The sequence below is a fragment of the Zalophus californianus genome, chromosome 10 (genome assembly GCF_009762305.2).
Source record: "Zalophus californianus isolate mZalCal1 chromosome 10, mZalCal1.pri.v2, whole genome shotgun sequence".
NCBI lineage: Eukaryota > Metazoa > Chordata > Mammalia > Carnivora > Otariidae > Zalophus > Zalophus californianus.
Genome location: NC_045604.1, coordinates 70305353 through 70443316, shown reverse-complemented (window position 1 = coordinate 70443316; position 137964 = coordinate 70305353). Strand labels below are relative to the sequence as shown.

The window sequence follows — 137964 nt, the reverse complement described above, 5'->3', positions numbered from 1 at the left end:
TCCATTCATCGGTCAGCTCACACACATTTATCCAGCACTGACTGTGGCCTTGATGCACAAGGGCATGGTATAGCCTGGGCCACATGGCAGGCAGGGAACAACAGGGTGACCTCTGGGACCTGAGAATGCTGCCCTCCTACCCCCCCCCCCAGGACAGCCAGCAAGAAAGTGGGGCCTTCAATAGCAGGGGGAGGGGGCTGGATGCTGCCAACCACCAGTGAGTTTGCAGGAAGGCCCCAAGCCTCAGATGAGGGCCAGAGATGCTGAGCAGGAGCCTCGCCAAGCCCGGGCTCCTGATACACAGAAAGTGAGATAACAGAAGTGCCTTGTTTAAAGCCACGAGGTGTTCAGGGAGCGGTCATGCAGCCAAGGAACATGCCTGGTTCAGACAGCGCAGTCAGGGAGGTCTCTGATGAGGTCCAAACAGCCCTGAAGGAGGACTGAACCCCAGCTGTGGGGAGGCTGGGGGAAGATCCTCCCTGGCAGAAGGAGTGGGAGGTGGGGTGGACGGGACAGAGTGAGAGGAGGAGGGTGGCAGGGGTGAGGTTGGACCAGGCAGTTGGACAGGACCTCGAATGACTTTCCAGGGTGCTGGGGACTCTGCTGTGTGTTCAAAGTGGAGCAGTTCCAGTGGGAGAGATGACTGGGTCCGGCTCCCTGGGTACAAAGGAGAAACAGGCTTGGAGAGGGTGAGGGCTTTGTGCAGTCAGTGAATATAAAACCCAGACGAGCAAGGATGCTAGCCAGCCATGGCAGGTCCTATGCCCACCCCATGAAGAGGGGGCAGTGTGCCTGGGAGCTGCCTGGAGTAGGGGCAGGACCCTCTGCTCCCCCGGGTGCCCTTTGGAGGCCAGGCTGTGGGCATGGAGGAGGTTTGTGCACAGGACCGCTGCTGCTCCAGGGGCTGGGCTGAGAAGCACCTCCACATCCAAAACAATGAAGTTGGACCCCTTACCTCACACCATATACAAAACTAACTCAAAGACCTAACTAAACATAAAAGCTAAAACTGTAAGGGCTCCTGGGTGGCTCAGTCGTTAAGCGTCTGCCTTCGGCTCAGGTCATGATCCCAGAGTCCTGGGATCCAGCCCCACATCGAGCCCCACATCGGGCTCCCTGCTTAGTGGGAAGCCTGCTTCTCCCTCTCCCACTACCCCTGCTTGTGTTCCCTCTCGCTGTGTCTGTCAAATAAATAAATAAAATCTTAAAAAAAAAAAGGAGCTAAAACTGTAAAATACTTAGAAGAAAATGCAGGGGGAAATCCTCACAACACTGAATTTGGCAATTGTTTCCTGGATAGGACACCAAAACCACAGGCAAGTAAAGAAAAAAAAAATAGATAAATAAGGTTACATCTACATTAAGAACTTTTACACATCAAAGGAAACTAAGGGAGAAAAGATTCTCCGGAAGAGGGAGGCCTGGGCCTGCAGGGGCTGAACCTACCTTCCTGAGCTAGGGATCCATCCTAGGAGGATGAGCAGCCTTGTCTTCCAGCTCTGAGGGAAGCATGCGGATTGCCAGGGGGACCCTGCAGCCCCCTCTCCTCCACCCCAGGCTGGCATCCCCACTTCCTCCTCTGGGCTCTGCTGTAATGTCCCTGGGCCTCCTAGTTCCATCAAGGACACACCCTGCGTCATGGGGGTGGGGTGGGTGGCAGGGTCTCCTTGCCAGACTGAGCATTTCCCAGGATGTTCTAGGTAGTAGTGACCTGGCTGGGACACTGGTCCTACTGCCCCCTCTTCAAGGGGCTCCCTTTGCAAGCTCCTCAAAGGGCTGGGGCATCCCTTGGACCTCCCCCCACTCCAGGCTCCTCAGCCCCTGGCCTGGCTACAGAGGGCACCTTCTAGCGGTCCTAAGCCAGGTCCTGGGACCACATGAAGGTGCATGAGCCCCTCCGCATCTGGTCCATGGTCCCCAAGCTTGCTCATCCCGTCTACTGGATGGTTTTGTACGTTAGAAAAGAAGAAGGAGCAAAGTCCGGGGCCTTTGCTTGCCTGTGCCATGACCTGTGGGTTTGATGGCGTCTTCCTGCCCCAAACGAGAAAGGAAGACAGTCATTGGACGCCCATCACTGCGAACCACCAAATTGCCACTGTCCCCGAAGACAGACGCCAAGGAGAACAGGCTTGGCAGTGGGCAAACCTTCTGCTGTGCGTCCCTCCTGGCCGCTGGGTCTCTGTTTCTGTTCTGACCTGGCCAGTGAAGAGCTGAGTGACCAGTGTGGAAAATATCCGATTGTCACGAGCGCCGTGAGGAGCAGAGGATAAAGGGATGAGTTGGTTGGGCTGGGCGTCCCCCACTACTACGCAGAAGGAACCTGGCCCCACAGAGTTTGGCCCCCAGCTTCCAGAAACCCACAGAACGGCCGCAGGGAAGGGTACACAGGGTCATGCGGGCGTTCATCCCTTCCCAGTGTATCGAGTGTGGGGCCAAGGAGAGGTTGGCCATTTCTGTCTCATTCTCAGATGGGAAAACACATTTGCTACCGCCAGAGACCAAGCGCTCTCCCTCACCGGGACACCCCGTGGAGGTCCCCGGCTCCACGTGCCTGCAGGTGCACACACCTGTGGCACCATTTCCTCAGCTCTCACTCAGCCTGAGCCCCCGCATCTAAATGAGGGAGGGGTTCTGAGGACCCCAAATGCACCGCCAGTGTGGGTCCTTGCCCACGTGGGCAGCTCAGGCCTGACCAAGATCCCCAGCCCCCAGCCTTGGCCCCAGCCCACCACTTCCTGCCTCCAGCCCCCCCCCCCCCCCCAGCCCGGTGACTCCCTCCGCTGCCTCCCTCAGCACCTGGAAGCCACTCCCCGTTGTGTTACAAGTGTCTGGCCCTCTGCCTCCCAACCTGCACCCCGGGGGGGCGGGGAGGAGGCAGGAGTTCAATACACTTCAGGCGAAGAAGGGAGGAACATACACTCACCTGGCTGGGGGTACTCTGATGTGGCCCCATGACCTCTGGCCCAGGTACCCATAGGTGCCTGCCCCTGTGGCAGTGGCAGGTAAGGCAGGTCTGACCCTGGCCCACATTGAGCCACAGGCGTCCTCTGACCTGGCTGATCTTGTGTTTGCTCACCCATCCAGGTAACTAAGCGTGTGTTAAAGGGGGACTTTCTATCCAAGCGGGTAGGACAGCCCCTGTGCTTTGCAAACCCATAAATGCAGTGCAGACCTGGCCACGCTCCTCACTCGCAGCCGGAGAGAATTACCTGCCAGGATTCTGTGTGCACAGGTCCTTTCTTGTTGGGGGTGGGAGTGGGGAGGGGGTGTTCCAGGGCTCAGAGGGAGGGGACAGTAATCACAGGGGCCCAAAGGGGGGCCCTTCTCTTCATTTTAATCAGGAAGGTTTTCCAGGAGCCAGAATGGCTCCTTCATGCTATAGTTCTGCAGTATTGGATGCAAGCTCCTTGAGCCCTGAGAGCTATCTGTGGACACACATTCTCCATGCCACACTCTGACATCCTGTGAGGATACCCAAGTGCTCCAACCATTGTCCATGTCTACTCCCAGTTTCCTGGTGCTCTGTCTCCACACTCCCGGCACCAGGTCCCAGTGATGCTCAGGACCAAGGTGCATCGCCGCAGGGGAGCCGGGTCTCAGTCACTGTGGCCCATCCCTGAGGCGGGGTGCAGCCTCAGGGGGGCAAGTCACACTGTCCAGAGCGCCAAGGGAGGGAGGGCGGCTCAGCCACAGCGCCACAACCACTGTGCTGCCCGTTCCCAGGGGCCCTGTCCACCAGGGCTTCTCCCAGGGCCTGACAGCCACGGCTGCCACTCCCCAGGCCCGCCCACCAGCCAGCTCCCACCGGGCAGGCCTTGTGGCTGACTCATTGCAGGTGTGCCTTCTCCAAGGGAATGAGCTCAATGCCCTGAGATGCCTCCCCCCACCCATGTACTCTCTGGCGCCTTCGACACAGATACACTTACTGAGTGTGTGCTCGTGCTGGGGGCACAGCTGGGAACGGGGTATCAGGGGCCACAAGTGAGAACTGTCCCTGTGCCTCCGGGGCTGACAGTCCAGAGAGGAGATGGCCCTGCAAAGAGGGCCTGCCCTGCAAATGAGATTCGCACAACTGGGCGGGAGAGGAAGGGCCCTCGTGCTTTCTCACAGGTCAGGGCAGCCTTCCTGGAGGAGGCAACATCCTGGCGGGTGCTGGGAGGGTCCGGAGGGTGATGGCAAGGGACACAGTTAGGGAGGTGGGCCGGGAGTGATTAGGAAGGGCCAGGCTAGGAGGACAGGAAAGGGGGTCCAGGAAGGAATTCTTTGTCCTGCGGGAGTGGGGGATGGGAAGCATTTTAGTAACACGGGTGGGCTTGCACCCCCATCTGCTAGGAAGATCACAGGGTGTGCACAACAGTCTGGAGAGGGCAGGACCAACAGGGAGACCAGCTCGCTGGCTCCTGGCAGAATCTGGGGGCAAGAAATTTGGTGGCTTGGTCATGGAAGGGGAGAGAGGCTGGTGGGTGGAGGGATGTCTGGGACTCGTGCTCGGGAGCAGGAAGAACAGGGCAAGTTAAGGGTGACACCCCAACCTTGAGGTTGGGCAGCTGGTGACTGGCAGCACCACTGGGGATGCTGGGGTCTGCAGGTCCGTGGGATCGGCAGTGAGCAGGAGCCCAGTTTGGGGCCCCTTGGGTTCCGGGTACCACAAGACACCCCTGGAGGTGCAGACCTGGGCATCGTCGTGTGCAGGGATATCGAAGCCCAGGGATGGAGGGGGTGACCCAGGAGAGGATGCACCCAGGGGGCAAGGCCTGCATTGGGCCTTGGACACCAGCAGTTACAGCCTGTGGCCCGGGGTCCTTCCAGGGAGCCTGCGGAGCGGTGGGTGCACAGAGGTGTGCTGAGGAGAGCCAGAGCTGAACAGCGGGGTGGAGGCTGCTGGGAGGTCAGGCGATACCAGCATGGCCCTGCTGTTCCCATTTGCATTTAGCATTGAGAGCCCCATCCTGTAAGACCCAGACATTCCACTCGGAGGTGTAAACTCCAAAGAATTGAAACCAGGTGCTCCTACATAAGCAGGCCCATACATGCTCACGCCACTACTCGGAACAGTCATGACACGGAAAAATATAGTTTTGTCAGTGCATATGCAGATACACAGCCGGGTCTGGCCAGACAGTGGACACCCGCGAGGCCACATGACGGCATGAAGCCCTGGCGCCTGCCGCGACCGGGATGAACCTCGAGAGCATGCAGAGTGAGAGAATTCGGGCGTGGAGGCCACGCGGTGTAGGAGTCCACGCGTGTGAAATGTCCAGGGACAAATGCAGGCTGGTGGTTCCAGGGGGCTGGGGGTGGGAAGTGTGTGCTTCGTGGGCAGAGCTCCCTTCTCGGGGGAGCCCGTGTTCTGGAACCGCACAGCACTGCACTCACACCAAAGGCCTCCAAACTGTTCACTTGAAATGGTTACAGTGGCAAGTGTTAGGTTACTATGTATTTTTACGACAACAACAACAACAACACAAAAGCCCTGAGGTCTTGCCAGGACACCACAACCACCCCGTGGTGGTTGCTGGTGACTTGAGGAAGTCAGCTGGGGCTGTGGGGGTGCCGGTGGCGGCGGGGAGGACCGGAAACCCATCCTGGAGACCACAGCCAGGGGCTAGGGAGCAGGGGAACAGGGTCAAGGAGGGAGTTCTGTCTGGTGTTTAGATGGGAGCAGTTGGAGGTGTGTTTAGCTGCTGATGACCGGGTCACTAAACGCAATGCGTTTAAAAAAAAAAAAACCCCACATTTTTGGGGCACGTGAATGGCTCCAGTCGGTAGAGCATGTGACTCGATCTCAGGGTTGAGTTTGAGCCCCACGTTGGGTGTGGAGATTACTTAAAAATAAAATCTTAAGAAAAAAAAAAGGAAAGCTAAGTAACTTTAATAAAGAAAGCACTCACCAACACCAATCAGAAAAATACCAAAGCCTGAAAAGCTGGTTGGCCGAAGAAGACCAGAGACCAACGACTCACAGAAGAGGGATCAAGATCAGGGATAAACAGAGGGGAAACTGAGGCCCACCCAGGGTCAGATGGAGACTGTGGGTGTGGGGAGGCAGGGCAGGGCCCAGGAGGCACAGGGCGGGGTCCCCACAGGGCAGGTGTGTGCCAGGAGAGTTTGGGGAGCAGGTCCTAAGCCCGCTGTCCTGAGGCCCTCGCCTGCCCAGGTTCCACCATCAGTCAGGGTGTGTGTGGCCCAGCTGGGTTCTCACAGCTTCTGTGTGGGATTAAACTGCGTCCCCCAAATCCATGTGTTCAGGCCCCAACCCCCAGTGCCACTGTATTTGGAGGCAGAGCGTCCAGGAGGTCATTAAGGTTAAGTGCGGTCACAGGGTGGGCCCCTGATCCTGGTAAGAAAAGGAAGAGAGAGGTCGCTGTCTCTCTCTCTCCTCTGTGTGAACACAGTGTCTGCAGGCCAGGGAAGGACTCACCAGAACCCAGCCACCCGGGCACCCTGATCTCAGATTTCTTGCCCGAGGACTCTGAGGAGTGTCTGTTGCTTAAGGCCCAGGCTGTGGCATCTGTGGTGATGGCCAGGCAGACTGAGACACCCTCCCCGCGGCTCTGAGACCTTGGAAGGTGCTCGCGGGCCTGACGGTCACTGTGCATGCCTGGGTCCCGCCAGCCAGGCAGCGTCTACCGTGGGGCTGCTGTCTAAATGGTGCCCTCTGGCGGCCTATGGTGGGAGAGCGAGGGGGCCGGGAGCAGGGGGCTGGGTAGCTCCCCGGAGAAGTGCGGGCACGTGGCAGAGGGGACCCCCCACCCTGGGCAGGGGCAGCATTTTATTCGGGTCGCGGTTCAGGTGCCTAGTAATCGTCAAGAGCCTTAGGGCAGGCATGCTGAGTGAGCGCAGGGTGTGGGGTTCTCAGATGGGGGGCCTCTACCTGAGAGGGCTCAGAGCTAGGGGAGCCCAGCTGATTGGTTGCCATGTCATCCAGGAAGGAACAGGCTCCCAGAGCCAGGCAGGAGGAACCTGCAGCAGGAAGCAGGAACATTCTGCAATAGCCAGACGCCTGAGGCTGAGAGCCAGGCCCTGGGAGGGCCCCTGCATAGCTTGGGACAGGTCTCCTGGCCGGAGTAGGGGTGTGGGGTGGGGAAGGGAGGGCTGAGAAAGCCCAGCCTGTGCCCCAGCCCCAGAGATCCTGCATGCTGAATGTTCATGGGGTCTGGGTGGGCCACAAGCCACAGACTACAGAGTTTTAGGGCCAAGTCTACCCTGACTGTCCGTGAGACCCTGGTAAGATCATGACCCTCACGGTGCCAGGTCATTGAGCCTGGGCATCGGGGTCGCTAGTGCTGGCCTGGGTCTGTTGTAGATTCTTGTTCTGGGCTCCCCTGGAAGTCAGCAGGTGATAAATGCATTGTTGGGGAAACTGAGGCCCACCCAGGGTGAGATGGAGACTGTGGGTGTGAGGAGGCAGGGCATCGGGGTCGCTGGGTTGTAGCAGTATTCCCTAGAGTGGTAGTACCCTGCTTCCCAAACCCAAACGTGCCTCTTTTTTAGTGGCAGGAGGTGCAACATATAAGCTGTGCTTCCTCTTGGAAGGGATGTCTCACCCAACACACTCCAAGGCACAATATCTTAAAAACTTCACCCATGAATCACACCCGTGGCAGGCGTGTGTCTTACCAGAGGGCGTGTGCATCAGTCCAACAATCACGATGTCATCAGCGTAGAGGACCAATGGGATGCGCTGCAGGACGGCCACGTGATCGCGGGCAAGGCCATGGGTGCGTACCACTGTCCTTCCCACTGTCCTTCTCCTCCTTTCTGACGACGTTTGGAAAGAACACATTCGCCACATTAATAGCCACATCCCAAGTGCCAGTGCTGTTGATCTGTCCTAGTAAACACATCAGCACGGCATCCAAACATCCACCAGGATCCATGTGGTTTCTGCAGGGACTAGACCAGTGAATCCAGTGAGGATGTGAGGAGGTCGGCCACCCTGTGTCACTGAAGTCTGCGAGCAGGACCCTATCTTAGCCCCTCCCTGGGATGTCCCCTTGCCTCTGATTTATAGACTCTGACCTGAGCCCAGGAGAGGCATTGCCAAGGGCGTCTGCTTCTACCTTACCCAGCATTATGGTTCCGGAGTGCATCGGAGAGAGCTCCCTCTGGGAAAACCATAGGCTCACTGGTCTCCTCTCCTTCCCAAATGCTGGGCTGGAGGAGGCCTGGTTACCCCCTGACAGCAGTACATAGTCTAGCAACAATACCTGGTTTTCACCGGGCTCACTTTTGGGTGGGGTTTCTATTTATGACCAGGGACACTGGTCTTCCATTTCTGCTAGTGCTATACAGATTTTGTTTTTAGCCCAGGTCTCAACTAAACATTTGATCACATTTAAAGAAAAAACGTGGAGCCAGGAACCGGGACTCAGGGGCGCTCAGGGTCAGGACCCTTCCAGGAGCAGTGCTCTCTGCCGCTCCCTGCCGGCCGCGTCCCGCAGGCCTGGCGCCCTCACCCGGGGCGGGGTGGGGGGGGGGCGGCAGTCTTCTGTTCAGGCTGGTGGGGGATGGGTGCCCACTCTGCACCAGGCGCCATCTCCGCCCATGCCCCCGGGGGTCCAGAGACGAACCAAGACGCGGCCCTGCCCTCCAAGGGCTCCTAGAAAGGCTGGTGCTTTGGGGGGACGGCAGTACAGCTGCCCCCAGGCTGGGCACCGCGGGGAGCCAGTGGCGACCCCTCCCAGGGCACCGGGGACCTGAGCCCAGAGCTTCGTCTGCAGGTAGGCTGTGGAGCGTGGGGACATGGCGACAAGCTTCCACCAGGACCGCGGGGCACTGACCTCGGCACCCTGACCTAAGTGCCCTAACCTGCATTCCTTGTCCTCTGCTCCAGGACCCCTGAGCGCCCTGACCTCCTGCGCCCTGACCTGCCGCCTTGACCTGCGCACTCTGATCTCCACGCACTGACCTCTGCGCCCTGACCTGCTTGCCCCCAGCTGCGCGCACTGACCTGTGCCCCTGACCTCTGCCCTGACCTTCACGCACTGACCACGGCGCCCTGACCTGCGCCCCCTGACCTCCGATGCCTGACCTGCGCGCACACTGACCTGTTGCGGCTTAAAACGACAGTCCTGCAGTACCTCCTCATGACCACACGGGGGCGGCCGGGCCCGCGGGCCCCGGGCAGGAGGGGCGTGGCCAAGCTGGGCTGCAGGTGGGACCAGGTCCCCTAACACCTGGCCGCGGGGCCCCCAGCGGCTGGGCTCCTGGGACTCCCAGGGTGGCGATCGACAGGCGCTGTAAATACCGTCCACCGCCGACTGGAGCTTCTCCGTCGGCCTTGAGGGGCTCCAGAAACTGCTTACGTTTGTGTGCACGGGGGTGGGTGCTCAGGGAGGCACGCTCAATTGGTGTAAGGCATTTTTGGAACGTAAAATGCCCACAGCACTGGTCAAGCTTTTGGAGGCTTGCAGCAGCCTGTCCCCGGCTGCACACGCTTGTTAATCTTGTTTAGGTTTCGGTCTCCCACAGTAGACTTTTCACACTCCAGGAGACCAGGGACTTTTGTTTCTTTGCTCACTTCATATTCCCAGAGTCTAGGACAGTGCCTGACAGAGGCTGGCTCCGCAGTGAGTGTTTAAGGGATGAATGAGTGAGTCCGCCAAACCCTTGCTGAAAGGTCTCCACTGAGTGGGCTGAATCAACAGACCAGGGACTGGAGCAGGGAAAGTTCCATCTTTGCACCCAAGGTTCTCACGGACACCTGTAGTCCAAGCTGTGCTGCTGGTCACGTCTGCGCACAAGGCTCTGGTGTTCCAATATTCCTCCCACCCTAGGAAGGGGGATGAATCAGGGCCCAGAGGCTCCTTGTGCTGGGCTTTAAGTGTTGGACTTTATTTGTTTAAAGATTTTATTTATTTATTTAAGAGACAGAGAGGGAACGCACAAAGGGGGGGAGGACAGAGAGAAGCAGGCTCCCCACTGAGCAGGGAGCCCGATGCGGGACTCGATCCCAGGACCCTGGGATCATGACCTGAGCCAAAGGCAGATGTTGAACCCACTGAGCCACCCAGGCGCCCCGGTGTTGGACTTTATATTCCTGAGTAGTGTTAGATGCGCCCAGATATCCCCACCTTCCTTAGCTGTGCCTCTGGTGGAAATCTGTGCAGTAGGCGCTGGGGCAGGATGTCCTCCGCACCTGCCCCCCCACCTCCCCGCCTCCCTTCCCACATCCCCACCTGCCTGCCCTGCCCGAGGTGTTTGCTCTGAGTCCTCCTCTTGGATCGAGTTCCCTCCAAGCGGAGCTCCGGTTGGAAATTCTTGTTCTGGGGATTCCTCCTTTCATTGAACATGATGCCTTTGGGGTCTAGCTACGTGGCTGAGTGAACACCTGCTTTGTTGCTCCCTCTTCTCTAGGGTGCTCCCCTGCTCTGATGATCCAGGGTCTTATCCTCCACACAGGAATCTTCTCTGGGCTGTCTGCAGCCCAGGAGGCAATGTCGGGCTAGAGCACAGGTCCCCCTCACTTCACCAGGCATGCTGTATTGTTTTCCAGATCAGGTGAACATGCTTGGTCCCACCACACTGGAGCAGTTTGAATGGTGGCCCCATAGAGACATGTCTGGATCCGAATCTTTGGAAGCGGTGGGAATGACATCATGCAGCAAACTACATGATGAAGGGTCTTGAGAGGAACTGAGTCTGGGTTATCCGGTGGGCCCTAGATGCAGTCACACATCGAGGACACGGAACACCGTGGGGGCTGGGGCAGAGATTACATCGATGTGCCCAGCATGCCAACAACATGGGAAATCGATCCATTTCTGTCATTCTCAGCTGAAATAACGTAGCGCAGCTTCCGAGGGCCATGCCTCCTGGTTTCCAGTCACTTTGTGGTTTCTCTCCTTTTAAAGAAAGGGCAGCTTTACTGAGGTTTAATTCAATCACATTCACCAATTTTAAGTGGACAACGTGAGGATTTTTGGACAAACGTATAGTCACTACAGTCACGCAAGACCTCACACTCTACCCGCTCGCTGTGGCACAGGAAACAGGGGGCGCCTCCGGCTTCTGCCCACCCCCTCTTCTGTCCCTGAGAGCCATCCCCCCTCAGTGCCTGGCCTCGGCTGTCCTGTGTCACCGGGAGCCATCCCAGCCTCTGTGGGACACATCCTTTTACTCCGGGGCTGTCCCCACCGTTAGGTTCCAGTGCTACTTTCCTGGGGCTGCCCTAACCAAGTACCACAAACGGGGTGGTTTGGAAGAACAGAATGTACTTTCTCACGGTCCTGGAGGCCAGAAGTCTGAAACCAAGGTTGGTTCTTTCGAGCAGCTCTGAGGGAGAATCTTTTCCACGCTTCTCCCAGCTGCCGCGCCGCCTGTGGACGCATCCGTCCACCCATGCCTCTATGTCTCCTACTCTTCCCGGGACACCATCGTTGCAGCTGGGGCCCACCGTCCTCCAGCCTGACCTTGACTTAGTGACATCTGCAAAGGCCCCTGTTTTTTGAAGAAGGTCACATTTTGGGGTTCTGGGTGGACATGACTTGGAGAGGACACCATTCCAACCACCGCTCTGGGAAAGGGAGCTGGGAGCCCATGTGCCCCTGTCCCCACAGGGGGAGGCTCTGCACCACCAACTGACATGCTTTCGTGAAATCTCTTTCTGCTTCAACTAGAGCTGGCCCAGGGTGCCACTGCCCCAGGCCCCCGCAGAGGGGCGCTACACAGACAGGTGTGACGGAGGGTGGCACACAGTAGGGGGTGGGACGTGTGAGGGTCCGGCGAGAGACCTGCCCCCTCTCCTGCAGTTTTGCACCACATCCTGTGTGCTCAGGGCATCGGGGGCCCCAGTTCCTCCCTCTGCCCCGGTCTCTCCACACCTGCGGCATTAGTCACAGCCCGTGGATGTGTCCCTGGGACGTGCCAGGTGTCCTCACGGATGCCAGACTGTCCTTGGGCCTCCTTCCCACCTCCCAGGGAAGGTGAGGCCGGGCAGGCCAACCCGGGGTCGCCAGCACTGTCTCGCGTGGGCGCTGGGGGCTGAAGGTGGAGACAGAGGACTGCTCCCACCACCTCCTCCCCCTGAGGACTCCTAGCTGCCCCTGCCTCCCGGCCTCCAGTTTGGTCCCACGGAGTTCCCGCCTTCCCTCTGCAGCTCTTCCTTGTGCCTGGAGCCCACCTCAGACCTTCTTCTTCTTTTTCTAATAGATTTTTTAAAAATTAGAATAGCTTTTATTTTTTGGAGCATTGTTAGGTTCCTAGAAATACTGGGCATGGAAAGTCGGGTTCCCGTGCACACGGCTGTCCTTACTTTGAACACCAGTCATTCCTGCGCTACTCTTGTTACGGTCGGTGGACGATGATAGAATCTTACCAGCTACACCCCCTGGGCGTTAGGGCGGCTCCTTGTGCTGCGCATCCTGGGGGCTCTGACAAGTGTGTAATGACATGTGTCTGCCACCACACTACCCTTCCTGCGACGTTGCCCACCACACAGGCGCCCGGCCGGCCCCGTGGCCCTCGGCGGTGCTTTTCACATGTAAATTTCCAGGCTGATGATGACAGCACAGCATCCTGTTTAGAAGGTGGCACTTCGGGCTTGTTGGGGGTCCAGACCCTCCCACGAAGAGACCAGAGAGACGCCTGGCAGAACCGTCTGGATGGGGCACAGCCAGCTTGCAGACACCCCTCCCCCGTCTTCCTAGATGAACAGCAACTATAACTTCCAATAGGAGTTTCATCCTTTTCTCAAGTAAAAAAAAAAAGTACCTGGAAGGAAAAGCAAATTAAAGTCACACTGAGATCCTATTATCTAGACAGCAGATTGGCAAAAATCAAAAGCCCAAGTGTGCCAAGTTCAGGCGAGGCTGGCTCAGCAGGGGCTCGCGGGGCGCACTAGGGGGAGTGAAGGTGGGGCGGCCCCCTGGGGAAATGTCGCCCAGTCCCCCTGGGGAAGGGCAGCCCTCATCCTGGGTGACACGCTCTTGCCTGAGGCCCCTCAGGAGACAGGCGCTGGCGTCTGGGGCAATGTTGGTGGAGGGGTGACATCGCAGACATCTGTGGGTATTAGGGAGACTAGGAAGGATGAGGGGCTGGGGGGCTGGGCCTTTATGGAAAGTGGCTCACCGCATGCACCTTCTGGGATCCCGGGGTGGGTGGGATGTGATGCCAGGGTTTTGGACGGGAAGTTTCTGGAACACACCTCAGGAACTGGGAACTTGCTCTGGGCAGGCAAGTTTCCCCGCCGGATCCCACCTGGACTCTGGCCACCAAGGTCGGAGGGCAGACAGGGGCCCTCGTGTCATGGGGGAAGAAATCCCAGGCTCCTTAGTTTGGGTGACCCACCAAGGTCCCAGCTCCTCTGTTGCTGAGGCAGAATTTTCCCGGGGGCCCTGTGGGTTCTGCTGTGGACACGGGCATGGGAGCCCGGACTCTGGCGAGGGGGTCATGCGTCCTGGAGCTGGATGGGCCCTCGGACCTTTAGGTGCCATGTGGCCGATCCCGAGCATGGTGGACGTGGGCAACGGCGCAGACTATAGGAGAGCGATGGAGGGTCTCCTCCATCCCGGAGGCCCACCCGGGATGGGTCCTCCCCAGTGGAGAGTCCCTTTAGCTGTTGGATTTCTCTCCCCCTGAGGCTGAGGACTCTGGCTGGGGAAGGCCAGTCCCATCTGGGACCTGGAGGTGCCCACGGATCTCGCCTGACCAGCCTGCCCCACCCGGTAGCATCCACAAGCTCTGGATTCTGGAGAGTCAGCTCCAGGGGATGGCGAGGCCCACTTGTGAGAACTGAGGCCACTGTCTCCCTTCCCCACCATCTGTCCAGGGGACGGAACTGCCCCCAGGGACAAGGTGCCCGAGGCTCAGGGCAGGAGGAGGGCACCATGTGGTGGGAATCTTCAGGGCCCCGGGTTGGGGCTGGAGGGGAGGAGAGTGTGGAGGTGCGACCCCCCTCCCCAGAGAGTGGGCACTCTGTGGCCTCGGTGATGTCCGAGGTCCCTGGTCTGTGCCCTGCAGTCCCTGCCTCGCTGAGCAATCCCCAGACAAGCCACAGAGTGAGACCTTCCCGACTCTGAAGGCCCCTGGGGACGTCTTGGAATGACAGGCAAAGACCCCATTAGATTGTGGGGTCTACCGGTGGACGTGGCCTGAAGCACCTGAGACCCCCCCAGAGACCTGAGGCTGCCCTGAGGTGCCCTGAGGCTGGGCCCCCACCCCAACCTGCACAGCCCTCGTGGGGGTCTGCGCCGGCCTCCCTGGATCTGGCTTGCTGACTCGGCCATCCCACTGCCAGCACCTGCTCCGGGAGCGGGTCCGCACTCACAGCAGAGCCCCCATTGGAGGCGGACCGTGGGCCAGGACCCCTGGAGACACCTTCCGGGATGTCACGTGACTTGCCTTTCCTCCGGGGCCCACCCAAAGGCAGCCAAGTGCTCCTCCCAGGGAGGGGGCAGGGCTGGCTAATTGGAAGAATCTTAGGGTTGTGGGGTGGGGGGGCGGCCAGTTCCCCCTGAGGCTTGCTCTGAGGTTTTTCGCTTGTCCTGGCTGGCCCGGCCTCGAGCACCTCCCTTCCTGTGGGGCACGAGGCTTCTGCTTCAGCTGTGAGTCAGTGTAGGCTGCAGCTGGCACACCTGGGTCTGGAACATGGCCAGGCTGGTGTCCCTGGTCTCAGGGGTAAGAGCTGGTGGAGGCGGGCCTGAGACTACAGATGCTGGACCCGCCGAGACCTATAAGGTAGCTGTTCAAACTGCTCCACAACGCAAAGAAAAACACACAGTTAATGAAAACCTAAGAAATCTCAGTAGAGAAATAAAAAACAAATAAATAAAAGGACGAGAGGCTACATTCATTAAACAAACACACGTTTTCTTCCCCAGAACTCATTCCTGACGTCCTTTGCCCTGATCTTCCCTTTGTCGTTTGATTCAGCTGTGAGGTTTGTCTGTGACTTCCAGATGTCTGTCCCCGTTCCCAATATCATGTTTGTCTGTTTTAAGATTTTATATTTAAGTCATCTCTACACCCAACGTGGAGCTCGCACTCACGACCCCGAGATCAAGGGTCCCATGCTCCACCGACTGAGCCAGCCAGGTGCCCCTCATGTTTTAAATGAGCAATTGATATGATTTATTTTTATTAACGGCTGTGTTTAACAGTTACACTGCCAAATTCCTGAAAACTAACAAATGGGGTTTGTGAGCTCATAGGAGCCACTGGGGTCTGGGTGCCCACGTCTCTGCCAAACCCCCACCCCACACTTCCTGTGTGTCTGAGGCCGGAGAGGCAGGAACCTAACCCTAACCCAGCCCAGGGTGCTAACGGCCTCCTCAGCCCCCCATCCCCAACTCCTTGGGTGTTGTGTCCTTTTCTTAGTTAAAACCCAATGTCCCCGGGTCTTCAGTGGAATCCCCAGACCCTGTGGACTGAGCAGCGTTGACCAGAGCAAAGGAGACTTCAAGCGTGAGTCCTGGCCCCTGGACAAAGGAGCACGTCTTGCTGGTCACTTATGGGCATTCAACCGGGGGGCGGGGGGGATGACCCTGGTACCCGGAAACAGCGAGCCCAGCCAGGCTGCTGAGGGTGTGGGGGGAGAGAGGGAGGGGCTAGGGGTGTCTGCCCCGTCCCTGCGGTTCCTGGGCTGGTCTCTGACTGACCCCAGACTCCCCACCTTTGGGCCAGGGGCGGTGCTGAGAGCCCCACGTGGAGAAGGACCGGCCGCTCTCTGTCCTGAGCTGGACACTGGGTTCTCTCCTCGGGTCTCGGCTGCACTGGCCTCACGGCATCTTCCCTGAGGCTGTGTGGCTCCTTGGTGGCCGTGATGCAGTGGGGTCGGGCTCAGGCGGGGTGAAGCTCACGGCTGCCTGGTGTCTGATGAGCCCGAACCGTGTCTGGGGCAAGGTGGGAGGGCATCCAGGTGGCCTCTGCGAGGGGACCCAGCACCGGGTCTGGGGATCTCTCATCTTAAGATGAGGGGGGTCTTGGTATGGGGGAGCCTGTGAACGTCCACTTAGCTTCTCTTGGATGAGCTGTGCGTGTCACACAACTGTTTCACACGTCATATGAAACGGAACTACTTGTTGGTGGAAAACCCAATCTCAGCATTTTCGGGGGTCTCATGTCTACCTGGGGCACTTCGAATGCATCCTAGGCAGAGGAAAACATTCCAGAACGTCTGTGGAGACCGCTGTCCAGCTGTTCTGATACGCCCACTTCCGAAGCAGGTGCACTTTCTCTCTGGCCCGGTAAGCGTGAGAATCTCCCCGAGGCCGGCTTCTCTCCACCTTTCATCGGGCATCCCACGGCCACCTCAGGTCCTCAGAGGGAAGACAGATGTCCTCACCCCCAGGTGCAAGCCTCCTGTCCCCAAGGGTGTCCTTTTGTCTTAAGGACAACTGGTGACCACAAATAGGAGGAGAGAAGGGAGATGGGGAAGCAGGGGCTCCCCACTCTGGGAATCAAGAATGGGGTTCTTTTTTTTTTTTTTTAAAGATTTTATTTATTTATTGGACAGAGAGAGACAGCGAGAGCAGGAACACAAGCAGGGGGAGTGGGAGAGGGAGAAGCAGGCTTCCTGCTGAGCAGGGAGCCCGATGTGGGACTCGATCCCAGGACCCTGGGATCATGACCTGAGCCGAAGGCAGACGCTTAACGACTGAGCCACCCAGGCACCCAAGAATGGGGTTCTTTACAATCTTCCAGGTACCTGCCAGATGCCAACCCTTCAGCGATGCCTTCCCTGAGACGGAGCCTAATTTACCCATGCCCCATTTGTTCCCTGCTTTCTTTCTTCACTGTGTTTAGCACTATTTCCAATGATCTTATTCTCCAACCCAGACTAGGGCAGACCCTCTGTCCCTTTTATTCGTTGTGTTCTCATGGTCCTGTGACTGGCACAGTGCTGGGCTCAGTAAATGTTTTTTGATTGACTGGAAGACTGATAATGAGCACTGGTCCCAGGACGGGGAGAAACTCAGGAGATCTGTCAAGCCTCTGGTGGGGGAAACGGGTGCTCGGAGGGGTAACACGATGTGCTCAGCATCACCGTGCCGTGGTGCCAACTTAGAATCCAGCTAGTGATCCCTGTGATGCTTAGCCCAGTGTGGACACCACCTAGAATTAATCTGACAGGTCGTCACGGTAAGTCCTGGTTTGTAGTGAGGGCATCCCTCCCTCCTGTTCTTCCTCAGAACTGCCCATGTTATTGGTGGCCCGTAGCATTCTGTATTACTTCTAAGAAATCTCATCAACATCAATGAAAAGGCCCCCTTAGGATTTACATCGGAATCACATTGAATCTAGAACTATTAACGTCTCCATGACATACTGTCCTTCTGTGCACGGAATCTCTCTCCATCAGTTTAGGTCTCCTCAAAAGTCTGTCCTAGGAGCTCCCCCACATTCATAGCAGTGTGTTCACAGGTGCTGAAAGGTGGGAGCAAGGGAGTGCCCACTGCCAGGTGAATGGTACACACAACGTGGTCTGTCCACATAGGGGACAGTGATTGAACTTGGAGAACGGGGGTTCTGACACCTGCTCCAACATGATGAGCCTGGAGGATGTGACTATTCTAATTTCAACATGAAATGAACCAGACGTAGACATAAAGGGACAGATGCTGCACAATCCCACTTCTCTGAGGTCCCTGGAGTCATCAAATCCACAGACACGGAGAGTAGATCGGGGGGCAGGCACCGGGTGGGGGGAGCTGTTTAATACAGAGCTTCAATTTGTGAGATGAAAAAGTTCTGGAGGTGGATGGTGGTGATGGTTGTACATTAGGAATAGATCTAATGCCGCTGAACCGTAAGCTTAAAATGTTTAATATATATATTTTAAATATTTATTTATTTGAGAGAGAGGGCAGGGGGAGGGGCAGAGGGAGAATCCCAAGCAGACCACTGACTGAGCTTGGCACCGCACTTGGGGCTCGATCCCAGGACCCTGAGATCACAACCTGAGCCGAAATCAAGAGTCCGACGCTTAACCATCTGAGCCACCCAGGCGGCCCCAAGATATATATTATGTTATGTGTATTTTACCATGATAAAAAAATTAGAAAAAATATCCTTATAATTTTTATAATTCCTTTTTAGAATTCTTGCAGCCCTTTGAACAGATGACTCCTACAGATAAGAAAATGGCATCTTCTCAATAGAATTGCCAGGGGTTTGCTGGTGGTACATAAAAATGCAACAGACTGGGCGCCTGGGTGACTCAGTCGTTAAGCGTCTGCCTTTGGCTCAGGTCATGATCCTGGAGTCCTGGGATCGAGTCCCACATCAGGCTCCCTGCTCGGCGGGAAGCCTGCTTCTCCCTCTCCCACTCTCCCTGCTTGTGTTCCCTCTCTCGCTGTCTCTCTCTCTGTTAAAAAATAAAATCTTTTAAAAAAATGCAACAGACTTTTTTCTTTTACGTCTTTTGTTACACTAGCTACAACTTCAATGCAATATTAAATAAAAGTGAAGACACTTATAGAAGATACTTTGAATCATTATCCATTTGGGGCGACACCTTCCCTAAGCTCTTTTTTTTTTATCGACGTGCTTTACTAACGTAAAGGAAATTCCTTCTCATACTCTTTACTAAGAGATTTATTCTTTTTCATAATGAATCAATGTTGAGTTGCTTATTGAGATGATCATGAGATTTCTGAGTCTGTCCCTGGGTGACTTGCATTTATGGATTTTCTAATGATAAACCAAACTGGAGTTTTGCGATGCACCCCGTTGGGTTACAGGGCACCATCCCTTGTAGACCGGGGTGGGTGTGAACTGTTAATTTCTGGAACTTGATGTATTTTCTTTTTTTTTTTTTTTTAAGTAGGCTCCACGCCCAGCATGGAGCTCAACGCAGGTCTGCAACTCACGACCCTGAGATCGAGACCTGAGCTGAGATCAAGAGTTGGAGGCTTAACCGATGGAGCCCCGCAGGCGCCCCTATATTTTCCTTTCTTATAATGAGTGGTCTGGTGGTGAGGTCAGTGTCAGTGCCTTCTTAGGAGAAAGTGTGTGGGTTTCACACTTTCCCTCCTTTGGGGGGAAGATCTTGTTTAAAACTGGGCTGATAAATGGCTTAAAATTTTGATAGGACCCATCTTTAAAATATCCATGCCTGGTGTTATTTTTTGTTTTTTAAATAAGATTTTTTAAATGGTCCTATTTTTCATGATGATTTCCACAATTGTTATTTCCATGCTCCCTCTGTCGGGTCAGGTTTACAGAGGTATAATCTACATCAGTAAAATTTAGCCATTTTACTGTGCAGATCTATGAGTTCTGACAAATGCACACAGTCGGAGAATAATCACCTCACTCCAGACTTCCCTTGTGCCACTTCATTGTCGAGCCCTCTGTCCCCCTGGCCTCTGGCAGCTGATGATGCGTTTTCTGCCCTATAATTTTACCTTTTCCAGAATGTCATGTACATGGGACCACACAGCATTTGCAGTCTGGGCTCCTCACTTAACATCATGCATTCGAGGCTTACTCATATCACAACTGCCCTGACTCACTCTGTTCCTTCCATTGCGTGGATGCGCTGATTGTTTACCTGTGTTTTGTTTTTTTCTAATTGAAGTTTTTGTTGTTTTTACACGAATTTCCCTGTTGGAGGGTGTTTGTGCTATTGCAGGTTTTAGATGATCTTGCATAAAGCCAGTCTTACATGTTTGCATCCAGGTTTCTCTGTGAATGCAAACTTTCATCTCCCTCACTCATGGTACGTCCCGGTTTAACTTCGTCCTCACCGACCTTTGGCTTTATCAGCTTTTTGAAATACTGTTCTCATAGGTGTGCATTTGTCTTAATTTGCATTTTCCTAATGACGAATGACGTCGAGTACTTTTTCACATGACTGTTTGCCATTCACGTGGCTCCTTCTGTGAAGTGTTTAAATCTTTTCAGGGTTTCTTTACTTGGACTTTTGTTTTCTCATTATGGAATTTGGACAATTCCTTATATGTTCTGGGTACAAGTATTTTATCTTCTTCTTTTTTTTAAAGATTTTATTTATTTGAGAGAGAGAGAATGAGAGAGAGAGAGCATGAATGGGAAGAGGGTCAGAGGGAGAAGCAGACCCCCCGCTGAGCAGGGAGCCCAATGTGGGACTCGATCCCAGGACTCCAGGATCATGACCTGAGCCAAAGGCAGTCACTTAACCAACTGAGCCACCCAGGCGCCCAGTATTTTGTCTTCTGCAAATGTTTTTTCCCCGCCTGCAACTTCCCTGCTCTTCTGTTCCCTTTGAGTGTTTTTTTGATGAGCATGTTTTTAATTTTGACAAAATGCAACTTATCAAAAACACTTTTTAATGAATCATGCTATGTTTTGCCTAGCATTTGCCTGCGATAACTTTTTCTACCCTTTTCCTTTAAACTTTTGCTTCTGTCTTGTAAGCAGCGTGTATCTGGATGTGTTTTAGGGCGACCTTCGATACCACTGTTTTTACCACTAAGTTCGCTCGCTCTGTGTTTATTACAATCGCCAATATACTCAGACTGATTCCTACCACCTTAATTTATTATTTTATATTGTTCAGCTATCCCTGTTTCTTTTTCTCCCTTTCTTGCCTGTCTCTAGAACAGGTGTCCACAGGAAGGCAAGACCGAGTCTGCGCCTTCTGCCTCCTAGTCTGACTTTCCCAATTCTGTCACCTGGTCGATATCATTTGGACTGTTGATCCTGGGTTACCGTGGATCATTCTTCTCTTTGTCTTTGATACTATCTTTCAAAAAAAAGATAACAGTAATCTTTATCAGGATACTTGATTTCTTTGGCTGAATATCTCTCTTGCAACATTTTCCTTTAAGAGTTTTATCTAAACTGTTTCAAAGGGTGGCAAAGTTTTGCAATCCTGTTCCTGAGGTTATACTTAAAATGTGGCTCTTAAAGGGAGGTTTGCTCTGTTCTAAGTGATTGTTGTTCACCTCAAACGACACGCAGAACGGCATGCACATGTGTGCAAGCGTGCGTCCCTGTGCTTGCCTGCTGACCCATGCATGGCCCCTGGCCTCCCTCAGCCTTTTGGAGAGGACAGGAGCGTGCCAGGGGTGACCCCCCATGACCAGAACCACGGCCTCCTCCATGGCTGCACTTTTGCATATTCTCACATTGAATCATTACATATGTCCCCTGGGGCTCAAACTGGAACTACCCAGGCAGGCAGGGTCTCCTCAAAAGATGCCTTCATTCTGAGGGAAGACCCTTTTTGCATTTCTAGGCTTTGCATCCAGCTGCACCCGTGGCAGGTCCCCCACGTCCCCACCCCGGGCATCTGCTGGCACGAGGCCCAAGGCCCTTTCCAGTGCCTCCTGCCCTGTTCTGGGGGGGCCCTGCTAAAGGGAGCGGAGATCTAGGGCCTGACAGAGGACAGGAGTAGGCCCATCACCCCAGTACCCTCCCTGCCCTGCCCTGGGACTCCCCAGTCCCCCACACCAGGCTGCGCACCTTGGCCCTGCTTGTCTAAAACCAGCATGAGCAGAAAAGAACGGAGCTCCTGTCTCCTGCCCTGAGGCTGGGACTGGGGTTCTCATCCTTTCTTCTGGGCCCTGTGGGCCTCCCGGTATCTCCCTGTCCTCCCTGGGGCAGGGGGCTCCCTGGCTCAGTTGCAGTGCAACCTGGGCTGGGCTGGGGGCCTGGGGTCACTGCCCCATCACCTAATCTCTTCTCGTGGCACAGTGGGGGCCTCAGGGAGTGGCTGAGGCCGGCGGAGAATGGGTCTCCCAGGGGGTCTCAGACAAGTTTCCTGGCAGCCTGAGGACCCCAGGCCCTGGACACCCCCCTCATTTCCCCTCTCTTGGGTGAGCACGGGAGGCCAAGACACTCTCCATGCAAGAAAGATAGAGTACAGGGGCGCCTGGGTGGCTCAGTTGGTTAAGCGACTGCCTTCGGCTCAGGTCATGATCCTGGAGTCCCGGGATCGAGTCCCACATCGGGCTCCTCTGCTTTTCACTCTGACCCTCCCCTCTCTCATGTGCTCTCTCTCTCTCATTCTCTCTCTCAAATAAATAAATAAATAAAATCTTAAACAAAAAAAAAAAGAAAGATAAAGTACAACTCGGTAGGAAGTTCAGGGCCGGCTGGGGCACCGTCCGTGAATCCCAGACAGAGCGGAACAATTCCCATTGAAGGGGTTCCAGGAATTCTGTCCATCCCAGTCCCAAGATGTCTGGTGGGAAGCAGGGCGTGGAGTGTGCCAGTCTGCTCAGAACACCCCCACCGCCACGAGTGACTGGGGCCCAGAGAGCAGGACCGGGGGCCAGCGGAATAGCCCCAAGCCCGAAGGCAGAATGGCTTCAACTTAATCTCTGCCTCAGCCTTAAAGTCCCTTCCCTGAGACAGCAGCCGGGTCAGGCCCCTTTTCACCAAATTCCTCACTCTCTGCAGACATCAAGTTCACGACCGTGTCCTTCGTGATGGGACTCACTCCCAAAGTGTGGCCCCGGGAGATCTCCTCCTTTGCCTGCCCAGGGTCCAGCCCGGCCTGCCTGGCAGAGGACAGCAAGGCTGTGACCACCGGCCCCACGGAAGGAGAAGGCCTGTTGGGCCGCAGTGTGTCCCCCCCGAGAAGGCTGGCCCGCCCTGGCCACTTCCTGTGTTATTAGGATAAATGGGCGCCCTGGAGGGGCGGCCCAGGAAGGAACTGCCGTGGAGAAAGCTGGTGCTGGGGTCTGAGCTCTCTGCCCCCAGGCCCTCGCAGATGCTGTGGCTGCTGTTCTGACCCTCCCCTGGCTGGGGGGCTCTGTGCCTGTGACCCCCGGTGAGTCCTGATCCCCTCCAACGTGCTCTGGGCTCCTGGGACTCAGCCAGGGGGAATGGGGACTGTCCCTTAGGGAAAAGCTTCCCTTGTCCCTTCCTGAGCTCTGGGAAGGTCATTGTCTGGGCCCCTGATGGCCCCTCAATTTGTTTCTGCAGACTCCGGCCCAGGGCGTGAGCTGGTGGGCATCGTGGGGGGCTGTGCTGTCTCAGCCAGGAAGTATCCGTGGCAGGTCAGCCTGAGGTTCTACAGTATGGATCATGGTCTGTGGCAGCACATCTGTGGGGGCTCCCTCATCCACCCCCAGTGGGTGCTGACTGCTGCCCACTGCGTTGAGCCGTGAGTCATGCCGTCCCCATCCCCATGGCTGGGTATGTGTGTGCATGCACGGGGCCCTTCTGCGGGGGCAGGCTTCCGGGGCCCTCCCCAGCTCTGAGTGCCCCCCAGCCTGCCCTGAGAAGCCCCGGCTCCCCTCTCCCCCAGGGACGACCTGGAGGCTTGTGCCTTCAGGATCCGGGTCGGGCAGCTGAGACTCTATGACCATGACCAGCTGCAAAGGGTGGCCGAGATCATCCGCCACCCCAAGTTCAACATGAGCCTGTCTGCCGAGGGAGGCGCGGACATCGCACTGCTGAGACTGGAGGACCCCTTGATGCTCTCTGAGGATGTGAACCTGGTCTCCCTCCTGGCAGCCTCCCTGAGGATCCCCTGGAGGAAGATGTGCTGGGTAACCGGCTGGGGTGACATCATGGACAACTGTAGGTATTAGGGAGACTAGGAAGGATGAGGGACTGGGGGGCTGGGCCTTTATGGAAAGTGACCCACCGCATGCACCTTCTGGGATCCCAGGGTGGGTGGGGTGTGATGCCAGGGTTTTGGATGGGAAGTTTCTGGGACACGTCTCAGGAACTGAGAACTTGCTCTGGGCAGGCAAGTTTCCCTGCCGGATCCCACGTGGACTCTGGCCACCAAGGTCGGAGGGCAGACGGGGGCCCTCACGTCATGGGGGAAGAAATCTAGGCTCCTTAGTTTGGATGACCCACCAAGGTCCCAGCTCCTCTGCTGTTGAGGCAGAATTTTCCTGGGGGCCCTGTGGGTTCTGCTGCGGACACGGGCACGGGAGCCTGGACTCTGGTGAGGGGGTCGCATGTCCTGGAGCTGGATGGGCACCTGGACCTTTAGGTGCCGTGTGGCCGATCCTGAGCATGGTGGCCATGGGGAAACAGGACCAGGTCTGGTGCTGGACCCCAGCCCGGCAGTGGGGGGGTGCCCTGATGGGCAGGGGAAGGCCCAGCACAGATTGGAAGGAGTATCTGTGTGGTGGGAAGAGGAGCCCCGGTTCTCATGCAGCTCCTCCTGCTGCCCACAGTGCTGCTGTCCCCGCCCTACCACCTGCAGGAGGTGGAGGTTCGTATCGTGGGGAACAGGGAGTGTAATCACCGCTATCAGAACTCCTTGGACAGCACCGATCAGGTCATCAAGGGCGACAAGCTGTGTGCTGGGAGCGAGGGCCGGGGCTCCTGCCAGGTGAGGCCCTACGAGGCCCTGGCCACTTCCTCTGTCCCCTTCTAGCCCAGGAGGATGGGACCTGCCTCTCCCTTAGCCATGGGGACGAGGGAAGCTCTCACTGAGGGCCTTCTCTTGCCACAGATGGACTCTGGGGGCCCCCTGGTGTGCCGCTGGAATTGCACCTGGATCCAGGTGGGGATCGTGAGCTGGGGCCAAGGTTGTGGTCACCGCAACTTCCCTGGGGTGTACACCCGCGTCACGAGCTACGTGTCCTGGATCTGCCGGCATGTCCCTCTGTTCCTCAGACCCTAGAAGGGACGGGTGCCCCATTCTCTTGTCTCAGCACCCTGTTTTCCCTATGGGGCGCAGGGAAGCAGGGACGAGGCCCCCAGTGAGAAGTACAGAGTGGGGAAAGCCCAGGAATCCTGCTGGAATTGGATTCTTATTAAACGTGGTGGGAAAACCTTCCAAGCCTGCGCATCCATGCTTGACTGTCATGCATCTGGGGCTCAGGGAGTCGGCCGGCCAGGCCCGCCTGTTGGGTTCCCTGGTGCTGGCATCTCCAGGCCAGGCAGAGAGGAGAGGGAAGGGTTCCGGGGGCAGGTTTCCGTGCTTCTCTCCCCAAAAGCACGTCAGCTGGGATGGGGTGCCGTTCTCAGCCCCAGACTCCCCTCCCTCCTCTCCTCCTTCCTGTCTGCTTCTCTCCAGCCGCACTTAAGCCACGGCTGAGGCATGGGGTCCGGGGGGCGCCCACGGGGTCCTCTTCCCACTGTTCTGCAGAGTCTCCTCTGCTCCTGGACAGTGTGGCCGGCTGGTGCCACATACCATTCCCTCCCTTTCACCGGCTCCTTTTCTGGATGTTAAAAGTCCCATGTGACGAGTCAAAATGTCCCTGGTTCATTCTGAAAACATGTCCTGTAAGCCTTGGCCCCCTAAGGTCCTCCTGTGGGGGTGGCATCCCCCCTCAAGGACTACTTCACTGGGAAAACAGTGGTCCTCTCAGGCACCTCTGCATTTTCTGGCTGCGGCAGTGATGTGACAGCTGGTCCTTCACCCCACACAGCTCTCCGTCCTGGTCTAGAACGACCAGACCTCCAGCGCGAAGTCCCTTATCAGGGCCAACAGGCTGCTCCCCGCCCTGCCCTGGACTGCTCAGCTCCCAGAAATCTCAGTTTGGCTCCTTCCCGCCAACCCCCCAACTCCCCGCCACCTTAAAAAAAAAAAGCAACAAACATTAAATGGAAAGAATTTTAAAAGAGCCCACAGCTTTCATGTTCCTGATTCATTCGTGGCCAATAAACAGGACACAAGGACCTAGAGAAGCTGCCGAGACCTCTGTGTCCACAAACGTGTTGGGGCCTCCTGGGCACCCCTCCCTGCACTGGGGATGTGGGGTTCTGAAAAGAGACAGCCCCCAGGTCTGCAGCAGGACCGTCCTGGGCTTAGCCACCAGGCGGGGGCCCATTGTCCAGCTCCCCCTCGAGGTTGGGAAATCCCTTAGGGATCCACGCAGGGCCGCCTTCCCATCTCCCCGGTGTGGGCGTGGCCACATGAGCCGGCTGAGCCCAGGCGGGGGCAGGGAGCAGGGTGCTGGGAGCCCGGCTGCTGAGGGCAGGGGGGGGGGGTCGGCTGTGGGGGTTGGTAGGGGTCAGTGGCAGCCTTGCGGGTACTGCAGGGACAGCATGGGGGGACAGCTCCTGGCACCCGAGAGCACCCTCCTGCCCTCTCGTCCCTCACCTTGCAGGCTTCAATATGGAGCAGGGACCCACCTGGGGTTGTGACCACCCTTCCACAGACACCGCATCCTCACCTCAAAAACCTCAGCCAGATCCCAGCGCCCGGACTGGGAAGCCTTCTCCCCACACTGGCCGAGGGGGTGTCCAGTCCCGGGAGGAGGGAGGAGGGCTCTGTGAGGGCCACACTGGGTCCCCACTCAGGTCCCTGCACCCCAGTCCTCGCCGGCACATGCCCGGTTCCCAGAACTCTTGTGGGTCTGCCTGGGGGAGTTGGTGGTCCCACGGGGGCTGCCCTCCTTCCCAGGTGGGTCCAGAGGGGAGGTGTGGACCCAGGACCTGGGGCTGGGGAACCCGGCTCAGCCCTTATCCTTTGGGCCTGCACTCTGATGACGCTCCTAGGACAGGCCTTTCCTGATCGTGGGCACCTCCTGTCTTCACGGCACTCACCGCCCTGGAGGTGCGTGATTCACCCCAGGACGGGCATTTGTCTACTTTGTCCACTGTGTTCCCAGCACCCATCCCTGGTCAGCCACAACGTGTTCTCTGCAAATGCTGATGCACCGACCACTCATGCAGGGAAACCCTGCCCCGGAGACCCCCAGCTCTCACCGCACCTACTTCCTGGGCGGGGAGGACAAAGGGGCTCAGAGGCCCCAGAAGCAGACAGCAGAGGACCTGGAGTGGTAAGGACCCCACTCAGACCCCTGCCCCCTCTGCTCCCAGACCCGGGGATCCTGGCCCTGGTCTCCCGACTCCAGACCTCCCCTCTCCCCCACGCAGAGGCTGTGGCTGATGTTCCTGACCCTCCCCTGCCTGGGGGGCTCTGCCCATGACCCCAGGTGAGTCCTAGCCCCGAGCAATAACCCTGCTGTCCTGAAACCCATTGGTGATCGTGAGCCTGCACTGACCTGGGGTGGGACAGGGTGCTGGCCTCCACATGAGGATGGCCCGTGGGAGAGACAAGGTGGGAGGCTGTGCTGAGCTCCAGGCAGGGGCCTCTGGGTCCCTGAGGGCTCACTGTGCTTTCCCAGATCCTTGCCTGGGGACTGAGCTGTGGGCATTGTGGGGGAGCACGATGTCCCTGCTGGGAAGTGGCCGTGGCAGGTCAGCCTGCGGGTCTTCAACAAAGAGCGTGCCCAGTGGCAGCATGAATGTGGGGGCTCCCTCGTCCACCCCTAGTGGGTGCTGCCCATTGCCCACTGTGCTGGACCGTTAGATTCACATGGCTGCCCCCTTGGGGGCGGCGGGTGGGAGGGAGCAAGCCGGGGGGCAACGCAACGTGAGAGGACAGCGTCCTGGGCCGGGTGCAGAGAACCAGGGTTCACGCAGCTCTGAAGCTGTCAGGGGGAGCCTTCAGGTTCTGAGCCCCTAGAGACAGTCTTGCTGCTGGGGTTTGGGGGGACCAGGTCCCTGCCCCCACTCAGCCTCCTCAAGAAGCTCCTGGGCCTGTCTCGCCCAGGGATGTGCTGGAGCCACAGAAATACAGGGTCCAGGTCAGGCAGCTGAGACTCTATGACCACGACCAGCTGCAAAGGGTGGCCGAGCTCATCCGCCACCCCAAGTTTAACCTGAGCCTGTCCGCCATGGGGGGAGCAGACATCGCCCTCCTGAGACTGGAGAACCCCGTGACGCTCTCCGGGCTCGTGAGCCCTGTCACCCTTGCTCCCAATTCACTGGTGCTCAGCCCCGGAATGAAGTGCTGGGTGACCGGCTGGGGCATCTTTGGGGTCCATGATAAGTGTGGGGAACCTGAAGGGTGGACAAGGAAGAGCTCGTGGGTGGGGCGCGTGGGGACCACATGGCCGACGGCCTCAGTTGTGGGAGGGAGGGTGGGGGGACATGACCGGGTCACAGATGTACCACAGGACCACGGGCCGCCTGCCCCCAACTGGGCACTGGGACGCATCTGAAAACGCTCTTGTTTAAACTTGGACAACATCCCAAGAGCAAGTGGGCATTCTGTTTGCAGTTGGGGAAGTCAGTTGCTCAGGACTCAGTCTTGGGGGAGGGGCTTTATTCCTGTGTTTTCCCAGTAAAAACTGCTCGGGGAGAACAGATCCCCTGGCTTCCCTTGCCTGTCCCTATTTACCCAGGCTGTGTGCCCACGGCGGTTAAGATGGGGAAACTGAGGCACGGGCTCAGGCCCACACAGGCCCATCAAGGCTCCAAGGGGATGTGGTGGATCCAGGACGAGTAGGTTGTCACCCGGGTGTAGTCCTGGTAGAGGCTCCCTCCCCACCCCGTCTCCTGGCTCCAGAGCTGGTGTTGCTGGCTGTGGGGCAACCCCCACAAACCAGGACCTGCAGGATGTGTGGGAGGGTGCGACCCCTCCTCCCACATGGCCCCGTGTGGTGATTATCAGATGCCAGGGAGCTGCATGGCTGCAGACCCCAAAGGTCCCCCAAAGACAGTCCCAGCTCTTTCATGGGGTCTGGCTTTGAGGGGCCCTTCCCCTGGCGTAGCCCCATTCTCCTGACTGCCAGAATGTTGCAGCGCTGCTTCCTATTACTCAAGTAGCAATACCCTCGGAAAACTGACCCCGCGACGGTCAGTCTGACACAGCAGGCTCTTTGCTGTGGCTATTTTTTCCAGATGGCTTTTCTCCTGTTTATTCAAGCCTGGCCCTTACTGTCATGGTCTAGCTTTCAGACACATGACACTGAATTGGCCATGACTCCCTTTTTCCATCAAAGCTATGGTATGATGTGTGAGTCTGAGAGGTGTGGCCCAGGCTGGCGTGACCTGGGTCTGGCTGGAGGGGCACGAGCCCCCAGAGCAGCCCACACTCACCCTCCCCTCCTGCAGCGCCACCATCCCCGGCCCACCGCCTGCAGGAGGCCAAGGTCCCCATCGTGCACAACCGGGTCTGCGAGAAGACCTACCACTAGGACCCACCTGCTGGAGGCACAGGCAGCACCATCAAGGAGGACAAGCTGTGTGCAGCGAGGAAGGGAAGGGGCTCCCGCCAGGTGAGTCCCAGGCCCCGCCCTCTGCTGCAGTTCAGGGCTTCTGGGCATGGCAGTGGGACCACCGTGGCACCCTGCGGCCAACTGACCAGTGATCACCCTTTATAGGGTGACACTGGGGGTCCCCTGGTCTGTTACTGGCTGGACATGTGGATCCAAGCTGGAGTACTGAGCTGCGGTGTGGCCTCTGGGCACATCGACTATCCTGGGGTCTACACCCTGGTGACAACCTACTCGTCCTGGATCCACCAGCACATCCCCTTGGAGCCTTGATGGGCCTATGTGGGCCAAGGAACCAGGCACCCCCACTGCTTCCCCCCGTTCACAGCATCATCTCCTCAGTGCCCTGTCCTTCTCTGACTTGGGGGCCCAGGAGGCTGAGGAGGGGCTCGGAGGCTGGTGTCTCCCTGACAGCGGGCAGGTTGGGTAAGAAGTGCCAGAGACCTTGCCTCCAACCCGCTACTGCTGTCCTATTAAACTGTGTGCAAAGCAGCCTCTGGGATTTCTGTGTGTCCTTGACCGTGGTGGGGGGAGCTTTCTGGTTGGGGTTCCAAGGCTCTGAAAGCTTCAGGGGCTGCATCTGTTGGCAGAGCTGGGTGGCTGAGCCGGGGAGACCCTGTGGTTACTGCCCTGCCCCGGGTGGGACTGTTTCCAGGAGGTCACTTTCTAGGCTCCTCCAGAGGCTCAGCCTTCTCCCCCAAACCCCAAGGATGAGACAGATGTCCTCTCCCAGCATTCCTTCCCCTGGTTTTGACAGTCCGTGGCTTCATTACCTCAGGTCTCCTATCTGCACCATCAAACTCAGTTTCCCCTGGGGCCAGACACCAAGAAAAGGTGAGAGGTGGTCCTGTGCCCAGCGCCAGGACGTGTCCTTCTCTAGGAAAGTGGTGGTTCACTCCTGCCCCCCCAGCCTGGACCACTGTCTGCTGATGTGGGGCCCTGGGAGCCACCCGCCACATGGGGCCATGTACACACAACTTAATTAAGAGTGAATTAAGTGAAAACTCATGTCCTCAGGCTCATAAGCGACATGCACTGGACAGTAGGTACAGAGACACAGTCCATCGTCCTGGAAAGTTCCACTGGGCAATTCTGTTCACAGTTCAGAAAGTTGACTGTAGCCAATATAATCCAGAGATGGAGGTGGGGAAGAGCCCACCCAGCTCCCTAGAATGCGGCTCCTTTCCTGCTCCAGTCTCTCTGCTCTCAACTCCTTCCAACACCCAACTCTTCCCTGCTCCTCCACCGCACAGGGTCCTCAGTCCCATCCACCCTGGTGGACACTGCTCCTGCCTCCCTTACACTGGGAAGAAGAGAAATGGAAGCTGCTTTGAATGAGGGTGTGGTTAGGAACAGTGGGGTCTGGGACCGCGTCTCAGTTCTGTTTCATTAAACTGTTAGCAAAGCAAGACAGAAAGTGCCCAGTGATTTCTTAGGTGTGGGTGTGGCTGGGAGTGGTCCGGTGACCCTGGGGCTTCCCGATGGGGGTCCATCTGCTGTGAGAGTTGGGTTGGAGGAATTGTTGCTCCAGGCCAGGGACTGACTGGGGGTGGTGGTGGCGATAGAAGGATGGAAGTGGTGGCAAGAGGGAGGGGGGATATTCTCAGTGACTATTCCACTCTTGGGCCCCTGCTTGCAGCCCACCCTCCATTAGAAGGCCTCATCTCAAAATTGCAACCATCCATCCACACACCCACCCACCCATCCACCCATCCATCCATTCATCCACCCACCCATCCATCCATCCACTCATCCATCCATCCACTCATCCACCCATCCGCTCATCCATCCATCCGTTCATCTACTCATCCATCTGCACATCCATCCACTCATCCACACATCCATCCATCCACCCTTACTCATCCACCCATCCATTCATCCATTCACGCATCCATCCATCCTGAAATGCTATGTGGCAGACCCTGGGCTGTTTATGGAAGATACAGATATGAATAGAACATGACCTCTGCCTTCCTCAGTCTTTCAGTCTAGCAGGAAACCACCTTTTAGGCAAATAATGAGTATAGGATGTGGCATATAAGTGGCACCCCCAAGGTAGATTCAGTGGCTGTGCTGAAGACCTGAGCACTCCTACCCCCCCCCCCCCAGCCTGGACCACTGTCTGCTGATGTGGGGCCCTGGGAGCCACCTGCCATATGGGGCCGTGTACACACAACTTAACAAAGAGTGAATTAAGTGACCCAGGCCTGTCCTGGGCTCCACTGTGACCATCGCTTCCCGCAGCTCAGCTGCGTTTGGGTCCTCTGATCGCGTCTCCTTCCTGCCCGCTCTGCACGCTCTCCACTCTCCCTCCCCCTGGAGACCCAGGCCCTCTGTCCTGGTTGCCTGCCCTGGCCGCCCTGCCCTGGTGGGGCTCTACTAGGTCCACACACTTGCCTGGTGGGTGCCTGCGCTCCCACCAGCGCCTGCCCGATGGTCATCCTGAGAAAGCCCCTGCCCTGTAGGATACCCCGCAATGTCTTGTTTTGTTTGTGGGTTGGTTTTCCCCTGAGGTTATTCAGTTTCCCCAGGAGAAACTTCTGGCTGCTTCCCCTGGCTCCAGGGCAGGCTTGGGGAAGGGAGCTGGACTGGGCTGCAAAGCCAAATGTCAGTTCCTTGGCCCTAAGTGGGAGGCAGAGCTCCAGGGAGGTAGAATGGGCAGGAAAGCAGGTGCACAAACATCAGGAACAGGAAGGGGTGAACACAGGCTGGACCAGCTGTGATTCCCTGAATTTGCTATCAGAGACCATGGACAATGTGGAGGCAGGCACATGCGAGGACGACTCAGGAGGAGGAACACCTGGACAGACGTGCGCACTGAAGAACTGCGTGTGGGCCACTGACAATTGCCCCAGACGTGAATTACAAGTTAACACAGCAGTCCCGCTTGGTTTCCCGGGACAGTAACACTCAGCCTTCCAGGACCAGACAATCCCCACTTCACTCGAACCCTCCCAGGCAATGGAAGGAACAGGAGGGATCCCTGGAGAGTTCTGTGGGATTCGTGTAACCCGGAGAACAGCCCCGGGCACACGGAATAAAGGACATTTTCATTCCACGTTCAATGATAAACATGGATTCAAGATCCAACATAAAACACGAGCAATCCGATGCCAATAATGTCTTTAAAACATTACAGTAAAACCAAAGAGGGTCTAAATCAGGATGGTTTAACACCAGAAAACTCTTCCGGTACAACTGGCCACATGAACAGAGGAGAGATAGATAACAACCTGGTAGTCATTTCAACAGATAAGGGAAATGCATTTGATTCTTTTGGTTGATAAATTCAACCACCGTTTGTGATAAAACTCTTAGCACAACTGGGCCGGGGGGGGGGGGCGCTTTGTAGATTCGATAACGAGGAATCTTACCAGGGCCCACAGCAAAGGGCCCGCCAAGCTCAGAGGGACCCCGAGGCCCTCCTCCGTGTGTGGGACAGGCCCCTCGGGAGCCTTGCAGGTGTCATCTGAAACTGGCCGCACATGCAGAGGGCAGGCGGAGACTGAAGCAAGAGGTGGGCCCCTCCAGGTGGGTAGGCGGCAAGGTTCCTAAGCAAAAGGAACTTACATCCCTGCACCTGCCCGCCAGAGCCTAAAAGGTGGTGTCAAGAGAGGTCTTCCCTGGGCTCTGTCCCCATGCGGGTGTTCTCAGCGCCACATCACTACCTCAGGGCTGTGTCCCGGGTGCAGCCTCTGGGAGTGAACAGGCCAGTGGAACCCACATTCCAAGGACAGGGGAGGGCGTGAGGAGGCTCCCGTGGTCCAGATCCAGCTCCCGGGGCAGCGGGTGGTCGCGTCTCTTCCTGTCCCTGCAGAAGCCCGTGCGCAGAGCAGGCTCTCCCGTTTCCCCTCCCGGCCCCTGACAACCTCAGATCCGTTTTCTGTGTCCACGGCTGTGCCTGTTCCTCACATCCGTACGCACAGAACCAAGCACTGTGGCCTGTGAGGCTGAGTTCACTGAGCACCAGGCTTACGACAAACAATTCCCCTTAAAAAGTTATAAAGTTCCTTGTGGAGGGGCGCCTGGGGGCTCCGTCGATGAAGCGTCTGCCTTCGGCTCAGGTCATGATCCCAGGGTCCTGGGATCGAGACCCGCATCGGGCTCCCTGCTCCGCGGGGAGCCTGCTTCTCCCTCTGCCCCTCCCCCAGCTCCTGTGCACGCGGGTCTCTCTCTCTCTCTCTCTCAAATAAATAAAATAATGTTCCTCATGTAAATGCTTTGCTTGTCACCGGCTTCCGTGGTTCAGAGGGGCCCTCTGCCTGCCGGTCCCTCCACCACCTGCTTCTGTCCTACCAGAGTTGTGTGAACTCTCATTTGCTGCCGCCACCGCCCAGCCCACACTCTCTGCCCTTCAGTGCTCTGGTGTTGGGTCCAGGAGGGAGAGGTTTGAGAGGTGGTGGCCACCCCATCACAGGCACCCAGGGGAACCTGCCCACAAGGAAGACGCACACGCACGGTCATCCTCTGTTAGCCCGCAGCCCCCTCCCAGCAAGAGACGCGGGGGACCTTACCTTGCCCACTGCTTCCTGCCTCCCGCCAAGTTCCAGGGTCCTTTTCGACCGGAAATTCCATTCCGCTGGGAGCGCACCTGCTTGCAATGGATACTTTATTTGACCACAACAATTAGAGTTACTGACGTCTTTGCCCCTGCTTCTCCACACCTGTGCCAGCTTCCTGGGCTGCAGGTCAGCGTGGGGCTCAACCCCCAGATGCCCCTCCACATCCGGGGAGATCCCGGTGGGGCGGGGTGGCTACCCCTGCAGGCCCCCTGGGGGCCCAGGGCTCATGGCCGCACTGCCGCAGCCTGCCAGGCTCCTCTCCTGCGTCTCCTCGTCTCGAATCCCCTCTTCTTTGTCTTTTAAGGATGCCCATCACTGGATGTAGGGTCCACCCTAAATCCAAGACAACCTCATCTCAAGATCCTCAACTCACTTACATCTGCAAAGACCCTGTTTCCAAATCAGGTCATGTTCACAGGTGCCCAGGGTCAGGAAGTGGACACTATTCAGCCCACCACCCTGCTCTTTCCTCTAGGGTTTATCGATCTTTCTCCTTCAGTTGTATGTCCTGTGGGACACCAAGGGGCCAACCTCCCTGGCCTTGTCCTGGCAGAAATACCCCATTTACCCAGACCTTATACCTGACTCCAGGTGGACACCGGGTAAAGATAAAAGGGGGATGCAGGCCACTCCCATCCCAGAAGGACAGGACTGGCTCAGGCTCCCCAGACCTTGAGGTCACCTGGGCCCGGGGCTCCTCCTGCCTTCCCAGGTGTCGAGGTGCCCAGGACAGTGCAGGTCCCACATCTAGCGACGGCAGCCCATGGCCACTCCCGATGGACGGTGTTCCCAAGTCCTGCTCTCTGCACAGGCGTGGCCCTTGTCCTGATGGGCCGCTGTCCTTGCCTTTCCAGGACACCCTGGGTGTCTGCTTTCCAGGCCAGTGAGGGTGGGAGGTCCGGTGTGGAGTCTCAGTGCATGTTGTGCACCCCGGCCCGATGCATGGCACGCTCCGCACCACCTTCTCCCGTGTCTCTGGCCCGAGGGGTCGCCAAGGACTAAGCTCCAGGCTCCTTGTTCTCCTGAGTCTCCTCTCGAGCAGGAAGGGGGCAGGGCTGGGGCTCTGTGGGCATCAGGGCCAGCCTCCCCGCCGGCCTCCTCCCTCAAGGGATCCTGTGTCCCCCTGAGGATCTGCTGGATCCGTAGCCAGGGCTGTGCAGGGAGAGCCGCTCCTGCTGGCACAATCACCCCTGCACGCGCACGGACACAAGCTCGCACACATGCTCACACCCTCATGCTTGCACGTTAACTCATGCACACGCACACGTGCACGCGCACATACTCTGACACAAGCTCGCACACAGGTCACACACTCATGCTCATGCCCACACTCACATTACAATCCCGATGGAAAGTAAGACTCTTGTTCTAGAGAGATGGGCTCGCCTCCCTCCCTGGGCCCCTCAGCCCCCAGATGTGATAGGGCAGGCAGGGGCGCTGAGGCCTGGCTGTCTTTGGGAGACACAGTTCCCAGCTGTCTGAGATCCGACTGGACGGTGGACTCTCTCCCTGCATGCAGCCAACGCTTGGTACACAGTATGAAGGGAATCCCGGCACCCAGGTGGGAACTCTGGTCTGGTGGGTGAACAGGCCCAGGCTCTGGGCTGCTGAGATGGGCTGGGGTTTCTGCACCTGCCAATGGGAGCCAAGCGCCAGGCCTCCCCTCATGGAGAATGGGTTCCTCTGGAGGCCAAGGTCTGCCTGCCACCAGAATGGCCACGCCTGGACCAGGGCCATTTCAACCTGGGCACTGGACATGAGGGCCAGATGACTTTCTGTTGTGGGCTGCCCTGTGCAATGGAGGGCGTTTAGCGGTGTCCCCGGCCTCCATGCTGGAAGGGCCCCACAGTCTGGCACCCAAAAATGTCTCCAGACTCACACAGTTGCCCCAGCTGAGATATGCAGGTCTGCACGGGCCATGCACCTGGTCCGTTGTGTCTCTCCCGGGAACTGCTCTGGGCCCAGCTGGGGGATGGACGGGGCTAGAGATTGGGCCGAGCTTGGCACCATGTCCCCAGCCTGGGGGCAGGAAATTCTGACCAGACCCCACCCACTTACTTGGAAAGAAAGATAAAAAGACTCCCAGGGAGGCCCAGGGAGGAAGGCTGTGTGTCCATCCATGGTGAGGAAGCCGACTGATGGTCAGACCCCTGAGGCTGGCTTCCAGACACTGGGTTCTTGCCCTGCCTGGTCTCCTGACACCTGCCCTCGCCTCTTCCCTGCAGATGCTGTGGCTGATGCTTCTGACCCTCTCCTGCCTGTGGGGCTCCGTGCCCGCCAAGATCCCAGGTGAGTCCTAGCCCTGCACTGTGCCCACCCACCCTGGGACCCCAGCCCTGCCCTCAGGCCAGTTGGCCCTCTGACCTAGGTGGGAATGGCCCAGAAAGCTCCTGGGCTCTGCAGGGTGGCACAGCTGAGTCCCTGACCCCTGCACGTTGTTCCACAGCATCCGTCCCTGAGAGGGAGTTGGTGGGTATCTCGGGGGGGCCATAGTGCCCCTCAGGGGAAGTGGCCCTGATAGGTCAGTCTGAGAATCTACGATTACTACCGGGCCTCCTGGAAGCACCTCTGCGAGGGCTCCCTCATCCACCTCTAGTGGGTGCTGACCGCCGCCCACTGCATTTTCCGGTGAGTCACACCGAGGACCCCTCACTGTGTGGTGGGTGGGGAAGGGGGCGGAAGCAGACACTGGGGCCCACTCGGGTTCTGGACTCAGACCGAGAGGGTCCTGGGGTCTGCCTCCCCCAGGAAAGACGCCGACCCGTCAGTCTTCCAGATCCACACCGGGGACGTGTATCTCTACAGGGGCAGGACGCTGCTGAACGTGAACCGCGTCATCGTCCACCCCAAGTACATCACTGCCTTTCTGGGGTTTTCCTGGCCCTGTTGAAGCTGGCCACCCCCGTGAGAGTGTCACGTGGCATTCGGCCAGTCACCCCGCCGTCACATTCCCTGGATTCAGCCCGGAGGACACGTGCTGGCTGACGGTCTAGGGCAGGGGGCTGTACTATGGTGAGAACGCCGGGGGGTGGGTCCTGGATCCTTCCTGCCCACCAGGTGGGGGCAGGCTGTGGGGGATGGTTCAGGAGCTCAGAAATACTTGGGGAAGATAGGAAGCCCCTTCACAGCCACCTGTGCCCCAGGTGTAGGTGGGCACGGGGCCGCTTGGACACTCTGATTTTGGTTTTGTATGAAGGAACCGGGCTGGATGGGTCAAAGGTATTTGCAGGGTCCGACAGCCCAGTGCGCCCAGACCCAGACCTGCGGCTCTCAAATCCAGCAGTGGCGGGTTTGGGTCCGGATGGTGTGGAAAGTGGCGGTGCCGAGGGATCTGCGGCGTGGGGCGGGGGGTGGCCAGTTCCACGTCCTGACCCCTCCGCTTCTACCCCAGAACCACTGCACCCCCCCACCCCACTGCCTGCAGCAGGTACAGATCCCACTGGAAGAGGAGAAAGCCTGTGAGGAAGGTTATGGGAAGTACCTTCACGAAGGAGCCAACGGGAAGGTCATCCCGGAGGACACGCTGTGTGCTGGCACTCTGGGCCGTAGCCCCTGCTCTGTGAGGTGCTCAGCCCAGCCCCAGCCGCGGGTCTCCTCCTGGCCTTATGTGCTCGGTGACTGACTATCCCCTCTCCCTGCAGGGTGATTCTGGGGTCCCGCTGGTCTGCAAGAAGAAAGGCACCTGGGTTCAGGTGGGTGGGATCAGCTGGGGCATCGGCTGCTCCATGATTGAGCTGCCCGCCGTCTTCACAAGCGTCCAGAGCCATGTGACCCAGATCCAGCAGCAAATCCGGAGGCGCCAGTGAGCTTCAGGTTGGGGCCAGGCTGTCGGCCAGCAGAGGATGGTGCTTCTTCTGCCACATCACGTCCCCAGAGCCGAGCTGACGTCCCACGCTACTCCCCTCCCTTCCCTGTGCTTAGCCCTCCCCTGTCCTGCACCTCTTGTGGCCCCATCCTCCCCTGCCCGTGGGGACAGGCAGGGTGGGGGCGCCAATGGGGGTGGTGAGCTGACAGGTGCGCTTGTCTCATTAAACTGTCTTGTAAACAGGCTGGTGGTCAGAGTGATCTTTGAGGTGGGTGTGGCCGCAGAGCTGGTTGACCCAGCTCACCTGTTTGGAATCCCAGAGTGCTGGCGGTGCTGGGAAGGCTTGGGCTTGGGCAGGGGGAGCAGGGGTGGATGAGGTGATCTGAGACTCTCCCCCAACCTTGGGCCACCATCGCTATCCCATCCTGCCTGCCAAGCACCTTGTCACCAAGTGAGGGTGTTTGTCAGTTTACGGACAGCTGAGCCATCCTCAGGATCTCATTCATTCCACCAATGTGGGTGGGTGCCATGTCCCCACATACAGGAGAGTACGCATTGCCTTCCTTGATCTCAGGGTCTGGAGGGGAGGTAGATGTGCCACAAGGATTTGAAATATAGCGTGGAAGGCCATACAACCCCATAAACCCAACCAACAGTGAGATGGGAGGGTCAGGGCCACAGTCACGGGAGGTCAGGACAAGACATGTTGCTTGCACTTGCCAGCAGGGTGACAAGTGAAGGAGCAGAGTAGGAATGAATAAATTCTGAAGCAGGAGACTGGGCGGGGGTGGGGTGGGGTGGGTAGCATGAAGGAAAGCCCATTGAGGCAGAAGACAGTGGCTGGAAGACCAAAGTCCCCTTCCACGTCCCCTCTCCAGCCTGGGTCTCGTTTGGTCCCTGGGAACCCTGATTAAAACACAGAGTAAGAAACAGATAATGATTCTCCACGTCCAGAGAGTCTACAAGTGACCAGAACTAACCAGAGTGTAAGCTCGCAGGATATGGGACAAATGTGCCGGCCGACCTTGGCCACATGCCTGTTACTGGCCACAAAGTGGAAAGTGTTACTTTTATAAAGATGACCCTCAGGACAGCCACTCTGCTATAGGGCACGTGGGGGCAAATTCAGTGACGGTTGGATGAGGTCTTTATGGGAGGAATTAGAGTGTGGAAGGAATGTCGTAGGAGGTGGCCCAAACACGTAGGGAAATTGTCTGATGTGTATGGATGAGAAAAAGCAATGGTGGAGGGGTGATTATCCCCCTCAGTTCATTTACAAGTCAATTCGGTTTTGATCAATGTGTCACCAAGGTTTTCACAGAGGCTGAAGAGCTTGTCCTAAGAGGCAGGAGAGAGCAAACAGCCAAGACTGGCCCAGAATTGTGAAGAGGAAGAATAGGAGGGGTTTTTTAAGAAGCTGGAATATCTGGAACGGGGTGGACACAGGGAATGGAGGAGGCATGAGCCCTGGCCCCTGGGGGGTTGCATTGGTGGGTTGCACAACATGTGACCTCAAACGTGTGCAGCTGCTGCGGTGCATGGCCCCCTCCGTTGCACCCATGAGGGGCCCTCTTGGATTTCTGAGTTGGCCACCACCCCCAGAGACCCATGGCCATGTCCAGCCACCTCTGGACGCCAAGTGCTGCCAGGGTGCCAGCAGGGAAGCTCCGCTCAGGACCCAGCCTGTATTCTGGCTCACTAGGAGTACCGAATACATAGTATACAAACTCATGCCGATATAGCCAACTTTGAACGCAAAGTATTTGCGTAGAAACTTTGTCTTTTTTCTCTTTTAATCACTAAGCATTGCTTTATTTATTTTTTAAAGATTTTTTTTTATTTATTTGAGAGAGAGAGCACACAGAGGGAGAGGGAGTGGGAGAAGCAGACTCCTCACTGAGCAGGGAGCCCGATGTGGGGCTCGATCCCAGGACCCCAAGACCATGACCTGAGCTGAAGGCAGATATTTTGCCAACTGAGCCACCTGGCACCCCTAAGCATTGCTTTAAATCCTAGACCCAGCCATCCCTCAATCCACCCCACAAGCTGGTTAAGCCTCAGTTTCTGGGGCTGGGAAATGGGGACAGGAGCTCTGTCTTTGCTGTATTTAAGTGAATTTGTGAGTGAGTGAAGTTTGAATGGATGGAAGACATGGACAAGTCATCTAATGGGTGGCTGGCTGGAGGAGGTATGGATCGAGGAATGGACGGATGGATGGATGGTGGAGAGATGGATGTAGAGATGGAGGATGGAGGGATGGAGGGATGGGTGGAAGGAGGGAGGGAGGGATGGGTGGAAGGAGGGAGGGAGGGATGGGTGGAAGGAGGGAGGGAGGGATGGGTAGCTGGCAGGAGGGATGGATGGATGGAGGGATGGATGTGTGGGTAGATGGATGGATGATGGATGGATGGATGGATGGATGGAGGGATGGATGAATGATGGATGGATGATGGATAGATGATGGATGGATGGATGGATGGATGGAGAGATGGAGGGATGGATGGAGGGAGGGAAGAATGGATGGATGGATGGATGGATGGATGATGGATGGATGATGGATGGATGATGGATGGATGGATGGATGGATGGAGAGATGGAGGGATGGATGGAGGGAGGGAAGAATGGATGGATGGATGGATGGATGGATGATGGATGGATGATGGATGGAGGGAGGGAGGGGGGATGGAGGGAGGGATGGAGGGAGGGATGGATAGATGGAGGGGTGGATGGAGGGATTGGATGGACAGATCACAACGGCTCAGTGGTCCCAGCTTGAGTATCATTTTGGATTCAGCCACACCTGAATGAGTGTGTTGATAATTAGGTGGGATGAGTAATGTGAAGAATGTTACCCCATTGTTGTTTTCACAGCAAATAACTGGAAACCACCTGTCTGTCCATGGGGAATTGGTTAAATAAGTTACTCTAGATCCATACAATTGAATACAGTGCACCGCTAACAATGATGTATTTCTCTGCGGAGGGTGGTGGTGAAGGGAATGCGTGCTCACAGTGCCTTCACGGCCTGGCTCCTTGTACAAACTGCGAGTGTGGGAGTGATCGTGGGTGGCCACGGTGGCTACTGCTGGCAGAAGATTAATGAGAATTTTTACTTTCTAATTTTTTTTTTTGTAGGCTGAGTTACATTATTTTCATAATTAAAAAAAAGTATCTTTCATGTTGGAGGAAAAGAGTTTTCTGGTTTTTAAAAGCCACATCGAAGTGGATTTTAAGTTTCTCCCAAAACACCTGCTTATAACCGGTAACATCTCAATGGCTCCATCAAAATGGCCCTGGGAAACCCTCTTCCTATCCAGGAAGTGCAGTGGTCCTCGTCATGAGAGATGCCAGGCATTCGCTGTGTGGTGTGGAGATTTGACCCCCCTGCAAAAGAGAAATTCTCTGTGAGGACTCCCTAAAACATGTGGGAGGACCTTCCAGGTCTTTCCAGAGAGTTCCGCAAAGCCAGGGCATTCGTGTTCATTGATATTGTGTTTCTGTTTGTGCCCAAAGACTGGGTCACCACTGGGGCCATGGAGAAATGTGGTAATGGACGCTCCTCCCTCCAGGTTCCCATGACCCCTCTGAGACACCACTGTCCATGCTAGGACCCCCTGCCCAGTCTTTTGCCCAACCAAGAGCTTTTGCAACCAGCCTGGGGCAGCCACATCCTTTACCTAATGGTATCCCCGAACCAGGCATCCTGGCCACAGTCCTGGACTTGACCTATCGTTGGCCAGTTCCTTCTGGCCGCAGCCCTGACGGTTGCAAGCCCCCCACCACGCAGCCCCCAATCCTTCCTCTGATCCTATCGCTGAGCCTTCTCTTGGTGGTCCGGTCCTGACCCTATCAAGGCAAGCAGGTATCCTGCCCACCCTGGGCCTGGTTGCTTAACAGCTAAAGCCAGGACAACCAGGGATTGAAGGTCTGAGGTTGATCTCCTTAGATAAGGGACCCAGTTCTCACGATTAGCACAGAAAGTGGGACCCTGGGTGTTTCATGCAGCTGGTGTTCATTCATGCCCCTGGGGTCCCTCCCCATGCTGTGGCGGCTGTCCCAGGTGTGGGCACCAGGCCAGAGGCAGGAGGGTGTGAGGAGCTGCCCTCTGGGGCAGCTGTCCATCAGGCCTGGCTCTGAGTTGGGAAGAGGCTTGGGCACCAGTGCCCCCTCCTTCCACGCCTCTCTAGAAGGCCATTTTCCCTCAGTGACCCACATCCTCCCTCTTCTCTCTTCCCAGATGCTGGATGCAAAGCTTCCTCTGATGGGCTGTAGGTCTCAGCCATGCCTGGAACACCCCAAGCCTCACCTCCAAGGCTGGGGTGTGGTGCTCAGACTCCTGTTCACCAATTCCAGAAGTATCCTTGCCCACTCCGCCTGCCCACATGCTGCCATGTTTAGCATGGGGCTCTCCAAGACTAGGGACCCAGGCTTCTCCACCCAAGCATGCCTCTTGGGGTCCCCTGGGCTCACTCTGTCCACTCCATTGCCCTGTGCCCATGTGCCCTGGACAAACAGGGCTGGGCTGGGCCACCTGGCACGGGGACCCTATTGTGGCCCTCTGTCCTCCTGTCCCCACTGGAGGTGGCTCTAGGTCAAGGTATGCCGTCTCCCTGGTCACCTTCCCTCGGGTTCCTGAGGCCCAGTGACCCTGAGCCACTCCGAATCACTGTCACCACTGACCACAGAGGCTGTTCTGAGCTTGGAGCTCAGGGGACAGGAAGCTCTGAATGGGGCTCAGGCGTCTCCTTCCTGAGTCACCCTTGGAGAAGGTGAGACACAGCTTGTTCCTGTAATGGGAGAGAGGGCCCAGCAGGGCAGGGGGTGTGCAGGCCTGGGGGCTCCAGCCCAGAGGCTGGTTTGCCCACTCAGGATGGGGGCACAGGGGTGGAGGCTGTCCCCAGGTGGGGAGGCCCCTGCAGGACACTGCACTTGCCCCGACGGGCCAGGCCAACATGGGGGAAGAGCATGAGTCTGCACTGGTCAAAATGTGGGGGTGGGGTGGGGGGAAAAAGCACCCAGGGCTGGGCCTGCCACAGGTTCTGGGGCTTCTGCTGCTCAGATGTGTCATGAGGAAGCATCAGAGTGAGCTGGGGGTGGGCCACAGGCCCTGGGCTGGGTGTGGGGGTGCAGGGCTCCCCGGGCCTCAGTCTCCAGGTGTGTGATGAGGAATCGGCCGCAGGTTAATCTGGTCTCCGGCTTTGCTGATTCTCTGTGGCCCTCTCTATGGAAACAAACACCCCCCTCCTTTTGGAGACTGCATGAGCTGGGAATGGTGTGTGGGGGGTGCCCTGGGATCTGGGAGCCCGCCGACCGTGGGGTACAAGCTCTGCCCGATACGTTGCCACCTGCCTGAGGCCTGTGGAACGTGGCAACCTGTGCTCAGAGCTGGGGGTGAGGAAGGGTGCCTCCCTGGCCCCCGGTTCAAGCGTTAGCTTATGGTAGGGGTGCAGGAGGCTGCCTTGGGGCGAGTGGGCACAGCTGTGGGCACTGCCCCCTCTCCTGCCCCAACCCTCCCGGCGGCTCTGCTCTGTTGGAGATATCGGCGGGACAGTCACTCCACATGGCTCAGGATGAGCCTCAGGTTGGGGAAGGGCCGGGGGGACGGCGTACCCAGGCAGGCAGCCACCAATGGGTTCAACCTGGCACCCGACTGCCCTTCTTCCCCATCCTCCCCTCCAAGTGGAGGGCTGACCAAGCTGCCTGCCTACTTCCCCTGGCCAAGAGACAAAGGGGCTCAGGAGGCCCCCAGCGCAGAGGCCCACGGAGTCCAGGCAAGGTAGAGGTGCCGGCCCCTCCCAGACACCTGCAGAGGCTCCAGGCCCTCTCTGTCCCTGAGCCCGGGGCCTGAGTCAGCTGTCCCTCCGTGCCCTCTCCCCCTGCAGATGCTGCAGGTGTTGCTTTCAACCCTCTTCCTCCTGGGGAGCACCACTGCTGGGACCCCAGGTGAGTCCTGACCCCATGGGACCCCTCCCTTCTCCAGAGGCTCCTGCAAACTTGTCTCTAGTCCCAGCCGCTGGGACTTGTGGCAGCTCATTGGCACACAGTTCCTCCGGCCACTCCGGGAGGGCCTAAGTGGGGGCGGTCGGGCTCAGCACCGTCTCCTGTTGCTTCCTCAGCGTCCAGCCCTGATCAGGAGCTGGTGGGCATCATCGGTGGCCATAGTGCCCCCCAGGGGAAGTAGCCATGGCAGGTCAGGCTGAGAATCTATGCTTGCCACTGGGCCTCCTGGGTGCACATCTGCGGGGGCTCCCTCATCCACCCCTGGTGGGTGCTGACCGCCGCCCACTGCATTTTCCGGTGAGTCTCTGGGTGGGACGTGGGGGGAGTCAGGAGGTGGGAAATCTGGGTTCATGGTAGGATTCTGCCTGGAATTGCCATGCCCCTCCCTGCGGTGCCCAGGGGGCTGCCCTAGGAGGACCTACCTCTGTGGCTTCTTTTTGACCCCAGGAAGGACGCCAACCCCTCAGCCTACCGCATCAATGCCGGGGACGTGTATCTCTATGGGGGCAGGAGGCTGCTGAATGTGAGCCGCCTCATCATCCACTCCAACTACATCTACGCCAGTCTGGGTATGGACATCGCCCTGCTCCAGCTGTCAGACTCTGCGGAAGGTATTGCTAATGTCAAGCCGGTCAGGCTCTTGTCAGTTCAGCTTGAGGTCACCCCAGAGGACCAGTGCTGGGTGACTGGCTGGGGCGCCATCAGGATGCACCATGTGTATGGGGCGGGGACCAGGCAGGGCCTTTCCCAAGCTTGTCATCCCCGGGAACTCCTGGCGGGCGGGTGGTTGCAGGTTCCGGAAAGGAAAGAGAAGGGGCTGCTCACGCATCAGTGCCCCCCCGCCCCCCCCGCCGTGCACTCCACTCAGGAAGGAGATCCGGCCACCCCAGGCTGTACGGTTCTGTGACTGGCTGACAGGCAGACTGAGCTCAGGGCTCAGTCCTGGGATGGGGAAATGCAAATGCTTATTTATTTCCACTTTAAAAGGAGATATTTCGGGGGGGGGAACCAGAAAAACTCACCCCTCTGTTTTCTTTCTGGTAGTTCTGTCCGCAGAGTCTTAGGAATTCAGAGTGGGCAGGGCTCCTGCACCCCGGGGGGCCCCACAGCGGCCTGCCAGGGGGAGGCTGTGCCCCGCGGGGCCCCAGGTGGCCGGGCAGGACGTGTTGCCAACCTCTGGTCACCTCTCTCCCCCAGAGTCGCTGCCCCCCCCCTTACCGCCTGCAGCAGGTGAGGGTGCAGGTGGTGGAGAATGCCGTCCGCGACCAGCTGTACCACAACGCCTCTGGGCAGGGCCAGCTGGAGAAGATCATCCAGGACGACATGCTGTGCGCCGGGACTGAGGGCTGCCACTCCCGCTACGTGAGGCCCACCCCATCTCCGCCCCCTGTCCTGCCCTGGCTATGGGCGGCCGCTCAGCCCTCCCTCTCTTCCCGCAGGGTGACTCCAGAGGCCCTCTGGTCTGCAAGGCGAAGGGCACTTGGTACTTGGTAGGAGTGGTCAGCTGGGGCTACGGCTGTGCTCTGCACGACATTCCCGGGGTCTACGCGCGCGTCCAGACTTACGAGCCCTGGATCACACAGCAGATCCGGAGGTGCCCCTGAACCAGCCGGGAACAGCAGCTCCTGCCTTCTCCCAGGGCCTGCTGCTTCAGCCTCGGCCCCCCTCGCCCTGGTCTGGGCTCCACCTTCTCAGTGTCCCTGGCCTCCCCGACTGCTGGCGGATAGAGCAGGATGCTGGGGAGCAGGGTGGGAGGCCCCTGGGGCGGAGGGTACCTCACTGTGCTGTCTCTGTCAGATTAAAGAGCTTGAGGAATGACCCGAGTGTGGCCGGAGTCTTTGTGGGATGGGCTGACCATGGGCAACATGGCTTTCCATGGGAGTGTGTCCCCCAGCCCTGATGTGCAGAGGGCTGAGCAGAGGCCGGTGTCCTTCCAGGCCTGGGAAGGGCGAGCGAGGATCTCAGTGTTGGCTCCACTCTGGGGCCGCAGCCCTGGGGCTGGGGAGGGGACGGCTGAGTGGCCCTTGGTGGGGGTAAAACATCCCAGAGCCCGATGGCGGGTGGGCGGGCAGCAGTGGGAATGGGCTAAATGGCATTGAGCTGTACACTTCCACTGGTCACAGGGGTGGAATCAGTTTGCGTACGTGAACAAGATCAAACACCCAAAGTCCCCAGCACACGTTCCTGCATTTATGGGGGGCCCAGTGAGCAACGGAGGGCCGCCTGCCCAGCACGGTCCGGCTGCTCTGTGAAGCAAAAGACCTCTAGCCCCATGGCTGCCCCTCAGCCTCTGCTGGCCCCTCCTTCCACCTCCCACCAGCTCCGTGGAAGGATGGCCCAGAGACCTCTCGGGGCAGGGGCAGGAAGGGAGTGACTACCCGAGATAAGACAGGCTCCGGTGTCTCTCTCTGGCCTTGCCAGAATCAATAGAGCCGTGGTTCCCGGAACCTCCCGGTCCTTCCTGCTCCGTGTTTGTTCTGCACCTAGACCAGGTAGATGCTGAAGGTCACTCTGTTGTGACCCAAATCCCACCCCGTTGCCTGAAGCCTGATCCCTGACCACCAGTGTGGCCTTGCCTCACTGGGACAGCCGGGTCCCGGAGCCTGGGGATCGGCCGGGGGGCCAGGGAGGGACCAGGCCCTCTTCCCTGCGTGCAGGGCAGAAGGGGACAGAGCTGAGAGCAGGACAGCAGGCGTCAGGACCGCCAGGGACAGGGAAGAGGTGGGAGGCCAAGGGGGAGGGGCTGGGTGTAGCTCCAGGCCAGGGTGACATTATGTCAGAGTCAGATGCCACCAAGGCTCACGGAGAACCTGGAGTCCCCACTGGGCCCTCAGTACACGTCTGTCCAGGTAAGGAGGGGTCTTCGGAGAGCAGGAGGACCAGGCTTCACCTTCCAGCCCCAGCCCCCGTCTCTTCCTGTGGTCATTCCTGGGACTGGGGTGGTGCGACCCACGCAAGGCCAGGGCCACAGGGGTGATGCTGGCAGAGGACATGCTAGGGGCCACCTGGTTCGTCCTCTCTCTGGAGCCCTTGGTCTTTGCGGTGGGGAGACCTGTGGGGAGGCCGGTCCTGCAGCCCCCAGTGCCGGCCGCGGCTCCAACACCCTCCATCCTACCTCTGCCCACAGATATGGCTCCTTCCAGTGCTCCTTGTGCTCCCCTTCCTGGGAGAAAGGGGTGAGTCCCACAGCCAGAGCGCCCATCTCCCTGGAACCCGGACCTCTGACTGTGGGGACCCAGTCCATGGCCCCTCCGAGCCGGGGCCTTCACCAGCCACATGCACGCTCCACGGTCCCTCCTGGGGAGGACACATTCGATCCAAACTGTCCTTGGGGCTGCACAGCTTGTACCCTGCTGGTCTGTGTGCGAGAACCGTCATGCACACATGCCCTTCGGTAACCTTCAGCTCTGAGTCCTGTCCCTTGGAGCAGCTCCTCTGCGTGGGACTCAGGAGGAAGTCGAGGTAGAGAATGGAAAACCGAGGCTTCCTGGTGCCCCCCCCCCGCACCGCTGCCCCGTGCCAGAACCACATGCAGGGCTTTCCCCTGACTTGTGTCATTTAAGCTTCAAAATCACAGTGGCGGAAATGCCGTCCAGGGGCAGGAAGACTGGAGGTCGGCCTCCTTCTCCAACCCCGTGCCACCAGCCACCCACGGGGGCTGCTGACGTCTAGATTACTTACAATTACGATGAAAAACTCAGCTCCTCAGTCCCAGGGCACACTTCCTTCCTGTGGCCAGGGGCCTGGACCACACTGGACTGCACTGGACCACAGTACAGAGCATGCCCATCGCTATAGAAAGTTCCACTGGGCAGTGCCATTTGCAACTCAGAAAGCTGACCACGGGCTATTGAATCCGTGGTGGAGGTGGGAGGAGGGTCCAGCTCTCCGGCCCCCCACTGGGCCCTGTTTCTCCAGAGCAGGCCGGCTGGTGACCCTGTCTCTCCACCAGGGAGCAGCTTCAGCCCAGAGGCCTGTATTGTTGGGGGTACAGTGGCAGCGCCCCGGCAGTGGCCCTGGCAGGTCAGCCTCCGAGACCAGGGCCAGCACGTCTATGGAGGCAGTCTTATCGGCCACCGGTGGGTGCTGACCACTGCCCACTGCGTCTCCAGGTGAGTCCTGCCTCCCCACACTGGGCGGCCCACGCTGTGAGATGCCCTTGGGCAGCTGTGCGGGGAAGAGAATTGTGGGTCTGGAGCAGCACCCAGGCCCACGGGGCTCCCCGGCCTTTTGTGCCACTGGCAGGTGGCTCAGATACCCCCAGGCAGGCCTGGCGCCTGCACCTGGCTCTCCCCTCCAGGACGGTGCCTCAGATGCTGGCCATTCCCTTCAAACTAGGAAAGAAAACAAACTTTAATTATTCGACAATACTTGGAAGTCAGGAACTTCTTTCCAATTTTTGGAACTCTGGTTAAATACACAACATAAAATTGATCATCTCGATCCCTTCTCAGTCCACAGTTCACACTGTTGAGTAACACCCCCCGCCCCCCGAGGAACTCCTCTGTCTTCCCAAACTGAAGCTCTGTCCCCACTAAGCACTCATGCCCACCCTCCCCAGCCCGGTGCCCACCCTCCACTTCCTATCTCCATGGTTCTGACGACCGCAGGGACCTCATCGAAGCCGAATCCTGCAATGAGTGTTCTCCGGAGGTGGTCCAGTTGTACTGAGCAGGTCTTCAAGGGTCACCCATGTTATTATAGCAAGTGTCAGAAATTCTCTCTTTTCTATCACTGGATGTTATCCCGCTGTGCGGATGGGCAGTGTTTGTACATTCATTCCTCTGTCCGTGGACACCTGCATTGCTCCCCGTTTCAGCGATTATTACCACGCCACTCAGCACGGGTGTACGAGAGAGTAGAGAGTGTTTCAAGAGCTAGATGTCCTCTGACGATACTTGAAAACAAAAAGCAGAATCAAACTATCATAAAGCAATCGGGTACTGAATTCTATACAAAGAGAATTCACAATCAAGGTTGGCCCCTCCCGAAGCTGAGCTATGGTGTCAGCTTAACCTTAGCAGATGCAATAATTAAAGTATAATCGGCTGGTCCCAGGTGTCACCTTGGGGTAAATAAGCCTTTCACGATTCTGTTGGTGCTGGGGCTGTTCCTGGGATGTCCTTGGTAGACGTCCAGTCCTGGAAATCATGACCGGCAGTTACTGGGGGCTTCCTGCCCCTGGGCACTGTCCCAAGCACACTCAGGACAACCACCTTAGATAGATACTTTTACCCCCATGTTCCAGGATGGGAAACTAAGGCCCAGAGAGGTGAGTAATTTGCTTAAGACTATGATAAGCAAGAGGCAGATGCGGGATGTGGACCCTGAGAAAAGGGACATTGGGTTTAGGGGCAGTCCTGCTGGGACAATGTAGCCCTCCATCGGGCACAGGCATCAGGCCCAGAGACAGCGGCTCCCTGAGGAACTCAAAACACTTTCATCAACAAGTTCCTGCCTCCTCTGTGCTTTCGAATGGCCCCTCCCAGGTCACTGCCCACCTGCTGTCCTCAGATGCCAGGGAGGGGGCCTGCTGACGTGCTCTATGAGTTCCACAGCCCCCCAAATGCAGCTCCCCCAACTTATACCCTGCCCCTGCAGAGAACGTTGTCTCCCTGCCCACCACGCCAGCGCAGCCCAACCTGCTCCCCCAGCCCTCCCCCGACCCCAGGCCATCTCAGCACTGTGCCCCGGCTGTCTGGCCCAGGAATAGCAGGGCTGTGTCCACTCTGTCCCACCAGTATAGGCCCTGCTGCATGGAGGGCTCTCCACAGTCAAAGGCTGAACCACCTGTCACCTGAAGCTGGAGTTTACATGGGAGTCTTTCCCTGCCAGATGGGGTTTCTTGGGGACAAGTGCCCAGAGGATGTACCCTGTGTTCCTCATGCCTGGATCTGACTCAGAGGGCCAGGGTAGAGCAGAGGGTCCTTCAGTGCCATGCCCTCTCCCCAGAAGAGCTAGCTGGGTGAAGCCGAAGCCACCAGACCACCGCCTTCAGAGCCCACCATGTCCTTTCTACTTCCTGCCCAGCTTCTTGAATCTGCAGGACCTGAGCATCCAGCTGGGAGAGGCTGTGCTGTATACCAGTCCCCGGGACTCTGTTTCTGTGGCTGCCATCCGCGTCATCCAGCACCCCTCCTTCAATGGGGACACCCTCCAGGGTGGCGACATGGCTCTGCTGAAGCTGGTGCGCCCCATGCCCTTCTCCAGCACCATCAGAACCATCCCTCTGGCTCCACCGGGCTCTGACTTTCCCACAGGCACCCTCTGCTGGGTGACCAGCTGGGGGGACATCCGGCAGAATGGTGAGTAAGGGGCAAGGGGCTGGGGGCTGGGGCACAGGGAGCTGCCCTGAGCTGAAGGCATGCAAGGGTGCAGTGAGTCACCCCAGTCTTCTCTCTGCCCCTCACCTCAACGTAGAGGCCGGCCCAGGCCTCATCCTGCACTGCTCAGCCCTGCTTTGGTCCTGCATCTTCCTCCCCACCCAGATGATAGGAACGTGGGCCCTGGGGAGAGAACCCGTGGAGCCGCTACTCTTAGCTCTTCACAGAGAGTGGCACACCACCCCGTGGTCCCTGAGGGCCCCTAAGCCGCTGTCCCCCATGTCCCACAGTGGCCCTGCCTGAGCCCCACAGGCTGCGGGAGGTAGACGTGCGCATCGTTGGCCTAGAAAGCTGTCGCAGGCTCTACCCCCCGGAGCCCATCACCAAGGAGATGCTCTGTGCTGGCTACGTCCAGGGCCAAAAGGGATTCTGCGAGGTCAGTCCCCTCTGGCCTGTGTTCCCGTCCCTGATTCACTGTGGGGTCCTGGAGAGTCACTGGACACCTGTAGGCCTCAGTTTCCCTGTAAACGCAATGGGAGGGAGGGTGCAGAGCCCCCTTTCACAAGGAAGTGGTGACACACCTCCTTCGTGCTTAGCAAAAGGCTCTCCCAGGTCCCCTCTCTAATCCTAAGTGACCCTAGGAAGCAGGCTGGATCCTGGACTTGGGGCAGGGGTGGCATCTTATGATCTAGCTCCACGAGGTTGGGGACTTTTCTCACCCAAGGTGGAACAGCGTCTGGCCTGGAGCTGGAACTTGACAAAGATTTGTAAGACGATTCCAGAGCCATCCTGACAATAAAAAGCAGAAAGTGTGGGCTCCAGCTGTCACAGGGAGGTGAGAAGGTCCTGCAGGGGCCAGAGGGACAGGTGTCCAGATCCAGAGACACCATGCACCTTGTAAGGGAGGCAGTGTGCATCGGAAGAAGCAGGCAGGCTTTGGATAATAATAATAACAACAACAATAATAATAATAACAAAGTGAGGGGCGCCTGGGTGGCTCAGATGGTTAAGTGTCTGCCTTCGGCTCGGGTCGTGGTCCCGGGGTCCTGGGATCGAGCCCCACATCGGGCTCCTGGCTCAGCGGGGAGCCTGCTTCTCCTTCTCCCTCTGCCTCGCTCCCTGCTCATGCTCTCCCTCTCTCTTGTGTCTCAAATGAATAAATAAAATCTTTAAAAAAAATAAAAAAATAATAATAACAAAGTGACTACATCTCAGCACTGCTTTTACTAGCTGTGTGACCTTCAGCAAGTTGCTTGACCTCTCTGAACCTCAGGGTCCTCAGCTGTCACAAACAAAAAAAAGAGGCAGCTAGAGCTCATATGCAGATTGCAAGGAGGAACCTCTTAAAGATGGAAACTCGGGGCTACCACACCTGCTACCTGGAGCCCCAAGGGAGCTTGCCCTGTATGTCCTCCCCCTGCCTTAGCATCCGGCCCCCTCCGACAAGCTCCCTGATGTTAGCCTCAGTCTGAGAGCTCCCACCCCTGCTGCACAGACCCGAGTCCCACTGGACCTGTTTGTTATTCTTGCTTCTTTCAGGGTGACTCCGGGGTCCCTCTGGTCTGTCAGCTCAGAGACAAGTGCTGGGTGCCGGCTGCAGTGGTGAGCTTCAGCAGGGCATGTGCTGAGCCCGGACTCCCAGGGGTGTATGCCAGGGTCTCTGCCTACCTACCGGGCATGGATCCAGCGCCACCCGCTCCGATGGAGGAACTTTCACAGGGGCTGACCCCTCCCCTCCCCTCTAATCTGTCTGCATTCTTACATCTTTCTCCCACGTTCTTGTGCACCCCTTCTCCCCTCTGTCCTGTTGGCTTTGCCTCTTGCACTCACCCTCCCCCCCCACCCTGCTCTGTGCTCCCTGTTCCCACCCACCCCCATGTGGCCAGCTGACCACTGGAGCCCAAGTCCTGGCTTTAGCGGAGAAAACGGGGAAGGGAGGCTGGCAGTTTGCCTTGCACCTGTTTAAGGCAAAGAGCTGGGGCCAGGATGGAAGCACGAGTTGCGGGGGTGGGGGATGCCTGGGGGCCGCCAGCACCCACCTACCTGCAAGGAATAAATGCTTGGTATCCTGCTCTTCTGGCCAGTTCTTCCAAAACGTCGCGGAGAGGGGCAGCACCCGCACTTGTCCCAGGCAGAGGCCCCGAGGGGTGCTCTCCGTGCTGGTAGTCGTCCGGGGGGCAGGTGCGGGCCGGGCCAGCCCTCAAAGGAGATGCCTAGGGCTCCCCCGAGGCAGCGGCGGCTACAAATTTGTAAGATCCCTTTGTAAAAGATAGAAAACAATTATTTTCCGTTCTTTTGGAGTCTTTTTCAAGAGTTCAATTTGCTATTTAACGCCTGGCTCCTTGGGGCATGGGGACACCCGCCGAGTGAGCGCAGACCCCCCAGGAGGACGGGGCACAGCCGGGGAGGGCTGGAAGCAGCTCGCTCCTTGCCCCGCCGCCCGCACGCCCTGCGTCGGCCCCCGCAGCTCTCCGCAGCCCCACCTCCCCGCAGCGCCCCGCCCCTCTACGCAGTCCCGCCCCCCCGCCCCCCCGCCCCCCCGCCCCCCCGCCGCCGGCTCTCTGCAGGGGGGCGGGGGGGCGCCGTGGAGGCACCGCGCCCCCGCCGGGGGCACACAGGCCACTCCTGATTGGTCTGCGGGGCTGCGCGTCCGCGCCCTCCCATTGGTGTCCGGAAGGGAGGGCGGCCTCTATTGGCTGCCACCTTTCTCTCCCTCTCTCAAATAAATAAATAACAGCTTTTAAAGATTTTATTTATTTGAGAGAGTGAGCGAGAGAGCACAAGCAGGGGGAGCGGCAGAGGGAGAGGGAGAAGCAGACTCCCCGCTGAGCAAGGAGCCCGATGTGGGGCTTGATCCCAGGATTCGGGATCACGACCTGAGCCAGGGGCGGACGCCGGACAGACTGAGCCACCCAGGCGCCCCAAATAAAATTTTAAAAAAAATCAAACGTCCAAATCAATGAGTCGGACAAATGTATACAATCAAGTTTAGACAACGTTCCCTCTCTCCCCTCCTGTCGTCGACACCCCCAGCTGGGGAGGAGGCTGGACCGTCCCACAGGGAGGGAAGATGTAGGAGGGGCTGAGGGGCGGGCTGAGGGGCGGGCCCCACCTGCTGCTTCTGCGCACCCCGAAGCCTTGGACCTCGCCTCCCTTTGTCCCCCCCATGCATCCTGTCACCTGGCGATTAGTGGCCGGCTCAGGGACACACAGACCACAGCAGGACCAGGTCAGATCCAAGGTGCCCTGTGGGCAAACTCACGTTGTTTTCTCCTCACCCGGGCAGGGGTGGGGATCAGTGCTCCCCACGTCCAGGAAGCCACCGCCAGACTCCCTGTCCCCACACCCAGCCCGTGTTCCCGTGGTCTCCACCACAGATCAGATGGGCACAGTGCCCAGCTGTCCGGCTCAGGTCAGGCCCTTCCTAACCGTCCTCTGTGTGGCTGGGGCCTCATGACTGAGCCGATTAGGGGCCCTGGGAGGGGCTGGACTTGCCTGCACCCGCCCTCCGCTTCAGAAAGAAACTCCAAAGACCATCTATGTGGCCCCTCCACATCTCTAACACCGTGCCCCTTGTCTCCTTTGACAGGAGAGCAAACCAAGGCACAGGGTGTTCTATCCCCGCATGCCTCCCTGCTCTGGCCCCCGGATGCCCTCCTGGCCGGAGGGTCTCCTGTCGCCCAGTGGATGTGGCTTCTGTGGGCCTGTGTGGAGGCCCTTCAGGAGGACCCCTCCTCCTTGCTCCCACCTTCACAGTAGCTGCTCGCTTGGCTCAGGCTGCGCTTCGGCCCTGACCCTTCCTGGTCTGAGCAGGGCTTACCTGTATCTGTGAACAGGAGCTGGGCTGTGTGGGTATGGTTTTCAGGGATACGGGGACACCCCAGGTGTAGGCTCACCCCCTGCCCTGCTCCCCTCCCTGGCCCCAGGCCTGCTTGGGTCTGCAGCTCTGGGCTTGAAGGAGCCTAATCCTGTCTTACCAAACCCATCCTGTCCCCACTGAGCCTTTCTTCCTGAAATGCCCTTCCCTCCACACTTCATCCAGCCCAGGGCCTAAACAGGCCTAAGAAAATTCTAGAAGTCAGGCATCTGGGTGGCTCAGTTGGTTAAGCGACTGCCTTTGGCTCAGGTCATGATCCTGGAGTCCCGGGATCGAGTCCCGCATCGGGCTCCCTGCTCAGCGGGGAGTCTGCTTCTCCCTCTGCCTCTACCCCCTCTCATGTACTCTCTCTCTCTCTCTCTCATTCTCTCTCTCTCAAATAAATGAATAAAATCTTATAAAAAAAAAAAAAGAAAATTCTAGAAGTCATCATCCCCTGACTATGGACAATGATTACCCCTGGGTGAGATGGGGGAAGGAGGAAGGAAGACAGATTTCTTGTTTTCTTGTCTTAACACATCTGTATCCATCAAGAGTTTGCAGTGGGCACGTACTACATTTGTAATTAAAAATAACTTCTAGATTAAGAGGGAAAAGGAGCAGCCTGTGTGCCTCCCCTATAAGAGGTTTCCTATCAGTGGGCAGTCGAGAGGAGAGTCTGACTGTGCAGAGCCAGGGCCCTGGGTCTCCCATGCTTTGGGAGTTGGACTCCTGGTACTCCTCTGTCCCCATCCCTTGGTGGGCTGCAGTGACAGCGGGAGCTGGGGCTGAGGAAGGGTTTGGAGTTTGGAGGTGGACAGGTGAAGAAGGCTCCTGCCCTGGTGGTCCAAGAGCCTCACTTGACATGGAGATCAGTTCTAGAAGGATTAAAGGCAAACCTTGTGTGTACATGCGAATGAATAATAATTAAATCTGCAGTCTATAAACACAAACACCTCCAACTTCAAAAAGCAAACAAAACCGTTTCCAGCAACTGTGAAAAACTAAGTGTAAATGCATTCATTTAATTGAAGATCTCCAAAAGATGAAAAGAAGCCTAGAACTCAAATTGACAAAGGAGGGGCAGAGCTGCCAGAGGAGACAAGCCACTGAGCGACACAGGGAAGCTCCCAGCTCCCCCAGAATTGAGACGGGCACAACTCTCAAATGGAAACAGCAGAAGCATGCTATTTGTTACCAAAAAACTTCAAAAATTGAGCATCTAGGGGTGCCTGGTTGGCTCAGTGGGTGGAGCGTGCAACTCTTAATCTCAGGGTTGTGAGTCCGAGCCCCATGTTGGGTGTGGAGCCTACTTAAAAATTAAAAAAATATAAAAATACATTAAAAATTGAGTATCTCCTGTGCTTTTTTCCCACAACGTAGCAAGTAATACCTCTATTGTATACTGTCTTCCCAATCATATGTATTACGTTACCTATCACAGATCATGGTTTACCCTTGGCTCATGATACATTATGTGTCACATTTGTATCCAGTGTTGGATTCAGAGTTACAGTGGAGAGAGCACATTTTCTGCAGGACCATGGCAACAAGGGTGGGACTGGACTCCATTCTGAGTAAAGCAGAGACAAGTAGGGACATATAGCCAAGGTGCAGGGGTTTCTGAATGGGAACTTAGTAAGAGGAGACATCTGGGGAATTCTTGCTGAACCAACCGATGGGGGCTCCTGCACGCCATCGAGTACCAGGGTGGGGAGTGAAGAACTGTCATCAGATGTGGAGGGTGATCAGGTGCCAAAGGCAGGGGCTCTTGCTAAACTGGATTTTGCAAGGAAGTGCGCAGGAGAAGTTTCGGTTGAGCAAAGATTCCTGGTTGTTGGCCATTGATGGAGGGAGCACTGAGGTCCAGGACGGCGGGGAGGAGAAACTGGAGTGGTCTTTCTAGAAATAATGTGGCATAGCCACCAGGGGTTCTCTGGGAATCTGGTCTAGGGAGCCATCACAGACAGAGACACAGCCCTAGGAACCCAGATGGCAGTCTTCTGCGTACGGACACGAGGGAGGACCACAAAGTTCTGCGATTGGCCGGTATGGGATATGGGGGTGTCCCTAAGATGAAACGGGATGGTTGTGGGGAACACAGCCCTCTGGGGACTGAAGTCTGAGAACAGAAGTGGACGGTTTCCTCGGCCAGAGGGTGTGTGTTCTCTACAGCAGCAGGGGATCTGCAGGAGCTCCACAAGAATGACTACAGCCACCTGGTCCTAAGACCCCGAACGTGGACAGCCCGAGCGGGCACGGCAGGAGTGGGCATGGCTGTGACACGTGACCGTGTGCGGGGAAAGTGAGGCTCCAGGGGGCGTCACGCTCGATGACACTCAGCCAAAGGTGAGCATGAGGCCCAATGCCCCACCTTCCCCGTGGATGCGCGGTGTCAGCGGGGGGGGGTGATGGTGCGTGGGAGGAGGGGGGACGGGGGTGTCGGGGCGGTGCCCACTCTCAACCCCATCTCAGTGCCTGGGTGTCCCTAGAAACATCTTTTCAATGGTCAGAGAATCAGAGAACTGAGGTCACAGAACAGACAACTAACCCTAAATCTGGAGAGGACCGGGACTGTGCACTGGCCACCTGGAGAGATGCCGCTGAGCCACGCAGAGCCAGGCTGCTGTCCAGGCAGGGTGGGGGCAGGGCAAGGCTCCCCTAGGGGAGGGGCCACGCTGATGGCAGCGTAGGGGCTGCAGGGGGCCCAGGGGCCATGAGGTGGGGAGGTCGGCAGGAGGCCGCAGTGACTAATAGGCCCAGGGGAGAGGGAGGAGGTGGGCAGGTGGACAGGCGGGGTGGGCGTTGGCCCTGGCTGTGGAGCCTGGTGGGGGCAGTGTCCAGGGGGTGGTTATCTCATTGTCACTTCCATCTGCCCCCCCCACCGCTGATGGCACTGAGATGGCCACCCTACTAAGAGCAGCCAGGGGCGGGCGTTGTGGGGTTCCCGAGGAATTGGGCCTGACATCCTGGGTGGGGACAGCAGGGCCCCTTCCTGTGTGGAGGCACTTGGCTCGGTCCTGCCCAAGGCAGTTTCCTCGTGTGATTTGGGGGGTGCATGTCAGCCCCGCCCTGGAAGGGAAGATGCAGAGGACATGCAGAGATGTGGGGAGGGGGACACTGTCCCTGGGTGCCTCCCTGCTCCTCTGAGGGTAGCCCATGGACATGAACTTCCCTGGGGGAGACAGGTCACATAGTGAGGACAGCACCACCGTCCCTGGGTGCAGCCATACCTGAAGGCCTCCTGAGGGCATCCTCGCTCTACATCTGGGCAGAGGAGAGGCATACCTGGAAGGAAAGCTGCCTCAGGGCCAGGGATCAGCCTGCCGAGAAAGGGAGGGACACTCAAACACCCCGTTCCCAGTCCAGGCAGGACGTGGGAGCCCCGATCCACAGAGGGGAGCCGGCAGCAACTGCATGCAGACTGGTAGGCATGTTAGCCATCCAGAGCCTAGGAAGCCATGCCCCCCTCGGGGGGGGGGCTGACTCGTCCTCTGCTTGGCTGTACACCCACCCTTGGGGCCTGTGGACACCCAGATGGACGTCTGGGTGGTGTGGACACATGTCGTATGACGAACTTCATCTGAATCATCCACTTCCTTCACTCTGGATTGGAGGACGCAAGGCCCCTCCTCTGACCGCCTCCTGGCCAGGAAGGATAAATGGGCAGGGGAGAGTGGGCTGGGTTCATAGCAGCAGTGGTTGGACAAGGTAAGCCCCCCACCCCGAGAGCCCAACATCTGGGTGCTGCTGTGGAGCAGAGGAGAGGAGCCCCAGATCCAGAGCATCGAAACCCAGACCCCCAGGCCTTGACCGACCCCCTGATCCCGGGGGGCCCCACTCCATCTGCACGCCGTACCCTGCAGACCCCAGCCTGGCCCTGTTGCCCCCCCCACATTGCTCCTTTCAGATGCTGAGTCTCCCGGTGCTGGTGCTGCCCCTCCTGGGGAGCCTGGTCCGTGCGTCCCCTGGTGAGTCCTGACCGTGGTCCAGCCCTGTCCCTGCCCCCTCACCCTACATACCCCGTGATGATTGGGTGGACGGGTGCCGAGAAGCCTGGGGTCATGGGGCCACAGGGAACAGCTGAGCCCGGGGCCAGGCTGTGCCTGTGCTAACGGCTCCTCTGACCCCAGCTTCAGGCCAGGCGCTGGAGCGAATGGGCATCGTAGGGGGCCAGGAAGCCCCTGGGAACAGGTGGCCCTGGCAGGTGAGCCTGAGAGTCCACCACGGGTACTGGAAGCACATCTGTGGGGGCTCCCTCATCCACCCACAGTGGGTGCTGACAGCAGCGCACTGCGTGGGACCGTGAGTGGCCCTGGGGCCTGGTGGGGCTGGGCGGGGCTGGGGCTCCACCCACACCCCCGGGGGGGCCAGCAGCCTACTCAGGCCCCCTGAGTGGCTGCCTGCTCTCCCCAGGGCCGTCACGTATCCTGCAGAAATCAGGGTGCAGCTGAGGGAGCAGCACCTCTACTACCAGGACAGGTTGCTGCCCGTCAACCGAGTCATCACGCACCCTGACTACTACATAATCGAGAATGGGGCAGATATTGCCCTGCTGGAGCTTGAGGACCCTGTCAACATCTCCCCCCACGTCCAGCTGGTCACCCTGCCCTCTGCCTTGGAGACCTTCCCCACGGGGACACCGTGCTGGGTGACAGGCTGGGGGGATGTGAACAGTGGAAGTGAGCATCAGGACCAGAGGGAGGGCTGGGGTGAGCAGGGGCGGGTCACATCCCTGACCCAGCCTCTGGGACCCCCCCGGGGGGGGTCAGGGTCCCCAGGGGCCTGCTCAGGGCACGGGTGGCTTTCCCTCCTGACGCCGCATGCTCGCCTCTCTCCCCAGCGCCCCTCCCACCGCCGTTCCCCCTGAAGCAGGTGAAGGTGCCCATTGTGGAAAACAGCATTTGTGACATGCAGTACCACCTTGGCCTCAACACGGGGGACAAGATACAGATCATCCGTGAGGACATGCTGTGTGCTGGGAACAGGAAGAAGGACTCCTGCCAGGTGGGCCCGTGCCTGCCCCCCCCAGCCCCCGCCTGCCCCACCTCACGAGCCCCCACTGACCTGTCCCCCCCAGGGTGACTCCTGCCAGGTGGGCCCTCACGTCCTCCCCCACAGCCCCCACCCGCCCTGCCTCACGAGCCCCCACTGAGCTGTCCCCTCTCTAGGGAGACTCTGGAGGGCCCCTGGTCTGCAAGGTGAGGGGCACCTGGCTGCAGGCAGGCGTGGTCAGCTGGGGTGATGGCTGCGCTCAGCCCAACAGGCCTGGCATCTACACCCGGGTCACCTACTACCTGGACTGGATCCGCCAGTATGTTCCCAAAGAGCCCTGAGCCCAGGCCCTGGAGCTGCCACCTGGATTGGTGGAGAAGAAAGCCCATGACTGTCCCACACCACTGCCCAGGCGGTGTCCTTCTGCCCACCTTCCCCGTGCCCTATCCAGGGAGCCCCTGGTGGGCACGAATCCTCATTAAAGTGCACGGAAGCAGACATGGTTGTCACTGCAGCTCTGGTTGTGCGGGTCACCGAGGGGGAGGGAAGGGGTCCAGGGCACAGCCTGGTGTAGCTGCTGTCACCATGGGGCCTGAGCACGGGCTGTGGGGGTTGCTGTGAGATGACCCCTGCCCAGCCCCTCGGACAAGAGCCCATTCTCAGCTCATGGCTTCCTTCTCTTGGGGAGTGACATCTTGCATTTGGGACAGGGAGAGCAATGTGGACCATTGAAAAGATGTTTCTAGGGACACCCAGGCACTGAGATGGGGTTGAGAGTGGGCACCACCCCGACACCCCTGTCCCCCCTCCTCCTGTGCACCGCCATCCCCCTGCTGACACCGCGCATCCACGGGGAAGGTGGGGCGTTGGGCCTCATGCTCACCTTTGGCTGAGTGTCATCGAGCGTGACGCCCCCTGGAGGCTCGCTTTCCCCGCACACGGTTACGTGTCACGGCCGTGCCCACTCCTGCTGTGCCTGCTTGGGCTGTCCGCGTTCGGGGTCTTAGGACCAAGTGGCTGTGGTCATTCCCGTGCCCACGCCCCAGTGTCTGCAGCGTGTGCGGGCAGGGGGCTGCTGGGGTCTGGGGCCTGCATGTCCTCCACTCTCTAGACGAGGCCACGGGCTTTCACACGTCCCCCCCCCGCCTCCCACAGTGGAAGGGAGAGCGCCCATTCCACCCCACCCTGCAGACCTCCACGCTGGACTGGGTGGTGGCATCTCATTCAGCGTGTAGTTTGTATTTTCATGAGTTTTGATGACGGGAGTCCCTTCGACAGGTGGAACCCTTGCCCTCAGCGGGGGAGGGGGAATGCTGTCCACGTGCAGCACAGGGACATCGGAGCCCCTCCCCCTCCCCCCGGCACACAGTTGGCCCACCTGTGGATGTTCTAGGGTGACACGCAGGCGTGTTTCCTATGTTGAGCTGCCTCACACTCAGGATTGCTTCTTAGCACGCAGGCCTGCGTCGCGGCAGCTCCTCAGGCTCCTGGCAGCCTTGCGGCCTGTTTTCCGGAAGCCAGGTCTGCCCGACAGGGACTGCCACTGGCCGACCCGCCCCGAGCGGAGTGCTGCCCTCCAGGCCCACTGGGAATTGACGGCCGCTTGTGCAAACTGTCCTCCGCCAATTAGGTAATTCTGAGTTGCAGGTTCTTCGTTCATTTTCGGGTCATTCTATAAAGTAGGGTGCTAACATTTGCCTTTGGAAGTCTGTGTTCTCCCAGCCCTCAGCTTTTCTGTTTAGACACAATTACGCACATGAACATATGGAGAACTAAATCAACACCAACTTTTCGGGAGTTTTCTGGGCTCTTCAGGCCAGAACTTTCGAGATCAACATTCACCTCTCTCCTCCCACTTGTCAGATGCAAAGATACACGTTTAATCTATGGAGTCTCTAGAAATGACCCCTGTCCTTAGCAGGGGAGATTCTGAAATGATCCAGCAGCTTCCTTCTCCAGCCCTGACTTCTGTTCCTGAAGCCTGTCCAGGGTGGGGGACACAGGAGTGCGGGGGATGGGGGTGCCAGGGGACAGAGGGCCACCGGGAGCCATCCCAGGACACAGGAAGGCAGTGGGGCCTGGTCTGCGTGGTCTGACACCCACAGAGCCCTCACTCTGATGGAACCACCATGACAGATGACGTGCTCAACCTCTTCCGTTTTCCCTTTTTAGCTTTGATTTTTTTTAAAAAAGATTTTATTTATTTATTTGACACAGAGAGAGAGAGAGAGAGAGACAGAGAGGAAACACGAGCAGGGGGAGTGGGAGAGGGAGAAGCAGGTTTCCCGCCGAGCAGGGAGCCTGATGCAGGGCTCGATCCCAGGACCCTGGGATCATGACCCGAGCCGAAGGCAGACCCTTCACGATTGAGCCACCCAGGCGCCCCTTAGCTTTGATTTCTTTAATGACAGCCATTATACTTGCCCATCCTAAGACCATGAAGATAAGAACCTGGAAACCTCCCTCCTTCTCCCCGCCCCCCACCTCACCCCCTCGATGCCAGCCTCATATACGTACACTCAGGCTTTTTTTTTTTTTTTTTAAGATTTATTTATTTGAGAGAGAGAGAGAATGATGGGGGAAGGGCAGAGGGAGAGGGAGGATCTCCAGCAGACTCCCCGCTGAGTGCGGAGCTGTCCTGGAGGTCGATCTCACCACCCTGAGATCACAACCTGAGCCGAAACCAAGGGTCGGGGGCTCAACCACCTGCACCCCCCAGGCGCCCCTACACTTAAGACTTTCTTAAGAGCATGTTGTGCAGGGGAGAGACCAAGGGACGAGATCTGGAAGCCCCTGGATTCCTTGAGATGTGGGTGAGGGTCCCAACCTGGGGCGTGGGGAGGGGGCCTCAGACCCCCCGGCTTCCCCTATCTGGCCCAGGGAGCTGAGGAACGCAGCCCCACTCAGGCAGGGGCAGGTGAGAGACCTTGTATCAGGAAAGTCAGGCCGCCCTCCGCGGAGGGCAGGCTGAGCCTGAGCGGACCTACGGGGCCGACCCTCCCATTACCTTCACTGGGCGACAGGAGACCCTGCCGGGCTGGAAGGGTATCCCCAGGGCCAGGGGGGAGGGCACCTCGGGACAGGACACCCCTCGGGAGCCGAGTGGAGGGGTACAGGTGGGGAGATGGGTCCCCACTAGGGGAGGCGAACTGAGCCAGGACAGGTGAGGGCCCTGACCCCGGGATGACACTGGGGGTTCAGGAGTCAGGGGCTGGGCTCCTCCAGACCTGCCCTGCTCCCCGACACTGGGTGACATCAGGGCCGCTGGGCTCCAAGAGGGGTGGCTTGGGCCTAACACTGCTGCCACCCCCACCAGGCTGACAGGGTCAGGTCCCCCTTCCCCGAGGCCCACCCTCCAGCTGTGGGGCGATGGTGGACTCAGCAGACTCTGCACATGGAGGCCACGCCACTGTTGTCCTTCATCAGGACAAACGCTGAACACGCCTTTTGAGCCTCAGCTCCCGGCAGGAGGGAGACGTGTGTAGCCCGAGAAGCCACATCCTGGAAGATCGTCACACAACCACCCCATGCCTCAGTTTCCCCACCTCTAAGAGGGGATCGCTGACCTGGAGGTCCCACCTGGCCTGTGACCTGGAGCTGGGCAGGGAGCTGGGGGCGGGTGCAGGCAAGTCCAGCCCCTCCCAGGGCCCCTAATCGGCTCAGTCATGAGGCCCCAGCCACACAGAGGACGGTTAGGAAGGGCCTGACCTGAGCCGGACAGCTGGGCACTGTGCCCATCTGATCTGTGGTGGAGACCACGGGAACACGGGCTGGGTGTGGGGACAGGGAGTCTGGCGGTGGCTTCCTGGACGTGGGGAGCACTGATCCCCACCCCTGCCCGGGTGAGGAGAAAACAACGTGGGTTTGCCCACAGGGCACCTTGGATCTGACCTGGTCCTGCTGTGGTCTGTGTGTCCCTGAGCCGGCCACTTATCGCCAGGTGACAGGATGCATGGGGGGGACAAAGGGAGATGAGGTCCAGGGCTTCGGGGTGCACAGAAGGAGCAGGTGGGGCCTGCCCCTCAGCCCCTCCTCTGCCCTCCTGCCCTGCACAGCAGGTGTATAGCCCTCCCTGACCCACCTCAGGCCAAGCACATGCAGGGCTCAGGGCAGCCCCCCAACCCTGCAGAATACGGACATCATGGACCTGGGACCCTGGCCTCCTGCTCAGCTGGCTGTGCCTGGTGGGGGACCCAGTGAGCAGCTGTGGGGGAGGGCAGGGGGCATCTGCAAATTCTGTGGACCTCCAGCTAGGGTCACTTTTCCAATCAATCATGGAGCTGGAGCCCCTCAGTTGGACACCCTGGCCCCAGGGGAGCTGTGGGCCGAGAGATTGGGGTGAACGTGGGGGCTGAGACGAGAAGGAGACCCTGTAGGCCCTGGTGTTCGCCCTGCCCACCGGGGTCAGAGCAGAGGGGCTCTGGCCTCAGCCAGGTGGGGCCTCCCACCACTCAGACCACCCTGGAGGAGGCTATGGTGGGCCACGGCGGGCTCCTGCTTTGCTACGTGGCTGGAAGGGAAGGGCCTGGACCCCACCCTGGAGCTGGTCTATACTGGGCTTGGCCACCAGCTAGCATGGTCACAGCCATCACCGGTGGAACTCTCGAGGGATCCCAAGTTCTACCCTGTCTGGGCCCATCTGTACCTGCTCTCATGCCTCACACGAGCCCTGGACCCTGAGAGGCCAGCAGGGCGCCGGACCGGTCAAAAGTCAGGGCTGTGAACTTGGCTCCTCCCTCGGCCACCAGAGGGGACAGGCCGAACCTCTGCAGGGACCCTGGGGCTGGTGCTGGAGCCGGCCGCAGGCCCACATCACCCAGCCCTGCTCCCGGCAAGGCAACAGGCTGGCTGCGCTCCCATGCGGGAATACGGATCCTGCCGGTGATAATACAACGCATTTCTTAAATAAGTTAATATTTATTCCATTTGCTTGGCCCCCCACCCCACTGCCCCTTCCCTTAAGAAGCCAAATTTCCTGTATCAGATTATTGCAACGTTTAACCTGAATTTATAAAAGAAAGGTCCACAAGACGCAGGGGCATCGGCAAGCACCGCTCAGCCCGGGCACAGGCGGGGCCGCCGGCAGCGGCGGGGGACTTTATTGCACGGACCCCACGCCCCCGCGATACGGGCGCGTCTGGAATACCCGAGGGCAGAATGGTGGGGCGTGGGCCTGGAGGGGAGCTGGGGAGACAGTGATGAGGAGTGGGGACGGACAGGTGAGAACTCAGACTGAGGGACAGTGAGTGTGGCTGTGGCGGCCTCAGGGACCAAGCTGCCACCCAGGAGGGCACAGGTGGCCCCAAGCACGTGTTCCCTAGAAAAATAAGTGGGTGTGAGAACGGGGCTCTGCTGGGTAGCCTCGGACTGCCTCCTTCTGGTCGTTTCCTGATCCCTGTCACGGGGACACAGCGGCTATCAGGGGACCCCTGACGGGGCGCTGGCACAGCCTCAGACCACGGTGATGAAACTCGGAAAAACCCAAACCTGAATCCACCAGATGGAGGCTCGCAGGCTGAGGGGCTCCTCCCTGTTCTGCTTTGCCTAGACCCAGTGTCTGCCTCCCTCCCCGGGCGGCCTCGCGGGCCTGACGCGGCGGGGCCCGTGCTGGGGTCCACGCACAGCCCTGCCCGGGGCCGCCACCCCGCTGGGTGCATCCCAACCCCACTGCTAAAACCTGTGTGGCACCATGCCCTGAGCTACACGGGCCTGTCTACACTGTTACCTGGGGTGGGGGTGGCTGGGGGAGACCCTGCTTTCTTTGGGGGGGTCTGGAGGACTTTGAGGTGCAGCCCCCGCCCCTTCTCTGGGAGGTCACTGGAGGGCATGGGAGGCTCGGTTTTGTGGGGTTCAGGAGGCACCGTGGCCCCTGAGAAGGAAGCCCTGGGTTCTGGGGCCATATTGTGGCCACCATCTGAAAACGGGTCTCCGCCAGGGCCCCCCGCGTCCAGCGGCTCAAAGGCAAAGTTGGGGACGGTCAGGTGTTCTGCACGGCAGGGGGCCTGGGCCCGACGCTCCCCCCTGGTGGCAGGGTCCACCCCTGCCCCCTCCACGGGCTCCAGGGAGTCCCTGTGTGGTGTGGCCTCACAGGACGGGGTCCGCCGCCGCAGAGTGGTGCTGCTGCCCTCGGCCACTGGGGCCCGAGCCGTGCTTTCGTCCTCCACAGGGGGGTCTACAGAGATGCAGGGCGGGCTCATCTTCTTCTTCCTGCGTGCCCCCAAGGCTGGCTCGGCCTCTGGGGCCCGAGCCTTCGCCTCCCTGGCCTCTGGGTGGCCTTCCCCACCCCCCTGCTCCCCGGAGGACCGCCTCTGCTCATCTGCGTGGCCAGGCTGGTCCAGGAAGCCCTGGGCGTCCACGCTGTAGAACCTCCGCAGGTCCGGGTCACTGCCTCCCCCTCCTCGGGCAGCGGGCGAGGCTGAGGGGCTCAGGGCCGAGCTGGTGATATGGCTGACCTCCTCATCGGCAGGATCCGGGGTCTCAGCCTCCTCCCCTCCTGGGGCTGGTGGCCTGCCGGAGACGCAGCGCTGCCCGAAAGTGTGCTTGCGGGTGCGGACACTGCTGGGCCGCGGGGACCGGGGTGGGGACCGTATGGAGGCCCCCAGGGACGCCTGCCTCACGGGGGTCTTCCTGCCAGGCTCCCCCCAGCCCAGGCCGCTGTCCCTGGGGCCGTCAACGTGCCCTTCCTGCGAGTCGGTGTGCATGGCCTCCTGCAAGGAAGGACCCAGGATCCGATGAGGAACAAAGCCAGGCAGAACCCAGTCGGCAGCCAGGGATGTGAACGGCGCTCGCCAGAGAAGCCCCAGGTTGGGCTTATGACCCCCGAGCCTAGGAATCAGGTTGAGATGTGGCTGGGAGCCACTGGGGGGGATGCTCTGTGCCCCAGCCCCACCCGTGCTGAATACACCGCTCGGGACCAGCCTGCCAGATGCTCACCACCAGCTCCGATCATGCCGTGGGACGGTGAGGACAGAGGGCTGGGGACCTGAACTCCTGTGGGCAGAGCCTCACCCTGCCCACCACCACCCCAAGGACAGGGGTCAGGGGGAAGGAGAGGGTACGAGGCCATGGGGCTGGAGGGAGGTCTGTGGGTGCAGGCAAGGCTCGGGGTGCTGCAAGGCACTGAGGCTGCCGCCTGAGGAGGAAACATGATCCCCAGGGCCCTGCACTTTGTCTCAGGCTCCAGGGACATGCTCCCACTCTCTTCTCTGGTGTCCCTGTCCCTCACTCTTCAAATAGGGGGGGAACCACAGAGGAATCCCCAGGCCTGGGCTACAGGACTGGGCCAGCTTCTCCTACCTGTCTGCAGAGCAGCCGGCTGAGGCTGGGGGAGCGGGCTGTGCCCCGAGGGGACAGGGCATGGAGGGTGTCGCTGTCCCTGGCCGGGGAGAGTGTGGCCGCTGAGGGGACCTGGAGAGAGATGCAGGGCTCCACAGGCGGAGAGTGTGCGGAAGTCGCTGGGCCTGGGGCAGGAAAGCAAGTGCCCTCAGTGGTCACTACCCTGCCTGAGGCCCGCCCGGCCCCAGTCCCTGGGCCACCTGGAGGGGCCGTACCTGTGGCAGCTGCGCCCGAGCATGTCTCCACGTCCGCTTCCCGCAGCGGGTGCGGGTGCGGGGCCGAGGCGGGTGCCACGGGCCGGAACATGTAACTGTCATTGGGCAGGGACAGCATCCTGGACACCGACACCTTGCGCACAACCAGGAGGCCTGGGGCATCTGGGCCGTGCTGGGCCGCGGGCCGGGGGCAGGCGGGCGGCCCCTGCGCCACCTCCAGCTCCAGCTCAGCGTCCAGCTCGGCGTCCTCGCGGGCCTCCTTGTTGCTCTCCTCCAGGTGCTTCATGAGCACAGCCACTACCACGTTCACCAGTACGAACTGAGCCACCAGTACAAAGGTGACAAAGTAGATGGGGGAGATGGCGGGCAGGTAGCTGAGACAGTGCTTGTCCTCGCGGGCACACTCCCGCAGCGTGTCCTGAGGGTGGGGCGGGCGGCTGAAGGGCAGTGCTGGGCGCCCCGCCCACCCGCGTGCGGTGCCCGCTGGTGGGGGGGGCCGCTGCCAGGCTCGGGCTAGTACCTTCATGATTCCGTTCCAGTTGTCCCCCGTGGACACGCGGAACAGCGTGAGGAAGGCCATGCCAAAGTTGGAGAAGGTGGCGTGCCGGCTCAGGCCCTCACAGGGGTTGTCCTCACTGCACTCTGCCGGGGAGACCCTCGTCCGGTCAGCCCATGGGTGCGGCAGGGGTGGTGCACACCCCAGGCCCCAGGGACCACGCTGACCCACTGCGGGCCCTGCCCTCCCCCGGGGAGAAGGTCCTGCTCTCTGTGGTAAAGGGCCCTGGCCTCTGTGGGGGCTGTGTCCTTTTGAGGTGGGGGTGGGGTGGGGACAGAACTGCTCCTCTCGCAGCCGCGGAGGCGGCCTCTGGGCCTGGCCTGGAGCCCTGGCCTCAGACCTGGGGCTTTCCAGATGGACACGGTCTCTGGATACACAGGCCAACCCTGCCGTGGCAGCCGGTTCTGGCTCAGCCCCAGCAGATGGCACCCATGCTCCCCAGGCCTGCCTGTGGGGTCAGCACACTCTCAGGCCTCAGCAGCAGGACAGGGCTGCCTTGGAGTAGGAGGCACGGTGAATGATGGGCCAAGCCAGGATTCGTGAGGCCTGGAGTCTGGGGCACCAGCTGCTGAGCTCTGGGCAGACCTGAGCTGGGAGAGCCACGTCAGCCCCCTCGTGGATGGGCCTGCCCTGGGGCCTGCTCAGTTAGACCAGGTGCTCAAGAGATCCCGCAGGGGCCGGGTGGTGACAGAAGCCCCACCGGCTCCCTGCCCAGAGCCTCAGGCCTGAGGAATGAGGGACACTCTTGGTGACAATTAGGACAATTAGGAGGCAGGGGAGCACATGAAGCTCAGGGAGACTCGTGCACGGACGGGTTTGTGGGTGCATACGGCCTGTGCATACTTCTCATGCTCACGCGTGGCTTTGTGCCCCCAGCTGAGCGTGCGTGCGTGTGCGTGCGTGAACGTGTGCAGATGCTCCCACGTGTGTCTGCCGTCCGTGCTGGTCTTGGGCAGTGAAGGGCTGATGGGGGCTGGGCTGGGGGAAGATGTGGCAGGAGGCCTACGCTCCGCGTCTGCCTGGCCGGCGCGCCAAGGGCCTCATGCACATGCAGGAAGCTGTGCACACTCACCGAGCCTCCCAAACAGCTCCACCCCCAGGGCAGCATAGATAAAAAACAGGAGCATGAAAAGTAGGCCGAGGTTCCCTACCTACACAAGGAAAAGAAGCAGAATGAGGTCAGGGGCCGCCTCAGCCCCCACCCGCTGGGCACTTGGCGCTGGGCTGCCCTCACCCACATTCCCCACGGGCTCTCAGACACTGCCTTGGAGCCCTGTTCTGGACCCATCCCTCCCAGCACTGGAGCTGTGACCCCCAGGGGCTCCTGTTCTGCCCGACACCCAAAGCCCCCCCGCACCCCCACCTCTGTCCCTGCTCTCCTCACACCCCCACTGCACCCTGGGCCGCAGACCCCACTGCCGGTAGCGCCTCTGATCTTCAGAGCCCCAGGGGTGTCCCGGGGGCCCCGGTGGACTCTGCACGGGGCCTATCTCCAGCCTCGGGGACCCCATGGGTGCAGACAAAGCAGGGACTGCCCCCGCTTGCTCATTACTCTTCCAACCTGTCCTCCTACTGCACTCGGCAGGACGCCCCATCCTCATGTGCCTCCTGTGACCCTGCCTCTCCAGCACCTGTCCCCCTACTCCTCCCCATCTGCCACTTCCGCAGACACGGGCTGAGCGGGCTGCTGAGGGGACTGGTGGCGGCCAACTGAAGGGGGGAGGGTGTGAGGTGCGTGGGGGTGAGCGAGCGGCTGGACGGGGGACAGGCGACAGGCTAGCAGGGCTGGATGTACGGACAGATGGACACAAGGGTAGATGGACAGATGGCCGGGCGGGTTGGCAGAGGGACTGGGCACAGCATAAATGGGATCATGAGTCTCTTTCAGCTGAAGAGACCACGGAAGATCAGGATCAGGGCCGTAAGTGCAGGAAGTGAGGACGCGGAGCCTGAGTTGGCTCCAAAGAGGAGTGGGACCCGTGGCCAACACATGGTCCTCTGAACTCCGACAAGCCCATCAGGGCCAAGTCCTCTGCCCACCACATCCAGAACTGGACAGGGGAGGGGGCGCTGGTTTCCAGCCTTCCCCAGAGGGGCCGAGACCCAGAAAGCGCCCAGCCCTTCTCTGCCCGTGCAGCTGAGTTACTCCCCGCACACGTGGGCTGATTACCGCAGTTTTTACAAGACTGAAGACTACATGAGCGAATGACCCAGCGAGGCCCTCCCATGCCTTGTGCTTCTAGGGGAGTCTGTAATGCGCGCCCTCGGGGCGGTGATGCCGGAACGGGGCCTGGAGCTGCTGACCTACCTGGGGCAGGGCTTGAACCACCGTGTCCAGCAGAGCCCGCATGCCTGTGGCCATCTTGAGCAACTTCAGCACTAAGGCCAAGAGCCGAGCATCAGTAGGGAGCATGGGGCCTACGCCGGTCCAACCCTCCTTTGCTGGGGGAGACCATGGGCCACCCCCATCCCTTACACTCCCCGTCCCCCACACGGTCCCCAGGCGGATGCTGCAGGGTGAGCAGAGGAAGGATGCCGGGCCTGGGCTGTGAAGCCCAGCAGCAGGGCCCTCCACCAGCCTCTGGGCAGCAAGGAAGGACAGGCAGGCCGCCTACCGCGGGCGATGCGGAGCACGCGCATGATGCGGATGATGGTGGGGTTGATGGGCAAAGCTGCGTTCATCTCGATCTCCTCCAGCGTGATGCCCATGATGGACAGCAGCACGATGGCCAGGTCCAGCTGGTTCCACCTGGGGCGGGTGGTGGGTGGGCTGAGCACCTCCGTCCTGCGCCCCGGGCACATCCCTCGCCACTACTCCGGCCGGCCCAGGGGAGGAGGGCTGTGGCTCTCAGGCGCCCCCCCACCCCGCCCCGAGGCTTCTCCAGGCCCTGGCGCCTGCCCCACACACCTGTCCTTGAAGAACCTCCGGAACCCAAAAGCCACGAGCTTCAGCATGGCCTCAAAAACGAAGACGATGGTGAACACGTAGTTGCAGTACTTGAGAGCCTCGTCCAGGGACTGTGAGCAGAGAGTCAGGCTGCAGACGGAGGCTCCCGGCCCGTAGTGCCTGTGTCCTGGTCAGCCTGCCCCACACCTCTCCTCTGCGTGTGGGGCTGGGGCAGGCCTGTGAGGTGCGGCCTGGAGGTACCCTTGTAATGTTCTGAGCCCTCATGTGGGGGACACCTACTGCTCCCAGCGCAGACCCCCCGCCCCACCTCGACCGGGCCCCCACCCACAGCCCGGGGCGGGGCCACACCAGACCCAGCGGAGACCACTCCCTTCCTCTGCCGGGGGAGAGGGGCGTCCCTTCTTCAAGACACAATGGGGACACAGACACAATGGGGGTAAAATAAAAAGCTAACCACCTTCCACCTGCCCGCCCCCTGCCCAGCTTGCTCCTGGGCAGCTGGACTCACGGATGTTCCTACAGCCAGTGTTTCCAGACTGAACCACTGTGGGGAGGGCGCTCCAGGGTAGGGGGCCCTCGGAGTTTCAACCGGTTTTAAAAAAAGGACACTTTGCTCAAACCACAGCTTCACATACCCTGTAAACCCCAGGGAGGGCTCGGACCAAGCTGCAGACCCAGGACCCCCCACCAGCTCTGATTCGGGCCACCCCACTGAGCACCAAACCCCACCTAGGTCCACCCCCTCCCTGCCCCGAGGCTTGTGTCCCCGTGGCCCGTCCTGGAGGCAGGCTGGGCGGGCATCTCCAGGGGCCGAGCCCCACCTTGGGCTGGTTGTAGTGTTCCATGGACATGGTGATGACGTTGACCCCGATGATGAAGGTGATAAAGAGATCAAGATAGTGGCTGGTGCACAGCGAGTGGATGGAGCGGCGGGTGGGCGAGTAGTCGGCATAGTAGGGCCGGCGCTGGGCCTCTGCAGGGAGAGGGTGTCCGTGAGCTGGGGTGGGGGCTGCCTGCGCCCTGGTGGCACTGGGATGTCCCTGCTCGTCTGCTGGGAGGCTGCAGCGCAGGACTGCTGGGGGAGGTCCCTGGGCTCAAACACAGGGCGCTCGCCTGAGCCTGGAGGAAATAATTTCTCCCAGGAAGGGGGGCCCCTTCTAGGAAAGAAGAGGCTCCCAGGCAGTCCAGCTCCTGTTGCTGGCTGGGACCACAGGCTGGGGGGCAGGGCAAGAGTGGGTCTCAGGAGCAGGTCGCCGTCTGATCTCCTGGGGGCCCTGGCCCCAGGACAGGTGCTAGGCATGGGCCAGGCAGCTGAGACCCCACCTGGCCCTGCTTGGTCCCCACCCTGCCAGGTGCTCCCGAGCTGGCCCTTGTGGTCCACTCTTCTGGGCTCACGGCAGGGCGCAGACATGCTGAGAACGAAGACTGAGCAGACAGGGGCCTTCCTGGGGGCAGGGCCAGTCCCGTCCCCAGCCCCGGTGGTCACAGGGCAGGGGGGTCCGCCCACCAGCTCCATCTCAGTCTGGACATGAGCTGCCCCCGGTCACCAGGCCCACAGTGTCTCCCCTCCTTGTCCTCCAAGAGACCAGTGGCCACTGCCTGTTGTCTGGGCTCTGCCGGACCTCTGGTCCATCTGACGACGATGGCCATGACCTGGGGAGGTCCTGCACCCCCCAACGGTTCTGCCTGCACTAAACGTTCTGTCTGCAGTAACTCCTTTAGAGCTTGTCAAAGTCCACTGAGCACTGGGTCAGGGCGCAGCTGCCATCGCTGGACATGGGGACACGCCTGGGCCACAGAGTCCTGCACAGGCAGTGCCCAGGGTGGCAAGAGCTAGGGCTGCCCCGGCCGGCTGGCCCAGGGCCTGGGAGGACAGGGGCTGATGGGGACCAACCCCTCCCTGGGACCCTCATGCCCCTTGGGCTGGCGTGCATCACTGAAGAACTGGGCTCAGCTCATAAAGCCGGAGGCCAGCAGCCCATCAGGTCAGGCCAGTGCCGAGGATGCGGAGGAGCTGCAACCAGGCAGGTGTCCCAGAATGCAGTGGACCAGCCATGCGTGCAGCCAGGCAGAGGGGCAGGCCCGAGCTTGGAAGCAGCAGCACCGACACTGGGCAGGTGAGCCAGCAAATCCTCTCCCCTCCCACTGAAGCCTGGCGCCCATCCCAGCCATTTCGTGCCCGCCCAGCAAGGACCCCAGCAGGCCTGGCACCAGCCTGCAAGGTCCACCCCTCTGCACACAGCCACGGAAGAACTGAGGCCAGGCCAGCCCACAGCCCCATGCGCTGGTTGGCAGAAGCAAGGGGGCTGAGACATGCAGGGCGGGGGTGGGGGCAGATACCTGGGCTGGGGAAAGTGCCTGGAAAGACAAGGAGATGGTCTGAGCTGGCCTCGGGGGGGTGGGGCGAGAACACTCCACGCGGGGCAGGCTGGGTGGGGGCATTTAGCAGATCCCCCCCTCTCCCCCGTCAGACGCCCTCCTTGCCCACAAGCCGGCTGGGACTTCCCTAAGACCCTGTCTAACTCTGATGGCTTTACTCGCTCTTCCCGCGGTGTGAGAACCCTCATGGGTACGAACCTGCCCCACAGCCACGGGCAGTGAAAAGTGGGGGTCTCATTCATGTCCTGTTCTGTTTGGGAGGAGACCCCTGCCTCCTGCCATGTGGCCCTCCCCTGCCCTGGCTCCTCCGGACGCCCCAGTGCAGACCATCGGGGAGGGGACTCCAGGCCTGCCGTGCACGCACAGATGCTGCCTGAGTGCCCACCACACCCATGGGCAAGGGAGGCCGGGGCCAGGCTCGGGGCCGGGAGCCCGCCTCTCGGCTGGACCCAGGTCCCACAGGCACGGGGCTCGCGCAGGTGGAAGGGATGACTCTCCCTCCCCCACCACCGCCGCCCTGAGAGCGCCTTACTCCTGCGTTTTCGCTCCAGCCGCCGCTGCCGCTTCTCCTCACGCCGTCGGGCCTCCTCGGCCTCCTGGTGCTGCCGGCACTTGTGGAAATTCTCCACCACGACGCCCACGAACATGTTGAGCACAAAAAAGCTGACGATGAGCAGGAAGGAGATGAAGTACAGCAGCATCCAGGGGTTGTGGTTGGGCACGGGCTACGGCACACAAGTGACATGTGGGTGCCCATCCCCTGGGCCCCTCTTCCCAAGGGTGGCGCGTGCAGTCCGAGGTCATAGATGGGGCCCTGAGAGAGATGGCTGGAAATTCTGAGGCTGCAAACAAGCCTCTTGAGGAAAGGTTCCTTGGCATGTCCCAGAAGACAGGGACCAGTGGGTCCCCACCACCCTCTGTACCTGCTGATCTATGCCCACGGCGTCCAGCCCGTCGTACATGATGTTCACCCAGCCATCCTTGGAGGACAGCACAAACAGGGACATCAGCGCCTGTGGGGTCAGAATAAGGCTGGTCACCGCAGCTCTGCCTCCACCCAGAGACGCAGAGGGACCACACCACCCCGCTGATGACCGTGGTTCCGGTTTCCCAGAGGAGGAGCCACACGCGCCCCTTCCCCACCCGCCCGCCTCCACCCCCGGCCCCGCCCACCTGGCCCAGGTTGTCGAAGTTGTACTTGCGCCGCACCCAGCGGTAGTGGGCGGCCCGGCACTCGGCCTTGGTGGAGATGTTCCTGGTGTCAGCGCCTTCGCAGTAATAAAACTTCCCTTTGAAGAGCTGACCAGGGTGCGGAGGTCACCCCGCGGGCCAGGTCCTGTGCCCCCGGCCCACCAGACCTGCCCCCACACGACCGTCTCTGGGCTGCCAGGCTGCTGCGGACCACAGACCACAGGGCCACGGCCGGGCCACCCGTGGGCAAGCGGGACGCGCACCTGCACCCCCAGGATGCCGAAGATGATGAAGAAGGCGCAGCAGATGAGCACGATGTTCCCGATGGGCCTGAGTGACGATATCAGAGTCTCCACCACCAACTTGAGGCCCGGAGCACGACTGATGACCCTGGACGCAGAGCAGAGGCCCGTCCCTGATCGCAGCCCCCAGCCCTCCCAGGGCGGGGGGCATACATACCCCCCCACCTCCCAGAATCGCAGCCCCGCCTCGCACGCCCCCGCCCCACCCACCTCAGGGGCCGCAGTGTCCGTAGCAGACGCAGCACGCGCAGGATGCCCAGGATCTTGGCGCCACCGGCTGAGGCCATGGCTACGACGATGTCGACCAGGGACACCAGGACCAGCAGCCCGTCCAGCACATTCCAGCTGCTCTGCAGGTAGGCGTGCTCGCCGGAGACCAGGCCCAGGGCCACCACCTGGGAGGCGCAGAGGAGGGGGAGCCCAGGTGTGGTGGGGGGTGGGGGGAACGAGCACAGAAGGTGGGGGCTGGATGGGGGTTCCTCCCGGGCAGGCCGGTACCTTCACCATCATCTCGGCCACAAAGATCGCTGTGAAGATGTAGTTGGAAACGCTGAGGAAGACGCGCTCCTGCAAGCACAGAGCGGTGGGCGGGGCTGGCCGTGCCCCCTCGGCCCCGCCCTAACCCCCACGCCCCAGGGCAGCAAGGGCGCCTCACGGTGCTGCCTGGGTCGATGTCGGGCCTCTCTAGGGCGATGGTGACGCAGTTGAGGAAAATGAAGACCAGGACCACATGATCGAACATCTTGTGAGCGATGATCTTCTGGCAGGAGACCCGGAACCTGGACGGTGGGGCGGGGCGAGTGAGATGCGGGGGCCAGGGACACTGACCCAGGGGGCGGAGTCGGCTCCATGCAGGCCCGCCCCCACCCGCTGGGCCCCTCACCTGTTCTGCGGAGAGAAGAGGTACAGGGCCCAGGGTTCGCGGCTGTGACACCACGCGGGCTTGTAGGGTTCCAGTACCTTGTGCAGGCGCAGGCAACAACTCTAGGGGAGAGGGGTGCAGGTCCTTAGGGCCCCTCCGGGCCAGGCCGGCCACCATCCGGCTGCCTCTGGGGTCCCTGCTGTCCCAGCCTCATCCTCCCCACCCGGGCACTGAGAAAGACCCACATGGGGGATCCGTGAAGAACCCCCCACCGCCCAAGCCGACCCCCATCCTGCAGAGCTGCCCTGGGCAAGGGCAGTGCCTCTCTGAGGGAGCCCTGCCCTGCCCTCCTCTGCATCTGGGGAGCTCCCTTGGGCGGGAGGCTGGGTCCACCCTGGGGTGAATCTGCTCCAGAGCTCCCCGTGGATGAGCTAAGGCCACGTGGCCTGTATCAAGTGCCGCTCAGCCTGTCCTGCTCCCCCGCCCCTGACCTGGGGTACATGAGACCCCACGTAGGGCATGTCCCCAGTCCCTGCCTCTGGTTTGCTTTGCGGAGAGTCCATGACAGGAAGGAGGCATAGGGATGGGCCTCCTCCACTCACATCCTCCATGTCATCATCAAACTCGGCCAGATCCTCCTTGTGGCTGTCGATGCGCAGGAAGAACTCACTGGGCAGGGCCAGCACCTGCCCGTTACAGTCGTGGAACTTGGTGGGCAGCAGTGTGGCCGGCCGTGGGGGCTGCAGGTCCAGGGTGCTGCGGTGGTCCAGGGACTCGGTGTGCCGCAGCGGGACGGGGTGTGTCCCCGGAGAGGCCTCTGCCCCGGGCCTGCTGTCCTCCGCCTCCTCGTCCGTGCTACCCTTGCCCTCCCCGGACAGCAGAGACTCACGCTCCCCGCACTGGCTCCGCCGCTTGAGGCTGGGTGCGCGGCCCAGGCTGTTCCAGCTCGAGCGCCGGCTGCTCCGGGCACTGTTGGGGCCCCAGTGGGCACAGGGCGAGCTTCGGAGGCTGGACTGTGTGGGGGGTGAGGAGTGAGCAGTGACAGCCCTCCAAATCCCCCCACACATCCCGGGCCCTGGCCACAGGGGCCTCTCCTGACCAGTGGCATTACTATTAACACTATGGGTGGCACCTGCACAGGAGTCACCTCCTTTACTGCGCAGATGACCCTAGCAGTGAGCAGCCAGTGACACATTTCCATGGCACACCTGCAGCCCAAAGCCCATCCCCAGTGAGTTAGAGACGCAGGCAGCAAGTGTCCGAGGGCCGAGCCAGGCTGCGGCTGGCCACCTGCAGCCGTCATGGGCTGGAGGGCCGGTGCAGGTGCTTATCCACGAGCCTGGGACCAGCCTCGGGCCAGGCGCCCTCAGACACCGCCCCAGTGGCTGGGGTGCAGGGGCCCAAATCTGCTAACTGGCAGCGCCTGGGACTTGTAAAGACAAACTGAGCTGCTGTCTCAGGAGAGACAGGGATTGACCGCTGCTGTCTCATCCTTCCTGCCCTCACTCACTTGCCCTCCTGGGGCCAGCATGAGCTGGGCTTCCCACCGCTACACCGCCTGTCCCCCACCTCGATCCCCAGCAGCCGGGCTGGATGCATCTATGCTGCTCAGCCCGGCGGCTTCTCCGTTACAGACATGCAACATCCTGTCTCCGTGTCCACACCCCCCACCCCCAGCTTCCCCTGGGCAGTGAGATCCCCCCCGCCCGCTGGCCCACCCTCCCCGCCTTAGAAGCTGCGGTGGGCCGTGTGCTGGGGCGGCATCTCCTGGGTCCGCGCGGAAAGCCCTGTGGCGCTGGCTCTGTGGGATGCCTGCCGGCTTCTGTCACGGGCCGCCTTTCCACCGTCCCTTTCCTTGCTCCTTTGATGTACGCTCTGTGCTCTGCCAGCTTTTATCTTTTATTCCCATTTGGAAGAGAAACTCCCTGCCTGGCGTTCTGCTGGAAAGGGGCGCCACGCGTTCCCATATCTGCTCTGCTTACGCTCCTCCCGCAAGAGCGGTGGCTCCTGGCTCCATTTATAGAAAAACAGAGTGCCAGCCTCCTCCACTCGGGGACAGGGATTTGTGCAGTGTGACTTGGAGGGCATGCAGGACCCACACTCATCCGTGGGAGAGGCCACGAGGACCGGGCGAGTGGGGTGCCCTGAGGGCGGGGCAAGGAAGGGTCCCTACCAGCGACTTCTGGTCGCCCAGCTGCGGGTCCACAGAGCTGCTGCTGCCACGCCGTGAGTCCAGGAGGCCGGGGACCGGGTCCAGGTGTGGGGAGCTCTTGGGGGTGGGCATGGGCGTGGCTGCCGTGCGCATGATGAGGGGAGGGGGCAGGCTGCCGCGGCCCTCCAGGTGCCCGTTGGGGGTCACGGCCAGTGAATACATCTTCATCTCTGGAGTGAGAAGGGGGAGGCTGGTACCTGCACGGCTTCCAGGAAGGGACTCCGCCGGCCCAGAGCCTGCCCACGGGAGTCCCAGCGCCACCACCAGCCCCAATGCCCACACGCTCACCCGTGGCCCGGAGATCCCGGAACTTGTCAAAATCCTCCTCCAAATGGGTGGATGTCTTGTCTTCATCCATGTCGGATCTGTTGGCGTCCCCCTGCGCCCCGCAGAGCGGGAGGCACAGCTCCCTCAGGTGGGAGCCATCCGTACCCAGCACCCACGGGTGGAGTCCCCAGGGATGGCTGGGCCAGCCTGGAGGCAGGCGTGGCCAGGAGGGCTGGGCCCCGAAGTGACCGCCAGGGCCAGGTGTGGTGGCTGCAGGATGGAGGAACCCACCCTCCCTGTGGCAGTCTGGGCGGGACTCCCACCCCTCACCTCTGCCTGGAAGCCCTCCACCAGGATGGCCACCAGCAGGTTGAAGAGCACGTAGTTGCCGAAGGTCATCAGCGCCACGAAGTAGAGAGCAGCCCAGGAGGAGGTGGAAGCCATGCCATTGTAGAGGACGACGTTCCAGTCTTCCTGGGTGAGGATCTGGGGGGAGGGGCCGTGAGGCAGGGAGAGCCCCAGACCAGGGGAGAGGGGGCGCCGGCAAGCCCGAGGGTGGCAGGGGTTCTGCAGGGCATCCCCCCATGCCGGCCTCACAAAGGTCAAGGCACACACTCGGCGGCTGCGTGGAGCAGGATGTTGGTTCTCCTGGGGACCCCCATTCCCATCAGGGATGCCCGCCCAGGCTTTACCTGGAACACAGTGACAATGGCCCACAGCAGGGAGTCAAAGTTCTTCCTGTCAGGGACCGTGTCTCCGGTGTCTGTCGTCAGGCTGAACTTGCAGCCAAAGAGGTGCATGCCCAGGATGCTGAGGGCAGAGCAGGGGTGTGTGATTTCGGGGAGGGGTACAGGGAGGCAGACAGCAGGCGAAATGCCACATAGTCACCTCCACACCCAGGGACTGCTCTGCCATGCCTTCCCCACTGGCCTGGCCCCAGCCTTCCGGTTTACAGGGCCTTCCTCTTGGTGCCCAGGGCCCAGCTGTTTCCAAATGGTCAGTGGGGAAACAGGCTGGGGTAGGAGGGACCCGGGATGCCGGTCTCACTCCGCCTCCTGGGCCGTTCTCTGCCCCAGCCCATCCTTGGGCCTTGACCCCAGGCCAGGCTGGCCAACAGCAGGCACTCAGCACATACCAGCTGAGGGCTATGGACTTGGGCCTGGCTGCCCTCGCCCCTTCTCTGCTCTCTTTGGGGCAGTCCCCGACCCATTCATCTGGGGGCCTGTCCCGTCCCCCCATTCAGCTGTGAGCACACAGAGGGTGCCAGCCAGTGACAACTGCACGGAGCCATCCGTCCATGACGGAGCCTCTGTAGACACTTGGGGGCTCCTGCCCCCTAGCACCCAGCCCCAAGAGCATGGGGCAGTGCCGTGGGGAGGGGGGTCCGCCCCTCTCGGCAGGGCAGCCCACCTGAAGATGAAGATGAAGAGCATGAGCAGCATGCAGAAGGTTGCCACATTGTCCATGGTCTTCATGAGCACCACCAGCTGACGCCGCAGCGCAGGCATGAAGCGCACCAGCTTCAGCACACGCAGCAGCCGGAAGGTCCGCAACACCGACAAGCCGCCGTCAGCCTGCCCGATAATCTCCCAGATGCTGCGGGCCAGGGTGGGGGTCAGCAGGGGTCTGTCCTCCGGCCACAGGTCCCTGCGCATCCCCTTCCCAAAGCAAGGATGCCGGCTGGAGCCATGGCGGCCCGCCTTGACCCCGTGGCTGAGAAGAGGTGCAGCTGTGTCCAGGCACCCAGGGGGCTGAGAGACTGTGGCGGTGTCACCAAAGCCCGCTAGTTAACTGCCGTCCCTGGTGGCTGCCGACCCCCTGAAGCTGCCGGAATTCACGCTCTGGACTTCCCCATCCTGTGCCTAGCCCCCTCCCTGCTGGGGGAACCCCTGCACTCCAAGGGCCCTGCTTCCTCCTGGGGGACAGTTACCCCAGATTCTCTCACTCCGTTGTGTTGATTTGGCTGCAGCAGATGCCCCACAGGCGAGCTTGCCTGCCTCGCAGGGGCTGAGATCTACATGACCTCCAGCTGGGTGGCTCAGCGCCTACTCTGTTCCTGCAGGGAACAGCTCCCCTATGTTCTCGAAACATCTGAGACGCAGCGGACCACGTGTAAGTGGCAGTGGGGAGGAACCTGGCCCCAGGGAGGGGACTCCACCCGTGATAGCCTGTCTCTGACTGGGGCTCAGCCCCCTGGGGGGGTGTTCGCCTGACCCTGGAGCTTCCCGGGCCCCTGAGGCCCAGGCGGGAGATGGGGGACCACCTGATGACCACAATGATGCCGTCAAAGATGTTGTAGGGGTTCCGGATGTAGCCCAGCGGGCCGCAAGCCAGCAGCTTCAGCAGCATCTCCAGGGCGAACATGCTGGTGAATACGATGTTGCTGATCTCCAGGGCACTGGTCAGCTCATCGGGCTGTGGGTAGCAGGGAGGCCATCAGTGGACGAGGCTCACTGCTCCCAGGAATCCAGGAGCAGTTAAGGCTCCATGGAAGCGGCCGCTCAGAAGCAAACTAACTGGATGCTGCCTGGACCGCTGCCCACCCAGCGCGCCCACCCCGGCTGTCCTGGCTCCCTGGGTCCTGCCGGACTTGCCCAGTGGCGTGGCTGAGCACCAGAGCAAGTGCGGGCCATAGGAACTGGGCCGGGAGCACTTGCTCCCGGGTTCCAGGGTGGGCATGGGGGAGCCCAGGGTACAGACGGCACGGGTGCTGCCTCTGATCCACTGCCCTGGTCCCTGCTGGCCTCACATGCCCCTTCCTGTTGGTACACGCTCCAGGAGCCTTTCTTACTGAGGCATTGCTGACTCACCTGTGTGTCTGCACGTGTGTGCATGTACACACCACACTAATGTAGATATTCCCATGCATGTGTGCACGCCTGAGCATTTACCAACATGTGACTTGCTGTGTGCACACACGTGTGCGCCTGTCCGTGTGCACGCATACCAGCACACGTGTCTGCACCAGCAATCCTTGCACATACACACATGTACGTGACAGAATACACATGGATGCGTGCACGTGCACACATTGTGTATACGTGCACAGGCTCTTCCTTACCGAGGACTCCCCAAAGCCTCCTGATGTCCCTGCCTCGGCTGCCCCCCAAAAAAAGAGCCTCCCCACACAAAGCCTAGTGAAGTTTACCACTGCTTGAATTTTCCCCAGATTGTTCCAGAATGAAAAAAATCGTTTAAGTGGCCGGAAAAATCCAAGAGTGGGACACAAGGAACCCCCATTTGGTCACCAAAGGTGACCCAGCCTGATCCCCAGAAGACCCCCTCTCTCTGCTGAATCTGGCTGCTGCCCTCCCTGCTGGGCCCTGGTCCAGGGCAGGGGTTGAGGAGGGCCAGCATGCACCGTCAACAGCTTCCACGGCTGCAGGGAGGCCAGACATGACCCCCCCCACATCCTCCTGGGGGCCACTCCACACTCTGGCCTTTTGTAACTGCCAAGGAGCACCACAGTGGGCATGGCCAGTGGTCTTGGCTCTTGTAAGGGGAGCCCCTCTATGAGAGCTAAGCCGGGGGCTTCCCATCCTCAGAAGCACCACTGGGTGGAATGTCCTTAGCCCCTGGTGCCTCTAGGTCTGTGTGGCCTCCTCGGACCCTAGGTGGGGAAGAACCTGCACATGGGAACCACACCGTGTGTGTCTGTGTTCACTACTTGACAGAGACCCAGCCCACGAAGGAGCCGTGAGCATCTGTCGAGCAACAGACAAAAACCTCCTATGGCAGACCACACCCAGCTCCAACCCGTCCCTGGCCCCCGACCCCTGTGAGCCCATCCACAGGGTCCCACAGGAGGACGTGCTCCCCAGGATCACGAGGACCATCCCGACCCACCCCTACCCTCACCTGCTCGTGGTACTCGACGCCCATGCTCAGAGTGTTGGTGAGGATGGCCACCATGATGCCGCGGTTAAAGTACTTGCTGTCCACGATTCGGCACAGCTTGCCACTGAAGGTGGCCCAGACGTGGCCAAGCCCGCCCTGCTTGCCCGGGGCCACCCGATGCTGCGCCCGTGGCCGCGCACTGCTCCGGCCTGGTATGTCCGCCGCCGGGGGGGACTGCATGGGGTCGCGGTGGTCACCGTGCCGCACATCCTGTGTGAACTCATACACCGCGTTGCCTTCTGAGCCTCCGCTCTCAGAGTCGCTGAGCTCGAAGTCAGGGTCGTCCAGGGCACTGGTGCAATATGGACAGTGCTTCAGCTCGCAGGTCAGCGTGCCCGCCTGGGGGCTGGGCAGGGGGCAGGGCACGCTCAGGCCCGACAGGCGGCTGGGTGCCCGGCCCAGTCCTGCAGGGAGAAGGGCACAGGCAGGGTCAGGCCACAGCCAAGTGAGGCTTCCGTGGGGTAAGTGGTGCACGTGTGTGCACCCGTGGCAGAGACGCTTAATCTGCCTGCAGCCGCACCATCCGCGCCATCCATAGAAACAGGACGCGAGCCCTTTTCTCGTACCCACGTTCGACAGGTGTAATTAACTTCACCGCTCTACCCGACCCAACATGTCTGAACCATTGCAGCTCTGATATCAGAGAGACGCAAAAACTACCCAGGAGCCACCATACACAGTTTTCTGGTGCGGAGTCTCTGGAACCAGAGGTGTGTCTCACGCCAACGCCATGCCATGGCCCCAACGCGCCACAGCTCCCGAGCCCTATGGAGCAGGCTGGGCTGGAAGCACACGGGCCACGGCGGGCCGACCACACACCCCTGCCTGCTCCAGATGAACCGTGGCCTGTGCCCCTGCACACACCACCCGGGAAGGCCTCAAGGTCTGATGGGACCTAGCATCCCTCCGATTGCCCGTCTGAGGGGGGTGCAGCTGAACCCCAGGTGGGGGGGACCATGAATATATCGAGGCACACCCTGGCCCCTTCCCAAACCCTCGGGGGCTCTGTGACCCGTTTTACATTCTGCACCCTGTGTCCCAGCATCCCCACCTAGAAAGGGGGCCAGCCACAGACATGGGCGTGTGGTCTCTCCTGGGGCCAGGTGGGGCAACGAGACACAGGCCAAACAAAGGCTCTAACGGGGTTTGTCTGTCTTGGAATTCTCCTACCCTCGTTGGCAAAGGCTGTGTCTCGCTCACATTGGGGCTGCTTGGGGCTGGCTGTAGGGTGTAAGGAGACCCGGTGCCCTCTCTCCGGGCCAGCGATGTCAGAGTCCAAGATGCCCGGGCCCCCTCAACTCCCTTCTTACAGGGCTCAGAAGGAGAAAGGAAAAAAGTGGGCTCATTGAGGTACTCAGGTCCTCCCTGGAGAGCACATGAGCGGCAAAGACATCCCAAGAGTCCCGTTTCCTCACGGCTCACCCAGCCCAAGTCCCACCTCCTCTCCACGGGTGGGGGGGTGGGTCCTTACCATGTTCCCCGACCAAATGCTGGATCTTCTCATAGGGGTCAGTGCCCCTCAAGCTCAGGGGGCTGTGCTCTCCGGTGCCTGGAGGCCCGCTGACCCGCTTCCCCTTGGGCCCGGGGCCGGTACCACCTTTGCCACCTCCTACGGATGAGGGCAGGATGGTGGGGTAGTTCATGGCACCCAGCCCCGTGGCCACCTTGAGGCTGACGGCTGCCGTGGCCGTGGTGTGTGCCACTCGGGCCCTCTCTTGTGGCCCCTCCACGTGGCAGTCTGCGTGGTACACACTGTGCACCGACTCAGCATCAGGGGGCCCACGGCCTGACGAGGGCGGCGAGGGCAAGGCCCTGGCTGGCACCAGCCTGGTGTCCCCAGGGCTAGGCTCAGGGCTGGGCCGGCGTGGGCTGCCATGGCTGAAGTGGTAGTGGTGGTGGTGGTGGTGATGGTGGTGGTAGACCAGGTGGTGCACAGAGGCTGTGTGCCTCCCTGCCCGCCTTGGCCTGCGCCCGGGGCCCTGGCAGTGCGGGGCGCTGCTGGGGTCCACCTTCTTGCACCAGCGGCTCTGCCAGCGAGCACAGAGGCGCAGTGTGCGCCTCTTGACCTTGCGGCAGATGTGCCCCACGTATTTGAGCAACTCCTCGTAGCAGCTGCCCGGCTCCGAGAAGCTAGCCAGTGTGCTGTCGTTGGACAGGTACCGTGCGCGCTGCTCCCGCATGAGCTGGTTCTCCCGCTGCTTGGTCTCCGAGAACTGCGTGGCGATCACCACCAGGCACAGGTTGATCATGAAGAAGGAGCCCACCTGCAGCAGGCGGGCAGCGGTGAGCCTCCTGTGGCCCAGCCGCGACTCACTCGCAGGGCTGCTAACCCAGGGAGCTGGGGAAGAGGGTCGCAGGGTGTCAGGGGCAGGCGGGGTGGGCAGTGGGGGCAGGGCTGCTTCTAACACGGCAGTGACCAACTCTCAGAGGGAACACTGAGCCCTACTGCACGCTGCCTGTTCTCAGGGCCAGGGGCAGGTGCCCCAGGATGGTGGGGTCCCTGCTGGTGTGAAGCCAAATGTCAGCACCTGCCATGGGAGCTCGAAGTAAGTGTTGCTTGCTCATCTGGACAGCCCACATGTGAACAGTGGGGGACACACAGGGCGGGGGTGGCCGGGAGACCCTTCTTCCCATCATCTGTACGGCTCGCCCCCTCCCCCCAGGGCAGACCTTCCCAAGCCCCTTGGCTTCACTTCTTCCGTGCAGGGTCACCCTCCAACACTCTGCTCGTGGTCGTGGTCAGAAACAAGACGGCAGGATACCTGTCTCTGTTCACAGTGGGGTCCTCACAGACCCTGGCTGTGACACCTCCATGTCTGGAGGCCCATGTACACTGTGGAGGGCCATGCGTGGCGAAGGAACCTACACTGCAGAGACCCATGCCTTTGAAGTGATCTGTCCTGTGCAGGGCTGTGTCTGCAGGCCCATGAACAGTGGGGAGGGCTGGGACCCCAAGACATGGTCCTGCGTCTTCTGCAGCCTCCAAACAGAACCTGGCCGTGGAAGGGCCTGGGGTGCTGCCTGAGGCCTTTTGGAGGTGGGCTTCCCCCCCAACTACCTCCCGTTGGGGGCCAGGCAGAAGTCCCTTGCCACCCCGTGGGCAGCCCTGGCTCTCTGCTGCCCCACCCTGCAGCTCTGCCGGCGCAGCAACCCTGAGAGTCAGTGGAGGCTGGGAGGGCATGGTGTCGGGGCCATGACAACGCCCACCGACAGGGGACTTTTGGGGTCCGTGGCCGGCTCTCCCGCTGTCAGAGCACCTCCACCCACAGACACTGGTGGCCGTGAACACCCCACCCAGCCCCTGGGACTCGCCCCAACGCCCGCACTCACAATGATGAGCAAAATGAAGTAGATGAAGTTGTAGAAGGAATGAGCATCCATGACGTAGTACATTATGTCCACCCAGCCCTCCAGCGTGATCACCTGGGGGGGCAGGCGGCTGCACACACGGAGGGCCCTGGGAGGGCGGCAGGGGCCTCCTCGCCTGCGTCCCCCCGTGGCCCTGCCCATGCAGTGCCCTCCCACCCCCGCTGATGGGGAAACTGAGGCCCAGGCCCTCAGCTGGAGAGCCGGGACCCACCTGGAAGATGGCGATCCAGGCATAGCCAATGTTGTCGAAGTTGATGGCACCGTTGTGGGGGTTGGAACCGCCTGAGCGGCACACGTTGTAATACTGGTTCCAGTTGATGCAGGCGTTGCGGGCGGCGCCGACCGCACCATCAGCCTGCGGCTGCCCGTAAGCCTCCCAGCCCAGCGTGCACTCCACGCGCAGCTCCCGGCGACTGGGGATGTGTGAGCACTTCTGCATGCCGTTGTCTCGGCGCGAGGAGCAGATGAAGGGGTTCTCCTCGCCCTCCTCCGTCTGGTAGTATGGCCGCAGGAAGCTGAGATTGTTGTTTCTGCAGGCAGGCAGGAGGTACACACCCGGAGAGGGATGCAGAGACAAGAGAAAGAAACACACAGAGATGCAGACACACAGAAACAGAGAACGTGAGATACAGAGTTGGAAGAGACAAAAACGAGAGAGATAAATAGAAACGGCAAAATGAATTAGCAAAAAAAGAGACAAAAACACACATAAAAACAAAACAAAGAAACAGAAACAGACCCAGAAAACAGAACCTCAGTTAAGAATATTCTAAGGGTGGGCCCCTAAAGGTGGAGCTGGAGCGGAGGAGCCTGCTGAGGGCGGAGCAACTGGGGTGACCTGGAGGGGAGGAGCCTGCTGAGGGCGGAGCATCTGGAGCGGACCTGAAGGGGAGGAGCCTGCTGGGGGCGGAGCATCTGGGGTGGACTTGGAGGGGAGGAGCCTGCTGGGGGCGGAGCCTGCTGGGGTGGGGCTGGAAGAGGAGGCGCCTGCTGAGGGTGGAGCACCTGGGGCTGGAGGAGGGGAACATCAGGAGGTGGTGCTGGAGGGGAGGAGCCCGCTGGGGGCAGAGCATCAGGGGGTGGGGCTGGAGGGGTGGAACATCAGGGGGTGGGGCTGGAGGGGAGGAGCCTGCTGGGGGCACAGAGGCCAGAAGAGCCCTTAGGCCCCTCACCTGGCAAAGGTGCTGTCCAGGAAGCAGCGGTTCCGAAGCAGGCCAGCCCACAGCTGTACGCCGACGATACCGAAGATGAAAAAGACAAAGAAGCAGAGCAGAAGGACATTCCCGAGCATGGGCAGAGTGTCCAGCAGCAGCGTGACCAGGATCCGCATGCCTGCAGGGGCAGGGAAAGAAGTCAGCACAGCACAGCCCTCCCGGGGCTCCTTCTAGCCTCCTGCCCCTCTGGTGGGCCCTGAGCCCTCCCGCTGTTCACACATGGGTATCAGCAACTCCAAGGGGGACTTGTACTGAGTCCCCACACATTTGGCAGGCCCTGAAGGAGTCCAACAGCCCCAGCCTCAGGGCCCCCCAGGAGTTCAGGCTTTGGGCTGCCTCCAACACTTAGGAGCCTTGGGTCTTACAAGGAGAATTTCTTCCCATGCCCTGTGTGAATTGCACTGGAGGAGAGCCCTGCACTGGAGGGAGGGACCCTCAGGGCAGGTGGCGGTTTTCTGAGAGGCAGTTTTGAAGCCCTTGTGCCTGGGTACTGGATTAATGCAAATTAATCTGAGAGTGGGTGAGCCAAGCCCTATGTGCCCCCCACTTACCTGGGCATATCCCCTCCCAGACCTCAGCAAGGATGACTCCTTTCCCCAGAGGAGCAAGGGCAGGGCTTAGGCAGCACACCGCACCCTGGGCCAGAGGGTGGGGAGGGGGCAGGTGCGAGGCCTCAGGGAGCAGCACCCTGGGGAGGGGGGGGGCATGGCACATGGCAGAACAGGCCCCTGGGGTCACGGGGGGCGAGCCACAGCCAGGAGCGGCACTGAAGTGTCAGAAATGGCTGAGAGGAAGATTCACGAGGGATGCACGGGATCAGAAGGCACTTGCCCTGGGCAGATATCAGCTGCTTAAAGGGTCACAGATACGATCCAGGGGTCAGAGTGGACCCCAGGCACCCAGGGAGATGCAACCCTGAGTGTGACCATTTGGGACTCATTATAAGGAGCATCCGATCCTGTCCAGGGCAGGCTCCCTATTTGGGACAGTAGGGTGTCCCCAGAGGAGGCCAGGCTGCTGGTGTGCAATGCTGGGTGCACACAGGCTGAAAAGGACACATCTGCGGGGATGGGTCTCATTGCCACTTTACTGAGCTCACAGGTGGGCCCAGGTGGGCAGACCGTGTGTGTGGTGGGTGCCAGGCACAGCTGGGAGCTGCACACATCGCCTCACCTCACACAGCCTCTCTGGGTACCACTGACATCTGACTGTTACAGTGGGAAAATAGATGCTCAGAGAGGCTCAGTAACTTCCCCGGGCTCACAAGGCATCTGAGCTCCATCTGACCCCTGAGCATAGAGCCAGGTGGGCAGGTGGAAAAAAGGCCCAGGGGACCGATGGCACAGCACACCTCCATGACCCCAGCCCTCTGGTGGAGCAGACAGGCCCGGGGAAGGACGTACCTATCCCTAAGGGTGTGTAACTTCTTAGGGGAGGCTGTGGGACCTGCCCTGACTGCCCAGGCCTGGGTGCTGAGGACACCAGGACTCTGGCCCAGCGGCTGGAAAGGCTGTGCACATGGTATTGACATGCAGTACGTGCAGACCCGTGCACACATATGTACACACCTCTTACAGGGTATACCGCCGGCACTGCCCTCCTGCCCAGGAGAAGTAACAGCAGTGAATACCCATAAGATGGAAAAAATCCCAAACCATCCTCCTGTGTGAGAACAGGCCGCTTTCCAAACAAGCAGCCACGTGACTTTCTGGAAGCTTCTCTAGGCTTCCCAGAAGCTTCTCTAGGCTTCCCAGAAGCACCAGATCCCTCTGGCAGAGTTAGAGCCTGAGGTTTGCCCAGCATGTGCCAGACAATGAAGCCACCAGGGCCCGTGCAGCCCCCGGTGTTACCCCAAATGTGCAGATGGGGAGTCTAAGGTTCGCCCAGCAGCACAGTGGGGAGCCCAAACCCCATGCAGCCTGCCTGTCACACCCCAACCTGGTCCAGGTTTGCCATGTCCTCTCCAGACAAGAAGGGGCCAATCCTCAGGGGCCCGTGGTGAACAGCAGGCTTGCCTGCCCTCCCCCAGGGCTGGGGAGTCCAGGAGCAGACAATGTAGACTTCCTGCGCCCCAGGGGACCCTGGAGAGCTCTCAGTAGGGCCAGCAGGACACGCAGGACTGTCCCAGGAGAGGGGTCACTCACTGGGCACACGGTTGATGGCACGCAGGGGCCGCAGTACGCGCACCGTCCGGATGGCCGAGAGGCTCACGTTGTGTCCATCCAGCGAGTACTCCATCATGCTGGGGGAGCGGCAGAGGGACAGGGAAGCTCAGGGGGTGGGTGGGGCCCCAGGGGCAGGGGTGAGCACCACCTTCCTCCAGGGCACCTTGCCAGCTGAGGCCAGGAGGCCTGGTCCCGGAGCTGTGCACCGAGCCTCCCTGGGGCGCCTCACCACTCACGGACCATCTGTGTCCATCCTGCCACCCCCACTGCTGTGGGGCAGTGTCCTGTTCCCTGGCAGAGGCTGCACTGGTCCCCCAGCCCCCAGCCGCCTCCCAACATTGGCCCCACCGGACCCCTGCAGAGTGCGCCCCCATCCCTCTTTCTGGTGGGACCCTGGGACGGCCAGACCCTGGGGCAGCCAGTGGGGCCCGAGCAGGGCAGGGCTCCCAGCCAGGCTTGGTCAGGCACCGATGCCACTGTGGGTACAAGGGTCTCCTGGGCCAGCCCCGGCTCTGGTGGCCAGGGGTTCATACCCTGCCATGACGATGAAGAAATCCAGCCTGTTCCACGTGTCCCCCAGGTAGCACTTCTGCCCAAAGAGGCCCAGGGCGATCATCTTGATGATCATCTCCACCGCGAAGAAAGCAAAGATGAAGTCATCGAAGGCCTGGAGGGAAGCGGGGCCTGAGAGCCAGTCCTGCCAGCCGGTCACCCCGAGGCTGGCCCTGGCCAGTGGGCTGTGCCCCCCACCCCCCGGATGCCCCTGGGCCCACCTCCAGGATGCTGCAGCGCTCCGACTGGCACTCGACGTCCTCACAGGGCCGGAACATGCCCAGGGTCACGCAGTTGAGCATAATGACCAGCATGCTGACGTGCTCGAACCACGTGGGGCGGGCAGCCGAGTTAAGGATCAATGCCGGAAGCTGAGACACGGCCGCAGGGGAGCAGCATGGGGAGCAGGGCCCCGGGACCCCCGCACCCCGTCAGCTGGGCCTTGAGAAGCAGAGCCGGGACCCTGGCCACTGTGTGCAGCACCAGCACACCCCCACGTGGGCCCCTGGCCAGGGGCCGGAGGACAGGCTCCCCACAACCCGGGTACCCCAAGCTCAGGCCAGACACTCGGGGAGCCATTTCACAGGCTCTGTCCGGCCTGGGCCCCAAAACGTGCTGTGGATGCACACACACCGTGAGAGTGTGCCCACGCTAACCCTGTGACTCTAGCAGGCCGAGGGTGCCCCAACCACAGCTACTGGGATAAGGAACGAGAGCTTTCCATCAGCTCAGGAGCTGGGTATGGGGAACCTGCAGCCCTCCTGAGCACCTGCACCAACGGGGACCCAGCAGGACACCTCCTTGCCGCCCGGCCTCCCCACCCGGCCCCCCGGCCTGGAGCAGAAGCTGCCCAGGTGACCGGCTCCATCCAGGAGTCTCTGGCTGGCTAGCGGGCATCCAGGTGGAGTGGGAGCCTTGGGAGCCAGCTCAGCAGGGTGTGCTGCATCCTCACACACTCTGCACCCCGCCACCCTGCAGGCTCACTGGTGGGACCACAGCCCACCTGTGACCTCCTGGACGTGCTGGAAGCAGCCACCAGGTGGCGCTGGGGCTCCATGCAGGCTGCACAGTGGCCTGGCCCAAGGAGGCGGTCTCTGGGAAGGGGTGCACCCCGCGCCCCCACCCCAGTTAGTTCGCTAGGGACTCGGGGGAGCCCTCTGCTGGACTGGCTGGGTCAGGCATGATGAAGGGCTGGGCTGCGTGGGGGAGCTAGGCTCCATGCAGACCCTGTGGATGCAGACGGGTACCCCTGGCAGCCGAGAGGGCTTGGGGGCATTCTGTGCACCCCACACGCCATCCCCACGTCAGGGTCTGGAAGCAACCCCGCCCCCCCCCGCCGCGGAGCAGGGACAGGGCCAACGGCGCACAGTTCAGTGTGGCACCAGGCCAGCACCATCATTACGTGCCCGCCCAGAGCGCTGTAACTATGGTTAATGGGCTCAGCGGTAACAAGGGCCTGGGCCGGGTCCGGCTGTGGGGAACAGAAGTAGCACCCGGCCCCCAGCCCCTCCAGTGGGGGGGCCTGGCACATGTGCTTGCTCAGGTGCTGGCCCGGGACCGGGCCATCCCCGTGGGGTGGGGGTGGGGTGCCACAGTGCCGTCGCTGACGGATGCACCTATGTGCACCAGCAAGGCTCCATTGGGGCGTCTTGGGGGCACCCCTGCACTGACCCAGTCCCAGGCTGTGTCACGGGGGGCTCAGACTGCACTGCTCTCCTGGCCTCCTGACCCTTTGTCCCTTAACTGCTGCAGTCACACCTCTGAGGAGGGATGTCTGTGCATGTCACAGCAGGTGGGGTGCTCCCAGTTAAACAGAATGGGTCAGCAGACCCACCTGTAAGGAGACGAACCCCCCCATACCCCCACATGCCCATGAAGCCTGGCAGGAGAGCAGGAGGCCCCGGGTGGGCAACGGGAGGGCAGGTGACGATCGGATGGTGTGAGGGAGTGCATCCCAACCCTGACCCAGGTAGACGCAGGTGCACGCTATTCCCCCCCGCCGACCCCCTGCTCTGGGAGGCAGTGCACACCAGCCTGGGCCCCCAGGGTGTGCACCCACCCAGTGAGGGTGTGGGGGCTGCCTGCCCCTTTTGAACCTGTCCCAACATGCCGAGCTCTCCCTGCACCGAGTGCCCCCCCCCCCCCACTCCTGCAGACGTCCTGCCCTAGCAGTAGGGTTTCTAGCCCAGTCAAGCCGTGGCCCCCCAGCTTCTCCGGTCCACCAGTACCATTCACCCTCACCTGGGACTCTTGTCTCTCCAGCCCATGGCCTGGTTTCTCCCTGGCCTGTGCCCATGCTCATTCACATCCCCCAGACCAGGGAGAGTGACCTCAACTAGCAGGTGCCCTCCACCATCAGGTGATGGATATTCATGCCCTCCCTGTACCTGGCCCGGAAGAAGCCCACCAGCTACCCTCAAGCCCCTAACCATCACTGCTACCCGCGCCCCCCCCACTACTTCAAGGCATCTAGCCACACCATGGTGTGGCCCATGTTCTGGGCCCTGGGGCAGAGGGCCAGGTGGGGATGAAAGGGGCAGGTAAAGGCAACTCCTGGTCTGGGGGTTCTTGCAGGGGACGTGCCCCAGACCCCAGAGCTGGTGTCAGACAAAGCTGAGGATCTCTGCCCTCAACAGTGATCCTGGGCTGTGAGGCCAGTGAATCTGGATTCAGGCCAGGATCCACGAGACTATTCGGGTCAGGGGCTAGGAGGGGCTAGGAGGGGCCCTCACTCCCCAGGACAAGCCATACACCAGGCCCCAAGCAACTGGAAAAGACAGCTCTGCTTAGGGTCCCTGAGCTGGGGTCCTACCTCTACATCTTCCCAAACTGCTGACAAGCAAAACCCACCCACCAACCGTGGCTTCCTCCTGACTCTGCTGGTCCTATGGGCCCTGGCCTGCCTGCCCCACCCATGAGGCATGCCTGGCAGGCTCAAGACCCCAAGGGGCAGAAGGCTGAGTGCCCAGCAGGTTCATCCAAGAAGTAGGGACACTACTAGGGTGGGTGGGACAACCAAACTGGGCAGCATGACCCCAACATCTAGAAAGTTCTCCATCCATCCCCAAGAGCTCTTGACCCTTTCGGGTTACTATCCCAATGATACAGCCTCTGCCTCTCTCCCCCCACCACCCCAGACACACACCTGGGAGGGAAAAGACCCTAGGGTCCTGCACCCGGGCCCCAAGATCTTGCCTTGGTCTGTGCAAAGGTGTCCCATGTATGCGCGGTTCTCCCAAGACACCCCCAGAGCTGCCCTGCACCTGCTGTCCTGGGTAGGGGCTCCACTGGCCCTGCAGATGGCCAGGAGGCTCCCCAGAGACAGGTGCAGCCGGCCCAGGGGTCACAGGGCTGGAGCGGCCCCCTGCACGCACAAGGCCAGCCCCCTCCCCGTCACACCTTAGCGGGCAGCTAAGGACAGGCAGGGCCAGCCGGCTCCTCATCCAGAGCCCAGTGACTTAATTACACAGATGGATTTTCTGGGTTTTAATTAAAAATCCTTTAGGTTTTAAACCAACTTCTACAAATTAGAGTCAATTTCCACCATGGGTCCAAGGAAGCCAAGATGATATGCAGTCTGGAGGCGGTGGCCATACCGGCACAGGGAGGGGGCCGTGGCGCTGCCCAGGGCCTGAGTCCAACGCTGAGTGATGTGTTCTCTGCCACAGGACCCCCAGAGCCCCGGGAGGCTCTGTCCGGCCGCAAGCCCCCTGACCCACATCCTTTGACTACCCTGGCCCCAGCCCATCCAGCTCCAGGAACCTCCCAGGGCCTGGGCTGGGCCTGCACCACCACCCACGCTGGGGGGGGGGGGTGGCTCATAAATGAAAGACGGGGTCCCAGAGCCTCTCTCAGCACTGGGAGCAAAGGTCCTATCTTTTGGGGGACCTTTCAAGTGCCATGCGCACCCTGCGGGCCCCACCCTTCCGGCATATTGCCCCCAGCCTGGCCTGATGCCAGTCTTTCCCACCGCCTCCCTCCCCTTTAGGTCTTTCCGGGACCAGTGGAGTAGCAGGTGCCGAGCCTGCGCTGCACCACCTTCCCATTCTTGCAGCAGCGCCCATGGGCCAGGCCTCCCCCAGCAGGGTGGAGGAGGAGCCCAGTCCTGTCTTGACGCTCTTGGTGCCAGATTCACGGCTTCTTGGACCAGGGCTCCAATGCTCCCCACACGCAGACACCCCAAGGCCAGGCCCAGCGGGTGAGGAGGTGGATTCGAGGGGCAGCGCCAGGTGACCGCTGTCCGTGGTGCTGAAGACGGCCTACCCCAGACGCGCTCAGAGGACTGGGAGGAGACTCTGGATGGGGCACCTGCTGAGCAGCCTGGGGGGTGCTGCTCACGCTGACCCAGGCTTTACTGGAAACTACCCAACAATCCACCCTTTCTCATTCTGACTCCCAGCTGATTAAGCAGAGCATACTGCCTGAGGCTTCGAAGATGGCGCTGGCCTGAGAGCACCATCTCTCCCCTGTCCCTGGCTGTGGGCCCTGGGTGGGGACAGCCTGGAAGTGGGGGTGACCGCAGCAGGCACCGTCATCTCTGCACAAAGACACCACCGGCTGGGAAGTGTGAGGCTGCTGGGACCGGGCCTGGAAGCCAGAAGGGGCTCATGGCCACTCAGCCCACGTTTCAGGGGCTGCCAGTCCCTCACCAGCAGCTGTGCCAACAGGGGACCCTGACACTCTATGAGGATCCCCACAGAGGCCTGTATGGCACAGGACAGTGTGACCCGAAGGGTGGTCCTAGACCTCTGAGCCAAAACCTCATCATTGCACGCAGGTCCCCACGGCCACCCAGCCTTGCTGGCTCAAGGGCCCCCAGACCTGTGGAGTGAGCCATTTCTCCCCCTGCCCAACTCGGAGCCAGGGGATGAGCCTGATCCCTGACAGTACCACTACCCACTCCTCACCCTGAGCCTCAGTTTCCCCAGCTGCACGATGTGAGTGATGGCATTATCTTTCAGGTGCTGAGGGAAGCGTCCAGCTGGCTCCATGTCCCCTGTCCCCTCCCTCATTCTGGCGAGGCCACTTCAGCTCCCCTGGCTGGCCGCGGACACAGAGGGAGGGGACATTGTGTTTTTGCCAGGGAGGCAGAGCTGGGCGAGCTGGACACCCCGCGCTGAGAAACGCAGACCTGTGGGGCACATGGAGGCTGGAACGCTGCGGGACGTGGCCACGAGGCAGGCTTTGTGGGGACCGGACCCTGACCCGCCCCCCCGGCTGGGCTCCCTGAGTGGCCATCGTGAGATCACATGGATAGAGCTGCAAAGATGAGAAAGCCCCAAGCAGGCCAGCCCCGCCTGCCGCTCCCCAGGGCAATCTGCTCTGCCAGCTAAGCTCCGTTAGACCAAATCCACAACAGCTTGGTGTGAGTGTCCCTGCGCCCAGGAAGGTGGCGGGGCACGGGCAGCGGGAAGACGGGGGCGCAGGGTGGGGTAGCCCAAACACTCAGGCTGGCATCGGTCTCCTCTTCCTCATGCCTCGGCTCAGGTCAGGCCAGCAGCCTCCCCCACCTCCCTGCCATCTGCTCTGTACCCACGGCAGCCCCCCACCAGGATCTCCTGACTTGGGACATGGCCAAGAGGCAGCCCTGGGCCTGATCCACTGCCCATTGGGAATACTGGGCCCAGACCCCCACTCCAGGCCCTCGGGGACCAGCCTCTGACCTCAATGAGGCTTGCAGTCTGTGGTGTGGATGAGGGGCCCCAACAGGCAGGGGAGGTGTAGGGATGAGCTCAGCCAGTCCACGGGCTCTACACACATGCGCACCTGCCCCCAGACGCACAGTGGCCCACCAATGCCCCAACTCTGCACCAAGCGCCCCCCTCCGTCCCCGCATGGACCGCTGGTGGGCAAACCCTTCCCCGCCCTGGGGGAGGCGGTATAGGGCCCTTCCCTGCTGCTGTGCACAAAGGCCTGCTGCCCCCGCCCTGGCCCCCCAGGTTCATTCTCTTGAGCGTTCAACCTTGCTTTTGCAATTTAATCAAGGAGAAAAGCCTATGTTTATTCATGGGGAGAAAGCCCATCCCGCAGAAGAAAATGATCCTGGGCCACTCACGAGAAGACGTCTACAATACCGACACAGCTGAGTGGGCGACTGGAGACAGAACCGCTCTGGGGCTCTGGGGCCGGAAGAAACACCCCACACGGACCCAGCCGGCCAGAGGCCGGGCCCCGGGGCCCAGTGGGCAGCATGGAGACCCCCAGACCCGGCCCACCTCACAGAGCACAGAGCAGCCTTCCCCAACCCTGGCCCCTCTGGGCCCCTCTGTCCGCAAGACTGCTGGACAAGGACAGTGCCGGGGAGCTGGGGAGGCCGCCCAGGGGTGCATGCAGCCAGGCTAGCGAGCCAGAAAGCACCGCTGGTGACCACGGACGACTGAACATCCCAACGTGTCTACGGACAGGGCGTGACGCTGCAGTGGAAGCACCGAGATTAGTAGAAACCCACCCTGGGTGGACAGAGGGGAACGCAACAGCGGCAGAGACCGTTCACAAAGAGCGCTCCCATGCAGAGGCTCGCTTCCCTAGGACACGGCTGGACGTACGTGCACCAAGAGGAATGTGGACTTCCGGGAGAAACCCTCATGGAGGGAGCCACGGCTCAGGGCGAGACGGGACAAGGCTGTCCTCGCCTCTGCCCTCTGGGCCTCTGCGGGGCGTGTGTGACGGCAACAGTGAGGCGTCTCGAAGCCCAGGCCCAAGTGGTCCGTGTGGGCTCTCAGAGCGGGGGAGGCCTGGGGAAGGGTCCCTGTCCACCAGGGCACACACTCAGCCCCTTGCTCACGGTGGCGGGAGTCCAGGGGCCTTCTGCTCCTCGCCCAGCTGGTGAGCCCACCCCCCGAGGTTGCCACAGCAACACGCTTGCAACAGCCTCCTCCCAGCCCAGCATCTAACAGGAAGCAGTTTTTATTGGAGAAGCACACCATTAAGGACACGGCTTCTCCTGGACCAGCCTCGGCGTGGGACCTGCCCCTCTGCACCATCAGGGACCCACCAGGCCCCCATGAGCACCTCCAGGGAGCCCTCAAGGGTGGCACACAAGACAGACAACAGCTGAGCCAGGCAGTGGGGCCCCTGTGGACGGCTCCTGGCAGCTCCCGCGGGGCGTAGCTCCCACCCGGAGGCAGGTCCCACGGCTCCTCTAACTGTCCTCACCCCCGAGCACACCCCGAAGTGCAAACAGGTCCTTAGACACACACACACTCGTGTTCCCAGCAGCAGGGCTTTAGACAGCCAAAAGGCGGAAACCACCCCAACGTCCACGAATGCACAAAAACACGAGGTCCAGCGTGCGATACCGCTCAGCCATGTCACGCCCACACCACTACGACACGGCTAAACCTTGAAAATGGGACACTCGCTAGGAAGCCAGGCGCACAAGGACAGATATTGTAGGATTCTGTGTCTGTGAAGCAGAACAAATGTGGACAGACCGGGGAGCAGGGGCTGCCAGTGGCTGGGGAGTAACAGTTAACGGGGAATGGTTCCCTTTGGTGTGATGGAATGTTCTGGAACTAGGAAGGGCTGGGGCTTGCGGCGCGCTGTGAATGCACTCAACTCCCCAGGACTGCTACACTTCAAGACTTTAGAGTGTGTGCAGGTCACCTCAGTAACTGTAACAATCTGCGTGTCTGGGGCTTTTCTTTCCAACCGCTCCATCCTGCTGGAGTGCCAAACCCATCACTGCTGTCACTCACTCGCAGGGCGGAGACTCAGACCCAGCGCCAGTGTGGGCGTGGCGGGGGCCCCTCCTGGCTCCCCTGCCTCGAAACCCCCCTGCAGGGCACAGCCACCCCCTGACTCAGGGCAGACATGCTCCCCAGCACTCCCGAGTCCTCCTGGTGGCCCCCCACCGTGGGTCCGGCTGCCCACGGAGGGCATCCGAGGACGCCTCCCAGAGCTCCTGGTGGGTGGGGTGATGGGATCGGGGTGTAAGGGGCAGCTGGGGCTGGGGCGGCAGCAGACTCTCACCAGGCAGCGGCTGAGCCTGGCCACCGGGGAGCCTTCAAAGGCAGAGTAGCAGCTGCAAGCCGGGTGGTACGGCAGCGCCGCTTGGCATCCACCCTGGGCTGTGAGCCGGCTTAACCCCCGTGACCTGCAAACTAGGCCTGGCCCCGCGGGGGCACCCCTGGTCCTGGCAGGGTCCAGGGCTCCGGCCCCACACCACAGGCCTCAGGAGGTCCACACCTGAGGACTGCCAACAATGCCCCAAGCCTAAGGACACCCAGGCCCCGGCAGGAGCCTTAGGCAGGGGTCTGCTCCCTGGTGTCGGGGACCCTACTCTCGTGGCAGCCGGGTCTCCTAAGGTGGACTCCATCCCTGGAGCACGGAGGCCCCCTTGGGCAGAAAGCATGGAGCGGAGACCTTTGTGGATCCTGCCCCGTTTCCTGACTGCCTGAGGGTCCCCTGAGGTCTTCACACTTCGGCCCCAGCCTGGGGGGTCGGGCACAGACCCCCAGGACAGATGTACCTTCGTTACTGGAGACAATTATAAACAGTCCTGCTTACTTAACTAGTGAGATAATTGGTTGATTAAGGCTTCCACTGTAGCGACAGGGCCCAGCCCAGGGTGCGATGTTCACCTGCAGATCAGGGGCCTGAGGGCAGTGGGACGGTCATCTGACGCAGGTGTCTATGCACCTGCGCACCTGCCCTCACACCTGGTCCCCGGGGAGCAGCTCAACATTGCTGGGGCCCGGATGCTTCTGCTGCAGATGCTCCAACCCACGGCCTCAGCCAGCTGGTGTTAGGACGGCAGACGGGCGAGGTGAGCGAGGACACCAGCATGGCCGAGATGAGTGGTGGAGGGGGTCCCATGGCAGCTCCGGGTCCACGGGGTCCTCTCTGAGAAGGGGGAGGCCGCCACTCCAGATCACGATGGAAGGAAGTTTCTGTCCTTCCTGAGGTTGTTGCCACGATGACCAGCTGCTGAAAAGGTGAGGAGGGGTCTCGGAGGGGGACCCCTCCAACAGCCTCACAGCTCAGCCCAGACCCTGGTCTCCAGCCCCCACCCCTAGGCCACCACCACAGGGCTTTATCTGGGGGAGAGGGGTGCGGTCCAGAAGATCCTGTTAGTGTCTGGGAAGAAGAGCAGGACGGGAGCGGGGTCCAGAGGGCCAGGGGTCCCCCGCCAGGTGAGGCTGCAGGCAGACTATTCCGAAGTTAGGAATCAAAGGCTTTTTCGGCCTCTCCCCACCACACACGTTGGCTCTGCACAGGGAAGGGCCTTGGTCCCCTGTGGCCAGCTCCCATTCATCCCCACCTGGGGGACACAAGACCGCTGCCCCCAGGGGGCCGCCCACCTGTCAAGAACTCCCTGGATAGGACACCTGCCACAGCCCCTGTGGGGTGCAGAGGGACCCCGTCCCCTCCCCACTCTGACACAGAGGCCAGCCACTGTGCCCAGTCTGTGCCCCACGGCCTCTCCTAAACGGTGCCCTCTGCTCCAGCCTGCTCCTGCCTCCCCTCTGGACAGACTCTTGCTGCAGGGAGCCCTTCTCCCCAACTCTGTCCCCATTCCTGTCCCCCCACCCACAGCCTAGGCCTGCGTGACTCATGCTCACTTGGCTCCGGCTGGGGTGGGGAGCCGGGATTGCTGGCCAAACATGGAGCTGTTTGTTCTCAGCCAGTGGCTCAGGGTTACACGAGGAAGGGGGGGGGAGTTCGGGGGGGCTGGGCTGTTCCTGGGAGAGCACCTCCCCTGGGAAGCTGAGAGGCTGGAAGCCCACTCCCCACGTGGGAACACCCCCCACTGCCGGAATATTCTTCCTCTGTTCTGAGAGCTGCTCCCTGTGCTGGCAGCCCTGGAGACTTCCAGAGCTGTGCCCGGGGGCTCCCTAGGCAGTGAGCTCCCACCCCAACCTACGAGGAACACGCTCCCTAGACCCCCGGGCACCCCTGCATCCCACCAGCAGAGCCCAGTGCCTGGGTATGTTGTTCTCGATGGCTCGTGGCACAGAGGCCCCTCCTCCCTGCGTGATTTCTGAGCTAATCCGGGCACGGCACTGTCCTGGGCCTAGTGGCACCGCCGCCCACCTGCCACAGGAGGGAGGGGGCACAGAGGGTGGACCCCGGCACCAGTGTGAGCCCGGGCATGTCTGGGCATGTGCGTGCCCACTCATGTGCGTACTCCTCGTCCCTGGGTGCCGTGCACGCCGCGTACACACACCTGAGTGGGACCGTGTGTGCACACGCAATCACAGCTTCAAGGTGGCTCGACCTGAGAGGAGCGGGGCCCGTGGCTGGCGTTTCTCCAAAAGGAAGAGGCCCCCCACCAGCCCGGACAAAATTAAAACACTCATCTACACAGACATCATGGAGCCCGGGCACAAGCCCACAGCTCCCTCTAATTGCACACCATTTTAAAAACCATGCTAATTAGAAAGAGTGCTAATGTCTCTGCTTAGCTCTTAATAAAGAGCTTGATTTGGGATGTTTTTTCAAGGCATAATTGAGTGGAAAAGCACCCCATCTCCACTTCCAATCACCATACCTGCAGGGAGCCCGCCTGTGCTGGCCATGGACCCTCACGGAGACCCTACCAGCCACTTAGTGGCGGCATGCTCAAGTGCCTTGGGGGCCCCCGACCGCCCCCCACAGGGGGGATTTTCCTGTCTGAACATGGAGCTAGCCCCCCGCCTAGTTTCTTTCCCATAGCTCAAGCTCTCCTGACGGAGCCCCAGGTCACAGCCCTGACCCGGTTCCTGCTGGAGCAGCTGATGCCTTACAATGCTCTAGGACCTGGCCTCCCCTTCAGGCTGGCTTTGTCCTGGATGCAGAAGGCGGGAGGGGCCGGCCTTGCCAGGGGAAGCCGCCTCTCCAGCGACTCTCCTCTGCAGAGCCCCCAGACCCTGGAAGGGAAAGGCGTGGGCAGAGTGCACAGAGCCAGGAGGGCCCCTGCGGAGAGATGACAGACCGCCCGTGGGGACAGGCCTTCGAGGCCGGCTCTGGGCAGGAATTCTCCCGGGCCAGAAATAGCTGCCTCAGCGCCACTGCACAGCTGCCCGAGGCCTGAATTAGCGACCCCGGGGGACTGGACACTCCCTCCATGGGAACTCGGCCCGGAGGACGAGGTCTGCTCCACCCCCCCACCGGCAGGCTGCCCGAGACCATGGCCCCAGGGTCCGCAGGAAGCTGAAGGAGGCTCCCTCCTGCGAGAGAACCAGGCCAGAACACCTGGCCACAGCCCCCAGCAGCATCTGGCCCCATGGCTAGGAGCCCGTGGCTGAGGCCTGAGCTCCCCAGCTCTGCCCCTGGAGCGTGGGACCCACGGTGGCCCAGTCCCCCAGGGTCTCTCACACACTGGGACTCACAGTGACCGTGGTGGGAACACGCACCACGTGCAGACACACAGCTCTGCATACATGCGAGCCTGACTCACCCCACATGGAGGCAAAGGGGCCCCGCAGCAGGGCTGTCCCCACACCCTTCCCCCCCACACCAGCCAGCCCCTACCTGGAAATCCCAGCCTCCCCAGGGTATTGGGGGATTGGACAGCCAGCTGGGGGCCCACAGGGCAGGGTGCCCTGACCACCCCGGCAGGCGTAGGAAGTAGCCTGCCAGCAGGAGGGCTGAAACCCCTGCCAGCCTCGTGGGCCATGTACCCTCCACAGCCTGCTGCCCACTCTAATTCACCCACTGCCACCACTGGGCACTGTTGTCCCGCCAGGACCCCAATGCAGCGGTGGTCCCACCAGATGGGGCCTGCCCTCCTGCAGGCTGTGAGCTGCTGGTCAGGGGCCCCGGAGCTGCCCCAAGGAGCACACTTGAGCACAGCCCAAGGCTGGGTAGGTGGAGTCCCCACCAATGGGGGCAGCATCTAGAATCTTCTGGATGAGTCCCGGGCACTGGGGGCTCCCCAGAGCAGCTCCAGCCCTCACTGGCTCCCAAGGGATGAACACCAGACAGATGCTGGACATGGGGGCCCCACCAGCACCAGGCTTCCCGCGGTGATAACCCCCCTACTCCCCGTAGGAATCCCCCTGGAGCAGGGCAGAAGCTGAGGCTGACCACAGGAGCGAGAACTCGAGCGGGACGCCCACCAACCAGAGATGCAGGAGGTGCTGCCTTCCGCTCTGAGAAGGAACAGCCCAGGACACTCGTGGGGGGGTCTTGTGGGGAAGGGAACACAGGGCTTTTGGCTGTCCGTGCTGGGGCTGGGGAAGGCGGTAGCACATGGTCCCACACAGATGCCCTCCTGCGGGCCAGCAGGCACCCCACACTGAGCCCTAGAAGCCCCAGTGGCCCCAGCTCTGGGTTTGGATCCTGCCTTAGCTTTGTTCTTCCTCCCCGTGAGGCCGCCAGCCATCTGTCTGGACCCGCGGGTCGTCTGGACCCACCTGTGAGGCAGCCAGAGGAGACCCTGGAAAGGCTCCGGAGCCCATGGATTCCGACGTCCCCCTGTTTATGGATGGACACAGGAAGCCCCAGGAAAAGCAAGCTCCTGCTTGTGCAATATGTTCAAGCCCGGCTGGGCACCTCTTCCAGCCCCTGGAGAACCCCCTGCACCCGAGCAGAACCCCACCTGTGCTGCTGAGCCCAGCGCCCCTCGGGAAGGCCTGGGGAGCCCCCCTCACGCCCCACAGGGAGCTGCCTCCCCCAGGCTCCCTCCCCCCCGCCCACTCGGGACCCCAGAGGCCCTCTGGCCCCACCCCCAGATTATTAATAGCGGTGACATTTAAAAAGGATGGCCCAGAACCTCAGATCACCGGCTTCAACTTGAAACCAACGGGACTGAGCTCAGCACCCCGGTGCTCCTGTCCACGGTGCCTCCAGGGCACCCGGGACCCCAGTCGGGCCCGGCCCAACACCTGGCCCTGACATTTACACATGGCCGCCACGGCCAGCATCCTCCAAGCGCCTGCCCAAAGCTCAGGGCCGACGTCCCTCTGAGTGTGGCAGAATGGACAGAACACAGCACAGTTCTGACCGTGGCTCAGGGTCACCCGCGTTCGTCTCCAGTACGAGACTCATATTCCGGCCCGGGCGGAGGCGGGGGCAGGACACGCTCATTTGAGGAATCCTGGGGTCAGGGTGCAGAGTTCCCAGTGCCAGGCCCGAGGACATTTTGGCCCCTGCACCCAGGCCACGGGCACCTTCCCTGCTCAGCCACCAGCGATGGGCCATTCCCTCCCAGCCCTCCCTGCCACGGGCTGAACTGTGGCCCCCCAAATTCCCATGTAGGAGCCCTAACCCCCAGAACCTCACACTGTGACTCATTTGGGAATGGGTCATTAAGGAGGCGATTCAGGTAAACTGAGGTCAGTAGGGTGGGTCCCAATCCCATCCAACTGGTCCTCACAAGAGAAGCTCAAGACACAGATACACCCAGGGGGATGACCACGTGAAGAGGAGACGGCCGTCCGCACGCCCAGCAGAGGCCTTGAAAGAGCCAGCCCTGGTCATGCCTAGACCTCGGCCTTGTGGCCTCCAGCCCTGGGAGGAACACACACGCTCGGGGATGTTTGTTACAGAAGCTGTGGGCAGACAATACAGCCCCCAGGGGCCATCACCTCCTGGGGGAGGTGTGACCCTGATGCCCCATCCCCACTGAGCTCCAGATATTGGGGTGAAGAGACGCTGGGGGAGGTGGTGGGGGTCCTGCTGCCCAGACGGATGGACGGTCGGGATGCTTCGGTCCCTGACTCTCTGAATGCTTCCCAGACACAGGCTTGGTCCCGTCTGTCCCGAGGTGAGGCCGCCCCAGTGGCAGCCGGATTCTGCTGTGTTGGGCGTGGTACGAAGACTCCCCTCACCCCCCATTGGGGGCCACGGACCCAGAGGCTTGGGTCATGCCCACAGGGGCAGGCTCCCCATGCTGCCTGATAGCAGGGTGACTGGCAGCCAACCCTGTGGGGACAGGCCCCCGAGACCCCAGCCCAGCGGGCTGCACGCACGGCTGGGCCCTCGGAGCTTCTAGGAGTCACCGGCGTAGAAGGCAGGGATAGGAGCTGCTTCTTCCCAGGGGCCAGGCCAGGGTGGTTCTGAAACGTCGGCGGCTGTGCTTGGCCCCCAGCGAGGGAGGCCCACGTTCCCACAGGGGATGCCAGCTCCCGGCCAGGCACTAACCAGAGTTCCGTGCACCGGCCCGCACGACGCCCACGTTTCACACAACACGGCGCTTCCTGGACTGAAATTCTTTACGTTGAGAACCCTGCTGAGGCATGAACCCAGTCGGCTTGCAGAGAAGTCCAGAGCACTACATGCAGAGCCAGGTGCAGCCCCTGTGACTGGAGAGGGGGCTGGCCACGGGGGCACCAGCCCCTAGACGGCCACCAGGATGTCCCCGAAGCATGGCAGCCCCGGGCCACGTCCAGACAGGACCCGGAGGCAGAGCCCATGCTGTCAGGGGTGGTGAGGGTGGGAGGACCTGGTGGGAGATGGGGGCCCAGTGGCTGCTGACACAGCTGTAGGGTCAGTGGAGCACCCCTGCCTGAGACCAGCTGGCTCTACCCCGGACAGGCCCGCCACCTACAGTGCACCACCTGCCTTCTGCCTAGGAGCACTTGTCTTCATGCCTCAAAACCCATACTGAGGACTCCTCGACCTCACTCATTTACTGAGCACCAGCTGTGTGTCGGGACTGCTCCAGGTCCCTGGATGAGGGCCAGCCTTCACGGAGCCAGCCCAAGGATGGTGAGGAACGGGTGATGTGTCCATTAGTCACAAACGCCAGCAAGAATGGTGTCTAGCAAGGACGGACGTCAACGTGGTGAGGACTGTCCCGGGCCTAAGGGAGGGTTAACGGTGAGCCTCCAGCCTGTGCCCAGGCCCAGCAGGGGGAGCAGGGGGCGATGGCAGAACAGTAAGGACAGGACGACCTGCGGGTGGGCAGAGCCGGGGCCAGTGACATGGCAGTGTCCCGAGTTCTCAAGACAACCCCTACTCCTCACCCCTGCACAGCAATGGACAGTGAGGAGAGGGTCCTGTGGGACCCCCACCGCACCCCTGGGGCCTCCTCAGAGCACACCTTGCTCAATCCTCATGGAAGAACAGAGCCTCAGGAAAGCCCTGCACACAGCAGGCTTCGCTTAGAAGGTGCACCTGTGCACACACAGTAGGTTCTCACATCGTGTGGGGCTTAGGCTCAGGCCTGTGCACACAGTGGGATCTCCCTCTGTGGAGCCTCACCCCAGCTGGGGCTGTGGGCACAGGCTTCTGCACACAGTAGGGCCTCCCCTTCCAGGAGTCACGCCCCCAGTAAAGCCTCCCTGGAAGGATGGGCCTGCGTCTCTGGTGCCCTGTGCCCAGCTTCCCTGCACACAGCTGACGGCCTGGCCTGCCTGCCCCCCAGCCCCAACCGCAGGCTGGCCCTGGGGAGTCTCGCAGCCATGCGGCATGCTGGTCGGCCTAGCCTGGCTCCCCTCCAGCCGCCCGAGTCCAAGCTGATCCCCTAATAACTCGATCCATTATGTCGGAGTGGAGTTCCTGGAAACCAGCAGGAAAGGGAAGGCTTCTGTGATTCATCGGAGCCATTTTTAAAACCAACAATAGGGTGACTCTCCCCTCCCCAGGGCAGTGGGCCGGCCATGCTCACTGTTGCTGCCCCGGCCAGGAGGCACCGGGCACCCCGAGGGGTGGGGGCCACAAGCACAGCTGGACCCCAGCGGCCTGGGCAGAGCCGTATCCACCCCCGCCCAGAGCCCACGGCCCCATCCCTCCCTCCTCCAGGCTTGGCCGTGGCACGCACCCCCCTGCCCCCGCACCGAGGTCAGCCTGGCTTGGGGTCAGGCTGCCCACCAGTGGAGGGATCTGTGTGCTGCCCCGCCCCCGGAAGCACACAGCCGAGTGGGACACGGAGCGAAATTCACATCGGGCTGCCCGTGAGTGCCATTCCCATATCCTGGGGTCCAGTTCCCACCGAGTGGGGGCCCCAGGAGGAAACGGGGCCAAGAGGAGAGAGGGGGCCGGGTGGGGGCTGTGCGGCCGAGAGTGACCCACCCACAGTGGGTGGGCAGTCAGGCCCCTGGGAACTCCGTGCACATGTTCTGAGGGACTGTGGACACCTGCCTCCGTATGATGGGGACACAGGCATCACATCTACCCCAGGAGGCACAGATGAGGGTCCTCCTCACTTGCATCCCGTCCTGGGGAGCCTCCCCACAGCTTCCTAAGCTGACCCCACAGCAGCAGAAGGGGTCCGGATTCTTCCATGCAGGCGGGCAGGTGAGACTTGCAAAACCGTGCGACGCTCCCTTCATGCTCAGCCTCCGTGTTGCCACAAAAGAAACGCTAACACACAACGCGTTATCTTTCTGAACGGATTACCACCTGAGGACTTCCAGATCTGTCATTTTCCAATTCTAATAAGGTGAACGGCAAGATGAGCTCCCAGGGCCCAGTTCATCTGCAGAGCCCGCAGCATGGGGACTCCCAAATCAGGGGGCACCAGACACAGCAGCTCGCGGGTCGTCAGCAAACACACTCCAGCAAATGGGCGCAAGTCACCTCGAGCCAGGGGCTCCTGTGCTCCGAAGGACGTCCCCCGTTGCCCAGGGACTCCCCCCCGGACGGTGCACAGCCCCTGCACGGCACACCCCGAGTCCTGACTGGCCTCCAGAACCACCAGGTCGCGATATGCCTCCAACACCCCCAGGGACCCAAGCGCTTCCGGGCCTTTCCAGCCACACGAAAGGGTCCCCACGCCCCCTACACGGCACGGGTCAGTGGCCCCACCCCAGGCTTCCCCCCCCCCCCCCAGACTCGCCTGAGCAGGCACCGTGGGGCTGGGCCTGAGGGTCCCCAGTGGGAATGAGGCCCAACCTCCCGGGCAGGAGCCCTGCAGCCCGCCCCACCCCGCCCCGCCTTGAGGGCTGGCTGCCGGCAGAGGGCCGCGGTGCGTCTCCGTTGCTGTTGGAAGCCGGCACAGAGGAAGCTGAGGCTTTCATAATAAATCCCGTAATTAGGGAATCCCCGAGCTCTCAGGAGCGCGGGCATGTGGTCGCGTGCTGTGCCCACGTCTCGGGGTTCCCTCCGCCCGTCGTGTGGCGTGCTGCCTGGGGGAGGGGGGCTTGGGAGGGGGGCTTGGAAGGGGGGAGGAGGCAGAACCTGGGGACATGGAGCTCTGGAGGAAGCGCAAGGCCTGTTCACACTCGGACACGGAATGCACGTTTTGGAGGAGCCTCTGACAGTCTCCACCCCTCCTGCACATTTCTGGAAGCTTCCATGAGGTCGAGACTCAGGAGTGTGAGGGTCTGCAATATGGCTGCCGGCTCCACGTGGGGCAGAGGCCCCGGGCAGGCTGGACCTCGGGACGGCAGCCTGCAGGTGGGCTGAGGGAAGGGGGCTGCTGTGGGGTCTGGGAAGCTTCAGGCAGGCCAGGGCCAGCCCCAAACAGCCTGGCCAGCTTTTCCACGGACAGCGTGTCATCAACCCCCTTTCCTGGTTTTGGCCTGGCCTTCGTATCCGCCACAGCGGCAGGCCCCCGGACCTCCAGGGCCACCAGCCCCAAGCAGCGGGGCAGCTCAGGAGGCATCTGCAAGGAAGGGGCCACCGGGTAACATGGGGACCCACCCCCTAGGGCTCTGTGGGAGAACGGGGCGGGGCGGCCGTGCACCAGTGCGGGTGGGGTACTCACAGTGACACAGGCCTGGGGTGGGGCCAGGACAGGGCAGCCAGAGCTGGGTCGGGGTGATGGGGGCTAGGAGGGCTGAGGCAGAGCTGGACTTGGGGACCAGGCCCTGGGGCTTGGTCTCCAGGAGCTGCAGGACGCTGGGCCAGTCTCCCTAACCCTAAAATGCAGCCAGCCCAGTGCTAAGGGACCCCCTGATCCCTGTGCCCTCCGGCTGTGAGTTACCACAGGGACACCCCAAAGGCAAGGAGCCGAGGGGCAGGCCCACACAGGAAACAGGAAAGCGAGGTGTTCACCCCGCCCCCGCCGAGCACCCCTGCAGAGCAGGTGCCAGGAGGGGGCACCAGAAGGGGTGCAAGCCCGGTTGGCATAGCAACCAGGAAGCCAGCCAAGGCCTCAAGCGGATTGTTGAGAAATGCGTATTTCCTAATTAAAGTCGGAGAGATGACACTGATCCTAGGGCAGCCACAGGGGACGCGGGGAGCCCTGCTAGGAGGAGCAGTTTAGACGCTTTTAACGACCAGGTCCCCACCCCCGCCCTCCCTGTCTCTCTTTTATGGTAAAACTCCCAGCCTGACCGGAGACCACAGCCCGGCTGCCAGATTCCTCAGAACGCCCAGGTCTCACGAGCCTGCCCGCCCACCCCTGCTCCTGGACCACCGGCCATGGGCCCTGAAAAGGCCAGAGAGCGTGGGGAGGGGTCTCCCCTCTTGGGGTGCAGGTGGTGCCTGGCTGACCACACAGAGACACATGGGGGGCGGGAGGCTGGACAGAGGCGGGCCCACCTCCCGGTGCCCACCAGGCAACTGGAGCGTGCTGGAGGCGGGAGGCGCCCTGGGAGGGGTGGGGGGGGGCACCGTCTCGTCCCGCCGGCCTCCAGAGCTCTGCAGATAAACAGTCTAAATTAGGAATTAAAACATGTCTTGTTCCCACCAGCCGGCAGGCCGTATTTCAAACGTGCAGGGAACACTCCTACTGCGGCCATGAGCCCCGAACGTCCCAACGTGATTCTGCAAGATCACCCAAGCGGGGGGGGGGGGGGGGGAGCTGGAGGGTGTCCCGCGCCCCTGCTACCATGGCAGTTGGGCTGCCCTGCCTGGACCTCACGTCAGCCCCCAAGAAGACAGGAGGGGATACGGAGCCCCACAGCGGGGCTCCTCCCGCTGCCCCCTGGGAGGTTCCCGGGGGCCACACAGCAGGGGTAGGGAGCCCCATGGCCATCCGTGGAGGGTACAGGCCTGGAACAAGACCCCGCTCCCTTCTTTAAAAAAAAAAGGGGGGGCGCCTGGGTGGCTCAGTTGTTAAGCATCTGCCTTCAGCTCACGTCATGATCCCAGGGTCCTGGGATCGAGCCCCGCATCGGGCCTGCTTCTCCCTCTCCCACTCCCCCTGCTTGTGTTCCCTCTCTCGCTGTGTCTCTCTCTGTCAAATAAATAAATAAAATATTTAAAAAAAAAAACAAAAAACAAACCCCGCTCCCTGCCCAGAGGGAGGCCTGGGTGGGCATGGGGCGCAGACTCCCATCCTCAGGCAATGCCTGGGACTTGGTGGGGGGGCAGGTTCCAGGGAGTCCCTTCCTCCCTGAGCTCCAGTCCAGGGCTCCCGCCGACCGAGGCTTCTTGCCCAGCTTGCTCCCCGTGGGACCTGCAGGGGTCCTGCCTGGAACAGGGTGCCGCTCGGGGACAGAGGGAGCTCCGTGGTGGAATTCCAGGCATCAGTCAGCAGAACAGAGGGGCCCGCTCCAGGATTCCAGATGCCTGCCCAGGCTGGGGGCTGTCTGTTCTGCCAGGGGTCAGCCAGTGGGCCTGGGGGTGGTCCTGCGAGAGGACTTGGGGCCAAGGCCAAGGTGGGAGAAGGTGGCATGTCAGGAACGGAGAGCACGGAGGCAGGGGGTGAGGCTGCACCAGAGAGCAGGTCCCTCCCAGAGCCCCCTGCCCAACACAGCCACCGCCTGAGTCTCCCCAGGGCAGGGAGGAGAAGCTGCTTTCTGGTGTGTCTGCTCCAATCTCTTCCCCAGCCCCCCACACAGGGGACTGGCCAGGCACGGATCCCGGGGCACCTGTCCCTCTCGGGCTGTCCCCAACCCACACCCATCAATCCCAGCCACAGTGAGCCTGGCAACTGTGAGAGGGACACGGTCTGACACACAGAACCCTGCCGGGGGAGTGGACACCAGGGCTCGCTCCAAACACCACCCAGCTGCCTCAGGCTGGGAGGGTCACAAACCCCCAAGAGACACCCTGTTCACACGGCCACTCACCAAATGTCCACTTAGACACCCCGGCTACAGAGGAGTCATAGCTGCCCAGCTCCTTCTGCCTGGGATCGTCTCCATGAGCAAGTTGAGGCTGACATTCCTTCAGGAAGCAAACCAGTCAGTGCTGAGAAGCCAGACTGGGACTACGGCGGCCGCTGACGCGCCATGCAGATGCCCGTGGGGGCCCCAGGCATGAAGCCATCAGGCTCAGCAATGGCAGAGAGCAGGGCAGGAGGAGCTCCTGGCTGACGCGTGCAGGGGGGCCACCCTCTGATATAATGGCTGCCCTCAGCCCATGGTGGCAGCCCAGGGAGGGGACACCTGAGGCTGAGACGCACTGCAGGTGGGGACACGGTCCAGGAGACTTTCAGGCCTCCTTGCCCCACCAGCACCTGTCCCTCCGCCTGCCGGCCGCTCAGTTGAGAAAGTGGAGGAGTTCCCAGACCCCATTACCACCCTTGGGACAAGACCCCAGCCTCTCGTCTAACAGACGTCCCAGGATTCCTGGTCCGCCCAGCCTGAGAAAAGGTCGAGGCCGGGCCTGGCAGGACCTGGAGACCCAGACGCAACCACAGGTCAAGGCTGAGGAGCTCCAACGGCGATATGGGGAGCGGAGACCTCGGCCGGGGTCACCACCCAGCACCCACCTCCCTCCCTTCTCTGGTCCCCACTCCCCAGCAAAACCCCAGGACTGTGTCCCCTTGACATCAGATCAGTCTGCCATCTAGAATTGCCTAGAACCTTCTGCACATCCTTCCCTGCTGCCCTGAGTACCCCTGAGCCATCAGCCTCAGGCCCCGGGCAGTGGCATCCCCAAAAGTAGGGGGGTCTCCAGGACCTGAGACCCCCGCCTGGGTTTGCCTCCACATGCTGCCTGGTGGGCGGGGGTACCACGGGGCTGCAGGGCCGCCTCCCCCCTCACCCAAGATCAGCAGGACCCTGTGAGGGCGCTGTCGACGGAAGGCAGCCCTGGGCAAAGCCACACAGAGGCTGTGTGTCTACGCCCAGGAGAGTTGTGAAAACAAGTGTTGCCCCAGTGAGCCCCACGTCAGGCCTGCTGTTTGACACTCACTGACCAGGGTATCTTGGAGCGAGGTGTTCCCGGGAGGCCCCAGGGCAGGCAGAAGCTGGACTGAGGGGCTGTGGCTAGAGGAGCCCATGTGGGCCGGGAACCCTGCTTGGCGCTCCGGGGGGCTCGGGGAGACCAGAGAGCCCCAGAGCGGATGGCAGGACCCCGCCAGGACCATGGGGGCGCTGGGGAGCAGCCTTCCACAGAACCTCCCACGTGGAAACCATCCGAACGGGACTATGCTTGAAGATGAGCATTTCAACAGGACGTTTAGGTAAAATGCAACCTAATCCAACATCTCTGCCGTCCTTGTAATGGGAAGAATGAGACACAGACCTGCACAGAGAAAGGACACCGGGAGGAGCCAGCCCCATCCACACCTGGGTCTTGGACGCCCAGCATCCAGCACTGGGACACGATCAACGTCTATGCTGTGTGTGGGCTGGAGTCCCTTGTCACGGCAGCCCAAGCCCATGGGCAGAGACAAGCCAGCCCCACACCGAGGGAGTCAGGAGAGGGTGCCCCCAGCTGCTCCCTGAGCTGCACTCAGAGCTCACCCACAGTGGGGGAGGGGGCTCGCAGGGGAATTGGGGCTCACAAAACACACTGGGCACCGCCCTCATGGAGACCGCCATTCCTACCAGAGCTGTGTGGAGACTGCCTCCTCCAGGAAGCCCTCCCTGCACCACCACATCTCCTACGGGGACAACTGCGCAGAGCTGCCTGCCTCACCTGGCACCCACTCAGGCAGCCGGAGGGTGTCCCAGAGTGGCCGCTGAAAGAGCCCAAATCTCCAAGTCAGCAGCCTCCCGGCCCGGCTGGCCCTGTTGGAGAGCTGGGCCCGGGGCCGACGGCCGGACTACCGACAGCAGGGTCTGACCGCTCCAGATGGCTGAGCTGGGGGCTCCTGCACAGACACTCGGGGGCAGGAAGCAAGGAGGGGCTCAAGGATGCACAGCACCGTCTCCCACTGCACGGGCTCCCAGGGCTGAGCCGACAGCGTGGATGGTCACCGTGGGCATTCCACACGTGCCTCCTGCCTGTCAGGATGGGCTGGGGGCGGCCGAATGCACCCTGGCCTTGGAGGGCTCTCATCCACCTTGCAGGCTACAGGCGTCCACGCTCCTTCTAGAACGTTCTCCCACCGCCAGGCCTAGGTCACACGGAGGCCTGGGTGCCGGCCCTGGGGCCCAGGCCACCTCCCACGGCCCTGAGTGGTGCACGGCTCCCCCACTCAGCATTTACGGAGCACCCACTATGGGCCAGCCCTCCACCCGCAGTACGTGTGGTGAGCCCAGCGAAGAACTGACCCTCCACAGCTTCTCTTCCCAGCAAACACCACGGGCTCCAAGTGCCCGTTTCCCGTGGCTGTGGGACCACGTGTGGGGCCTGTGGAGGGGGGAGGGCAGACTGCTTGTGGAGATAGGTGTCTGGGGAGGCTGGGGACCCAGGGTCTGCATTCCGGGAGCAGCCCTGCACTCGCTAAATTGCTTTATGTAAGTCGGGCCAGGCCAGGAAACCAGGAGCCCCGGCTGGGGATTAGTGACAGGCGTTGCCACGGCAACCTGATTAGTGGGAAACATGTCGTCTCTGGGAGTGCAGGGCTGCTCAGCAAAGGTAAAAGGAACCCCAGAGATTCATTAGCAACAGGTTCCCATGGCAACTGCTCCAAGCTCATTAATAATTTTTTTTCTCATTCCAAGTGTGGGTGTTGAAATTCTCCAGAGGGCTGAAGAAGGAACAGATGCCAGACGGACACGCGCACACACACACACACCAGTTACTCCCACCTGCTGCCCGGCACCACCCCGCCTGGCACACGCCTCACCCCACCTGTGTGTCCATGTGGAGTCAGAACATGACGCCTGGCAGGCCCTGTGGTTCCGATGGCCCCGCCCTGCCTGGATGGTCTCTCACAGGGAGATCCGGATCGGGGGGCTGCCAAGACCACCTCCCAGGGGATGCCCCAAAGTGTCCGCAGGAAGGGAGGTGGGGAGCGTCCTGCTCACACAGTGTCAGGCTGGGCGTGGTGCCTGATGCTCGCCGGCTGCGTCCTTGGGGACAGCCGCCAAAGCTACTACCAAGCTACTCAGAGACCCCACGTTTGGCGGGACTGGGGGTTAACAAGCAGACACCGCCTTGGAAAACACGTTGGGAGGTCCACACATGATTCCATACAGCAATTCCGCTCTCAGGTACGTACCCAAGAGCACCCCTGAAAACGGGTCCAAACAGAACTACATACGTCTGCACAGCTGGTCCGCTCATAGCACCCTGAAGGTGGAAAGAGCCCGAGAGCCCACCAACGCTAGCACGGACATGCCGTGGTCCATCCACACAGCGGGATGGGGGTCAGCCACCAAGGGGAACAAAGCCCTGACACGTGCTACGGCATGGCCCCAGCCGGAGAACATGATGCTCAAAGACGGAAGCCACGTGCAAAGAGCCACGTGGCGTGGGATTCCGTTTCTATGAAACGCCCACAAGAGGCAGATCCAAGGACACAATGCAGATCAGGGGCCACCAGGGGCCGGGGTTTCTCTGGGAGGATGAAAGTTCCAAAATTGACAGTGAGGACCGCACAGCTCTGCGGGGACAGTAAAAACCAATGAATCGTGTGCTTTCTGCGTGAGCTGTGAGGGGACACATCTGTGACAGCATGAGTGAGCGTCTGCTCAGAATTCCAGAGGCCGCGCAGGGACCTGCCCTGAGCTGCACCTTCCCAGCGGAACACAGACCTCAGGTGCTGCATGCCCCCCAGGGCTGACACCAAGGCAGGGCCCCCCCAGCTCCATCCTGGCCCCGTGCCCCCTGCCCCAGAGAAAACGTGACAATGCAGGGAATCCCCGCTGCTGAGGGGCGGTTGCTGGGTCTGAGTTGGCAGACGGGATGCTTCTCCCAGTGCTGCCTGTCCGGGAGCCGGCTCCGGAGCGGAGGAACGCAGAGACGCACTGTCAGCGGGCACATGGGCCCGTTCCACACTCTGCCCATGTGCTGCCATTCACGCCCCAGGGCAGCCCCTGACCCGATTTGGAGCCACAAACCCGGGGGCTGCTGGGTCACACTGAGCAGGGGGGAAACGGTTCCCGGCCCCAGAGGGAGAGAAAGGAACGTGGCGGGGCAGGAGACCTGTCTGCACGTCAGGACGGGGCAGTGTGCAGGGATGGCGGCCCCCCCGGCATGCTCAGGGGTCAGCCTGGGCCCTCCAAACCCCCAAAGCCCAGACACGCCTCCTCTCTGCCCCAGTGCCCCCTCCCCTGGGCCCACCTTGCCTCTGCCCATAGGCTCCTGTGGTCTGCATCCCCCTCCTCAACCAAATGACCCCCGTTTCATGGCAGATTAAAAACAAACAGACAAAAGCTCTGGAACATTAGGAAGTGTCAGAAATACCCGGTTTTAAAACGTGACACCGTGGTCTGTGGTTTTGGGTCTGTCAGCCTGCACCCCAGGCCCGACCGGTGCCCACGTCCCTGGTGCTGATTCTGATTTCTGAAACATTCCAGGGATGGTGGCATGGGCCTCCAGCCCCCAAGGATTCACGGCTGAGGGGGACCAGGCGCAGAGTTCCCAGGTGGCGGCCCCATCCCCCCACACTCTGCCGGTGTCCCCCCACCCTACTCTCCCCATACCCCGTCTGCCAGCACCTTCCCATGTGCCCGCCCCCGCCAGTGGCCAGCAGCCCCCTCTTGGCCTCCTGATGGTGGGGCCGTGCACCCCGAGTGAGGTGTCCTTCAGGTCCCGGGTGCCCCTGAACCAGATCTCCGCTGAGAGGCGCCTGCAGGGCACCCCGGCTAGCTCAGAACTTCAGAAGCTGGGCCTGCCACGCCCGAGGGCACATCACACGCGTGCCAGATACAGCGGGCCACCCTGTGGCCAGAGCCGCACGGTTGCCCTCCCAGCAGCCCAAGCCCCAGGCCACGTCCCAGTCCGCATCCACGAGGCGCTAATGCAGGCTGACTCATCAGACTGCGGCCGGCTGGCGACCAGTGCAAAGACAAAGGGACGCAGCAGGCGGACGATGCTGCGTGGCCCCCACCTGGCCCAGGGGACGCCCTCTGCCTCCAGACACGGGCTCCGTCTCTGCAGGGGACTGGGCCTGCAGACAGCACTGGACAGTCCCAGGCCGCACAGAAGCCTGGTGCCCCTTCCGGGCCCACCACCCGATGCCCTCCATGCCAGGTCCCTGAGCCCACCACCCTTTACAGGGCACCCTGGGGCCCACCCACCACCCACCCACCCCTCTGCCCACGGTCACCCCTGCAGCCTGAGAGCAACCGTCTCCCTGGCCTTCAGGCCCTGGTCCCAGCAGGGCCTGGCTCTCATCCACCCCCCCCCCACCCCCACCACACAGCCAGGCTGTGCCGTGGCACCCCGAACGAGGCCCCGGGAAGCTGGGGGTCACCGGGAAGGCAGCACACCCTCCTCACCCAAGAATGGAGAGCTGGGCTCTGGGGTTGCGGGAGGGTCCTCGGGGAGCCCACCCCAGACTGGGGACAATCTTTTCTCTGGCCACCCCCTGCCCCTCTGTGGCTTCTCAGAGGGGAACAGGGCCAGCCCCCCAGAGTCTCTGCTGCTACAGGGTGGGTCTCCGGCTGGGAATCCAGCCCCGGCAGCCGCCCTCAAGGCCCCCACAGAAAGCCATTCACCTGACCGCAGGTCACAGGACTGAGTCAGGCTGGGCTCGACCTGGGGCTCCGTCTATGGCTCTGACACCCTACCTGTATGTTCCTGGGGCTGCAAGAAAGCACGAGGGGGGAGAGGAGGAACACTGGCAGAGTGAGGGCCTCAGACTCCAGAGGGGTCTCCGTGGGCCCTTTCCTTGTGGGGGATAGGCCAGCCCGGCGGAAACAGACCTGCAGAGCTGACATCGTGGATGGATACTTCCCTGGGGACGTGTCCCCAAGCTGACGGCCCCCCAGGAACCCCGGAGGACATGGGCACAGAGACTGGAGCAGTCCCTGTCCCTCCTCATCGTGGAGCCCGGCCTCTGACACCCTGACAGGGCCCAGAGCAGGAGGGGCCCCCTAGGCTCACAGCCACCCCTGCCTCGCTGCCTGTGACTTCAGGGGCACACACTCCGTCCACCCCAAATTGCTCAGATGACTGATTTCACAGTCGGTTTTCCCTCTCCCCGGGTGGCTCCTTGTTGGAAAGCCTGACACGGCACAGCTGAGCGTGAATCATCTTAAAAAGGACTCCCTCCCGTTAAGACACCCAACACCTCCTCTATCTCCCTCTGGGGGGACAGCAGAAAGCACGCTCAGGGTGTGCGAGGTGGGGCAGGGGAATTCAGCCTGGAGGTGTCAGCACGCGGCCTCCTTCCAGGGACCCCCAGGTTCTGGCAGCTGCAGGAAAGCCTGGGCATCCACAGACCCGTCACCCCAGCATCTGCCTCCACCTTCACTTGACCCTATGCTTAGTCTGCATCTGTCTTTCCAACTCTCTCGAGCACACGGCACCGTGCCCAGGGCCCCCAGCTCCAGACTGACTTTGTCTCACGTCGGCTATATCCACAAGGACCCAACTTCCACGGAAATCCACGTTCTGAGGTTCCTGGTGGACGTGAACTCGGGGACTACTATTCCCGCCAGCACGTTGGCTCACACATGCCCGCTGGTGTGGACGACGTGCACACCCCCAGAGCCACCCCCAGGCTTGGGTGGTGCCCCTGCCTGCCCCTGACCCAGCCTGGTGGCTCTGCCCAGGCTGCCCCAAAATGCCCTGGTGTAGAGCAGGGGCACCGCCTCTGTCGAGCCCCCAACACCACCACCTTCGCACTTCTGTTTCTCTTCGCCCCCTCCGTTGGCTCCCTGGGGCCAGTGAGGACCCCTCCCTGGGCCAGAACCAAGGGCAGAGCCCAGATGATGCACCATAACCAAATCCACAAAGGTCACCAAAGGCCATGCAGCTGGGAAGCTGGAAGACACCCAGGAGACAGGAGGGGTTCAAAGGTCGCCCCTAGGGCTCCAAGTGGGCAGTGTGGGTCGTGGCCTCAGGCCTGGTGCTGGTAACAGCTGCCTGAGAACCTGGGGGACTTGGAGCAAGTCACCACCCAAAGGCCATCGGGGAAGACCCTAACCCTAACCGTCCCCAACAAGCCCGGTCCCTCCAGCCCAGGGGATACGCGGCACTCCGTCCACGGTCCAGCTGGCGGCCCCCAGCTCCACGGCCTCCCCTGCCGGCCAAGACCCCACCCTGGTGCTCCAATGGGTGGGGGTCAAGTGGGGATGGGAGCCTGCAGGAACCCAGCGGCCCACAGACAGCCAGGACGCAGGCCCCTCCCTCAGACCAAGAAATACAACTCCAGGATGCATCCTTGTCCACCACAGCCTTCAGCTTCGGGGTGGCGGCCCAAGTGGCCCCAGCCTCTGACACAGGGATGGGGTCTGGAATAGGAGACCCCCTCAAGCTCAGAAACCACCTCCGCCTCACCGCCTTGGACTTCAGAGTCACACAACGTGTCGACCCCAAAAGCTCTGCTCTCTTCCTAAAACACATCCCCCTCAGCCTCTCCCTGCCTCATTCATGTGTCCAAGACTGCTCACCCCACGTGCAAGCTGGGGCTAGGGGACCCCAGGCAGGCCCGTGTGCTCTCAGAGCTGGGGATGGGATGGAAGGAAGCCCAGGGGTCTTCGGGGCCCTCTCCCTGGCCAGCTGTGGACTGGATTGGGCCCTTCACCCGCTGATCAGGGCCCCCGTGAACCCCACACTATCTGACCAAAAAGACAATCGGGACCATGTGAGGGAAAACCGAAACAGGTGTGGGGCCACCACCGGGCTGCAGGAAGGGGTGCTAGAAACACCCAAGGAATCCTGGAAGGCTCTGGGGCCCTCCTGGGGTGAGGGGCCTCTGAGGTCGGGCCACCCCCCTGCAGAAACATTGTCATCCCCCACCCCTCTGCCCCACGGCTAGCAAGGAGCTGAGACTCCAGGTCCCGCTGGGCTGCACCCTCCACACCAATGTCCCCACTGTCCAGTGCTCTGACCTCCCCTAGACTGGGGGTGGAGGGAGGCACCAGCAGAACCCAGAACAGAGAGGACAGCGTGACAAAGCAGGCCGGCCACCGCCGGCCAAGCACGTCTCTACACCCGTGCCAGAGTCCGGCTTCGCTCAGCTCCAGCAAGACGGGGGATGGCACCCACCCAGGGAGACCCACCTGTCCCAGGCTCTGAACAGGCCAGGAGAGCTGTTGGCCCCTGAGCAGCCCCGAGCATGACCGCCCGGCCCACCCACACCTGCCCCTCGCGGGCCAAGTGCTCTTAGTAACATCAGCTCCCTCTTCTGCGTAAGCGGTCTGGATGGCCAACGTGGGGGCCTGGCCTGGGGCCGCCCGTGAGCGAGAGGGCAGGCAGGACTGGGGACACACCTGTACTGGTCTGGACTTGGGGGCAGTCAGGGGGTCACCAGGCTCACCCTGGGCAGTACCCAGACTTCAGGAGCCTGGGGAGGGGTGTTCTGAGGTCCCCCTTCTGCCCTCAACTTTGGCTGAGAAAGGTTGAGACTGGGGAACAGGTTGGGGGACTGCTCTAGGAAACGGACTTGGTCCTTGCATGCATCACACGGAAGAACACGGGGTGCTCGCAAGGCCCCTGAAACCCTCCCGCACCCACGAGCTGCTCGGGGCCGGAGACGCAGACAGCTCACATCACAAGGCTCCCCGCTGCCTGCCGGTGAGCACAGAGATGGCAGCGTCCCCGCCCCGCTCGCTCTGATTTCGCGCACTCATCAGTGGTCCCACTAATCACCAGTCCAAGCTCTGATGGCTCCCCCTGCAGCACAGGGACCAGGGAGACTCAGCCTTGCCTCCCCTGCCCGGCGTGCGCCTGTTCCGGGGGGGCCCCTGTGAGCAGGGCGAGGAGCTGCTACTCGCTCGGTGGAGACAGCACGGCAGAGGGGCCCCCATCTGTCATCCGCGGCAGGCATGGTGCTCTGGGGACGGTGCCCGAACCTGCTGCCAACTCTCAAGGGCTGGGCTGTTTTCCTCTGCACCCCATCCTGTCTGGGAATCCAGGCCCTAAATCGCCTGACTCCACTCTCCGCGTCTACTTGCTGGAGAGTCAACCTAGGCCCACGTGACTCAGGGTTGTTCCCAATCGTGTCAAATCAGCCCCTGAAAAAAGAGAGTAACCGGGTCGTCTGCGACCCTCACTTAAACACCTGCTTGCCAGGAGAAAGAGAAAGCCTGTTCCTGACCAGGCCTTCGGCTGGGCGGGTACGGGGGACGGGGGCGGGACACAAGGACACCGCAAATGCAGAGATAACATCTCCCGCCTGACCTTGACGGCTTGGGGCCGAGCGGGGCTGGCTGGGCTGAGCGGGGCTGAACGGGGGCGAGCGGGGGCGAGCAGGGCTGAGCGGGGCAGTGCGGCTGTCTGACAGGCCAGCCCATCCCCCGCATTCCTCCGCATCCTGACCCTGGACCAGGAGTCCTGCCAGGCGCTCCGGGAGGGGAGGCGGCTGTCTGGCCTGCTACACCACAGTAAGGCACAGGGAGCTCCCTGGACCCCTCTGAGCGCTCCGCCATGCCAGGGGGGATGGGACAGGCTCAGGGTCTGAGAGCCTCCCCGGACGGGCTGGCACCAGCCATGTCCTGGCCCTGGGTGTCGTGGGCATGGTAAGGGAGCCCCAGCACCTTCCCATCTCCTGGCCTTGGCCCCTGCGGCGCCTTCCACCTACTCTTCTCTCCCCACCTCTCCTCGATTTTTCCCTGAGCCTGGTCCCCACAACGCCCCTCCCTTGAGGAGTGAGCCCAACTCCAGCTGGAGGCACAAGTGTTCCCTGAGACCCCAGCTAGCCCATCACCCTGCCCACCATGCTCATAGGTCTCTCCCAGCCTCCCCGCCTCCCATCACCTTAACCTCACAGCAAAAGCTGAACAGCTCCAGGCTCACGGATCCATTCCACCTGCCTCAGGACCTTTGCTTGTGCCATTCCCCTGCGGTGGATGTTCCTGCTCCCTATCCTCCCACGCTACTCTGTGTCCACTCAGCTGCTGCAACCTCCCTGGCCCCCAGCCCCCAACAGCCTCCATCTGGTCAACCCAGCCCAGCACCTCCACCAAGATCAGGCTAGCCAAGCTCTGCTGCAGAATGGACGATGGCAGGACACGCTGAGCATGCAACGGGAGCTCCTCGAGTCCTATGGGGAACCACAGCGGGCCCAGAGTGAAGACCAGCACAGAGCTCAGGCCAGGAGATTTGTTGAGTGAGGACACCTTCCGGCGGGTGTTCACAGGAGCCCCAGCCTGGCTCTGCACCATGCCCCCGAGTCCCCCCACAGTCCCCCAGGCCCTCCCCAGGGTCCAGCTGGGCTGCAGATGTGGGGGCAGGGACCATGCACAGAGCATTTAATCAGCGTTTCCTGGCCTCTACCAACGAATCAGGCTACCAGTGAGCTCAACGAACACCAACTGTTTGCCCAGCTCAGGGCCCCACAGGTGTCTGCGTGGGGACACAGGGCAAGCCCGAAAATCTAGGCCGCCGCAGAGAGAACAAGGTCTTGGCCACGACCCTTCCTGGGCAGTCCTGAGGAAGCAGCAGAGACGCAGGAAGCCAGGTCCCTCCCAGCAGACAAACCTCAATGCATGCTAATTCTCCTTCCACTGCCCGCCCCCCAAAGGGTGACACTGCCACAGATCTGGACCTTTCATCAGAGTAGGATCCCCAATGATTAAACCTTTCCACCTCCTCATGGAAAACAAAAACCCTTACAATACCCATAAAAGCCTTCCTGTTCCTTCTCTACCAGTGCCTATCCATCCACACTGCCCAGCCCAATCTCACTTCCTCCAGGAAGCCCTCCTTAGCTGCCCCGGAGAGGACACCTTGCAGCCCAGCTCTCACTCAGGGGCCAACGGGAGGTCAGGCCCACATCCAGGGCCCCCCCACCAAGCCCTCCAGCCACACTAAGAACAGGTCTCCCCCCACCCTGCCTCTGGCAGGTACTCTGCGACCCGCCTTGCCCTGCTGCCCTCCCCAGCTCTCCAGGGCAACAGCCCATCCCCATGGAGCCCCCACGACCATACCCATCTCCACTCACGCCAGCCTGGAGAGCAGGAACAGGCCCATCCCAGTCAGGCACACGGTCAGGGCTCAGCGTGAATGTGAGGGAACAGCAGTGGAGTCCAGACACACAGACCACTCACAGTCCCTCCTTCCTTCTTCAATCAGAGAAAGTCAGGGAGCCACCAGGAGGCTGGCCTATGGGGTGGGGAGCCCGGGGCCCACGCAGACACGCCATGCCCTGGCCAGCCCACAGAGGTGAGCCCCCCCCCCCCCCCCCCCCGCTCTGGGCACACCACTTCTGCCTTCACATCCCCTAACTCTACCAGGAAAGGGATGGCCTTCCCGTCAGCCCACCCCAGGCCCGCCCAGCGCCTCCTGAGAACCCCTCAAGGACTCCCCCGAGGGGCTGGCCTGGGGACTCCAAGTCCGGGCAAACAGACATGTGGATGCCAGGAGGACAGGGGCCCGGGTCCAGCAACAAGGTGCTGGGATGAGAAGAGGCTTGGAAGGGGAGCATCCCCAGGCCTGGGTCCCCAGAGCACACGAACCCAGCTCTGTGCGTCAGGCAAAGTGTGCAGGGGATCACGGCCACAAGGTCAGGAAGGTGAGGACAACTTTTAACTGTCCTGTTCAATTCCGGTCTGCAGGGGCAGAGTGGGCTGCAGGATGGAGGGAAGGGCCAGCCCTGTTCTAAGTCAATGCCCCCAGTGTCCTCGCCAGGACACCCACACCCACCGTGAGCCCCGCGTGCCGGTGGTGGCTGGATGGCTTGAAGCATCAGCTTTCACGAGACGCCTTTAAAAGCTTGGACTTGTCCAGCCTCACACCCCTGCCCAACGCAGGGCCCTGAGAGTCTGACCGGGCTCACCCAGCTCTGCCCTCCAGCAACTGCGTGACCTTGGTGTGTCCTTTGGCTTCTCCAAGCCCTACGCTGAGACACACCTGGCGCCCGGCCCCTGGGAGACAACTCCTAGAAGTACATGTCACCCTGAGCCCCCAAGTGCCTCCTTGGCCATCTCCTGGTCCCTTAACACCCTTGCTGGGCTGCAGCCGGCCTTCCCGGGGCCCCCCTTCCCAAGCAGTGAGCGTCCCTGGAGGCCCCGCCCGGCCTGGGCGCTAGGACGCAGCAGCTGTGTGGCAGGCAGGCGCGGAGTCAGGAACCCTGGGGGAGCCCGGGCAGAACATAACCCAGCCACGCAGGCTACAACACACAGATCCCACCCACCTTCCTCTATAAATAAACCTGTGTAGGAGAAACAGTGCTTGCCCCAAAAGTTCCAGCACGGTTGTATTTTCAAAAAAGCAAAGCCAATCGATAAGGACGCAAACTGTAGGCTCCTCCACTGGGCGTTGGGGTCCCCCTTAAAGACAAAGCAGACCACGCGTGATTGTCTGTGCTGGGGTCATGTGCTCGGGGGTTCCCGAGAGCTCGGGGGCTTAAGGAAGGTCCCTTCCTGCATTCCAGTCCCTGAATGAATCCCAGCGTGGGGCCGGGCTCCAGGACGTCAGCTGGGATTCTGCCAGCCTCCAGGCACTGTGGGTCCCCAGAGCAAACCCAATTATCCCACTTCTCTCTCTGACTTTGTCCCCTGCAACAGGGGAGGCTTCACAGAAGGACAGGGCAGCCGGGGAGCTGGAGGGGGCAGGAGCACCCTCTGTGTGCCCGAGGCCAACCTGCTGACCCCCAGGAATCTGGAGTGCTCTGGAAAGCCGTGCTGAGGCCCACAGGATCCCCGGGGGGAACCAGTCCCCACCTGTCTGGGCATGCCAGCTTATTTTAGGTTCGCCCCAGAGCCAACACACACCCCCACAGCCCTGGCCTGGCGTCTGCCGGAGGTCAGCAACTGTCCCCACGAGGCCGAAGGCCATGACGTGCCCACCCCTGCTTGACAGATGCAGGATTTCCACAGAACACAAGTCAACCGATCCTGGGATCTGAGCCCCTCAAAACCCTGCCAGTGCCCTCCGCCTCCAGCCTGATGGCCCTCCTGCTCCCAGAGCCACAGGGCATCCTCCTCTTTGGGTCAGGAGGACACACAGAGACAAGGATGCCAGCACACAGTCCTGCCGGCCCCATCCTCCAAGCCCCTCTGGGCTTCGCCCTACCTGTGTCAGGCACCCCTGCCCCACTCCTCTACACTGAGTAACGCGTGCGCGCGCGCGCACACACACACGCGCCTGTCAGGCGTCCTCAGGGACATAGCCCGCCTGAAGTGCCCGGAGCACCCAGCACCACTGGGTCAGGCTGCAAGACTCTCTCAGCCTCCAGAGCCTAGAGCAGCCAGACACGGGGGCTGTCAAAAGAGACAAAGTGCAGGCCCCACTCGGCTCTTTCCCTATCTGGTCTCTGCACACGCTTGGAAATGCCAAATGCACAGACAAAGCCGGCCGCCAGTCCCGTCTCAGCCCAGGGTCCTCAGACGGATATAGCCCCCGTCACCCACCACGCCACCCAGTCACGCCACCCTCCTGCCAACATGAGGTGGCCAGGCCATCTGCAGGCCGGAGTTCCAGAGACAGGACAAACCAAACCGTGACACTTGGGGATGTCCCCCGAGGGTGTAGGACTGAGGCAGCCTACTGCCAGGCCCCCAGCTGGCCCTTGGGCTGCGACTATGACCCCCTTCTTCACAACCGGGAGGTGAACCAGACTCAGTCGATGTTTGGATTTGGGGGAAAAAAGCAGCACAAATTTTATTACTTTTTCTTTGGTACAAATTCTTCTTTTACGTTTAATATTTATACAGTCAGACACACAAGATAGGAAAATTATACACACGCGCCACTGGTTTAGCCTCTGTCTTGATTTTGACAAATAAAGTTTACTTGCAGGTCCCCACCTCGATCAACTCCCTCCACGCAGCCACACCCCCCACCCCGCTGCCCCCATCTGTCCAGCATATCCAATCCCCCCACGGCAAGGAGCTGGAAGGCTCAGCACCCACAGCCCAGCCGCCTGAAAACCAGTTCCCATCACCAGAGAGAAAAACCAGCAGGGCAGGACCCAGGGCCAACCAGAACCCACTGGGACAGCCCCGAAACACCATCTGCTGGGGGGGGCCACCAAACCTGCCATCTGCATCCCAGAAGTGCCCCCTAGCCGACCCAACACCACTCTGGAACCTTCTTTGAAAGTCTGTGCCACTGTGGCCAGAAGCAGAGAGGGGGCCCCATCCTCCAAGGCCAGGAAAAGCCCTAGGGGAAGGGACTCAGAGCGCAGAGCCAGCTGCGTCCCTGCCCCCCACCCCCAGCTGCGCATGACTTAAATCAGCCCCAGCACCGAGTTCAGCCTGGAGAGGCGAGTTCACAACCAACGTCACGGCACGTCTCGGTGGAAAAGGGCCGGCAAACTCGCACCGCCTCCCGGCCCCACGGGTCTCCCGCGACGCTCTGAAGCGCAAAACACAGGCTGAAAACTTTGCTCCCCTTACTCTACTTCCTTCCGGCCTCCCCCTCCCCAACGAGAGTCCCGCCTCTGGCGGACATTCTGTTAGCCCAGGGGACAGCACTCCGGTCCTGACCGCCACCCAAGGGGCACAGGGAGTTCCGACTTCCCGCCCTGCTGACCCGTCTTCCCCTCCAAGCTCGTGGTAGCCTCGCCGCTTCTCTCCCACCCTCTCCCATCCCGCGCTAGCTCAGGACTGGGGACGCTCAATCGGGTATGGAGCGATGCCCCCGTTGCCGTCACTCCCCTGCCCTGCGCTCCACGCGCGCCCAGCCCGTTCCGGGTCCAACGAGTCCGGTCTCGCGTGGGCCACGCGGAGGAGGTCCCGCACGCTGGACCCCCACGTCCTGCATGGCCGCAGCCCGGCGGCCCTGGAAGGATATGGGTTACAGACCAACCGGAGACACCAACTGCGCGGCCGCGTGGTCTGCCCGAGGCAGAAGAAGACCGTGGCCGCCAACGCCGGGTACGGGACGGGTTGCTCCTCGTCGGCACCCAGCTCCGCGCTGCGCTCGGCAGCCGGGCTCTCGGGGGGCGATGCGCCGGGCCCGGACCCCGGCTCCGCCTCCCGCCCCGGCACCCCGGGGCTCCCCGGAGCCGCCCCTGCCGCCGCCGCCTCCGGGCCCGGGGCCGGAGCGGCCAGGGGCACTCGGACGTCGTCGGCCGCCTGCGCGCCCTCGGTCATGGTGACAGCGGGCAGCACCTGCGGGGTGACAGGCGGTGACCGGGACCCGGGAACGACACCCCTCGCCCGCCTCGACCACAGCGGAGCTGCGGGAACAGCCGCGGTCGCCGGGATGTCTTTGTCTTCTCTTATTAGAGACAAATGCGCCCCCCGCCCCCGCCCGCCCCCTCCCTCCGGCGAGGGCTGGGCCGCCCCTCCCCCACCGCCGGGGCGGGGGCCCCAGGGGCCCCCTCTCCAGCCCCGCTAAGTTGAAGAGGGTCCCGCCGCGCAGTGGGGCGCGCGTCCCCGCCGTGTCTCACCTCGCTCCGGCGGCCGGCGGCGTTCCCGCGGGCATCCCCCGGGCGGCGCGGTCACCGCGGACCCGGCACGGCGCTCAGCCGCGGCTGGAGCGCGCCGCCCCCGGCCCCGAGCCCCCGGCCCCGGCCCGCCGGCTTCGGCTCCCGCTCCGGCTGGCCCGGCGGCGACGGCGGCGGCCCCGCCGCGGAGGGGGACCGCTGGGCGGACAAGCCGGGGGCGCGGGGCGCGGGGCCGGGGGGCGCGGGGCGGGGACGCGGGGCGGCGGCGGCGCGGGGCGGCGAGCAAGCCCAGAGCGTGTCCGCGCTCGGCGCAGGAAACTTCGGAGTGAGCGGCGGAGGGCGGGGGCGGGGCCGGCGCGGGGGCGGGGCCGCAGGGGCGCCGAGAGGGAGGGGCCGCCCCCGCCCCGAGGCACGCGCGCGGGCGACCCTCCCCCATCGTGGGGGTCACCCGCCGGTTCCCAGGGTCGGGGGTGGGGCGGAGCTGGACCCCCACCAAGCCCCTACCCCCCCCTCCGGGCGCGTGGGGCGCCAGGGGGCGCGCGCGGAGAGGCTCGGCGGGGGGGCGGGGAGCGGCGCCAACGTGCTCCCCGCCCCCAGCTGCGGGGGCGGCCCAAGCCGCGGAGGCGGGCTCTCCCCTCCCCCTCCCCGCCGCCGCCGTCGGCCGCCACCGCCGTCGGCCGCCACCGCGCACCGCCCCTACACCCCGGGCGACTCGGGCCGGGGTCGCCGAGGGGGCGGGGCCGGGCGGGCGTGGGCGGCCGCGGCCGTGACTGTGAGGCTGCGTGCCCCTCCCCCTCCGCGTGTGTTTTGGGTGTGACCGTGCCCGTGTGATGTGCTGCTGTGTCCGTGGGTGGGATTCTGGGTGCGCCTGCATCCGCATCTCCCCCAGCACAAGCGCGCGCGCGCACACGCATACATGAGGCAGTTTCTGCGAACTTGTCCGGTGCTCGGCCCTCCCGGGTGCAGACCTGTGAGGGCCTGGAGAAGGGGCCAGGCCCTCTGGCAAGCCCCCCACTGACACTGAGCTCATGCAGAACGGGTCACTGGAGCTTCTGTGTTCCAGTGGTCCACCACTGCGCCCGCAGGGGCCGTCGGTACCTCAGAGCCCGGACCGGATCAGGCCGCCCCCACCAGGCCCACAGAGGGACCTGCCCTCTAGGTGTCAGCAGGGAGGGGGCCGGCCGGCTCCTGACTCCTCCCCACCCCAGTGCCCCGCCTCGGTCCCTGTGGAGGCTCCTAGTTTCCCCAGGACCACCGGTCACCATGGGACTTGCTCTTGGAACACCTTCCCCACACCCCAGGCAGCCCTGGAGGGGCGGCTCCCTCTCTCCTTCCAAGCCCACCCTCAGCGGGGAGAGAGCCACCTCCTCTGGACAAAGAGCAGGCAGGTGGTCCTCACAGGCAGGTCCAGGAGCCTTGGTTGGGCCTCACCAGTGGCTGGGGTGGTGTGGAGTGAGGGCCCACCTGGCAAGGCTCTGGCTAGGCTTCTGCCAGCCTGAGCTTGTGTAGCCGGACAGGGAGGGTGCTGTTCCGGGAGAAGGGGAGCCCCCAGGAGGCAGCTGTGCCCTGGCAAAGGGGTGGACCAAGGGACAGGAAGGCGTGTCCACAGCAGCTCTGGGGCAGGTCTCAGGCGGTGCCCTGCACAGGCTGCTCCCCGCTGACCAGCACCTTCTCTTGTATTTGCGAACTTTTGAAGAAAAGGAAAACATTTACTCTATTTTAATGCTACTACTTAGCATTGGAGGGCCCCAGCCAGTAATTAAGGTCCTCGAACAGCAATTAGGGCCCTAGCTATGGAGGAGGCGGCTCTGGGAGAGCCCAGGGCCTAGAGCTCAGCCCTGCAGGGGAGCTTGCAAGGAGGGGACAGACACTGAAGCTGAAGCAGGTCCCTGATCTTCTACACACTCATTAAATTTAGGGTGAAGCTCAAGATTGGTGTTAGCTGGAGGCTGTTAGTGATTTGCTAGACAAAAACTGGTGGGAGGTCAGGAGCGTGCCAGGTCCTGGGTGGAACCGGGGATGCAGCGACAGGGACCAGTGCAGGCCCTGTCCTTGTTCCCTGGAGCTTCAATCCAGGAAGGATGCAACCAGTAACGCATCCTTGGATGCTGGATGAAAACATTTACAAACTGTGGTAAGTGCCATGGAGAGCCGAGAAAGACGGGGAGCTGCAGACATATTGAGAACGAGAAAGCAGCCAGAAGAGCAGAGGGCTATTCCCAGCAGTGAGAACAGCCTGTGCAAAGGCCCCGTGGCACACAGGAGAGAGCTGAGGAGTGGGGAGACCTGGAGAGGGCCTGGGGTGCCTGTGTGGTGGGTCAGCCACGAGGTGTGGTGCCAGGAGGACAGGAGGGCAGGATCCCGTGGCACAGGGAGGAAGCTGCCTGTCATTCTAAATGAGACTGTCACGCTCCATCCTCCAGATGTCTGCAGAGGGGACAGGGCCTTGGATTTTTAAAATAGACATTATTTTTTAAAGACAACGTCTATATCCTGACAGAATCTATAGCCTTTAGAAATTCCATGGCCCATTTACCACCAGTGGGGCTGCGCAGACACCTGGAGGGGCATTTTCCATCTTCGACTATCTTCTGCTCCATCTGACCAAGCTGAGGACCTGCTGGAATTGTCCTCCCAGGCTCTGTGTCCCCCTGGGCTGGTACTCACCGACTCTACGTCCGCGGCGTCCAGTGGGGCTGACCCGACCGGCCATGGGCTTGCACTGGGCCCCTATCGGGCTCATGGTAACGCAGCGGAGACCCATGTTCCTTCAGCTGGAGGGGGTCTGCTCCACGTGGGGACAGCCTCGCCCCAGAGGGAAAATGAAAAGCAGATCTTATGTTGATAGGAGAAAATGACATTAAAAACCATGAAGCAGTAATACATTCACATTGCTAGAAAGGAATGTTCAAGTGAGATGAAGCATAGGACAATTTGGAAATTGGCATTAAAATTGTTTAATTAAACTGTACAGAATGTTCAGATGTATTGTCTTTTAAATCCTCCAGGCCTCTGGAAAATTTGGTTCTGCTTTTTGCTATTTACTTTTTTTTTTTTTTAAGGGCAAAGCTTTTCCTTGACAAAGATCTGGTGTGGGGGGGCAGGGGGGGAAGTGGCGCATTCATTCAGGCAGCAGAAAGTAGGGACGAGACCCCGCCCCCAGCAAAGGGACTCAGACCCTGGAGGTGTGCAGCTGTGGAATGTTCTGGCTACCTTGGGGACACCTTCGCCTTGGCAAGCCAGGCTGTTAGGACCTAGGGGTCTCCTCCTCAGCTCAGGGACCTGGAGGGCACCTCCATCACCCATCCCCACCCAGCCACAGTGCTGTCTGTCATGGGTACACCTGCTCCGTGCAGGGCACTCTTGTCCACCCATGGGCTGGCTAGAGCCCCTGAGGCCACTCTCCCTGCGCCCATCTCTTCAGCTGCCCTCCCCGATCATCCCCTTCCCTCCACACATCCTCTTCCCTCCTGAAGCCCCCACTGGTCCCGGGCTCTGGATCAAGCCTCCTCGAGCCAGTAGGACCCACTACTGGGCACTGTCCTCCACTGTCTCTTCAGACCACAGATCCACCGGCCTTGGCCCTGCAGCGCCCACTGCTGGGACGCCACTGCTTGACCTGTGTCTAGCTAGCTGTCTTGTGCCTGCCCGACCCCTCTAGGGCTCTCAGGAGCCAGCCCGGCAGCCCTCACCTTGCTGTGTGCTGGTCCCTGTTTGCTTTCCCGCCAGACTGTGGCTTCCCGTGATGCTTGGCACGTGCCTGTCCCCGGGCGGGGCTGGGGGTGGACAGGGAAGGCCTAGCCCACATGAGATCATTAAGTACGGTGACCTGAGCCAAGGCTGGGACAGGTGGGACCAGGGTCACCCAGCAAGTGAGTATGTGGGGCTGTGGCCCTCACGGTGTGGACACGCAGGGCAGTTGGCAGCAACGGAGGCTGAGCCACGCTGGGCCCTCCGGGGCACTGCAGGGAGCTCAGGCCTCCAAGCCAGGGCCTAGCCAGCAGGGGGTCCACCCATCGTGGCTTCCTGCAGCCCCTTCAAGCCCACCTCACCTCCTGAACAGGCCACTGCCATCAAGAAGCAGGGCCCAGCCCCACGCTGCCTGGAAGTCAGGCCCAGGGGGGCTCCCCTCAGTGTGAGGAGAGCTGAGCCAGGATCCCCAGAGAGTGGCCTTCAGGGCAGGCGGTCCCGGACCCCTGGCCAGTTGTCATCCAGTCCCACACCTGCCTGGTGTCACCTTAGCTCAGGGGCCACCCAAGATTTCCATGTGCCCATTCTGGACAGCAGTGCTGGACACAGGTGTCCATTCTGTCTTGTCCCCACTTCCCAGGACAAAGCAGCAGCTGAAGGAGGAGTTTCTCTAAATTCACACTCTAAACTGGCTGCACCCATCAGGAGGGGTGTCCGTGCCCGGGGGCTCCCTCAGCAAGTCCCTGTCCCTGGTCAGCTTCCGTGCTGGCCCTGCCCTCTCCCAGACGAGCGGCTCTGTGTCCGCTGCCCCCGCCTCAGCCTGAGCCTGACTCCTCTGCCCGCTGTGTCCCCACAGGCAGGATTGGGTCAGGGACAAGCAGGGGACATGCCCGGGCCTCCGGGCCCCCTCCAGTCCCCTGGCTGCTCTGCTTGCAGAAGCCTCAGGGTGGGGCCGTCAGATGTAGTGGATAAAAATACAGGTTGCCCAGTTGACTTTTGTTTTGAGAGAGAGAGGGTGGGGGGAGGGGCAGCGGGAGGGAGAGAGAGAGAGAATCCTAAGTAGGCTCTACGTCCAGCACAGAGCCAGACGCGGGGCTCCATCCCACGACCCTGAGATCATGACCTGAGCCAGAATCCAGAGTCATAGGCTTAACCGACTGAGCCGCCCAGGCGCCCCTCCCAGTTAACTTTGAATTGCAGACAAACAATGATTAATTTTTAGTACAAATATATCCCATGTAATGTTTGGGAGCTACTTACACTAAAAAATGTGTTTATATCTGAAATTCTGATTTAACTGGGTGTTGTATACTTTATCCGGTGACCTTCCTCCCAGCAGCAGGAGGTGAGGCGCGGCGTGGAAGCCGGGGGCGGGGGAGGACAGCCAGGCCCCACCTGAGCCAGGCGCCTTCTGCGGGGCTCTGGGGGGTCCACCCCCACGTGCCCACCCCCAGCGTCAGAGCAATCTGAAATAGCAGGCACCCAGGGAGGGGGCGGGGAGGCACCCTGAGTGCATGTCCTGAGCGGCCAGCTGGTCCCTGCCCATCTGCTCACCCACTGCAGGCTCAGACGGTTCCATCCCAGGCCTGCCAGCTCGGATACCCTCAGGTCATGGTGCCGGGACGGTGGAGGGCCCTTCTGAAGGGTAGCAGCGTCCAGACCTCCATTTTGCAGCTGCACAACTCCTTGGGGCCATAGTCGCCAGGGCAGGGGGTGGGAGCAGGTGGGGCTCTGTTGCTAGGCGCCTGGCCTGCAGCAGGTGCTAAGTGATGTGTGCGGCGGAAGGGGCCTGTGTGCGCCCTGTGCTGGGAGGGCCATCCCGCCACCCTGGCTGATTGCCGGGCACCCCTGCCCTCGGCTTGCGGAGGGGCTCAGGGAGCTCTCGGCGTTTCAGATGTGGTCTAGAGTCTTAACTCGGCAGCAGCGATTTGTTAGAGTTTGGACATTAGATGATCCAATCGGCAGAATCGTCCTGTTTGATTGCTGCTGGGTTGGAAATAGCGTTTTCTGGCAGCGCCTAGACCTCCCTCCATCACTGCAGTGGGCCCGTCCTGTCCCGTCCTCCTCCCGGTCGCGGCCGTCACTGGAACAGACCGAGCTCGGGGAGGGTGGAGAGAGGGTGGGGAGCACAGCGCCCCAGTGCCCCGAGTGTGGCCCTCACCTGCGGGACTCCTGCCCTGCCCAGGACATGCTGTGCAAGGGGTCACGGGCCAGCGTGGGGCCCCAGCTCACTGAGGGGTTCAGAATGTTCTGGAGCCCCAACCAGGTCCCCAGGGCCACCCGTGCAGGGGGTGGGGAGGCGGGGGCGGGCAGGCTTAGGTCTCGCCCCCTCCCCCGGGGAAATCACAAGGTGGGGAGAAGGGCTGCTGGGAGGAGGACCCTGCTGTGGTCTCCGGTTCCCCAAGCTGAAAACTACCCGACTGTCCACGGACAAGCGGAGAGACGGAATGTAGGCCATCCACACAATGGAACACTACTCAGCCGTGAATGGGAGCGGGGCCGCCAGGTGGCCCGGAGCACGGCGCTCGAGGACACCATGTTCAGGGAGAGAAGCAGACACAAAAGCCACAGAAAGCGTCAGGAACAGGCGCAGCCACAGAGACGGAAACTGGACAGATTGCCTCGGACTGGGGGGTGGTGGGGGGGGGTGGAGGTGAGCGTCCTTCCGGGGTGACGGAAATGTTCTAAAAATGGGCTGAGGTGATGGTCGCACATCCCCGTGAATATGCTGGGACCCACCTGCACGCTCTAAATTCTAAACGGTGCCGTGTGTGGTGTGTGAATCATAGCGCCACGAGGCCGTGAAAGGGGCCACGAAGGAGAAGGCCATGCCACCACAGGGCTGCCTGCACAGAGCCCAGAGCGAGGGCTCCTGACCTCCGCGGGGGCCGGAGCTGGCCGGGGTCGGGGTCGAGGGTGGGAGCCAGGCAGGCCTCCAGGGGGCTGTGCCCGGGACAGGGGTGGACCCCAGCTGGGCAGAGCCGTGGCCTCCCCGCGCTTGCCCGTCCCTTGGGATCCTCAGCGGCTCTCGGGCCCCGGGGCAGCAGCCATGCGGCAACATCTGGCCTAGGGCGAGACGGGGCGGGAGGCAGACTCTTGGGAAGTTAGCCATCAGTCCTGAATGAGTCAGGGTGGCCTCCTGGGTGGTTCGGGTGGGACCTCCTCTGAGGGGAGGGCTCAGCCTTGAATCCGGGGGTGTACCCCCTCAGGGTGCAGTGAGGCTGGGTGGGGTGCCCCCCAACAGGATCACACCCGGGGAAAAAGGGCAAGGGCTGACCTGGGGTGAGGAAGTGGGGGGGGTGAGCCCTGGCTAGGGTGCTTCCAGAAGGACTTTGATGGGGCCGTGGGAAAGCGGGAGGCCAGGGGCAGATGTCAGGCTTTCCTCCCCCACCCTGTTTCCTCCACTGCCCCCCAGCCCCGCCAGCCCCTCTGCTTGCAGGAAGGCCTGGGCCTGGCAGACTCCCTCACAGTGTCCCCTCCGAAATTCAGGCTTTGGAGAGGGGCCCTCAAAGGTGAGCCCTGCCGGCCCCACGGGCCCCAAATTCCTCAGCCTGGCAGGGGCTCCCCTGTGGGTCTGAAGCTCCCCGAGAACCCAGGAGAGGCAACTCACACCCACTAGGGATTGAGAACCCTGAAATGCAGTCTGCAGGCTGGCCTCTTCCCCAGATTCTGTGCCCCTCCCACCCGCAGGGGCCAAGGGCTGGAGCTCGCAGCCCAGGCAGGATGAGACCCTCAGGCCACCGTGCTACCCGGTGACTTCCGAAGGATGAGCCAGCCAACCCCCTGCAGGCTGCTGATGCACAGGGTGGCCCTTACCTGACACCTGTTCTCCAGAGCCCAGGTGGGTCAGGCACCTGCGTTCAGCTCTGGGGAGGTGAGGAGCCCACACACCCCAGCTGCCACACCGCGGGGCCTGGCAGAGGCCGGGGCTCTGAAGGCATTTCCATAATTTACTATAAAACAGTCCTGCTTTTGTTTACTGTTCCGTTGATTCCACTTAATACTAGCTTCCCCGGCGTGGCGCCCGCCCGCTCACCCGGACGCAGCAGGGGGGCTGCAACACCCGGCCCACCAGCCCGCCCAGCTCTGGGGACGCCTGCCTCCCCTGGAAAGAATTTCAGGTTGCCTCAGATCTGCCTCGGAATGCTACCTTCTGACAAGGGGCTGTCTGGTCCCGGGGTCCTTGAAGGAGAGGATGCAGGACACGGCCAACCTGGTCCTGAAGAAAACTGGATCCTTGAAGCCAAAGCCAGTCCGTGGGCAGCCAGGGCCTTCCAGCCTGAAGTGGTGACTTCCGGAATCCTTCTGCTTCCAAGCACCAACGCCCAGCTAAGCCCCGGATTGTGTCTATGGGCTCTGCTCCTTGCCACATGCCTGGGGACGCCCCCGAGCACTAGCAGAAGGGGGTGGTGTGGAGACCCAAGGTGGACATGGAGACCCGCCTGGCAGGAGGGGTGGCGGTTCACAGCAGGTGTGGCGGGGAGCAGGGGAGTGTTGGTCTCGCGCCCTGGTGATCCCAGTTCCTGGACGGACCCTGCATTCTCTGAGGCACCTCACCAGCCCCCATGGTGGCCCTCAGAAGCTGTGATGTTATCCACATGGCAGGAGGGGCAGCCCTGCTTCTGAAGGCTCAGAAAGTGCCAGGTGGTGCCAACCTTCCATGGGAGTCCGGGGGGTAGGGGGAGAGGGTTACCACACATGACAGCACAGCAAATACTGAAGTGCAGGTGTCTTGAGAATGCAGGTGGCCCAGAGATAAGGCCCCAGGAAGTGACCATCCTCCAGCACCATCCTGAGCACCTGCTTCTCAGCCCGTCAGGAAGATTGGTGCCCAGGGAGCAGGGGCTTGTCCACGGAGCACAGCCTGGGCACACGGGGTGGGGGGTGGCCCTCCTGCCGGTCAGAGGCCCTGAGCTGGCCCCACAGGTCACGGCTGTAACTCCCTCTCTCACTCGCCCCAGGCTGCAGAGGGCAAGGCAACAATGGAGGCCTTTTCCATTCCCATCTTTTATTAAAGATGTTCTCACTGTTGTCGAGAAGGTGTTCCCGGCAGCGGCCCGCTGGGGCTCCTGGCTCAGCCAGCCCACGGCCGCCAGGCTGGCTGCGGGGTGCGCGGGATGGTCCCTGACCACCACAGAGCCGCCCGCCTGCTGCCCCTGGGAGAATGAGGGGTGTCTTGTCCTCCCCCAGAGGGTAGAGCTCACAGTGCGTGTGCGGAGCCTCCCCGAGGAGCCTTCCCTCCGAGGTCCCACCCCTAGCCGGTGGTCTTGGATTAAGTCCTGCCCTCCTCAAACTCTCCTTCCAGGAGGGGCTGTGTATCCCACCACAGCAACCACAGACGTTTTAGTATGAATTAAGTTCTCAAGTGCTTTCCGAATTGCTAATATGGACGGGAGAGAGTTTAGGTGGTGATGGTGGGAGAGGCATCCAGCCAGGTGCCCCAGGGTGAGCAGAGGCAGGGGGCAGTGATGCAGACCTGGCCCTGTGTCTGCGGGTCTGAGCTGCCGCCAGCCCCAGGGAAGACCTGCCTTAGCTCAGAGGCAGAGCCTGCTGCAGGGGCACGGACCCAGAGCCAGGCTGGATCAGGCCTCCCAGGGACCCTTCTGGAGAATGAGGACAGCAGGGATGGGGCAGGCCACACACAGCATCCAGGTAGAGTCCTGAACAACGTGCTCCAGAGATGGGGGTCCTGGGAGACCTTGCGAAGTAAAGCGGGCGTTCCCTGGCACCGAGAGCCTGGGTCTCGGGAGGGAGAAGCACCTGCACCTGGGCTTGTAGCTGGGGGCTCAATCCGGGCTGAGTTTGGGGCTGGTGCCAGGAGCTCAGCCCCCCAGAGTCCCTCTTTGGTCCTAAGTCATCCCCTTGTACGAGCTAGACCCTCGGGGAGCAGTCCATGCCTTCGGGACAGGGCCCCTGGACACAGGAGGGCCCCAGTACTGTCCAGGAGGACCAGTGTGGAGGTTGGGGGGCACGTCCCCTCCAGGAGCCTTGTCTAGCTCCTGCCCCCTCCTCTGGCCAGAGAGCAGCTGCAGAAGACACTGATTTCTGTTCAGCGGATGCTGATGCTTTAATTTTCCTGGATTTATGGCCTCTCCTGTGGTTTCATTACTGAGATAAGGATGGAGCCCATCACTGTCAGGCTCCACTGGGGATGTGAAGCCAGCCCTCCAGATAAACACCGATACAGTTGATTCCTGCACAGCACGGCAAGGCCTCCAGTCAGCAGGGCCAGGGTGGGCGGCCTCCCCCCGGGGCCAGATGTCCCACTGCGTCCCGAACAGCAGGGAACCTCCTCAACCCGATCAGGGCGTCTGGGAAAACCCTGCGACGAGCGTCCCACTCGATGGTGAGAGATTGAAGCTCCCCCCCCCCCCCCCCCCCCCGCTAAGATCGGGAACAAGACAAGGGCACCTGCTCTGGCCCCGCCCCCTCCACACGGTCCAGCTAGAACGAAGACAGAGGTTCTTTAGGGCTCCGGACAATGCATGAAAGTATAGGCCAACAACAAGCAAATGCAAAATAAAATTTGGAAAACTTCCTTTTAAAATGTCATCCAAAAATAACATACGTGGGGAGCCTGGGGGGCTCAGTCGATTAAGTGTCCGACTCTTGGTGGCGGCTCAGGTCACGATCTCAGGGTCGTGAGATCAAGCCCCAAATCAGCTCCGCACCCAGTGGGGAGTCTGCTGGAGATTCTCCCTCTCCCTCTGCTCCCCCTGCTCGTGCTGTCTCTCCCTCTCTCTCGAATAAATAAATAAATAAAGTCTTAAAACACGTAAAACTCAATTTAACAAGAGATGTGTCAGACCTCAGTAATGAACCAAAAGGAAGTCGGACCTCTGGAAGCGAACAGGGAGACATACACTGTGTGTGCGGGTCATCACTTCTCCCCATGTTGCTCTGTGAGATTCAGGGAAATCCCAAACCAAGCCCCAAAAGGCTACTTGTAGAAATTAATCAGCTGAATTAAAGATATGTATGGAAATGCAAAGAGCACAGAAGAACTAACATTGTCTTGAAAAGAAAGCTGGAGGACACACTAACTCTTAGGAAGTTACTACATGGCTTCAGGGATCAAGAGCAGGGGAAGGGGGTAAGCCTGGGGCGGTAGGTCAGCCACGAGCTTCGAGGGCAGACATGGCCCTAGAGGCTCAACTGAGTTTTGACGAAGGGGCTTAGGGTACCTCAGTGGGAGAAAGAGAAGTGTCTTCGACACGCGGTTTGGGAAAAGTGGACAAACGCTGGAGGAAAATGACCCTTGATCCCTGATTCAAGCCACACACAAATTAATTTGCAATGAATCACAGAGCCGGCATTAAATCTAAAACTGTGAGGCTTCCCTAAGAAATTATGAGAGGCTATTGTTGTGACTTCACTTTGATACAGACAAATATTTCCTAAAGAAAATGCAGAAAGCGTAAAAGAAAAAGATTGATAAGTTGGGCTGGGGGCTGGAGAGCAGCCAGGCCGTTTTCCCAATTCTTCGGACAAGAATTTGTGCACGCGCATGGCGAGACCGCATCTTTCTTCAGCTGGGTGTCTGTCCTGGACAAATGGAAGCGTGTGTTCCTCGGGATAGCTCTCCGTCTGTCGGCTCTGGCTACTGTGACAAAACACCATCAGCTGGGTGGTTTACACACAACAGAGGTTAACTCCTCTGCTCCGGGGGCTGGAAGTCAGAGACAAAGCTCCGGGAGAGCCCGGAACTGCGCTTGGGACAAAGCGAGAGCAGTCACAGGGTTCCTGCTGGGCGGCCCTCCCAGCCGGGTGCTTCCGTGGCCGGGGGTGGAGGCGTGCGGCCCTCCCAGAGGCCTCCTACCCCCGACCGGACGTGGGTGGTGGGCAAGGGTTCCCAGGGAGGCTCACACGGTCGGGGAAAATCAAGAGTATTTCCTCCACAAGGACGGGGCCCTGCCCAGTCCTTCCCTGCCCAGAGGCCCCTTTTCCCCCCAGCGATCCAGCAGAGCCCTGCAAGTCCAGCCCAGCAGACTGACCTGGCCTCCAGCGGCTGGACACTCCTCCAACCTGAAATTAGAGGAACAGGACCCCCCCACCATGGGACCTGGGCCTCGCAGGCTGGGGCCTCGCAGCTGGGGGTCCGACCTCTGTGCGTGGGGAGGGAGCAAAGAGAGCAGGCCCATGTTTGTGCTCCAATCTGTCCCTGGGGCCACACGACCAGGGGCCAGGTGCCGACCTCTGTGAGCCTTGGTTTCCCTTCTGCAGGCTGGGGTACCAGCCACTCCCCACCGACCCCCACAGGGCCGCTCAGACATTGAAGGATCTCCAGCCTATGCTGCCCAAGGCACTGGGCGAGTCACCAAAAATAGCATTAGGTCCTAGCGCCCCCAAGGTGGTGTCCGTGTGAGAAGCATCGTGTTAGCGTGCCTGGGGCGGTCAACAAACCATCACAAACTGGGGTGGGGGGTGGGGGCTGCTTAAAACAACAGAAATATAATCTCCCAGTTCTGGAGGCTGGAAATCCGGAATCAAGGTGCGGGTAGGGTCGCGATCCTTCGGACGTCTCTAGGGGCGGATGCTTCCTGCTCCCACGGGTCCTGGTGTGCGACCCCTGTGTCCCCGGCCCTGTGGCCTCATTGCTGCACACGGCCTCCCTCCGGTGCGTCCGTGTGTCCCTCTTCTTTTCTCTTATAAGGACACTGCCGTTGGATTTAGGGCCCACCCGGCAAATCCAGGATGATCACATCTCACGATTGTTAACTTAATTTCATCTGCAACCCTTTTCCCAAATGAGGTCCCAGTCACGGGTTACGGGGATCGGGATGGAGACCTGTTTTTGGGGGGCTACCGCCTGGCCCGTGTCACAGCTGCAGAAATCTGTCCGGGGCCCCTGCCCGGGGGTGGGCCATCGCCTGGCCGTCGGGAGTCACTGCGGGCATCCAGCCTCCTCAGCCCACGCACGCACCTGTGGACACCAGTCCCTCACAGAGCCGGGTCTGCGGCCTGGGGAAGGGCAGGCTGCCTCGGGTGCCCCCGGGGAATGCCTGTTGCCGATGCTGATGGGCAGAGCTTCATTACAACTTCCTTGTGGCTTTATCGAGCGGCCGCCTGGCCGGGGACCTGTGCGCCTTGCCAGGCCTGGCGCCTTCTGTCTCTTATTTTGGAATGTAGACAGTTTATGTTTAACGTCCTCGTGGGGTGGAAAAAACATGCTCTGAGTCCCCGGGGTCCTGGTCTTTGGGAGCGTCCAGATGCGGCTGAGGGCCCCAGACCAGGTCTGCAGGGATACTCGGGGAGCACGCGGCAGCGGCACTTGAAAATCCCAACCAGTGACGCCTGGAAATGCTGGTGGAGCAAGTAAGGGAAGCAGAGGGTGAGGGGCCACCGCGCTGCCAACCCAGGGCTGTGAGGTCTCGTGCTCGGGGTCTTACTGGGCACAGCTGCGCCCCGTGCGTGGGGCAGATCTGCTTTCCCGCTAACGCAAGAGGTGAGGAGGTGGCCCCCAAGCAGAGAATGTTTCTGATCCCTGCTCCACGAGGAGTTCTGGAAAGAGGAGGTGGTTTGGTTGGAGACAGGACTCTTCTTCTTTAAAAGTTTTATTTAATCTGACAGAGAGAGACAGCGAGAGAGGGAACACGAGCAGGGGGAGTGGGAGAGGGAGAAGCAGGCTTCCCCCCGAGCAGGGTGCCTGATGCGGGGCTCGAACCTGGGACCCTGGGACCATGATCTGAGCCAAAGGCAGATGCTTAACGACTGAGCCACCCAGGCGCCCCAGGACAAGTAGCTTCTGAACAGTCCATGAAGAGTGTGGACCCCCGGACTCAGAAATACAGCAAATCCCAAACACACATTTGAGTCAGTCCCCTTCGGCTCAGCCTCGGGACCCCAAGCGAAGAGAAGCCGTGGGGAAAGGTAGAGAGAGAGTCTGCTGGTTTTGAGGGATGGCAGGTGACAGATCGCAGACTCCTCACCAGCTGGAAGAGGCCAGAGACCAGGGTAGTGTCCCAGGCGGGCACGGGGCAGACAGGAAGCCGCTCAGACAAGCCCAGGCCGGGAGGGGGACACGTGGGACAGATCAGAAGAATAAAAACGTTATTCGGGACACAAAAGAAGATCTAAGCACACAGAGAACTCTGATCCTCGCGCCTGGGAAGACTCAATGCAGCGGCGAGGGAAACTCCGCTAAATTAACTCTATAAATTCAACGTCATTTCCATCAGGAGCCCCACGGACATCCTGGGAGCCTTCACAAGGGGAACCTACAGAGTGTCTGGTGGGATGGGGGCCAGGAGCAGCCAAGCCTATTTCCAGAAAGGACTATAGGGAGGACTCCTCACCCCGATGTCAGGATTTCCTGTCACGCCCCAGTCGTTAGAGCACCTGGGTAGCCAAGCCGGAGAGGAAAGATGGACGGATGGCAAGCCGGGGGTCGCCCCATGGCCGGCCCCGCATGGGGAGGTACCGGGTCAGCAGGTGTGTGGCTGGAGCTGCCACGTGCTGGCCCGTGGGGACCAGGGTGACCCGTCCCAGATTTGCTGAGCTGGTTGTCCAACCCAGCGGCTCCAGAGAGTGAAGTGCTTGAGGGCAAGTAGCTACTGGTTAACGAGCATCATTTGTACCGGGGGAGAAACAGGGCCACGTGACAAACTGAATGACAACACACCTGGGGGGTGGGGGGTCGAGCTCTGCAACCACAGGTCGGCTCTGGGTGCAGGAGCGGGGCAAGCCCACATGGGCGCTCCTGGGAACTGCCAGCCACGCGGGGCTTACAACCAAGAGGGCCCCGGATTTTATTACTCTTTGCGAATCGTGTGCTACACACTTTGGGTCTCAGTAACGTTTGTGGTAAGTGGCTACACGTACGTCAGCGCAGACGGTTGTGAGTTGCCCGGTGACCCTCCCTGGGATCCAGCAACTTGCAGAGGGTCCCTGAAGAAGGCCACCATCTGTGAGCACAAACGGACACTGCGAGCCCTCTGGCGCACGCGGGTGTTTCATCTTTGAGGTGGGTCCAGGGCGCCCCTGGCTAATCTCCGTGCTTCTCAGCGTGCTTGAAATGTCGCATCATTTCAAACTGGCTTTGGACAGAGGTGCCCCCTCCTGATGGGACGGGAA

The 137964-nt window shown here is 61.1% G+C and overlaps 5 protein-coding genes and 1 long non-coding RNA gene across 7 annotated transcripts; 5 read left to right on the top strand and 1 right to left on the bottom strand.

Annotated features, from left to right (window-relative positions):
- The first annotated feature begins 15235 nt into the window (after positions 1-15235).
- LOC113931832 lies at positions 15236-18153 on the top strand. Its single transcript, XR_003522881.2, has 3 exons — positions 15236-15405; positions 16094-16187; positions 18040-18153. It is a non-coding gene; the product is annotated as an uncharacterized LOC113931832 (long non-coding RNA).
- Positions 18154-22642: 4489 nt separating this feature from the next.
- On the top strand, positions 22643-24520 carry LOC113933586 (mastin-like). Its single transcript, XM_027613861.1, is given in 6 exon segments — positions 22643-22652; positions 22655-22702; positions 22858-23038; positions 23183-23457; positions 24069-24226; positions 24350-24520. Coding segments are annotated over 6 exon segments (843 nt in total).
- A 16179-nt stretch (positions 24521-40699) lies between these two features.
- Positions 40700-47606, top strand: LOC113932572 (serine protease 29-like). Its single transcript, XM_035722205.1, is given in 7 exon segments — positions 40700-40823; positions 43114-43154; positions 43157-43220; positions 43394-43574; positions 43725-43992; positions 44475-44639; positions 44717-47606. Coding segments are annotated over 7 exon segments (1008 nt in total). The 3' UTR covers positions 44882-47606.
- Positions 46064-51817, top strand: LOC118356013 (prostasin-like). Its single transcript, XM_035722204.1, has 5 exons — positions 46064-46126; positions 47196-47389; positions 49308-49582; positions 49891-50036; positions 51767-51817. The coding sequence occupies exons 1-5, from the start codon at positions 46064-46066 to the stop codon at positions 51815-51817; spliced, it is 729 nt and encodes a 242-aa protein (XP_035578097.1).
- Positions 51818-57151: 5334 nt separating this feature from the next.
- LOC113933006 (tryptase-like) lies at positions 57152-58943 on the top strand. Its single transcript, XM_027612651.1, has 6 exons — positions 57152-57167; positions 57367-57427; positions 57590-57761; positions 57873-58138; positions 58300-58463; positions 58628-58943. Exons 2-6 carry the CDS (start codon positions 57367-57369, stop codon positions 58790-58792), a joined length of 828 nt encoding a protein of 275 aa, XP_027468452.1. The 5' UTR covers positions 57152-57167; the 3' UTR covers positions 58793-58943.
- Positions 58944-63378: 4435 nt separating this feature from the next.
- Positions 63379-123255, bottom strand: CACNA1H (calcium voltage-gated channel subunit alpha1 H). 2 transcript variants are annotated; one of them, XM_027612986.2, is made up of 35 exons: positions 123205-123255; positions 122604-122923; positions 88097-88208; positions 87857-87990; positions 87303-87400; positions 85117-85276; positions 84156-84474; positions 83906-83998; positions 82047-82839; positions 80537-80979; positions 78942-79093; positions 78089-78274; positions 77371-77488; positions 77009-77164; positions 76700-76790; positions 76373-76581; positions 74802-75212; positions 74221-74321; positions 73993-74116; positions 73836-73904; positions 73548-73732; positions 73299-73425; positions 73018-73143; positions 72768-72857; positions 72377-72569; positions 71806-71823; positions 70287-70438; positions 69466-69575; positions 69173-69306; positions 68866-68936; positions 67630-67708; positions 66522-66643; positions 66002-66419; positions 65748-65911; positions 63379-65158 (listed from the first exon to the last, which is right to left on the bottom strand). In XM_027612986.2, exons 2-35 carry the CDS (start codon positions 122903-122905, stop codon positions 64151-64153), a joined length of 7068 nt encoding a protein of 2355 aa, XP_027468787.2. In that variant the 5' UTR covers positions 122906-122923; positions 123205-123255; the 3' UTR covers positions 63379-64150. The 2 variants fall into 2 exon arrangements, with proteins under 2 accessions (XP_027468787.2, XP_027468788.2); XM_027612987.2 differs by lacking the exon at positions 71806-71823.
- Between the last annotated feature and the right edge of the window lie 14709 nt (positions 123256-137964).

Coding starts and splice junctions, on each gene's coding strand:
- LOC113933006 (XM_027612651.1), top strand. CDS start 57,367: ATGCTGAGTCTCCCGGTGCTGGTGCTGCCCCTCCTGGGGAGCCTGGTC. Junction 57,428..57,589: donor CCTGGTCCGTGCGTCCCCTG/GTGAGTCCTGAC, acceptor CTCTGACCCCAG/CTTCAGGCCAGGCGCTGGAG. Junction 57,762..57,872: donor GCAGCGCACTGCGTGGGACC/GTGAGTGGCCCT, acceptor TGCTCTCCCCAG/GGCCGTCACGTATCCTGCAG.
- CACNA1H (XM_027612986.2), bottom strand. CDS start 122,905: ATGACCGAGGGCGCGCAGGCGGCCGACGACGTCCGAGTGCCCCTGGCC. Junction 73,144..73,298: donor TCGGCATCCTGGGGGTGCAG/GTGCGCGTCCCG, acceptor CACCCTGGTCAG/CTCTTCAAAGGGAAGTTTTA. Junction 72,570..72,767: donor CCGTGGGCATAGATCAGCAG/GTACAGAGGGTG, acceptor TGTGTGCCGTAG/CCCGTGCCCAACCACAACCC.
- LOC118356013 (XM_035722204.1), top strand. CDS start 46,064: ATGCCACCAAGGCTCACGGAGAACCTGGAGTCCCCACTGGGCCCTCAG. Junction 47,390..49,307: donor ACTGCCCACTGCGTCTCCAG/GTGAGTCCTGCC, acceptor CTTCCTGCCCAG/CTTCTTGAATCTGCAGGACC. Junction 49,583..49,890: donor GGGGGACATCCGGCAGAATG/GTGAGTAAGGGG, acceptor CATGTCCCACAG/TGGCCCTGCCTGAGCCCCAC.